This window comes from Cololabis saira, chromosome 10 (assembly GCF_033807715.1).
Source record: "Cololabis saira isolate AMF1-May2022 chromosome 10, fColSai1.1, whole genome shotgun sequence".
NCBI lineage: Eukaryota > Metazoa > Chordata > Actinopteri > Beloniformes > Belonidae > Cololabis > Cololabis saira.
The window spans coordinates 20,949,795-21,071,542 of record NC_084596.1 but is presented as its reverse complement, the minus strand read 5'-3'; the positions used below and the strand labels follow the sequence as shown (position 1 = coordinate 21,071,542).

The 121,748-nt window shown below is 41.0% G+C and overlaps 4 protein-coding genes across 9 annotated transcripts; 1 reads left to right on the top strand and 3 right to left on the bottom strand.

The window, feature by feature from the left end:
- Positions 1-25,540: 25,540 nt before the first annotated feature.
- Positions 25,541-48,310, bottom strand: LOC133452588 (polypyrimidine tract-binding protein 2-like). Its single transcript, XM_061732001.1, has 17 exons — positions 48,187-48,310; positions 45,495-45,516; positions 44,993-45,044; positions 43,223-43,386; positions 43,015-43,086; positions 42,845-42,916; positions 42,581-42,739; positions 42,070-42,180; positions 40,977-41,145; positions 37,838-37,915; positions 37,522-37,634; positions 32,643-32,676; positions 31,275-31,367; positions 30,960-31,076; positions 28,240-28,339; positions 28,073-28,150; positions 25,541-27,961 (listed from the first exon to the last, which is right to left on the bottom strand). Exons 1-17 carry the CDS (start codon positions 48,270-48,272, stop codon positions 27,832-27,834), a joined length of 1,650 nt encoding a protein of 549 aa, XP_061587985.1. The 5' UTR covers positions 48,273-48,310; the 3' UTR covers positions 25,541-27,831.
- An 8,330-nt stretch (positions 48,311-56,640) lies between these two features.
- dpydb (dihydropyrimidine dehydrogenase b) lies at positions 56,641-73,554 on the bottom strand. The gene is made up of 24 exons (XM_061731989.1): positions 73,298-73,554; positions 70,760-70,870; positions 69,709-69,791; positions 69,392-69,479; positions 69,058-69,219; positions 67,954-68,150; positions 67,773-67,854; positions 67,571-67,658; positions 67,202-67,479; positions 66,907-67,117; positions 63,077-63,261; positions 62,662-62,877; positions 62,410-62,574; positions 62,184-62,252; positions 62,002-62,085; positions 61,740-61,860; positions 61,465-61,584; positions 60,891-61,033; positions 60,268-60,322; positions 60,056-60,177; positions 58,003-58,152; positions 57,861-57,923; positions 57,595-57,672; positions 56,641-57,475 (listed from the first exon to the last, which is right to left on the bottom strand). Exons 1-24 carry the CDS (start codon positions 73,328-73,330, stop codon positions 57,311-57,313), a joined length of 3,069 nt encoding a protein of 1,022 aa, XP_061587973.1. The 5' UTR covers positions 73,331-73,554; the 3' UTR covers positions 56,641-57,310.
- A 331-nt stretch (positions 73,555-73,885) lies between these two features.
- On the bottom strand, positions 73,886-86,505 carry odr4 (odr-4 GPCR localization factor homolog). Of its 3 annotated transcripts, XM_061731990.1 has the most exons (15): positions 86,312-86,504; positions 86,163-86,224; positions 85,936-86,039; positions 84,849-84,962; positions 84,504-84,596; positions 84,261-84,367; positions 84,142-84,178; positions 83,005-83,148; positions 82,825-82,920; positions 81,669-81,716; positions 81,454-81,573; positions 81,266-81,374; positions 80,306-80,509; positions 75,890-75,943; positions 73,886-75,055 (listed from the first exon to the last, which is right to left on the bottom strand). In XM_061731990.1, exons 3-15 carry the CDS (start codon positions 86,032-86,034, stop codon positions 74,985-74,987), a joined length of 1,296 nt encoding a protein of 431 aa, XP_061587974.1. In that variant the 5' UTR covers positions 86,035-86,039; positions 86,163-86,224; positions 86,312-86,504; the 3' UTR covers positions 73,886-74,984. The 3 variants fall into 3 exon arrangements, with proteins under 3 accessions (XP_061587974.1, XP_061587976.1, XP_061587977.1); XM_061731992.1 differs by lacking the exon at positions 86,163-86,224; XM_061731993.1 differs by lacking the exon at positions 86,163-86,224 and having other exon boundaries at positions 73,887-75,055; positions 86,403-86,505.
- Positions 86,506-88,981: 2,476 nt separating this feature from the next.
- LOC133452580 (nucleoprotein TPR-like) lies at positions 88,982-116,977 on the top strand. 4 transcript variants are annotated; one of them, XM_061731987.1, is made up of 55 exons: positions 88,982-89,228; positions 91,172-91,276; positions 92,114-92,184; positions 92,426-92,516; positions 92,662-92,765; positions 92,895-93,059; positions 93,555-93,647; positions 94,475-94,555; positions 94,695-94,782; positions 95,484-95,621; positions 95,745-95,839; positions 96,136-96,333; positions 96,429-96,536; positions 96,780-97,003; positions 97,288-97,451; positions 97,534-97,631; positions 97,736-97,884; positions 97,977-98,139; positions 98,418-98,552; positions 98,959-99,099; positions 99,254-99,458; positions 99,576-99,772; positions 99,863-100,003; positions 100,516-100,632; positions 100,981-101,184; positions 101,322-101,500; positions 101,666-101,813; positions 102,298-102,435; positions 102,596-102,727; positions 102,945-103,075; positions 103,427-103,637; positions 103,726-103,875; positions 104,306-104,398; positions 105,950-106,054; positions 106,203-106,415; positions 106,518-106,556; positions 107,119-107,313; positions 107,461-107,572; positions 107,661-107,854; positions 108,477-108,547; positions 108,822-109,021; positions 109,189-109,380; positions 109,538-109,644; positions 110,164-110,238; positions 111,035-111,235; positions 111,314-111,509; positions 111,593-111,795; positions 112,054-112,125; positions 112,241-112,332; positions 113,280-113,392; positions 113,478-113,576; positions 113,664-113,805; positions 115,682-115,773; positions 116,433-116,531; positions 116,656-116,977. In XM_061731987.1, the coding sequence occupies exons 1-55, from the start codon at positions 89,078-89,080 to the stop codon at positions 116,709-116,711; spliced, it is 7,476 nt and encodes a 2,491-aa protein (XP_061587971.1). In that variant the 5' UTR covers positions 88,982-89,077; the 3' UTR covers positions 116,712-116,977. The 4 variants fall into 4 exon arrangements, with proteins under 4 accessions (XP_061587971.1, XP_061587970.1, XP_061587969.1 ...); XM_061731986.1 differs by having other exon boundaries at positions 109,535-109,644; positions 112,244-112,332; XM_061731985.1 differs by having other exon boundaries at positions 109,535-109,644.
- The last annotated feature ends 4,771 nt before the right edge of the window (positions 116,978-121,748 follow it).

Sequence of the window (121,748 nt, the reverse complement as noted above, 5' to 3'; positions counted from 1 at the left end):
CAATCGTGCCTCCGTCTGTGCAGTTCTTTCCTTTCTTCTGGACAGACTGTTGAGCTCCATCACTTAGACGGGAAGCTTCGTAAGTGTTCTGACATTTTTCCACAGATGGTCTGTGGGATATTTTCCTTGGTGTCGGCTGGGCCTTTTAAGGACAATCACACTTGTCCTGACGTAACTCCAGTTTGGTCTGTAGGCGCCATCCTAAAAGCCTAGGTGTTACTGCAGGCTGTCGGAGGCTTTCTTGTGGTCGTACTCATCCTCTGGTCAGCCTTTCCTGCTGTGAAAACATACTCTTACATCTCACTACCGAGCTAAACAGTTAGACACTTCTGGTGTTGCCAAACAGTTTTCCTGTCGTGCTTGTGTTCAGGTTCACATTTTTATTTTGGAGCATTTAGTGGGATAGATTCAGAAAGCCTCAAGCTAAATTATTTCTTTCCATCCATCCATCCTTTCACTCATTCCACAACCAGGACACAAATTGCATCGTTTCTTCAGAGTCTGAGAATGGACTATCAGTCAGGCTCTCTTGTCCAGGACTCTGTGTAGACCTTTACCAGGAGGGCTGTGGTGTACACTTCCCTTCTGATTGGATCACACCGTCTGGTCCTTATTCTCAAAAAGAGGAACCACCTGGTCCATCAGAATCGTCTTTATTGGCCGAGTTTGAACATGTCATACAGGGAATTTGACTCTGGTTAACACCGTTGCAACCATTTGTTGGGGTCCCCGCGGCCCGGCACAGTTCATCCAAGTGAGCACTCCAACCTGGGGACTGTGTTTTGAGGGGTGATATTGGGGGAACCAGGGAAGGCGTTGAAAAATGAAGGATGTGTATTTATCGTTGTGTGTGAGCGGTAAAGCTTGAATTATGGTTCTGCGTCAAACCAACGCAGAGCACATGCCGTCACCGTGACGCCGTCGTGAATCCTTCGGACTTCTCCGTCACTCCATTTCGCCGCGGTGCAGTACCCCCCGCGACTGCTAGTTAGCGATCTTTTCCTGAATGGTTTATCCGACTTTTTCCGGTCACAGTGAATCACGACTGCTTCAAACCGGAAACCGGAAATGCGTTGCTTCCAAGCGAACCAATCACAGCCCTCTCGTCTGCGTGTGGTCTGCGTTGCCTCAACGCGTAGTTACAATTTTTGCGAGGTGCACGTCAGTGACGGCGTCAGTGACCGCGTGTGGTCTGCATCGACGCGTACCACACGCCGTAGGCACGGCGTCGTTTTGACGCAGAACCATAATGCAAGCTTTAGTCTGTGAACTATGCCCCAGATCTACTCAGCCATTGTCCTTGATGTTTTCAGACGGCTCGGTATAGTTCTGATCCAGGTCCACAGGTGTCCTGAGGGGAAGGGGAGGGGCTAGTGGGAGCACATCGTCTTTTCATTCCTCCAGGGAGATTGTGACTGGAGCGGCCTGCCAAGCTGCTCTGTCATGGTCAGGTTGAATCAAGAATTGCATTTAGGTCAGGCAGGCTCCAGTAATTTTCCTTCTGCCTTAATTCTCTGGTTCATCAAAGGCGACTCCAAACAGATGAATTTGTGGTCAATTCCCACCAAGCCGGGCTTCTAACTTCTCCAAGGTCTTTTCCATCCTGCCAATGAGTTCCAAAACCGCAGCTAGCCTGCGATTTTGTTCCCCCAACGTTTGAGTCTGAGTGTTGGTCGCACAGCTTATCCCTTCAGCCGCATCAGGCAGCTCTGAAAGGGCAAGAATAGCTGTCGACGATTTCCGAATGTGTCAGGTAACCACCAGCTCCAAAAGGCAGAAATCCTGTCATCAGAAATCCAATTAAGAAGGCATTTTCAACATCCTCGACCGACAGTATGGACAGACACACGATCCTCCACGTCCAGGAGTCCATCGTGTATCCAGCAGCAAACGTCCCGTCGGGGCAAGAGGGCTCCTCTATGCCCTGTATTCTCATTGAGAAAATTGGGTCAATTTCGTTGAGAGACCAGTTAACCAAATCCATGATTTTAGAAAGTTTCGGAGGATATGAAAAGAGAGACTCCAATAGAGTGGCAAGACAACACAAGACAAAGAGCAGCAGCAGGGCAGATAGGGAGGGAGTGGGAGAAGAAAAGAAAAGCGTCCGCCTTCGCCAAGAGCAGGAAGAAGAAGTATCCATGCACATCTAAATCAAGCTATTGGCAACCATCTAACTAAGAATTAAACGGGAGTTTCCGAAAATCCAGGTATTCATATGCGACAGGACAATCCGTTATTGAGTGAGGTGCGTTCGACTCCGCGATGCTAGGTGGCGCCACACGCACTTGCGTCGGCGTTCTTCCACTTCCTTCTTTGTTGTTCATCTTCTTCTTCTCCTACTGTGCTGATATTCTGGCTTTCGGGGGTTTCGTCACTTCCGCAAGGGGGAGTCCCAGGGCAGTCAGTAGCTCGGCGAAGCATGGGTTGGGATAACTCGAATTAGGACCGAATAATCTGGCTCTAAAAGCTCGATTTCAGGAGGTTCAGTTCGGTTCGACTACAGCCCGACTAAAGCTTGAGTTATGGGTCAAAACGACGCCGTGCCTACGACGATGTGGTACGCGTCGATGCAGACCACACGCCATCACCGACGCCGTCACTGACGTGCACCTCCCAAAAATTGTAACTACGCGTCGAGGCGACGCAGACCACACGCAGACCGAGAGGGCTGTGATTGGTTCGCTTGGAAGCAACGCATTTCCGGTTTCCGGTTTGAAGCAGTCGTGAACTTTCAGCGCTCTTTTCTTCGTGTATGCGTGATTTTTTTTTTGTTTTGGTATTTTGCACAGTAGTTGTCTCTTTGATTCACTGTGACCGGAAAAAGTCGGATAAACCATTCAGGAAAAGATTGCGAATTAGCGGTCACGGAGGGTTCTGCACCGCGTAGAAATGGAGTGACAGAGAAGTCCGAAGGGTTCACGACGGCGTCACGGTGACGGCGTGTGCTCTGCGTTGGTTTGACGCAGAACCATAATTCAGCCTTTAGATGTACACATGGCTTTTAAAACTTCCGGACCGATATCGGTCGGATTAAGGCAACAATTCGACTTTCTGTTAGAGCATGTAAACCTACTGACCCTCCCCAACGGACACACAATGTTGCAGAGATGTGTGTACCAAGACAGCCCCGTACCGTCCAGAGCCTTGAGGAATCGGCGGTGGACTTCCCCCCCACTTGGAGCGCTGCCACAGCAGTGCTGGTCCCCTCCCTTGCAGACCCTGGCTTTGGATATGGGTGAGCCTTTGCCAGAGTCCCCAGATTCAGCTTTGTCTGTTCAACAAGACCCTCCAAGTATTCCTTCCACCCCCTGACAAAATCCTCGGTCAAGATGGACAGCAGCCCATCCTCACTATACAGCGTGTGGGTGAAGCACTGCTTCCCTGCTAACAGTTGGCCAGAATCTTCTTGGAACTGAGCGAAGGTTGCTTCCCACGGCTTCACCACACTCCAAGCCCACTCCTGCCCCCGGGCCTTTTGCCTCGGCAGGTGCCAAGGCTGTAGTCTGCTTGGTCTGCAGGAGCTGCTTTCAGCGTCCCACAAGCGAAACAGGCTGGCAGCCCTTCTTCTGTTGGAGGTGAAAGTTGAACATCTTTAAATTCCCAGCAAACCCTCAGAACATGTTTGGACCTACTGGGCCTGTCAGGCACCCCCCCCCCCACCATCTGGTCCAACTAACCGGGGGATCGGAGGCCACAGCTGCAATATCTCTTCTCATCTTGCGTGTATTCCAGCGTGCTGTCCATCATTTCGGCACATAGTGATTTATTGACGTGTGTTTCGGGTGGTGGTTGTGAGGAGGTGTGATCCCTCCACTGAAGCGCTAGGCCTCCTCGTGTGAAGACGTACTCGAGGAAAGACAGGACGAGTCTTCCCGTGGGACTCCTCCAAGCGAGACATCGTCCCTCTTGATCTTACCATAAGAGAGACGAACACACTAAAGGAAGGCAGCAGGAAACGGTTATCTGCGTTGTCATGTCGAAGCTAAATTCACTGACCTGTAAATGATCGCATCCTGATTTTTGAGGATTCACTAATGCTACAGCTTACTTAGAGTGAGTCCTCATGTCTCCCTTTTATATTGTTGAATTATGTCAAGTTTCTGCTGTGTCTTAAAAATAAAAAATGTCAAAAAATGATTAGCAGCCTGGACTGAATAATTAAAGTTGATGCTCTGTCCTCACAAGGGTAGTAACACAAGCATGAATGTGGGGAGCGGGGATGTGTTTAGTCTAGCAGACAGAGGAGAGGTGGGATGTGTGTGTGGTGTGTGACAGACGTCTGGCCTAATCGCCTTGCAGGAGGAAGTGGGTCGTGAAATTCACCAGTCGCCCCATACCACTCTCACACACACACACACACACACACACACACACACACACACACACCTCACCCACTCAGCGTGGAGTCTCTCTACCTTCAATTCTTCCAGATTTCAGCCGAATTATTAACGATTGCTGTTAAAATTACCCAAGACTAACTTTTTTTTAAACCATATTGTTCATTAAGAAGAGAAATTAATAACTTTTCTGCAAACTGTGTAACCGTGTAGCTATTTAAAGCCATAATGAAATACATTTCCTGCTTAAAAAAGTCCACATTTGAGTGTTTTATTGGTTTTATTGGTCCACCTTTAGTTTTGATTCCAGCGTACGCAGGTCACGTGTCTGATCGCGGCGTCGAGTCTTCTCCAGCACATCCCAAAGACCCTCAGTGGGGTTGAGACATGGACGCTGTGGTGACCGGTCCACATGTTAAAGGTATTGTGACATCATTTTTAACATGCTTTTAACACTATTAAAAGTCTTGGCCAACATCCCTCAAATGTGTCTAAAAGAGTGTAACAAGAAAATATTCACTCTAGTACTCTATTCCTGGCTTTTTATTACAGTGTTTTTTTGCGCCGTGAAAAATGCTTCCTTTTCCCCCTTTCCTGTCAATCATTGCTCCGCTCCTCCTCCAAACCTCCTCCTCCTCCAGCCATACGCTCACAGCGGCGTCGGAGAGAGCCGGGAGCGACAGGCGAAGCATGCACGGAAAAGCAGCAGGGCGAACCACAGCAAACAATCATAAAAATAAAGGCATGCAAGCAGCAGTGTCACCTTATCTTAAGTCCAGTCAGTGGCCACGGGTGTTCTTAGCAGTTTTCCTCCGGTGATTAGAACAAAAGAGGCTCTAAACACTAAACAGCTCCGTGTTAAGCCTGATTTATGGTTCCGCGTTAAATCGACGCAGAGCCCTACGCCGTAGGGTTCAGCGTACGGTGCGCGTCGCTGCGTAACCCTACGCCGTAGGCTCTGCGTCGGTGTAACGCGGAACCATAAATCAGCCTTTATGGTGCGCTGGAGAGGAGCGGAGGCAGGGATCTGGGTGGAGGGGGCGGTGATTTAGCGGGCCGTTACGTAACGGCCCACCACCAAACCACATGCGCCGTTTTTGCACAGTTATGCGGAAAATCCCAGAAAGCACACAATACACTGAATGTTAAAAGTTCGTTGTTTTTTGGGTGTAATTGATGTCAAGACACCCAACAAAACACAAAAAATCAAGAAAAATGTGTTTTTCATGTCACAATCCCTTTAAAATTACGCTTCATATACAGTTTGAGCATTGTCAGCCTCAAACTGTAAAAGTCTGGGATTAAAGAGGGAAACAAATCCATTGATGGATGTTTTAGTTAATAAAGGTAAAAGAAAGAAAATTAAAGCTGCAAGCAGCGATGAATAGGCCTTCGCACTCACGGCCACCGCCCCCCATAAGCATATCAGAAAAGACACCACCCATGACTTCCTATGTCAAACCATTCAAAAGTTATAGCAGAAAAAGGGACAACCAATCAGAAGAAGGGGCGGGGCTAATTTTCACCAATAATGGTCAAGGACTCAATACCGAGTCCGATGACGCCACCCAAGAGTCTTTATGTCAAACCATTCAAAAGTTATGGCAGAGAAAAGTATTCTAGGGGGCGCTGTTGAGCCGTTAGGCAACGCCCATTAATGCAAACCATGAAATATCAAATTTATCGCCAGGCCTGGCTTGCATGCAAAATTTGGTGACTTTTGGGGAACTATCAAATCTGGACCAATCAGATGAAGGGGGGCGCGCTTTTTGGCATCTAGCGTCGCCATGGTAACACTTTTGAAAGAGAAAAGTAATGGGTGTAGTGGCAGGATGGAGATGCACATTTTGATGTATAACACACCTGGGTGCACGTTGGTGCACGTTACGGTTCGGGCCGTATTAACTGCTGAAGAAATGGCATAAATTGCGTCAAAATTACATGATTAATTCAAAATGGCTGACTTCCTGTTCGGTTTCGGCCATGGCGCCAAGAGACTTTTCTTTAAGTTGCGACATGATACAGGTGTGTACCGATTTTCGTGCATGTATGTCGAACTGTATCGTGGGGCTTGAGGCACAAAGTTTTCTAGGGGACGCTGTTGAGCCATTTTGCCACGCCCATTAATGCAAACCATTAAATATCAAATTTTTCGCCAGGTCTGGCTTGCGTACAAAGTTGGTGACTTTTTGGGCACGTTTAGGGGGGCAGAAAGGCCTTCCTTTCGTCAGAAGAATAAAGAAAAATTCCTACAGATACAATAGGGCCTTCGCACTGTAAGTGCTCGGGCCCTAATAAACATATCTATTTATTTGTTTGTGTGCTGAGCATCAAGCTTCCACACTTCCTGCTGTCCCTCCAGGTTTTAATCATGTGTTCGCTCAGTTTCAGCTGTTTAGTTGATGCAAACTTCTGAAACAGAGGAACATCTTCTGACTTGGTGGTTTAGGAAATGAGAAGCTGCTCACTGAATAACCTGGTCACATAACTTCTACTACGGTAATCCCTGTTTTACCTCTGCAGAGGGAAGTCCTTGCCGGTTTGCTTTTTCCCTTTTCTATCTTAACTCAGCAGTGTCATTTCAGACAGATGAGTCGGAGGCAGCTCTGTTGACGTCACGGCTCTGTCTGTCTGCACCACCTCTCCCCGTCAGCCCTGCCAACTTGTAATTAATTTGCCCAGATTAGTGAATATCCAGCCTAATTGTTGAACACACTGGGCTGCTGATATCAAATCCAGAAAGAACCAAATTTTACGACGAACTAATCCCACAAACTAGGAGTTAACGAGTGGGTTCATTTGCACGGGAAAAGAGCCATCTGCTCTCACATTTGTGTGCGTTTCCAGTTAAACCAAGCTTTATAAACTGATAAATCCACCGTTTAAAAACCGGCCTCTATGATGGTTGGTGGTTCATTGCCACGCCTGGCATGGGTAAGTGAAGCCATCAATGCTGCTGAATGACACGTTTTAGAGCTACAAATGCTGCCATAGAAATTATATTTCCCCGTGTTTTCCAGAGTTAGAGGCCAATCACAAGTATCTGATACACTACCAAATATAAACATTTTAGCAGTTTAATTTCCCACCTAAACAAGAATAAAAAAAACATTTTTCTGTATAAACTACGGCAATTCACTCTTGAGTCAACTGTTGCAACAGTCTTGTTTGTTTCAACTAAATATCCTCAAATATACTGATCCAATACTCCATAAATGTGTAATAATGATTAATTCATAATTGAAGCTCATGTCCAAAGCTTCAAAGGTAAAGACTACGGTGCCGTAGTTGCAGTGTCTCCTGGCCATCGCGTATCTACATGAATGACATCCTTTACAAAAGCAACTGCATGCAAATCCCTGATAAACATGTTTTTCTGTGGATCATGACTTCTGTGTGTCGACTATATTACAACCTGGAAGCTGAATTATTACATCTGTCGTTGAAGCATTATGTGGCTGAAGTCCTGTTTGACAACCAACACAAAGAGCCCTGTCACACATTTAAAAGAACAAGTTAAACATGAAAAAGTATCTGTAATAAACACGTTTATTAATACGTTTTTTAGTCTTTTGTCAAAGAAAGCTTTGATTCCCTTTTTCTGACATCCGTTCTCTCATTTCTTCATTGTGTGATAAATAGATGGCAACTCTGTGTGTGTGTCAGTGTGTGTGTGTGTGTGTGTGTGTGTGTGTGTGTGTGTGTGTGAGACTCTTGTCCAGATCAATCTGTCTCCACTCGACTGGATGTGTCACTTCCTGCTCTCTGCAGTTGTCATGGAGAGGCCAGGGTTCCAGCGATAAAGAGCCATCTGCCGTCGGCATGACCACCTACAGGCCAGCCACACGCCCAGTCATGGCAACGGTGATTGATGGCCCCCAGAGAACAACAAAGAGAGCGGGGAGAGAATGGGATAAAGAGAGAGGAGAGGAGAGGGCGTATAGCAGGAGGAGGAGGAGGAGAGGAGGAAGTCAGAGGGGCCGTGACGGAGGAGGAGAGGAGAGAAGTGAAGGGAGGAGAGAGGAGTAAAGGAAGGAGGAGGAGTTAAAGAGGAAGAGACAGGTCCAGATGTCCTCCTGTTTGCTCTGGGGTTTAAACTCTCTCTCTCTCTCTCTCTCTCTCTCTCTCTCTCTCTCTCTCTCTCTCTCTCTCTCTCTCTCTCTCTCTCTCTCTCTCTCTCTCGTTTCCAAGGGAGACAAATGGCACAACGTGACATTGAAAGCCAGCGCATCAATTGCTTGCAAACTGCAAATGCACACACACATTTGCATGACTATTTTTGCGGGAACAGTTTAAAATGCATTGGCTGGCCTCTGACCTCAGAATGACAAGAACTGGAAAGCGAACCCAAACCTAATGTTGGTCTGCACCGTAAAACTGGTCCTAACCTTCAAACTACTCAGAAAAGGTGAGAGAAAGCAACAAAATGGCCAGAATGTCTTCGTCCCAGTGTTTTAAGGCGGGTCCTGGTATAGATTAAAAGCCCACTCATGAACAGGCACTAACACAACATAACGGATCCAGAGAGCGTCACTTCCTCCTCTGTGTGAGAGGCGGCTGATGTGTAACGTTATCTGAGGCTGATGTGTTCAGTTTTAAACATCTCTGAGTTCAGATCTGATGGAGTGAAGCGTCCATATGTGGAGAAGACCGTTTGTGTGTTATTGTTGTTCTTTACAAATGAAAATGCTTTTGAAAGGATGAATATCATAGTAATTTTCATTCATGTCCCAAAAGAACGAAACACACCTCATCACTTCAAAGGTTTTACTGATAAGGCCATAACAATAATAATAATAATAATAATTTAAAACAACAACGTCTAGTCCTTAAAGACAGGGTAAGTGATGTTTGGATGACATCATGTACTTTGATATCCAAACAAGACATCAATAAAACATGGTGGGCGACCTCCTTGCTCCCCCAGAAACCGTAGCATTAACCCTTCCCAGCCTCCCCTCCCCTCTTGATGAGCAGGAACCTTCACCACTTCAGTGAGTTGTCGGAGCAATACCTGGCTCCTGGGAGTCGGCTGTCCCGACTCTGTCCAGGTTATCGAGCCGGGTCTGTGTACAGAGACCAGGGTTTTCTGGGGTTTTTACAGTGTAGTCACAAGCTGGTCAGCTCACAGATGGGTAGGAGTCGCTGAGTGTAAGACAAGGGTTCTTGATTACAAAGCATGTAGAATCACTTACCCTACCTTTAATAGCTCTTCCTTAAAGGTGAATACGACCACAGATTAACAAAATTCTCTTCCATTACTTGACAGTATGCTTGTATTGATTGTGTTTGGGGGAAATAACAAACTGTGCTGTATAAATATTTTGAGCTTCACCTTACTAAATGATGTCATTTATGCACCATGCTTTTTTTTTATTACATTTTTTTTGTGCATTTTTTTGAGAATCTGAGGTGGAGGTAGGTGGATTTCAGCACAATAGCTTTTCAAAATATATACAAAAATGTTTAAATGAATAAGCTCCAAGATGAAACACCTGAGGGTGAAGATAATATCACATGTCCCTGGACATGAAGACAACACATCATGCGCTGGTAACCTCAGATGATTATGAAATGATCTGCATCACTGTATCGTAAACTATATTTGTTTCTTAAAGAATAGTACAACATAAAGAAACCCTGTAGAGCAGGGGTCTCATTCCTGCATGTTTCAGATGTTTCCCTGCTTCAGCTCGCCGTGATAAAAGGAGCTGTGACACCAACAGAGCTGTCCAGAGCTTGATGACAAGCTGGTGACGACCATTAATTAGAATCAGGTGTGTTGATGTAGGGAGACATCTAAAACATGCAGGATAAACCCCTGGTTTAGAGGGAGGACAGACGACCATTCATGTCTAAAACCAAACAGGAACCTCCCCGTCTTGCCTTGTGCTCAAATTTGATCCAATCCATGAGTTCTGGTTGGTTTCCACGTTCAGCTAACAGTCTGGTCAGACGAGCAGCATCACCGGTCGTTAGGGGAGACCGCCGAGCATCTTCTTGGGAACATTTAGCTGTGGAGTTTCCACGCTATCTCGCTGACAGACGAAGGACAGTTCCTTCGTTGTCATCCCGTTATTCATTTCGGATTACAGCTGAACACTGTTGCTATGTCTCATTGTCGCCACTGAATAAATTATACAGTATATATGTTACTGCCTCCACGTGTGTACGGGGAACAGATCAATATGATTAATTTCTCATTTATTTCTGAGGCAGATCTCATTTCATCCCATTCAGTTCATCTCCTCATCTAAATCAATAGAGATATGAATCAGCCCTGTGTGGTCTGTAGGGGAAAAATCCATTTCTATGGCAGGAGATAGGAGATCCTCACTGTGTGTGTGTGTGTGTGTGTGTGTGTGTGTGTGTGTGTGTGTGTGTGTGTGTGTGTGTGTGTGTGTGTGTGTGTGTGTGTGTGTGTGTGTGTGTGTGTGTGTGTGTGTGTGTGTGTGTGTGTGTGTGTGTGTGTGTGTGTGTGTGTGTGAGAGAGAGAGAGAGAGACCAGTGAAATATGACCCAGGGTGTCTGAGGTCCATCCATTTCCAGCTGCGACTGCTGATGGCACCGTGTCCGCCTATCATATCACTTAATGACTCTGAAGTCATCACTTACCTCATCCTGACATCAGGTATCGATTGGCTGGCTGAGAGATGGATGATTGATAGATTAGCGGCGAGACAGATGGATGGAAACACAGATGGATAGCCAGCTGAAGAAGGAGCTAATCTCATTAATACAATATGCTTGCTACATGTGACTCGCCCCGTCTTTCGCTTCAGCATCCGCATCATGAATCATTAAAAGATGCAGCGTTAAACGAGAAGATATTTTCTTTACACTTCTGTGTTGCAGATTTGTGATTAGAGCCAGTTATCGTCACTTTTAATTCATCCACATTGTCGTAACCTAGTGCCATACCTGTCAAGTTTTGGATTTAAAAATACGGGAAATGTTCCCGCCGCTGTCCCACCAGCCCAACCGAGGTCCAGTATCTTACATTTTAAGACAGGTTTACAAGAAATCTAAAATAATTACCTGTCAACCACTTACAAACTACAATTATGTGCTCATAGCCTGATAGGCCGACCTTTGTTGACACTGAAATGCTGTGGACATTCCTATGTATGTAATTCCTATAATAGAGTCTAAATGAAAACACAAGGGGGAATTAAAGCACATTTATTTATTTTAAATATTTTCAGTTAATATACACATTGGATGTCTTCAAGTGAAACATTTACATTTTCTTTTAATTTGTCATTTTCACTCATGTGGCTCTCTGGCATTCACTGACTGATGACACCATGAGCCCCATCCCTTTCCTCTTTAGGAAAGAAAATTTGGTTTCCCATTTTTAGAGATATTAACACGAACTCTTCGCTTTTTTGGGCAGAAATGTCTTCTCCCTGGTTACATGATCCATCCATCTCTGATTTGTTGTTCGTCCCAGTTTGTTCCTGTTGTCGCCTCTGACCTCGTGAGAACTGCCACCCAGACTGCAGCAGGTGGCAGTTCTCGCGAGGCTAGTGACAATTCAGTTTGCAGTTTAAAAATTATTATATTATAAAACGGGAAATTTACAGGAAAATACTAATACGGGAGGGCGGTGGGAAAGAGGGGTGAAACACCGTGGTTTCCCGGCCAAAACGGGAGACTTGACAGGTATGCCTAGCAGTGGCGTCAATTCAGTGGAAGCTAAGGTATGGCAACGTTACGAGTCACAGAACTTAACTAGAGTATCAATCAACACGTCCAGCAAATACTCATCACACAAGTCTATGGAGCTTATCTGTGTGGTCAAGAAAATTGGAACATTTTCAAATGCAGTTTCGCTCACTGCAGAAACTCAAAATCTTACCAGGAATATTTGTCTTATTTCTAGTTAAAATGTCTCAGTTTTAGTCAAAAAATATTACCAGAAAAATAACTTGTTATTTGACCATTTTCACCTGTTTCAAGTAAATTTTCACTTGAAATAAGTAGAAAAATCTGCCAGTGGGACAAGGTTTATCTTCTCATTACAAGCAAAACAATCTTGTTCCATTGGCAGATTTTTCTACTTATTTTAAGTGAAAATCTACTTGAAACAGGTGAAAATGGTTGTTTTTGAGTCTTGTCTTTAATGTAATGAGATTTTTTTTGACTAAAAATTAGACATTTTAACTAGAAATAAGAAATATTCTTGTTAAGATTTTGAGTTTTTGCAGTGTATAATAACTAGTGAAATCGATCATATTCTGATTTGCATTTGTAGTTATTTTATATGTATTAAGTAATAGAATAATAAATACAAAGAGTCACAGAGTAATTCCATAAATGTATTTAAAAAAAACAAACATTTACATTTAACCCTTGAAGCCAAGGTGTGGCGGCTGCCATACCTTGCCATACTAAATTGACGCCCCTGATGCCTAGTGCCCAGATGACTGACAATACACTTAAACACTGACAGCGTGAGATTCTTGAAGAGAACCATTTTCAGATCTAATAAATGGATGGCGACTCTGTCATAAAGTGTTCATAAGACGCGGCTGAAGCGGTCAGGAGTGATCAGGGCTGTGGCTCAGCAGACAGAGCAGGTCATCCATTCTTCACAGGATTATCAATGTGTCACAGTTTCCCGGAGCAGAATACTGGAACCACAGCTGGCTGGCAGCAGTGGCCGCGGATGAAAGAGTGAATTAGGCAAAACGTGACGCTCTTTAGATCAAAGTGCTGCACTCACAGCCAAAGCTTTATGAGCAACCTTGTTAGATATGGTGTCGGTACTTTTGAACGCTGCCAAAGACGTGCAGCCTCTGCGAGGCCTGGATCCTGTCAAAGCACTGACGATGCCCTGAGGTTTTATCACAGACGCGCATCTTCAAATCCCTTAAGCCGCGAGCTGGAAGCAGCTCTGGACTTATTCTGGCGCATCCCTCCACAAACCCGTGCAGGTTCATGATCCCTCCTTCCTCAGGCCGGGAGACGCGCCAGGGATGATCCAGCCCACGGCACAGTCTCTCAGGCCACAAGATCCCAGCACTAGACGCTCAAGCCTGGTTTATGGTTCCGCGTTAAATCGACGGCGTAGCATACGCCGTAGGCTCTGCGTCGGTGTAACGCGGAACCATAAATCATCCTTCACAGGTTCACACATGGGTGCAGATCCCGGGGGGGACGGTGGGGACATGTCCCCCCCAATTTCTGAAAAACATGAATTGTCCCCCCCCAATATAAATACCCTATATTATTCAAAATTGAACAAATGTATTTTCAGACTTAAAGGTTGAATATGTAGAATATTTATTAAAAATATATTTCTAAAAAAATAATACATCCACGGTGCGTTTTGAGGTGTACAGAATGAAAGTATTGCTACTCCATAAATTATTTTTTTTTAGTCTGAATGAATATTTTTAAAATATTTGATGGGCTCGACAATGACTTTTTGTCAACGTTCTGTGTTTATTGTGCTCTTAGCAATGGGCCCTTTTTTTTTTTTTTAGAACTGTTTACCACCATAACTGTGTTAAAACATGATCAGTTAGTTTAAACAACTTGTTTAGGGCTCCATATTTCATCCATATATCAATTGATCGTACATAAAGTAGTCCCATAGGATAAAAAGAAGATGGTGAGAAGAATTTGAGATGAGTAGACACTACATGCCCAAAACCCTTAAAATTATGATTTACGAATATAACATATAACATACGAATATAACAGAATATAACAGAATATAAAAGTAAGCAGTGTTGCTGTTTAGGACTAATAAACAAGAAAGGTAAGCACAATAAATGATTCCCCGTGCAGTATTTTTTTGGCGAGCCTTTACCAATTTATGGCATGGTATGAGTTGCATATTGGCAAAAAATAAAAAATTAAAATCACGTTGGTGTCCCCCCCAATCCTGACATCGGATCTGCACCCCTGGGTTCACAAGGTGATCAGTTCACATGTTTCCATCAACATTTGTGATGCACACTTTTTTTTTTTATTCTTTATTTTATTTTATTCTTTTTATTTTTTTTTCAAGTTTTACAGAGTAATTACATACAAGAGAATTAGAATTAACATAGTAAATATGATAAATACTTATAACCCCCACATGTCTTGCTCCAACGGAGCCCCACAACTAAATTATTGTACCATTCAGGGATCAAATAAAAATAAAAACAATAAAGTTAAAAAAATAAAATAAAAATGCAACATATATATATATAAAAAAAAAATATATATATATATATATATATAAATAAAAATAAACATTACAGATAACAAATAAGTAAATTATACAATATAAGGGTCAGTGTCACACACCTTGCAATCTCAGTGGCGTCCATTTTTCTTATATAGGTTAAGAAAGGTTGCCAGATATCATAGAATGTCTCGGTACACCCTCTTGTGGAGTAACACATTCTCTCCAATGCCAAATGACATGCAAGATCCTTAACCCATAATTTAAAAGTTGGGGGGAGTTTGTCCTTCCAAAAAATAAGTCGTCTGGCCAAAAGAGATGCAAACGCTATCATATTTTCTGCCCGGCGACTAAGGTGTACATCTTGTGGAGCTACTCCGAACAATGCAATGGTAGCGGAAGGTCCTATGGGTACCTCTAAAACGTCTGAGAATGTTTTAAATATTAATTGCCAGAAATTATTTAGTTTCGAACAAAACTAAAACATATGTGCAAGGGTGGCTGGTGTTTGTCCACAACGATCACACATAGGATTGATATTGGGCACAAACTTAGCTAACTTTGATTTGGACCAGTGCAGGCGATATAAGCCCTTGAACTGGATGACCGTATGTCGAAGGCAAATTGAAGAAGAATGAATTCTATCCAGAGCTTTCAAACCAAATTTCATCAGAAAACTGCATCCCCAAATCTTCCTCCCACTGATTCCTTATTGATGGTATGAAGGTTCCAAATTGTGCGTGTTTAACAAATTATAGACTATCCCAATATTCCTTTTCGAAAATTGACTAAGTTTCAAAATTGAATCTAAAAGAAAACTGGGTGGTTGTGATGGGAAATGATTGAGTAATGTCGATATAAAACTACGGAGCTGCAAAGTGATGCACACTTTTAAGGTTTGCAAAGATTAAGAGAAATGGATATATAAATAACTTGATTTAACAAAAATAGAAGCTTTTGCACTAACTTGAGAGTCTTAAGCAGTAGCAGAGATGGAGAGACCTTTTTCCCAGCAAGTTCAACCTAAGGTGACACTTGGAAACTTGCCATTCTTGGCTGTTTGGGTCATCCTACAGACAATTCAGTTATTCTGCTCCTCACTGGTGGAACAAACTTCCTGTAGACCTGAGGTCTGCTCAAACTGTCAACTCCTTTAAATCAGGCCTAAAAAAAATACTACCTGCTGTACTTTACTGCCCTTACTTTGTAACTTGTGCTTTTTATTATTTTACCTCTTTTCCTATCATTTTATTTCATTTTATTTGTTATTTACTCCTTAATTGTGTCGTGATGCTTTGAATGTTGATGTAAAGCACTTTGACTTTACTAATGGTCGGGACGGGAGACTGCAGGAGCTGGATATAAACTCCTAAAAGTAATCAAACATTCCTTCAAATGGAAATTAAACTAATATTTCAACATAAAAAGACTCATTTGTGCTACTGCAATAAACATTTTGCTCCCAAGACTGGTCCCGTCTGAAGGGCTGGTTTCGACAGCCGAGGGTTGGGCTGCGACCCACAAAGCAACCTTACGGGTCTCCAGCAGGTTCTACGCCTAAATAAGGTCTCGGAAAGCCAGTCAAATTGTGTCTTATCAACAATACTATGATTACAAGTAGCTGAAATCAGTTTCCCCCACAGGGACGATCCTTTAGAGACGGGGTGAGAAGTACAGTGAAGGGCTTGGAGGGGAGCCATTCCTCCTCCACACTGAGAGGAGCCGGCTGAGGGGGTTGGGGCCCTGGTCTGGCTCCTGGACGCCTCCCCGAGGAGCTGGGTAAACCCAGCAGAGAATCCGTGTTTCAGTGGGCCTGGGCCACAGTATCTTTCTGAGAGAGATGGAGGATGTGAGAGGTAAGGGAGGTCTGGGCCTCTCTGCTCAGGCCCCCCAGACCCACACCTGGATGAGGGGAAGCTGATGGATGGATGATTAAACAGCTGCAATGTGAGCAGTAATTATAATGTACCCAGATGAAAAAACACCAAAGACATCTCTCCATTCCGCTCTGTAAGATACGTAAAGTCTCTCTTTACTTACATTTCTAGATGAATGTTTCCAGCCACCTTTCCACCCGGCAGTACTACTACTACTACTACTACTACTACTACTACTACTACTACTACTACTACTACTACTACTACTACTACTACTACTACTATTACTTCTACTTCTACTTCTACTACTAATACTACTACTACTGTCTACGGTGGCCGAGACCCGCCATTGCTGAAAATAAAAGTAACGCTGCAAACAGAAACAAACGCCGGTGCAAATAAAAGAAACGCTTAGCAAATAAAATAAATGCGGCAAACAAAAAGAAACGCCGCTCCAAATAAAAGAAACGCTGCAAATATAAAGAAACCCGCTGCAAATATAAAGAAACCCGCTGCAAATAAAATAAAAAAAACACGCAAATAAAAAATCCACAACGGAAGTGAATTACCGGGGACTATTTTTGCCGATGCACCGGTGTTGCACATTAAAAATTACACGTAGCGACGATGAACACTAACCTTTTCACTTATTTTCTCGTTCATTGTTCTTCTTATTCCTCGCTCTTCTTATTTCTTCCTTTTCACTTACGTCCTCTTCATCTTCTTCTTCTCCTCTCATGTAAAAAACACCGGTGCATCAGCAAAAATAGTCCCTGGTAATTCACTTCCGTTGTGGCTTTTTTATTTGCGTCGTTTTTTTTTTTATTTGCAGCGGCGTTTGTTTATATTTTCAGCGTTTCTTTTATTTGCAGCGGCGTTTGTTTATATTTTCAGCGTTTCTTTTATTTGCAAAGCGTTTATTTGATTTGCTGCAGCGTTTTATTTTGATTTGCAGCATTTCTTTAATTTTCAGCAATGGCGGGTCTCGGCCACCGTAACTGTCACTTAGCAGACACTTTTATCCAAACCGACTTACATCTGAGAGAACAACACAAGCAAGGTCAGACTGCTGAGTCCAGTTGGACACAGGTGCTGCCATGTTAGTTATAGAGGATTGTTTTGTTTTTTTCTTCGCCCAACCCAACAGTCCATTTATACATGGAAGCTACATCTAAAAAGACACCATCATGCGATCATCTTGTCATAAGTGCATGCAGCTTACTCAGTGCTGAGTCCTGCAAAGAGCTGGACAAATTAATCAAGTAATCCTGGACAAGTAATCCTGATGGGCAGAGAAGTTTACTAGATGCAGAAATGCTCCTTGAAGAGCTGAGTCTTTAGCTTACTCTTAAAAGTAGGTACGGAGGCTCAATTCTGATCGGTCCGTATGATTTGGAGCAATAAGCGCTGATCTGACTTCCTTTTCCGCCACCAGGGGTAGAGGTCAGATGTTTATACTTACATACGCAAGTTTTCTTTCAGCTAGACAATAGTTCCACCACCCAGAACAACACCATCCATCTATCCATTCATTATCTATACCTGGTTATTCCCATGCAGGGCCTCAGGGATTGACTGGGGCCTGTTTCAGCTCTCTTTCACCTAAATGTTTCCCCAGAGTCAGTAACTAGGTCAGCCGTTCAGCAACAAAAACGTACCTACAGACTCCATCATCATCTCCAGCGGGGAGGAGGTTGGACCGATAGCTCCATCTCTTCCATCACCTCCCAGTTTGTCACCATAGTTGGATACTATAGCTTGGTTTATTTGGGGGTTTTGTTGTTTTTTTAGGGGGATATTTATCTTTTAAAAAACTTCTTTGTAAAGGTTTTTTGAGCACCCGTGGGCTTTTTTTAAACGTAGAGTACAACAGGAAAGCAATGCGAGCAAATAGCTAAAGGCTGGAAATCAAACCTGGACGTTGACGGCACAGAGCTTGTAAAACATCTACTAAGGGACAACTAATAAGGTTTATAATCATTTATAATGACATAGACATATGTGATGAAGACACATGAAGCATGATTTAAAAAAAGAAAATATTCTGACTGAAATGACAGAAGATGATGATGAAGATGATTGCTCCATCATCTTCATCACCATGTATGTGCTGCAAATGAAGGCCTTCCCTGTTTCCCTTCGCACGACATGTTTGAATCTTTTTCTTTTGTTTGCATTCCTGTTTTTTGTCCTGACTTTGAGCTGAAGTCTCTCTCTGTCCATTATAGTCAGAAGTGTCATGTCTGATTGATGGCACCATATTGTTTTCCAAATCACAGTCTGCTTGAAGAAAAAGAGCTTTTCATCATGTTTTCAGCACAACGTGAAACCAGGCTGGGGAGTCGCCCCTCCTCTGATATTAGACGCTGAGCTTTGATCTGAAAGACCTTTGTTGGGGGTCAGTATGACATCATCACAAACACTGTCCCTGCAAGTCATGGATCGGGACAGTACCCGTACAACGTGTGTGTGTGTGTGTGTGTGTGTGTGTGTGTGTGTGTTGCTCTTCTTTTCATCCCACTGACTAATGACCTAACCCGCCTTCACCCTCCCTTCATCTGCCCTCTCCCCCTCTCCATCAAGGACGGCGTGAATGAGGAAAATGAAGGTATGGCGGGGGAGGGGAGGAACAGAGCAACCACAGATCTGTGGATCATCTGCATCACTGAGCAGATGAGGGGGGGGGGCTCTGAGGTCATCAGGGAGGCTCCCTGCTATTGGCTCGCTGAGCTGTTGTACAGCTGTGTGAGCTGTCCTCATCCATCCATCCTTACACACACACACACACACACACACACGGCCACTTAGGTACACCTGTCCAACCACTCGTTAATGCACATTTCTAATAAGCCAATCACATGGCAGCAACTCAATGCATGTAGACGTGGTTGAGATGATCTGCTGCAGTTCAAACCAGCATCAGAATGGGGAAGAAAGGTGATTTAAGTGACTTTGAACGTGGCATGGTTGTTGGTGCCAGACGGGCTGGTCTGAGTATTTCAGAAACTGCTGATCTACTGGGATTTTCATGCACAAGCATCTGTAGGGTTTATAGAGAACGGTCCCAAAAAGAGAAAATATCCAGTGAGCAGTTCTGTGGGCGCAAATGCCTTGTTGATGCCAGAGGTCAGAGGAGAATGGCCAGACTGGTTGGAGCTGATAGAAAGGCAACAGTAACTCAAATAACCACCTGTTACAACCGAGGTGTTCAGAAGAGCATCTCTGAACGCACAACATGTCCAACCTTGAGGCGGACCGGCTACAGCAGCAGAAGACCTCACCGGTTGCCACTCCTGTCAGCTAAGATCAGTGGCGCCACCCCCCTACAAATTTGCTGCTGGAAAGAAAGAAAGAAAGAAAGAAAGAAAGAAAGAAAGAAAGAAAGAAAGAAAGAAAGAAATAAAGAAAGAAAGAGAAAGAAAGAAAGAAAGAAAGAAAGAAAGAAAGAAAGAAAGAAAGAAAGAAAGAAAGAAAGAAAGAAAGAAAGAAAGAAAGAAAGAAAGAAAGAAAGAAAGAAAGAAAGAAAGAAAGAAAGAAAGAAAGAAAGAAAGAAGTGGAAGAATGAAGTGGTTTCAGTCGACCGTTAAGGTTCTGGTTCATTAAGAGAACAAATGAAGAACAAAATGTAACCTTATTAAACTAAAATGGCCACCCCACTTCCCTCAATAAAAAAACAAACAAAACACCCAGGACTGTAGCTTAGGAAGGAGCACTGGGTGATAAAATGGGGAAAAAAACCGGGATAAAAATATTTAAAAAAAAAACAAAACAAACAAAACACATGCCAGTCACATAGATTTTATCGTCAGTTATGCATTTCATCCCAAATCATTTGGGCCAAATGCATGTCAGTAGGCATTTCTTTAAGTATTTCTGAGCCTGTATACTACAACAGTATAATAAAATCCTGTAATTTTAGTTTTGGTGTCCACCCCAAGAAAGTGGCCCCATCTGGCCACCCCTATGAAACATTTTTGGAGGCGCCCCTGGAAAAGATCAGGAAACTGAGGCTACAATTCTCACAGGCTCACCAAAACTGGACAACAGAAGATGGAAAAATGTTGCCTGGTCTGATGATTCTCGATTTCTGTTGTGACATCCGGATGGTAGGGTTAGAATTTGGCGTCAACAACATGAAAGCATGGATCCATCCTGCCTTGTAGCAACAGTTTAGGGTGGTGGCGATGGTGTAAGGATGTGGGGGATATTTTCCAGGCACACTTTGGCCCCATTAGTACCAATAGAGCACTTTTGGGATGTGGTGGAACGGGAGATTCACATCATGGATGTGAATCTGACAAATCTGCATGATGCTATCATGTCTATATGGACTAAACTCTCAGGAATGTTTCCAGTACCTTGTTGAATCTATGCCTTACAGGATTAAGGCAGGTCTGAAGGAAAAAGGGGGGCCAACTCGGTACTAGCAGGGTGTACCTAATAAATTGGCCGTTGAGTGTGTACACACTCACACACACACCTACCTACCTACAGGCACGCACACATTAATTTTTAATGTCCTGGTATTTAAAGGTTAAATGAAAATAAATAAATGAAATGATTGTTATTCAGGGACATACGGATCTGCTGGAGCTTCTTCCAGCTCTTCTCCCATTCCTTCCTTCATGTCTTGGCTCGTAGTCCTCAAGCAGACGGGTGGACATCCCTGGAGGAATTAGCATCTGTGTTCTATCTGACACTTTAATTCTGCAGCAAATTTAAAATAAAGAAAGAAATGAAAGCGGCAGCAGACCACACATATGTCATTTTCATCGACAGACTTGTTAAAGTTTTGCAGAGATCGGCTTCTTTGAAAGAAAGTGGTGTAATATCATAAAATATGTTAATGAATGTTTGAACCTTGGACAATGTGATGTTAAATTGACGAATGAAATCTTTAAAATCAAGTTTAAAGACCATTTTATATTCACGAGTGAGGTTATTGCAGTGCAGCGGGAAGTGAAGACTTCCTTCACACACTTGGTGCTGAAGGAGCCTCTCGATGCCAAATGAACACCCTCAGGTTGTGAGAGTCCATCATGGGTCCTCATCTCTCCATCACTAGTCAGGGGAGGTTCCCCAGAGGTCAATATTACATAGAAAAAAGACCCACTGCATGCAGTGAAAACATAGTGGAGGTTCCTTCGTGACGAGGATGGAAATAAAACTGAAGTACAAGTCCAGTGGCAGGAAAAACTGGTTGATAGATTGAAAAGAAGAAGACAGACAGTGAAATCTGCAATCATAAAAAAGGCTACCGTAAATTTAGGAGAAACTCTTACTACTGGCAGGCAGGTCCAAGAACCTGCAGACATGTTTAAACTCTGCAGCCACAGGCTCAGCCAGCAAATAAAAATGATGGGTGTGTTGAGAGCGAGTTTATCATTTTTAGCCTGACAGCAAAGAAAACGACATCCCCTGACAGAAAGTTGCATCTTTATGTTGTCATCAGATACTAGTATTTTCAAAAGTACTTTTTAGGTAAATGACTAAGTCAATAGTTAAATGTTTGTATGATGTGAGTTTGATAGTTATTTCATGAACTAGTAGACCATAGTATTCTGCAAATTATGTTTAAAGCTCATAAAAAAACTTTACCAATCAACATTCAGAAAAGATTTGAAAAAAGAAAAAGTAAGTATAACTTAAAAGGAACAGAGATTTTTATAAAACCAAGATGCAGGACAAAATTGATGGAACGTTGTGTTTCTGTGAAAGGAATCAATTTATGGAACAATCTGAACAAAGAAAACAAAGAATCCAAATCAAACATTACATTCAAAAGAACAATTTAAAGCCTGTATGTTAAGGAAATATAACGAAAAATGTTGAGTTTGATTGACATACCCGTAGGCGGTGGTAATTTTATTTAATGTTATTTTAATTTTATTTTAGTTGTTTTTATTCACTTAGTTGTTTTTTTTTATTTTTTATTTTTATTTTTTATTATTATTAATTTATGTTATTTGTGAAAGGGGCAGATCAGATAAGATTCTTCTTCTTTCTGCTCCCTTTTCATTCATAAGTTAGGAACATTTGTATTTGTGTTTGTATTAAATTGTTTTGTTTTTTTGAATGAAATAAAGAATAAAATGAAAAATGAAAATGAAATGAAAATTTGTAAAAACTATTATACAACAAAAAGTTAAAAAATATTAACCTGAAAAAGTTAGAATATAATAAATAATAAAGAATATAACATCAGAGGTGTGATGAATATAATCCTTCATCAGCTGTTAAAACACTGAGAAAACAGGTGAGTGGAGAGCAGACTGTGATCGTACGTGTGATGTGCATAAACATCACAAATGAAACTGAATGATAAAAATCAGGGATTGACCTGTGAAACGTGTGAAAGTGTGCAGACCAACAGGTGATGGAGCTCTGGCCGAGCACAACCTGTAGAGCTACAGAAGCTGCACCTGGATTAAAGCTCCGTCCACCATCTGCAGGAGGCAGCAGCTGCCTGCCGACCCCAACTGTAACCCAAGCCTGAATCATTCACCTCTTCATTCACCTCCAGAACTACAATGAGGAGACTCATGTCTGCAGCATCAGCTCACCCTGCTGCTAATCACACACACACACCAGGTGAGTCTCACACAAAACTTCAGCACTTTGAGGTTTTATTCAACTGTAATAGAAAGACCTAACTCTCCCCCTCTTCCTCTAGTCTAGGAGGATGCATTACACTTTTTTTTTTTATCTTAAACGGGATGTTTGTTTCCCCTCAGCAGATGGACGGACCAGCAGTCTGCTGCTTGGCTCACACTGCCCTCTAGCGGATCACAGACAAACTGCAACCAATACAAATATTTGCATACTTTCGACCTGAAATAAGACACTAGTCTCATTTCAACAACAGTCATTGATATTCATACTTTGTCCCTGAGAGAAGTATGATGTATTTAAGTGCTTGTGTCCTCTGCGGGTATAAAACCCCTGACAGGGTCATATCAGCTGGGCCAACAGGAGTTCTGAAGGATGTGGATGTCAGCCGGGTCAGAGGGGTTTAAGTCCAAGGTTGGAGTTTCATTCCTGGTGTGGTCATTATTGTCTAAATACGCTGATGTAGTTAGGATTAGTGCTGAGGTTAGGTTCTTAGTTAAGCCGGCTCAATAGTAGAATACGGTGTTTGGATCTTGTGATTGCGGTGATTAAGACAAGTATTATCCTAAGGCTATTGTTCTTAATATATTTAATAGAATCTGTGTTTTTCTTGTAATAACGGTAGTCAGGTTATGATCCAGGCAATTCACAGTGCCATAGGACATTTGATTTGATTTATTTTATTTTTGTACATGTAAAAAACAACACTTCAAGAGAAGTTTAAGAAAACAAAACAAAGAATTTCATCCTTTAGCACTTTGATAACTTGATTTACATGTGCAAAAAAAGGAGTAGGAAGAAGTGTAAACTTATCTAATCCTACCCCCATTCACTAATAATTTAACCCGTATTTATAAATACTCACACACTGTACTCACACTGCTAAATAACAGTATTATTATACTGTAATTTTACTCACACACATAGTTGAATATTTCTATATATTTGTACACACATGCCCATATAAATATTTATATAAATATACTTATTTACACTATACTGTCTCTATTAACTGCATCTGCTCTATATCTATGTATATATCTACTTACACACATAATCACACACACACATATATATATATATATATATATACACACATGCATACATACACATATAATTAGCTGCCCATTTCTGTACATAGATATAAACAAATTCACCCATTAGTGTTATCTGCAGGCCCCTAAAAGCCGTTAAACCCCTTCCTCTTTGTACCATCATGTTTTTATATTTGTTTTTTAAACTGGTTAATGTTTGGACATTGTTTTAATTCTGAATCCATTCTGTTCCATAGTTTAACTCCACTGACTGATATAGAAAATCTTTTCATTGTTGTTCATGTTCTGCAAGTCTTAAAATGTAGAGTACCCCTTAAATTATACCTCCCCTCTCTGTCATAAAACATTTCCTGTAAGTGAGATGGTAATAAGTTGTTCCTAGCTTTATACATGAATTGTGCAGTTTGGAATTCCACTATGTCAAAAAATTTAATTATTTTAGAATAAGGAATTGGTGTGTTCACGAAAACCAGCCTTATGAATTATCCTTATGGCTCTTTTCTGCAGTATGAATAATGGTTGCAGTGAACTTTTATACGTATTTCCCCAAACCTCTAAACAGTAACTTAGATAAGGCAAAACCAGGGAACAGAACAGAATGCGGAGTGATTTGCTATCCCGGAATTGCTTTGCTCTGGCCAGAACTGAGATGCCTCTAGATACTTTGTTGTGGATGTGTTTAATATGAGATTTCCAGCAAATCCTGTCAACTATAATTACCCCAAGAAATTTAAAAGGAAAAAAGACTTAGATTACGAGGCCTAAATCCTCTATTTCCTGTGTGCATGATGTGCACCCTGTTTGGCCTCAGCTGCCAGGCTTCCTGTTCAAGCTGCTGTTATTGATTTCCTTCCTCAACCAATCAAATGTTAGCACCAGTCACAAGTCATGGCAACAGAGACACTGGAGCTGCTGATCACCAGGGAGGCAGGGCCGACCCCACATGGGCAGGATTGATCTGCTCTTGGAGTCAATCTGCTGCAGCTCATGTTTGCACGAGCAGAAGGTTCATTCGGGAAAAATAAATGAGTTAATCTGAAAGTTCCTGCTATGCCCGCTCTTTCAAATCTTTTATTTGCTGCTCAAACATGCATCTCTTAAAATTACTTGAAATAAGGGTAAATAACAGAAGTTCGCACCAGATATTCAAATGTCTGAGCTGCAGCGGTACAGAGGAACGATCCAAACCCCCCATGTTGAGCAGGCCAGACCCCCGTGAGCCTGTACAGGATTAAACGGGTCTAGAAAATGGACGGATGTTGAGCCGGTCTGATCCAGAGGTTCAGCAAGAGCCTGTTTGAAGCCCAACCAGCAATCAAACTCCACTGGTTCATTTAAATATATTTTCCTTTGGTGTGGTGATGCTCAAGGTAAAAATAATAAGCAGATAAACATTTTTCTACTGAACCCAGACACCAGAACCGACAGGACAGCAAAGAGAGAAAGAGGAAACTGGAGACGGGAGAAGCGAGAAACAACTGAACAGAGTAAGAAGTTTATTACAGATAAGATACAGATGAGCAAAGGCTTGAAATCATCCATACACAACAACAAACACTTTACTTGCTTCCATTTGTAGAAAAGACGCATTTAATTTTTGCTAGTCTGCAATCTTGTCACGAAAAAAACTGAAACCATGTGGAACATGTACAACAATTACAGGAAAAATTAAATGTCCAAAAATAAGGTTTGCAACTACAAAAACAGAAAACCAACAGAAATAAAGACCGACTCTGGAAGCGGCCTCAGCTGAGACGTTTGACCAGCCTCCTGCATACGCCTGCTTGAGAAAAGCGCTCGTATGTGTGACTGGAAAAGCGAGGTCAGCTGCTGCTGCTTCTTATTTCCAAGTCAGTAAAAAATAAAATCATCTGTTCTTACTGGTTTACAACACGAGATCAGCAAACGTTACCGGTAAAGCAATCTGTTTAAAGACACAAAAGTATCAACAATAAAATCAGATCACAGACTAAAGGCACATGTGGTCCCAACGGGTCTCCCAAAACCAGAGACCAAGACCAGAATCACATGTTTGAAACCTTGTTTAAACAGACGGCATTAGCATGCATCCTGTGTGTGTCCATGGCGACCCCTGACTGTTGGTGTTCAGATGAGCGGGACAGGATTTTAACAGGCTCTGTTGGGAACAACTGCAAGATGGTTTTACATGTAATTTAGAAACTGTTAGACAATGCATCACATCTTCTTTTGAGGGTTTCTAAAGTACTCCAGACTATCATTTAGTTACATTTTGGTGTTTTATGGATGGTATTTTGTGTAGTGCCGCAGAATTTACAGGTACAGGTGCAAAATGTTTTCGTTTTGCGTTGGTAACCAGGGACAGGAAATGCTTTTTCAGAGATTTTTCTTTTGGACACTTCAGAAAGTAGAGGATGAGCCCATCTCCAAAAGACATCAAGACAAAAGTTTAACTTTGTTCTTAAGCAAGATTAGTACTGTTTTGTGCAACTTCAGAAAAAAAAAAGCTAATGCTAAAGTTTTGAGCTCTTATGACAGAGTATTATCGTGTTTTAAAAAAAAAAAAAAAACACAATGAAAAAGTTTTGAGCTCTTATGTTTCCAAAAGTCTGGCACCTCGAGTATCTATCGTGTTTTAAAAGTTGAGGGGGAATACGGGGCGGTGCTTGAAGCCGGATAATGATCCTAAATATTCCTGAAACTACACCAGGGATACATGAGCTTTAACATGGCACTCACATTTCTCCAACTTGCACATCTCTCAGAAGAGCAAGAAAGCTCATTATCTGAGGACGAGAAGTCTCCTGGAGAAAGATCAAATAAAAACCTCCCAAAAGCAATTCAAAGACTTAGATGTGAAAGTGTGTCCTCATTGCAGTGCAAAGACGGTAAGTTTGTGTTGTTCAGCGTGTTTGTGGGGAAAAAATAAACATAAAAAGGTAAACCAATAGAATAAATAAACGCTTGGCTAAAGTATTGAAGAAATGAGGCTGCATTTTGTACCTAACGCTTTTTCTGGAAATCAGCTCATCCTCTTACCTGGTTTATCATCCACAGTGACACTCATTTCACCAGAGGTGCAAACATTTCTTTGTCAGCCACTATATTTACACTAGTGATAACATGTAGACCCCAATGCATGTGTGAGGTTGGCTTTCCCACAAACCCAAGTGTGTAAATGAACACGGTGAGATTTAAGAGATCAAACCAGCGCACCTCCAATCCAAGTCAGAAACTGAATAGCCCATTGATCAGATATCCTTAAATAATTAAGAGGAGTCAGGTCATTGGTGACAAAGTAGAGGTTAATACTGATATATGTAGAGGACCTCAAGTCTCAAAAGAGAGTCGGAGTGACAGAAGCTGCCACACAGACAGCCAACATTCGGGTAGAGCAATATGAAACTTCACAACAGCAATTTGCACCAAGAAATGACGCAGTTTAAAATTATCTGGGAGTATTTTAACACCAGACCGTATTTTCTTCTGTAAGCATACTCAGCTGGGTTGCTGTTGTGGACTGACACAGTACATTTGTACTTCTACTGGGGGTAAATGACATATTGAGCTGGTGTTTGGCTGCTCTCATGTTCAGGTCAGAGGAGAACTGTCTACGAGGCTGGTACTGAGTCACCTACTCCTTCTACTGGTCCAAAAACAAAACACGTGGTAGAATTTGAAACGTCATTATTTTAAACTGAAAACTATTCACAGAGAATTTTGAACAGAGGGCACCGAGGGCAGTGGCTTCTTTGCATTTCACAGATGTCAACAGGAGCTGGGTGGGAGGATTAGATGGTAGACTTTGAAAAGGAAACTTTAAGATGGTGATTCCCTCCCATGTCGTAGTTGTGAAGGTCCATAAGAGCCTGGATCGCTTCCTCTACCGATGACATCTGGATCAAAGCCATCTTCCGGTCTCTGGAGGAGAGACAGCAGAGGTGTGAGCTGAGCTGAAGTAGCATTCACTATTTCAAGAGTCAGAAACACTAAAATAAAACAAAAACACATTATATGTTGAGGTTTTCTTACTGGAAGAACTTGAAAGCCTTGACTGATCCTCCACTGTTAGAGAAAAGAAGGCGGAGATCTTCCTCTCCGACTCCATCCCTGAACATGCAAAAACAAACACTTGAGAAAAATGTAGGGAACAAAATAGATCAATCTATTGGAAAATATGTGTGTCATGAATGTGCTACCGGATGTTGGAGAGGTGAAGAGTTGCTGACGGAGGAAAGATGTTCTGGAAGTTTTTGGAGCCGGGCTTCTTGAAGCGATGGAGTGGAGAGCCAGAAAAATCTGTCAAAAAAAAACAAACAATTTAGGCATAATCCTGCCTCTGTCGAAGCTGAGGAACACTAGAGCTTTTTAAATCACCTCTGGATTGTAAAAGCTACTGTACAAATGCAGAATGACCAGGAAATATCTGAATGTCAACAGAATTTATAACAGATTTTAAAACGACACTGTAGTTGCACTCCTGTACATGGAGAAGTCGGCTCATCAGCTTTGATTTGAGTATTTACACCCAAATTAACTCAACGGTTTAGGAGTTATAGCCGTTTGACATTAAGTATGCTTAATTTTCATAGTTTTATTATTATTATTAGAAGGTTGAATCAAAGGCTGTTTTATGAAAAGTTTTGGGCCATTGATTACCCATTGAACAGGAAAAGGTCTACTGTGGATTCAAAATCAGAAGCTGTTGCTATGGTTACAGATGGGCAATCACTCAAAACATACGTCAGAACATTTTTCAGTGGCTGAATCAATAACCTGATCTCCAGGGATGGACAGAAACTAATTAAATGAATACATTTAAGTATCTGTATTTGAATATCACTTTTGCAGAAAACTTGCCATTTTCAGTCTTCTTGAAAAACAAATATTGAACTTCTGAGTCCACTAGTTTTTTATGAAAGCTCTCGTTATTTGCTACTTTTGCTCTAAAGTAAGCTGATGAGTTTTTTCTGAAATGACAAAATTAATTGTCTGTGCTTGTTGTAGCATAGTTGTTGGCAGAGATAGTTATTTTTCTCCTGTTTTCTCTCACTGTGCATCTGGTTAGGACTGGCTGGGTCTGAGGTGGCAAGACCGACCCAGCCCACATTATTATTCATTTATGCTTTTAACATCAATATTAGTTAAACAAGGGCCCATTTAACGGATGTTATTTACAGTCTTTAGAAAGACAGCATGAATGTAATCTGAAGAATTATTGAATTCTTTTATGTACAACATCAGAACCTGAGATTGACGGGGGCTTCAGCATCATTAAGAATAAAAATATTCTGCAAACTCAAGCTCAGGAGGCGTTGCACATACTGTTTGTTCAAAACTTTTGCCAAGTTTAACGTTACGTAAAGCTTGGCTGATATTCTTCCCTCCTCCACTATGTGGGTTGTTCTGTTATTCGTCTTTATTTTGGACCTTCACTTACATCTTTTAACTGTGAAGAAGCAAATCCTCAGTGAGTGTTTGTTACCATTAAGTTGCACATTGACAGTGCAAACAAACAAATAAATGAATAAATGAATAAATACACCATATAGTGATTCCTGTTGACATATTGACTGATTGCTGACGGGGACCCACCGACCAGCTGGCTCTCGCTGACATTAAACACTGATCCAGCCTTTGGCCTCAGCTGGTTTATGGTTCAGTGAACACATTTAAAACACTCATCAAGCCACCCTTCACGTGCTAATCAGAAAATTTAACTCTTCTGTTGGTCCCACAGGTGGATCAGGGTTTCAGAGAGGCTAGCCAGCAGCTGAGGCTTGTTCAGAGGAAGAACATGATATTGACTTGTTTACTATATCTTTTGCTCAATAATACACATTCGAGCATCCAGCTTCCTCTAATTTTTTCCCTTCCTGTTATTCACTCCCTTCTTTCTTGACTAGAATTAGGGCCAATCCCAATACACACCCTACTCACGACCACTAGCCCTGAAAATGAAGCCACAGGCGTAGGGCCCTTGTAATCTTCCCTAGGGATTGGGACACCACTTGCTACGTCACTGCGTGGTTTATGTTCGGGTACGTAAGCGACTGCGTAGTTACGTTTGCACATACGTCACACCATATCAGGAAGCCCAGAGCTAAACCCAGAGCTAGAAGCTGTTTTAATTTCCGCTGTAGCGCTGTTAATATGCCACTTTATTAAGTTTTAATATTTTTTCCAGGCGTAAGGGTAACCGTAATCCAACCTGATCCAACCAACCTGGGCTCAGTTTATCCAAATAACGCCTGTTAAGAAATTTGCTCCGATGTTTTCGGGGGATGGGAAGAGGCTGAAGAGGCTCGGGAGCTGATTTATGGTTCCGCGTTAAATCGACGCAGAGCCTACGGCGTAGGTTGCGCGGCGACGCGCAACCTACGCCGTAGGCTCTGCGTTGGTGTAACGCTGAACCATAAATCAGCCTTTATTCTGGCGAGATCTGAAAAGACTTTGCAACAACGGGCAAGCGAGTGATTATGTACATTCACCGTGAATATTATGAAAGTAAAATATATATTTCTCGCTAGAAATGTAATCAAAACGCATTTTTATGCAGAAACTAACTCAAAATATTGATTTTATTCACTAAAAAATAAGACATGTCCGCCATGTTTTTTTTGTTTGATTCAGTCTGCAAATGATGACGTAAAGCATTCTGGGATATTTTCTCAGGCCATCGGTCGTGAAGTCAGCATCTGAAATCCCTAGCTTTTAAGGGCTAGATTCATACCCACTACCCCTAGATGAAAAGAGGAATTGGGACACCACTACCCTCACAGGAACGCGCAAAATTTAGGGGTAGGGCTGAAAAGTAGGAGTAGAGGGTGGATTGGGACTGGCCCTTAAAGATAATTAGCAGCATCCACAAAATCCAATTTAGAGACGTGCTTCCTTCAAGGACATTGTAATCGCTTACCTTTAGTCAGCAGTTGGTCATCCAACCCTTCTCTTGGCAAGGCCACGGTTTGATGTTTTGACAATGTCACTCTCATCACTTTACCAAACACCTTTTGACCATTTAGGTGGCTCATCGCTACAGGTAAGAAAAACACAGAGTCAGGAGCTTGCAGGTGGAGCAATTCCAGAGTACGGCCATTTCCATCAAACTATGCTTGGGTCAGTGTTGACCCAGACAAACCTGCACCTCTGGGTGGACACACCACCTCTTCATGCCACAAGTTAAATGATCATTTCAGTTAATTTGGAGACAATGAAGCCATGCAGAACTCACCAAGCTGAGCCTGGTTACCATCAGATAGTTGGATAAGGGCACTGTCCTTTTTGTTGTAGAGGATCTTCACCCTCTGGACATCACCATAGACTCCTTTAAGGAGAGAAAGAGAGAAAAATAGACAGAGAGAGAGAGAGAGACAGAGAGGAGGAGGAAAGAGAGAGCAGGTTGGAGGAGAGCATGAGGAGGATAGAACAGGCAGAGCAGGAGAGATGGAGCCGACCAAGATAAAAAAGGAGAGGTGTGAAGGATGGAAGGAATAAAGTTAGTGCTAGAAAGACAAATGAAAAGAAAAGATGGACTCTTCCCATTTGACTTCCAATAGAAACGCAATCAAATGCTGCTTTGTAACTGAGTCTATTAACATTGCGACACCTTGCCTAAACTTTAGCACCGAGCCACAGCTTAAACTGAACGGCAGGTTTAAGTTTTGCACGATTGCAGGATTCAGCTTGATTAGGTGAAATGTAGGACAGAGCAGGGAAAAAAGAAGACACTTACTCAACCAAATGCACTAACCTAACAGAACATGCTGCAGACAGAAACATGTAATGCAGAAAGATGATCAAAAATCTGAGTTTTATTAAGGCCTTATAACCACTTGAACCATCTAAAAAGTTAGCCTACATTTTCTAAAACTGATCCAGTTTAGATGGCTGGGTGGCAGATAATCCAAACTGTAACGGTGTTAGATAAGAAAGATAAGAAACCAAAAAATGTACAGTTAAGTCCAGGAGTATTTGGACAATATTTCCTTAATACACCAACACAGATAAAAGAAATCAAGATGTGACAAAAGTGTAGACTTGTTGTCCAGGTAAACAAAAGAGGTTATTGCAAAGCAAATCTTTTACTTTGGAAGATACCAACTTGCTCCATCAAGCATTCAATTTAACCACAAATACACTTTAGACGTCACAAGACATTAGAAAAGTGTCAAGCCATTAGTCAGTATGAGCTGCAGGGATAATTAGGACAAGATAAGCGATCAACAGTGCGATTAAGGTGGTGGTCAGATTAAGGATCACCTTTTAAACATTTTACGGTGTAATGTTTGTTGTAGCTCCGGTCAAAGTGAAATCTCAGTGTGATGTAGCTTTAACGGAGGGCCAAATATAGAGACGATGAACCAGGCTTGATCTTTGTCTGTTGCCTTGAAGTATTGACAACATATAAGAGGTAAACTACCAGAAAAAAACTAAATACTCTGAGGAATAGATTTGAAATGTGCATTGTCCAATATAATAGAGAAGAGCTTGGAAAAACAGGCTGATACAGAAGAACAGAGTGCTCACGACATCACTGAAGTGAACAAAACTGGATTAACAGAGAGAGATATACAGATAGAATAGTAGAGGTTGAACATACCGAAGAGGGTAAAGAGACTTTGAGGCGTGACCATCTTTAGAGAGAGAGACCGCAGAGCAGAGGACAGGAAGAGGAGGAGCAGAGGAGGAGGAAGAGGAGAGACGAAGGTAGAGATCAGACCGCCCAGCGTTGGACGAGGGGGGAGGTGGTTGTTTCCATGATGATGAGGAATTGAGCAAAGATGAAAGGCATAAGGAGGTGGTTTGGGAGGGGGAGGGGGGTTAAAACAGCAAAGACGTGTTTACACCGGATTAAGAAAAGTAAAGAGAAAAATGTCAAAAACAAAATAAAAGGGGGGTGTGAGGGCACATGGAGGGTGGGGGTGTTTTTAAGAGAAGTGTGTTACATTAAAGAATATATGGCCATAAGGGGGGTAGAATGGAAAGGAAAAAAAATGCATAATGGGACGAGCATAGGAGGGAAGAAAGGCAGGGAGGGGAGAAAGGAGGAGAGGACAAAAACCAAAGCAGAGGTCAGTAAACAGAGCATCAGTGGAACATCAACGGAGTCTGAATGATTACTGGTTCGATCCAAAAGCGCTCGCTCTCTCTCTCACTCGCACACACAAACACACACACAGCTGGATGAATTCATCAGTGATGGTAGGTCCTTTTATAAAATTTAAATAAAAAGTCGCCAACAAATATAACAAAAATTCTTTGAATGAAGGAATGAGCAGCGGGAGATATCAAACCAAAGGGAGACAGATGGCTGAGGGTTAGGGTGAAAGGACGACTGTCCACGACTAGCTGATCAGACTGACAATTATGCAAAAATAAATGACTCTCTTTCTTTTACAAACACTTCAAACAGAGAAGATTTGCAAAACCATTAATATCAATGCAAATTAATGTGTCAACATTCTTTTAGGACAGCAGGATGTTCACTACTCCACGGGTCCTGCAAATTTAAGCATCAGATGTTGACACAAAAACAGAGATGCATGAATCAACTGTTCACTGACTGGCCCTGAGCTTTTCATCCCGGTTCTGACTGCTTTCAGAGCTACCGGACTCTGTGCCAGGCAGATTTCCATCCTTAAAATTCACTGGAGACTTGAGGTTTCCAAAGTCTTTCCAAACATAGAAGACAAACTTTTTAAATTAAAACAAGCTGTTCTCCATCCTAAAACAACCCATTACTGGTTTTTAAGTTCTAGCAGCTGAAAGACCAGAGACCACAAAGAGAAACATCACAAACAAATACACATGTTAAAATGATTTAGGTGGCACTTGGTCCTAATACATTACTTTGGTAATTAGTGGTAAAAACATCTTACTTTGGGATTTCTACAACTTGAAAAGGGATGTGTGCATAGAATGGAAATGGTCTAATGTGGCCTCAAAATGTCCAGTCTTTCCACTTGATGACAGACAGGAAACGTTGAATACGTGTAGATTTAAAAACAAAAAACAAAACAAACAACAAAATTAAACACCTCTTAGGAATTAATCCTGGGATCCTCAATCTAGGTCCAAGAAAAAAGTTTCAAATAAATGGATTACTATCAAGTTGTTATCCAAGTCTGGACACAGGTGTTGGAGCAGGGCAACATCTAAGGTGCACTCTAGTCTGTATCATGTCCAAACGATCTAAAGTCTGGTTTGTGCGGCTAGTCTGAGTGCGCCGACCCGTGCTAAAGCACAGCACGATTCCTGGTCTCTGGTGTGGTCGGGTAAGGTGTGCTGTGTTTGGGCATAGAACAGTTGCATATATGCATGCAGAAGAGGTGTGAATGCAACACATTAATGCTTGTGACAATCATTTAAACATAATGGTATTATCCAGTAATATGTTAAAATGTTGAACCTAATCAGAAAAACTAAAAAAGGCCATGTAGTCAGAAGCGTGTGATATTTTCTGTGTTGTTCTCTCTAGTGTTCAGATTGTTTAAGACCACATGTTTCTCGAGTAAACAAAGGGGCTCTTAATGTAACGTTGTGATGAAACATCAACAAACAAGAAATAATGTGAGTCCAGGGGAACTGGGAGAGGGTGTGGTGTTAGGGGAAATGGTGCCTGACCACATCACAGCGCAGCTTGGCTGGCACGTCGTAAACATGCAGGGTAGCACCTAGACTGAGGAACGCTGGATTAATCAATTAATCACTCACAAATGAGGACAGGCCACACAACATTCAACCACCTACCAACTAAACCATTTTCAAAATATACTCTTCGGCATTGTTGGGCAAGTTCACACTTCAGAGCCAGCTCAAAATTCAGTTGAAAGATAACTACAGTTTAGATTTTGTAGTTTATAATCACATACCAAGATAAGTGCAGTTTCTGCAGTAGGGCTGCACTAACAACTATCCTGAAACAATGAGTTGACTAATCCGATAATTATGAATCTCATAATTATTAAATGGCTCTTATTTAGCTCTCAGCTTTTACATTTTGCATGAGGTTGTTTAAATGACGTACTAATTAAAAATAAAAGACAAGATAGATGGACACTTTATTTCAAAAATCCTCCTTTCAATGAACTTTGCTGCCAGCCGCCGTGGGGTTGCATATGGTGTCGCCATATTGATGACTTTGCACTGTACTCTATTGTGCGTGTGCTACTCTCAGTGGAGATAGGAAGCAAGGTGACTTCATTGATTGTTGTTGACAACGTCGACTAATGGTTGCATCCCTAGTTTTCAGTATCTCATTCCCTACTGCCACAAAAGTTTTGAATAAACAAGGCATAACAATTGGAATATACTTAAAAAAAAAAGTGCCATAAAGCACAACAATGGCTAAACAGATTATATTGAAATTGTTATTCAGTAATTGTACTGAATTTTGCAGCTGTTGGCACATGTTTTACCCCTTGATAATAGTTTCTTGCTATCACATACATTTTTCAGTTCATAATTCATTCATAAAACTCCAACTTAGGTGTTCAGTTGAGCTGGACTCAGCAGCAGCAGTCATGTTTCAATTGCCACCAACACTTACTTTGTTGAAAAAGCTCAGCTGTTGCTTAAACAGCAAGACAGTTGCCAATAACTGACGAGAACAGATAATTCTGACTTCTGTTTTTTTTCTTCTCCTTGTTGCTCACTGAAAACTTTAGTATAGTCATGCAAAACACTGGTCTGAAGCAAATACCAATACTGGTCACCAGGCGCGCCATCAAAGAACCAGAACATAACTTCCACCGTGACTTTACCATCTCACCAGGGAGTAAGAGAGAGAGAGAGAAGGAAACCAACAGAGATGGAACATAGAAGAAAAGATGCTGCATATAGCCTTCATTACAAGGCTTATACATAGATAGATATATAGACAAAAGAGCAATTGCACATTTACAGTTTTTAAATGAACACTAAAAACTGTTAGTTGTATGATAAATTCACATGGAAGTAGACTGGCTGTCAGTACTGAGCGAGACAAAAAGGAACAAAACTTTTAACTGTTCAAAGTAGATGAAAATACGCAAGAGTTTGGAAACTGACAAGGAAACCTACAGTGACAGCACAGAGAAATTATTAAAACATTGTTGTCATGTCCAGGAACACACGGCTTCTGAGTCCAGTCTAACACTGCTCATCGAAATGACTGAGTAAGTTCTTTAAACAATTAAAACTGAAAACCAGGTACATTTCTGAGCTTGCCATATTCAAGACTGATGTTTGCATGTTATGCACAGAGTATATGATGTGCAGTTATGTCCAGATGTATTTGGACAATTACAAGAGTTTTTATGATTTTTGCAGTTTTACACCATGGCAATTAATTTAAACTGAGACAAATTCCTGAAATCTTGAGTTCATGGACAACACCAAAGTCTGAATTTCCTCCCTGTGTAACAAATTTATCTTGGTTTCATTTATGTTTTTTAACAGGTGAATATGGCTTTCCCTGAATGTCCCTGAATGCTGCCAGTGGCTTGCAGCTTGTTAATCCTCTGTATTTAAATTCATTAAGCTGTTGCTTGACTGTAGATTTTGTGAATGATAAACACACCTTCCCTGGAGCTTTTTCATTTCTATTGATGTTGTAACCAGTTTTATTTTTAGATTGATTTTAAATTTAACTGCACTGAATGTGTCTTTAACATGATTTCAATTTGGAATTTAGCCACGATAAATGGTAGCAGGAAAACATTGCTTCAGCTGCAACAACAGCTCCATTGTCCATCTCCATTGACCACCACGTTAAAATGTCCAACTAGACAGCAGAAATAAACAGCCTGGTGCAAAAACGGTTATGGGCTCCATAGCTATTTTTCACATTCAGGACAACTGTTAGGGGAGTGAACATTTTATTTATCAGGTAAAATGTATGCATAACTATGTAACTATGTAACTAGGTTTTCAGATTGATTTATAATTAGATACCACTAGCACTTTTTAAGATTGCCTCCTTTGCATTGAGATATCCTTATATTTCATATTGGTAGCTCCAATAATTAACTAAAGCTCAGAGTATACACTTTAATAACATTTTGTTATTAAAGAGTATACTTGTTTTAAATCTATGGTGGTGGTGTATGAAGACAAAAAATCATAGAAACTCTGTCATTGCCCGAATACCTCTGCACCTTATTGTACATACACAATAATCATGTGAGGGGTTGCAGGAATATAATCCACACAAAAATAACTATTTTGATGATTTAAAGGAGACCCGTAGTCAAAGAGTGAAATGTAATCTGTCAATTACACTACACAGACTTCACATTGGTAAAGATTAATTTAAAAGTAAAGCCAGAAGTAAAATGGACGTAGTACACAAACAACCACACGCCCTCACACACACCCACACAACAAAATAATCATAAAATAAAAAGATCATTCAACACCATCTAATGTTTGAAATGAGTGATTTAAAGTAGAGATTGGAAATGCAGGCTTAGAGTGAAGAGTGCTTGTAGTTAGTGTACCTCTTCATTTAGGTTGGAAGCCAACAGGACCCCGGACACTCCAGACCCCGACAGAGCAACACGGCCCGCAGCTGCGGCTGCTGCGGCTGCAGCACTCAGAGGACTGATGGCTCCTATCAGAAAGCAGATTTAAAAAAAAAAGAGACTTGTCAGGGTTGACGATGCAGTGCTGCACAAGAAAAGCAATGAACAGAAATACTATGAAGACGAGCACTTGTGATACCACAACTTCATAATCATACAAGATATCATAAGATATGGATAAAAATAAAAACGACACAGGGTGAGATAACAAAATTGAGAAAAAAGAAAGTACCTCCACCCTGCGAGAGGGAGAGAGATGATGAATAACTTCCTCCACTAGAGTAGGAAGCTAGCGCTCCAGATGGGGTACCTATGAGACAACGACAACTACATTTACACCACAAAAATACATTGCAAATCTAGCACTAAATACTACAAATATTCGAACATTAAAACCAGCTAAACCTAGGCTATACAACCAGGTTACACAGGGACAAATAACGTGTGGAAATAAAGTCCTCCCTCTATGTGTAATTTAACAAACAGAACGCCACATTATTGGAAAGCTGCGCATTCTTTTGAGCTCACTGCAAGTTAGAGAAAGACGGGCAAAGATTAAGTGAAATGCAGCAGTGAAACGTGTTGGTGGCAGCGGAGGTGGATGCTGACTTCTCTCCTGCTGCCACGGCAACAAATGAGTCATGAGGAGTCAAGCTCATGGTGGTGAACAGGGCAAAGTAGTTAGTGGTTTACTAAAGGGATTCTCAATGTTTGTTAATCACATGGCAAACCATCTATGTAAACACTAAACAAATAACAAAAAGAAAACATTTTCAATTTATTTCAACAGGGAACTCGTTTTCTTTGAAGAACAGAAATAAACCTACAAACATAAAAAGTCCATATAGTTACGTATCTAACACAAAGTAACTATATGACCATACAACAGTTAATATTCGGAATGGATAAACAGAGCAAAGTTATTCAAAGAATAACTGAGTGTAATCAAATAAGCAGTTGAGTCTCTGTAGACTACACATAAAATTAACTGATAAAAAACATGGTTCTTCTGATGTAAATCAACAATTTAAGAGTGGTTGGGATTCCAATACATCTTTTTTGTGAAAACAATTATAACCAGGAGCCAGCATGGGGGGTGACAAAAAATTGAGAGAAGAAAGTTGGAGAGCTAAAGAAGAGGAAAGTTTAGTCTATGTCAGAGTTAAGATAGTTAATCATATGGCATGAATAACTGACAAATTCCTGCATGGTTTATATCTTTAAATCATCGATCACAGGCCTCAACAATAGACTGAAAAAACCCCACACCTACAATCTATTTCCAGTCTTATGGATTATGTATATGGTTCTGGACCTATGAGCTTCTATGCATCAGATCCAATAATAATTACCAATAATAGCACCCCAATAACATGAACGAGGGAGAAATAGAAGAGACAGTATTCTTCACTCTAATCCGGTATAAACGGGTGATTTGTATTATATAACTAACTATGAGAAGAAAATGAATATGTTTATGAGCTAGATGGTGTAGATGGTTCGCTGATGCAGCTTTGCAAGGATGTTTGCCATCAGACAGAACCCTACCAACACCAACAGAGGATCGGTTAGAAAACAATAATACTAATTTATAAGATTATTTCTTTAATTGTTTTCAAATGGGGTTCTAGCGTCAGCGTGTTGCACTGGCTCCAGTTAAATTGTGTTTCTCTTTGCATGTTCTTGAATTTCTACAGTTTCCACTGTCTGATAACGGGGCTTCTTTGGATGAATGTGCTTCAATGTTTTTACTTGTAATTCAAACACTTTTTTTTTTTTTTTTTTTTTAAATAGTTACTGTGAGTAGTCATGCTTATGAGGAAGTTATTAACATTAGGAGCTCTTTGATTATCAACTAACAACTTTAATAAGATCCCCAATCCAGTTGAGTTGAAGAGGAGAGAAAATTTATTTATTTTTTTTCCCCCCATTGATCGCCATTTGGAGTAGGAGATCCGTTGGATCAGCAAAGCAGTATACCGTAGTTCTAGCAGGAGCACATCCTGGAGTCCAGCACCTACTCTAGGCATATTTTGGACTGTGCAGACAGCCTTTGGATGGACGAGTAGAAGTGGGATAGGGCTGCTCGCAGGGCCTCCTCAGCTGACAGCGTGGTACTGGGCACACTGTTGTGAAGAGCCACCTCCACAACGCTGATGCTCATCCCATCACTTGTTGCCAAGTTACAGGCACAGCCGTGCATCTATTGTTTTGGAGACTTCCATCACACTACTTATCAGTTTGCCACCTAATGCTTATTTTGATTTAATCTATTATTTTTTTAACTCATCTATTTTTATAAGTGATTTACACTTAAAAAATATATATATTTTTGGGGATATTATATATATATTCCAGTACCAATCAGCTTTATTAAAGGGGACCTATTATGAAAAACACGTTTTTTCTTGTTTTAACATATATAAAGTGGTCTCCCCTCATCCTGCCAACACAGAAGGAATTTGGCAACCAAATTCTGCAGGGTCTGTACACCCTGCCCGGCTGAGTCTTCCAGTGTCATGTGACTTCTACGAGCCGTTCAGATTCTGCGCCTATGGTGACGTCACCATAGACGCAGAGGTTCGGCCTCCGCTGCTGAAACCACGCCCACAACCAGCTCAGCCGGCTGGAGCTCCGCCATTGTTTAGAAGCGGTGGCTGTTTCCACAACGAGGGGACAGTAAAAATTAGGTTTTGCATCGACATTTACCCTCATAAAAAGATCCGTACCAGCAGTACGGACCCGGCAACTGCACACGAGTCAGCGGTAAGTGACGTTATTTTTTTGTTATTTATATATTTTTTTACAAGTATGATCTTTGCATGGGCTAAGTATTTAGCTTAGCTCCGGAGTACCGGACCCCCGGACCGGTGAGCAGCTCCAGTGGCTCCGGTGTTCCCTAACGGAGTGTTAGGTAACAGCAGAGACCACTTTATATATGTTAAAGCAAGAAAAAACTTGTTTTTCATAATAGGTCCCCTTTAAGCTGTGCTAATAGATTTTGGATCCCTTTCTACGGAAATAGCCTCAATTGTGCACAGAAAACATGCTAAGGTTTTTACTCCTCCGCTCTGCTGCACAATCCAAATTGATTGCTCCTCAACTCAATAGATTGTGCTTGAATTGAATTATTACAGATAAAGAAAATGGGTGAAAAGCTATTGGTGCCTTAAGAAAATGGCATGCCTTTCCTGCCATTAGTCACTTCCTGGTTGACTCAAGACTGAGCTGCACCATTGTTAACATACTACCCTTGAGAACGTTGTTAATAGTATATAAATGACACCAAGAACACAACAGTAAAAAATAATGGTTACCGTGGATGAACATATGAATGACTGCTACACACAGACGAACAGTTACAAATTTACCCAATAAAGAGTGATCCTTGTTGGTTGACTCTCCGTCTCCTGTAGGGAGGTCAGGTCTGGTGTAATCACGACTCTTATCATTGTTGTATTTGACATTGAGGTTGACCAGTTTACTGAAGTCTATCCGCAGTGTACAGCATGAGTTATAGATGTTCTGGCCATCCAAAGACTGAAGTAGAAGGAACACAATAAGGACAAAGTGTTTTTAAATGTTAATTGCTTTATAAGAAGAGGAAAACTAAAAATCCAACAATTAACACAATGTTCATCATCACAGTGGTTTGTCAGATGAGAAATGTTAATTCACCATAAACATCTGTGAAAAGCAGAGGCCATGAACTTTCCTCCTTTCGCATTGTTTCTCAATAGTTTGCATGACACAGATAAAGAACTGGACTGAATGTAGGTTCATGGCCTCAAGGGCTGACATTGACATTTCACCACAAACATGTTTTGTTTCAAGTCAAAACTGCTTTGATTCTCCTTAGAAAGTTTACCCAGTTTACGACTTAATAAAAGACTTGAGGTTGTTTTAACTCTAGGATTCTCCTTTAAACAAGGACAGCTTTTTCTTAGTCTACATGGTGTAACTTCTGTGTGAAAAAGGGCTACATTTTAGATTGCTGAGTGGACTCTTTGATATCTCTGGTGAAGAGTTCTGATTAGATTTTCAAAATCCCATATTTAGTAACACTGCAGATAGACTGCACGTCTTTGCCTAAGAAGTGGGTAACAGAGGTGGTTATCTCCAAGTACCTACATGAAACTTTTTGCATCTTGTGTTAACATCATAAACGACAAATCTTGTTCCGAGTTAGCAGAAACATAATGTTGCATGACTTTTTACGTTCGTTATACAGTAGCATCTTCTTTAACTGTCAGTTTATGATGCTGCCTTTTATCATAGCGAAAGAATTGTGGTACGATTTCCTCAGCATACTTTGGTACCAGACATATGCTGATCCAAAACACTACCATACCACAGACACAAAGCTTTTTTTTGAAAACTAACATCAACAAAGCATTACTCTTGTTGTAATTTGTAGAACTTTCTGATATATTAGTTATAGATTTCATGTGTGTATGATCTTACCAGTTTGGCTTGCTGTGCGTTGACAGGGTCACTGAACTGCAGAAGAGCCTGAAATTGGTTATTCTTAGTAAAGGTTATGATCTTCATCACAGTCCCAAACTTGCTGAAGATCTGAGAAATCAAAGAGAAAAAAAAATAAAAATCCCCATTTAAGTCAGACAAAGACTTAACTTTTGTTTATCTAAAATTCACTTTTTCCCTGCCAGACACGTTTCAACAACAAACAGTTTTCCTTCCAAGTAAGACAGAGAACCAATTCTGCAACTTCCTAATCACATTAAAAACATAAAGACAATAAGTTTGTTTTTCTTGATCTTAATCACATTATAATATATGAACAAATGCAGTTTTTCATAAATGGCTTATGAGAGGCTAAAAGTAAGACCTAAAAAAGACTGAACATTCATACTCCTTATTTGCTTTATGCCCATCTAAAAATCACTTTTGAAATCTATATAAATCAGAACCATATTGGTCAAACTACAGTTGAAGTTGTTTGTAGAGTTGAGACCTGTTGTAAAACATCCAGTGTTACGGGATAAAACAAGTTGTCAATGATAATTCGGAGGACTGGGCTTGGGGGTGGGGCCAGCTCCAAAACTCCCGGGTCGGAGGATGGGGAGCCTCCCTCCTGCACTGCTGACACTGCCTGCAGCACCGCCTGGGCTCTCTGGGTGGAGAGAAAATAATCTAAGAAACAAGCTATAGAGAAACCACCATATACACCAGTCTTATCTTGGCTAGTTGAATTAAAGTGTTTGGTGTAAAACTGTACCTGGTTCAGAGCCGAATCCGTTTTCAGTTCCTTATGGTTAGAATACTGGATAAACACAGGAGAGTTTCTGACCTAAACACAGCATTAAGAAAAGTCAGCCACAATGTCCGACAACTAGAAGGGAAAATGTAAATAAGTCGAACAGACAGACAGACAGACATATTTCAGACCTGTGGCGTGACTGCAGTGTAGTAGTTGACCATAGTGATGGCAGCTTCCTCTGTACCCAACTCTAGAAATGCCTGGAAGAGTTATGTTCAGTTATGTTCAGCTTGTGAAGAATAAGAAATGATTTCCAAAACACTGAGGTTCAGAAGCTCATTATTCAGTCAAGCTTAACACTGGTAGACCCAGTATTACTGATGGAAAAGAGTTTACCTGGTTTTTTCCCTTCAGCATCAATATATTGGTGACCTTTCCAAACGGCAGTCCTAGAGCAATGACCTCAGTCTCCGTCACTTCATTGGGCAGCTTTCTGATGTGGAGGACTCTGGAGGGAGGAGACTCATCCAGGCGCTGTTTCTTACTGTCACTGCCGTTTGCTGAACATGGAAACACAAATACCGAACCAGGATTTGTTATAATTCAACAGGGTTTCTCACAAGTCTTTATTGGGAGGGGTAACTGCTATTATTAAAGATTAGGGGTGGGTTAAAAATATCGATATATCGATATTTTATCGATATGCATGTGTAGGAACGATTATCGATACATAAATCCAAGTATCAATTAAAAAAAAAAAAAAGAAAAAAGAAAAAAAAATTTAAATCCCGATTTTTTCCCCCCATTTTATCACCCAGTGCTCCTACCTAAGTCAGTCCTGGGCATTGCTCCATCTACCAACCCCGGGAGGCCCTGCACAGAGCTCAAGTCTCCTCCTTACTTGAGGAGTGAGCAGGCTGCTTCTTTTCACCAGGCAGGGTGGGTTTTCTCTGGCCGGACGTGGCGCGTGGAAGGATCACGTTATTCCCTTATTGTAACCAGAATATCGATATCGTATCGAATCGTAAATCGTATCGTCTTGGGACCTAGTGTATCGGAATCGTATCGGGAGGTCAGTGATGATACCCAGCTCTATCAAAGATATCGTATAGGCAGTTCTCCATTAGAAATACCCAAAATAGGAAAAAAAGGAAAAACAAATCAGCAAGAATTCACCAAGGACACTAGGTGCCAGCTGCTGCCCAGGTTAGTTTCCCAGACATAAAGCGTCAACTGACACTAGACAGGATTACTTTCAAGGTGTGGGAAAAATACATTTTTGTACAAAACAACACAGTCTAATATTCAATAATTGACTGATTCCCCTTTTCTATTATTCAGTTTTCGACTAGCCCTATTACTGTTCAGTACCACCTTAATGTGGGCGGGGCCTCGTTCCCGTAGCAAATTGCCCGTTCGAGCCCCCGTCTGGATGCAGTCGTCGGCCTCGAGCCACAGAAACGCGTGGACCTCACAATAACACGGTCACTGTTGCAGAGTTTTAAATATGACGGGTGTGAAGGAGTTGCGAGACGTTACTCTGGTCAATCAGTGGCCTGCAGATTGGTGACGTTGCATTTGCAGCCTGACTCAGCTTGGTTAGAACCCCGCCCAAGAAGGTGCGAACAAAGGGGGCACTAACCGGTACTATCACACAATTAAAACAGAGTTGAGCCAAGCCGAGTAGGTACTATGGAAAAGCCCAATCAAAGGGCTGCAGCCATTCTTAAAAAGTAATGAAACAATGATGAATATACTTGAATAACTACTTCATATTAATATTTCACACCATATTTTGAATTCATTCCTGTTTTGAGAAAAAAAAAAAAAGGGTAACATATTTCCCTCCTATTTAAACATATTGGGACCTTTTTCTTTCTTGCTGCTACCATCTGGCAGAACAATAACAATATTAAATGTGTAATCTACAGTAATCTTGTAATTATTCTCCCTTCACAAAAAGAGTGAATATTTCAAACTTGTATTCTTGCACTTTTCCAAATCCCAGACAGTCTCTGCCACATGTGATTCTACCCAAGTTCACATATCACCACAATCAGATTTTCGATCTTCTAATCCTCACTCCGTCCACCAAAAAATAAGATGTTTACATAAACTGCTTCATATCTGTCAATCCCATTCTAATGTAGTTTTGACTGAACTTACCGGTCATGGAGCTGGGGCTGCTACTGTACATGTTCAGCTCATCTGAGCCTCTCTGGAATTATAAAAAAGGGAGTTTAGCATTTCATTACACAACTAAAACCTGATGTAAACTCTACAGCTAAGTCAAAAATACAGATAGAGATTAGGGATGCACCTACTCAATACTGATACCTGGGATTTACAGATATACCCAATAGTAACCGATTATCTTTGATCTGCACAAAAGCTTGTAGGAATCGGGCTTAACTTTGTAAAACAAAATAACACATGATCACACGGATATAAATGTACTGAATTATTGTAGACTATTTTTTCCTATAGTGGCCAGACAAACTATGTGAACGACTTCTGCGTTAACTTGCTAAAACATAAAACTGAAGAGATCACTGTCAAGGATCTTAGCATTTAAATATCAGTATTGGCAATTGGAGTTGATACAGTGCAGCGCTTATTCAGAGTCATAAAGGACAAGGTATTACGTTAAAAATAAAATGCTGTTTACCTTCACACCAACTGCAACATCACTGCAAAAGGAGAAAAGGGGTAAGGAATATGTTAGCAGTAAAAATGTAACATTTTCTCAGCACTGTATCATTGTACGATATCATTAAAGCCCCGCAAAAAAATGTAAAGTACTGCTGAGTAAAACTAATGTATTGTCTTGCCAATTAATTTTTAAACACCTGTGCTGTGAATATTGTTATTTTGTAGGTTACATAAACATTTAGATACAACCCTACAGAACAGGAGACTCTAAAACTTTAAAACAAGCCCATATACCAGAGAAGTTTAAATAGATTTTTACTTTTGTTTTCATCTAAAATTCACTTTTTCTGCCGCAGAGATGTTTCAACAACAAGCTGTTTTCATCCAAGTAAGAAGGAGAACCGAGAGTCTGCAACTTCCTAATCACATTATAACATAAAGACAAGACGTTTGTTCTTCTTGATCTTAATCACATTATAATACATGAACAAATGCAGCTTTCATTCATTACTTGTGGTTAATTCAAGCCACACTGCCATATGTAAAACCCAAGCATCAAATAATACTGCTTGCAAATACTGAACCAAACAAATCCAATTTTTTCATTTACATCTCTGAGTTAGAAATTACACAATAGTATAGTACTTTGGTACTCAATTATAACAAATGCGTTATAGTACTTTTATTTTTTTTTAAACTAAGTATTTAGTATGAAAGTATAAAGCAACTGCAGATGACTTATAACTATTTATATGGCTCCATGTGCAAACCACCTGGGTAATAAATGTAGGAAGACAAGAAAAAAAATGAGTTGGACATCTGATTAATGATTTCCACTTCACAATTACTTTTGAAATGTAACAAGATTATTATTGCCGCCTATTTAAAACGCAGTGGAGGCTCCTGTGAGCCTGGTGGTCGTTATTGTGTCGTAACTTCTGAAGTCTATCTTTCTGAATAAGCTGCACTTTGTCAATTATTATTATTGCGTTAGACACCGCATCTGGTCCACTGCACCTCTACAGTCAAAAAAAGCATACAACATTTTCTGTTACTAGGAGAATACGTTATTTTTTTCCTGTAAAATCCACATATACTGTATTTTCTGGACTATAAGCCGCTACTTTTTTCATAGGTTTTCAACCATGCAGCTTATACAAAGGTTTTATTCTTTGTATAAGCTATAAGGCGACTATTCTGTGGATTTTTCTTCCACCGCTCGGGGTGCTCTAACCGGAATTAGAATCAAAACTAAGACAAAATAAATTCAAAGAAGAATACGCTACTTCTTCTTTAGCAGATAGAAGCAGATTTCAAACAGATAAATAAATACCGGTTATTTTCTCTTGGTTCTGTCCCGTTTTAATCAGCAAAGTTGCTGCCGTGTTAAAAGACACTGTTAGGAAATAGGGCTGTGCGATTAATCGATTTTAAATCTAAATCAGATTTTATAATCAAGACGATGTTAAAAAAAAGGAAAATTGGAAAATCGATTTTCCTTTCTTGCAGCTGGCTGCACTACAGACAGAGCTTGTCTAGTCATCTTTGTTTGGTCAAGAAAATTGTAAATGTTGTCACTTTACTAAACTCAAGGAGGATTTACAGTATCTTTCAATTGCACTTCATTCCCAATAGGGAAATTTGTTTGATAAAATATTTGAAACAATTAATTCCATTGTCTTTTGTAGTTTTACCCAAATAAATCGAAATCGGGTTTTCAGAGAAAAAAAAAAAAAAAAAATCGGGATTTTATTTTTGTCCAAAATCGCCCAGCCCTATTAGGAAAGGATCTATTTAGGTACAAACATGTACATCATTTACAGTTCAAAATCCTTCTGTGTAGTAAATATCTAATCTAACAACATAAATATCTGCGGTTTGCATATCTTTTTTAAATAGAGCGGATGCGGCTTGTATATCTTTTTTTATTATTTTTTCAAAAATAGAGCGGATGCGGCTTATAGTCGAGAAAATACGGTATATTAGAAGCAGCGTGATAAAGGATTGGGACACATGTGCGTCGCTAGAAGACTGTTCATCCTGCGTGAAGCCTGAATTATGGTTCAGCGTTAAATCGACGCAAAACCTACGGCGAAGGGTACGGCGTAGGTCACGCGGCGACGCGCACCCTACGCCGTAGGCTCTGCGTCGGTGTAACGCGGAACCATAAATCAGCCTTGACAAAGGACCAACACGCCCGTTTCACCTGACAGGTGCTCGCATCACGCCGACTGTCAAATGTGTATTACAAACGAGGCGAACCAACATCTTTCACCTCCCAAAAGTACCCGTTCAAAAATAAAAAAATAAAGACAAAAACACGCATTCCAGTCTTGTATGTGCGTATATTGTGTTAACTACACCCAGCCTGGTATCTGCAGTCATTGTTCATTTTAGAAAAAGGGCAAGCCCAACCGAGCTGAAACCTTTACTTTGAAATTATGGCATTCATTCAGTTAAGATGATTTAGGGTGAATATTGGTGGGAAGCACCGTCTCCTCCGAATAAACGTGGCCACGCAAAGCCGAGACACAGTTTCTGTGTCTGGGCTCCAGACAGGAGCACGATGGCTAATGTCACGTTACCAGTAAACTACAATATTGCGGATTTAACACGAGTTGGCACCGTTTTACACTATAAAATGAAGCGTGCACGAACGGCTGCACGGAAAGAGCCCGGGTAGTGTGTGGTGTGTGCAGAGTATTCACCCGTCCATCGCAGCTCTTTGTCCTCTTCTGTTGATGTTTCTGCAGAGCGGCTGAACAAAATGGACGCCCTGTTTCTTCTTCGTCATTGTCGTCTCCGTCTCCGCGGCTTCTTCTTCTACGCTTCTTCCCGCCTTTTGCTGCAACCAGGTGCTTTTACCGCCATCTGTTGGTGGGGAGTGCAGCCTGCAGCTAAGTCGAGTCACAAAACTATTAAAAACTGAAGAAAAACTGTGCGTTGACAGGGAAGGTCACTGAACTGCAGAAGAGCCTGAAATTGGTTATTGTCTAAATACTTTCAAAATGTAAAAGATGTTCACCACCATAACACTAGAGGCAGCTCCACAAATCACTTTCAGCCCAGGGTTAACTCCAAGAAAGGTTCAAATTCGTTTGTATCATATTCTACCAACATGTGGAATTCCTTACCGACAGCCATAAAAGAGAGCAAATCCCTAATCTCCTTCAAGTCTACCCTAAAAAGCCACCTACAGGAGGCTGCTACTCGTAACTGGGAATAATCAAAGCCTCTACTGCACATCCCGCTGTTTCCTTCTGATTATTGTTTCTTGTTTTTGTTTTTGTTTTTTGTTTTGTTTTCTGCTATTGTTTTGTATTACCTAGCTTATTCTATTTGTCTCATCAGCTTTTTAGTCTCTCTCGGTGCAAAATAACAGTAAATTCCCCCCTTTTCTTTTTTAAAAATCTTCCCTACAAAGTACTGCTTCTTACCTTTATGTCATTCAATGTTATATGAGTTAAAAAAAAAGGTCTCCAATGTAAACAAGTGTAATGCTTTCTTGGAATAATGCCTTTTAGTTGACTTTGTATCAGCAAATCTGTACTGTCATGAAACTGTACCTGATCCTATGCAATTCTTCTAATACATTCTTCAATCAATCAATCATTCTTAGTAAAGGTTATAATCTTCATCACAGTCCCAAACTTGCTGAAGATCTGAGAAATCACTCACTCACTCACTCATCATCTCATCTTCTCCCGCTTTATCCGTTACCGGGTCGCGGGGGCAGCAGCCTCAGCAGGGATGCCCAGACTTCCCTCACCCCAGACACTTCCTCCAGCTCTTCCGGGGGGAGCCGGAGGCGTTCCCAGGCCAGCCGAGAGACATAGTCTCTCCAGCGTGTCCTGGGTCTTCCCCGGGGTCTCCTCCCGGTGGGACATGCCTGGAACACCTCCCTAGGGAGGCATCCAGGAGGCATCCGGTACAGATGCCCAAGCCACCTCAGCTGACTCCTCTCAATGTGGAGGAGCAGCGGCTCGACTCCGAGCTCCTCCCGGGTGACCGAACTCCTCACCCTATCTCTAAGGGAGCGTCCAGCCACCCTGCGGAGGAAACTCATCTCGGCCGCTTGTATCCGCGATCTTGTCCTTTCGGTCACTACCCAAAGTTCATGACCATAGGTGAGGGTAGGGGCGTAGATTGACCGGTAAATCGAGAGCTTCGCCTTTCGACTCAGCTCCCTCTTCACCACGACGGTCCAGTACATCGACCGCATTACTGCGGACGCTGCACCGATCCGTCTGTCAATCTCACGCTCCATTGTTCCCTCACTCGTGAACAAGATCCCGAGATACTTGAACTCCTCCACCTGAGGCAGGACTTCTCCACCCACCCGGAGAAGGCACGCCACCCTTTCCCTTTGGAGAACCATGGCCTCGGTCTTGGAGGTGCTGATTCTCATCCCTGCCGCGTCGCACTCGGCCGCAAACCGCCCCAGCACATGCTGGAGGTCCCGGTCTGATGAAGCCAACAGGACAACATCATCTGCAAAAAGCAGAGATGAAATCCTGAGGTTCCCAAACCGGATCCCCTCCGGCCCCTGGCTGCGCCTAGAAATCCTGTCCATAAAAATTATGAACAGGACCGGTGACAAAGGGCAGCCCTGCCGGAGTCCAACATGCACTGGGAACAAGTCTGACTTACTGCCGGCAATGCGAACCAGACTCCTGCTTCGATCATACAGAGACCGGACAGCCCTTAGTAGAGGGCCCCGGACTCCATACTCACTCAGCACCCCCCACAGAATGGCACGAGGGACACGGTCAAATGCCTTCTCCAGATCCACAAAGCACATGTAGACTGGTTGGGCAAATTCCCATGAACCCTCGAGCACCCTGCGGAGGGTATAGAGCTGGTCCAGTGTTCCACGACCGGGACGAAAACCGCATTGTTCCTCCTGAATCCGAGGTTCGACTATCGGCCGTAATCTCTTCTCCAGTACCCTGGCGTAGACTTTCCCCGGGAGGCTGAGAAGTGTGATCCCCCTGTAGTTGGAACACACTCTCCGGTCCCCCTTTTTAAACAGAGGGACCACCACCCCGGTTTGCCACCCCAGCGGTACTGTCCCCTTCCTCCATGCAATGTCGCAGAGGCGTGTCAACCAAGACAGCCCTACGACATCCAGAGACTTGAGGTACTCAGGGTGAATCTCATCCACCCCCGGTGCCCGGCCACCGAGGAGCTTACGAACCACCTCGGTGACCTCGGCTTGGGTGATGGATGAGCACGCCTCCGAGCCCCAACCCTCTGCTTCCTCAGTGGAAGGCATGTCAGTCGGGTTAAGGAGATCCTCAAAGTATTCCTTCCACCGTCCGACAATGTCCCCAGTCGAGGTCAACAGCTCCCCACCAGCACCATAAACGGTGCCGGCAGAGTACTGCTTCCCCCTTCTGAGGCGCCGAACGGTCCTCCAGAATTTCCTCGAGGCCGACCGAAAGTCCTCCTCCATGGCCTCCCCGAACTCCTCCCAGACCCGAGTTTTTGCCTCCAAGACTGCCCGAGCCGCGGCCCGCTTGGCCTGCCGGTACCTATCTACTGCGTCAGGAGTCCCACCGGCCAACATAGCCCGGTAGGACTCCTTCTTCAGTCTGACGGCATCCTGTACTTCCGGTGTCCACCACCGGGTTCTAGGATTGCCGCCACGACAGGCACCGGAGACCTTGCGTCCACAGCTTCGAGCCGCCGCGTTGACAATGGAGGCAGAGAACATGGTCCACTCGGACTCGATGTCCCTCGCCTCCCCCGGGATCCGAGAGAAGCTCTCCCGGAGGTGGGAGTTGAAGATGTCCCTGACAGAGGGCTCGGCCAGACGTTCCCAACAGACCCTCACAATCCGTTTGGGTCTGCCCGGTCTGTCCAACCTCTCCCTCCGCCAGCGCATCCAACTCACCACCAGGTGGTGATCAGTTGACAGCTCAGCCCCTTTCTTCACCCGAGTGTCCAAGACATGCGGCCGAAGGTCAGCTGAAACGACAACAAAGTCGATCATTGACCTCCGGCCTAGGGTGTCCTGGTGCCACGTGCACTGATGGACACCCTTATGCCTGAACATGGTGTTCGTGATGGACAAACTGTGACTCGCACAGAAGTCCAACAACAAAACACCGCTCGGGTTCAGATCGGGGAGGCCGTTCCTCCCAATCACGCCTCTCCAGGTATCACTGTCATTGCCCACGTGAGCGTTGAAGTCCCCCAGTAGAACAATGGAGTCCCCAGTTGGAGCACTATCAAGTACTCCTCCCAGGGACTCCAAGAAGGCCGGGTACTCCCCACTGCTGTTCGGCCCGTAGGCACAAACAACAGTGAGAGACCTTTTCCTGACCCGAAGGCGCAAGGAAGCGACCCTCTCGTTCACCGGGGTGAACTCCAACACATGGCGGCTGAGCTGGGGGGCTATAACCAAGCCCACACCAGCCCGCCGCCTCTCACCCTGGGCAACTCCAGAGTAGTGGAGGGTCCAGCCCCTTTCAAGGAGCTGGGTTCCAGAGCCCAAGCTATGTGTGGAGGTGAGCCCGACTATCTCTAGCCAGTATCTCTCAACCTCACACACAAGCTCCGGCTCCTTCCCCCCCAGCGAGGTGACATTCCATGTCCCCACTGTGAGGGTTTTGGTCCAGGGATTGGGTCGTCGAGGCATCCCGCCACGACTGCTACCCAACCCACATTGCACCGGCCTGCCATGATCCTTCCTGCGGGTGGTGGGCCTACTGGAAGGCGGACCCACGTTGCCGTTTCGGGCTGAGCCCGGCCGGGTCCCACGGGCAAAGACCCGGCCACCAGGCGCTCGCCTACGAGCCCCAACCCCAGGCATGGCTCCAGGGCGGGGCCCCGGTGACGCCGATCCGGGCGACGTAACGGTCCTCCGATGTTTCCTCTTCATAACAAGCTTGTGAACCGCTCTTAGTCTGGCCCGTCACCCAGGACCTGTTTGCCATGGGAGTCCCTACCAGGGGCGAAAGTGCCCCCGACAACATAGCTCCTAGGATCACTCGGGCACACAAACCCCTCCACCACAGTAAGGTGGCGGTTCAAGGAGGGGAAATCAAGAAAATCTGAGAAATCAAACAAAAAAAAACAAAAATCCACATTTAAGTCAGACAAAGACTTAACTTTTGTTTATCTATAATTCACTTTTTCCCTGCCGGACACATTTCATCAACAAACCGTTTTCATTCCAAGTAAGACAGATAACCAATTCTGCAACTTCCTAATAGAATAGAATAGAATAGAAGACTTTATTTATCTCCCAGAGGAGAAATTCAGTCGTGCAGCAGCCAAAACACACACACACGCTTTATACAAAAAACTTAAAATAGAAATAACCAATAAATAGTTAAATAATAAAAAGAGCAATATAAAAAGTAGAAAAAGAGTATGTACAAGAGAGAGAAAAAAAAAGTAAACACCAAAAAAAATGGATAATATTTACCAAATATTTACAAATATTTTCAAAAATACTTGAAAATCACATTAAAAACATAAAGACAATACGTTTGTTTTTCTTGATCTTAATCACATTATAATATATGAACAAATGCAGTTTTTCGTAAATGGCTTATGAGAGGCTCAAGGTAAGACCTAAAAAAGACTGAACATCCATACTCCTTATTTGCTTTATGCCCATCTAAAATCACTTTTGAAATCTATATAAATCAGAACCATATTGGTGAAACTACATTTGAAGTTGTTAGTAGAGTTGAGACCTGAAACTGAAGAAAAAGATTGAGGTTTAGATTTATTTATTGATTCCCATGGGGATCATTCAGGTATCACAACTGCCCCTGAAGATAAATATTAACAAGAAAACAGAAGAGGTATATTAAAAAGAATATGAAAATACAGTAAATAAACATGTCAAACTCAATGTCAGTGGGCCTCGTCCATCCTGTCACTTCATTTTTACTTCCTGCAACAACATGGAAGGATAATCATAATGATGACATTAGTCCACTATTCATTTATTATTTATTATATTTATATTATTTTTTATAATACATTTATAATACATTTATTTATATACATGTATATATTATCATTTATATTATTTATTGTGGGGAAGGTGGCTCAGTTGGTAGAGCGTTCGCCCATGAACCTGAAGGTCAGTGGTTCGGGTGGGTGAATGTCTACAGTGTAAAGCGCTTTGGGGCTGTAGGAGTACAACTGGAAAGCGCTATATAAGTGTAAGCCATTTACCATTTCATTTATATATTTACATATATTTATGACATGGCACATTATCCTGTTGGAAGTAGACATCAGAAGATGGGTACACTGTGGTCATAAAGGGATGGACATGGTCAACAACAATACAACAATAAGCGTGCCAGGAAAATATCTCCCACATCCTTACACCATCGCCACCAGCCTGAATCGTTGATACAAGGCAGGATGGATCCATGCTTTCATGTTGTTGATGCCAAATTCTGACCCTACCATCTGAAAGTCGCAGCAGAAATCAAGATTCATCAGACCAGGCAACGTATTTCTGTCACAGTTTCACAGTGTAGGATAGGTTTTTTTTACTGTTTAACTCACTCCCCTGTTTTTCCAGATCCTGCCACCCTAATCAGCCAGAGATCCACTCATTCCCTTCACCTGTGCTTCCCCACCCAGCTCCACACCTGGTTTCCCTCATCAGCAGTTCCCCTCATATACCGGCCCATTTCCACCTTCTAGTTTGCCAGATTGTCGTGTGCTTTTGCCTCGCTTTCCAGACTTCCTGATTTCTGTCCTGTTCCTGCCTGCCTGCCTGCAACCCTGCATGATTCTTGGTTTTATGGATTTTTGCCTGCCCGTTTTGGTTTTGTTTGCCTGATCTGCCTGACTACCCGGTTTGACCCCTGCCTGCCTTTTGACAAAGATTAAAGCCTCTTGGACTCTGATCCTGCCTGGTGTTGTGCATTTGGGTTCTCTGTCCTGTCTGAGCCGTGACAGTACAATCTGGCCAAGACTGAACCCAGCCAACATGGACCTACCACATAAGGAAGAGGATTTGTGGGATTTTTTTTATGGGGACCAAGTGGCGTTCTACCACCGTACGGTGAAGGGGACGGGGACATGCCCCCAGTTCCGGCCTGTTGCTGTTCCCGAGGTGGTCCCACACCCACCCCAGTCCCTTCCCCCTTTCTGGGGAACACGCCTGGCTCTGGGTGGGCCCAGGAGCCTGCAGGCTCAGGGGAGGCAACGACGAAGGCGTCAGCCCCAGCCCCAGCTTGCTCCAGCTCCAGCTCCGGCTCCGGCTCCTGTTCCGGCTCCCCGCATCCTGTCTGCTCCTGTTCCGGCTCCCCGCATCCTGTCTGCTCCTGTTCCGGCTCCCCGCATCCTGTCTGCTCCTGTTCCGGCTCCCCGCATCCTGTCTGCTCCTGTTCCGGCTCCCCGCATCCTGTCTGCTCCTGTTCCGGCTCCCCGCATCCTGTCTGCTCCTGTTCCGGCTCCCCGCATCCTGTCTGCTCCGGTTCCGGCTCCCCGCATCCTGTCAGCCCCGGTTCCGGCTCCCCGCATCCTGTCAGCCCCGGCTCCCCGCATCCTGTCAGTCCCGGTTCCGGCTCCCCGCATCCTGTCAGCCCCGACTCTTGTTCCTGAGGCGGTCCCGCAGCCAGTCTCCGTTCCTGAGGCAGCCCCGCCGGTCTCTGTTCTGGAGGTGGTCTCTGTTCCCCTTCCTGAGGCGATCCTGGATGGATCTGCCGCAGTCCCAGACCGACCCCCTGACCAGCCTGCCGCAATCCCAGACTGACCCCCGGACCAGCCTGCCGCAGTCCCAGACCGACCCCCGGACCAGCCTGCCAAGCCCCCAGACCGACCCCCGGACCAGCCTGCCAAGCCCCCAGACCGACCCCCGGATCCGCCTGTTACGCCCCAAGGGCGACCCCCCGAACTGCCTCGCCGGTCTGCCCGGCACCGAGGACGGCCCCCGGAGCTTTGGCCATGTGTTGGCCGGGGCCCTCCTCCGGACCCCCTCCTCCGGACCCCCTCCTCCTGCCCGGGGTGGGGGGTTTTAGGACATCTGGAATCTGTCCCTTGAGGGGGGGGTTCTGTCACAGTTTCACAGTGTAGGATAGGTTTTTTTTTTTACTGTTTAACTCACTCCCCTGTTTTTCCAGATCCTGCCACCCTAATCAGCCAGAGATCCACTCATTCCCTTCACCTGTGCTTCCCCACCCAGCTCCACACCTGGTTTCCCTCATCAGCAGTTCCCCTCATATACCGGCCCATTTCCACCTTCTAGTTTGCCAGATTGTCGTGTGCTTTTGCCCCGCTTTCCAGCCTTCCTGATTTCTGTCCTGTGCCTGCCTGCCTGTAACCCTGCATGATTCTTGGTTTTATGGATTTTTGCCTGCCCGTTTTGGTTTTGTTTGCCTGATCTGCCTGACTACCCGGTTTGACCCCTGCCTGCCTTTTGACAAAGATTAAAGCCTCTTGGACTCTGATCCTGCCTGGTGTTGTGCATTTGGGTACTCTGTCCTGTCTGAGCCGTGACAATTTCCAGTCTTCTGGTGTTGAGTTTTCGTGAGTCTGTGCGAATTGTAGCCTCAGTTTCCTGATCTTAGCTGACAGGAGTGGTACCCGGTGTGGTCTTTTGCTGCTATAGCCCATCTGGCTCAAGGTTGGACGTGTTGTGCGTTCAGAGATGCTCTTCTGCATACCGGGTGCTTATTTGAGTTACTGTTGCTTTTCTATCAGCTCAAACCAATCTGGCCCTTCTCCTCTGACCTCTGGCATCAACAAGGCATTTGCGCCCACAGAACTGCTCACTGGATATTTTCTGTTTCGGACCATTCTCCCAAACCCTAGAGATGGTTGTGTGTGAAAATCCCAGTAGATCAGCAGTTTCTGAAATACTCAGGCCAGCTCATCTGGCACCATAAAACCATGCCACGTTCAAAGTCACTCAAATCATTTCTTCCCCATTCTGATGCTCGGTTTGAACTGCAACAGAACGTCTTGACCATGTCGACATGGCTAAATGCATTGAGTTGCTGCCATGTGATGATTCGAAATTTGCGTTAATGAGCAGATGGACCACAGTACCTAATACAGTGGCCGGTGAGTGTGTATATATGTGTGTATATATATATGTATAGAATATACACATACATAAATGTACGTATATACATATCAGAATAAAGGGCCATTAAGCATGACTATGTCATAATCTGTATATTTTGCCATTTTATTTGAATAATGTGTGAAATACAAAGTTGCACAGAGTAATAATACATGCAAGTTAACATGGAAAGCGCTGTACTTCAAATTTTCTAAAGGATATTAACGTAAAATAATTACTTTAGAGATATCACAAATATTTTAACATTTTAATTTTAATTAATATTTTTTTCTTTATTGCCTCAGTAAATTTAACAAATAATAGATTTATGTTGGAATATTTTTTCCTTTTGGCTATTGCACACATCTTTTAGAAGTAAAGAGAATCACAAACACAGAAAACGTGATGAGTTGTTTGCGTGTAATCACTACAAGACTCCTGATAGTTTGTGCTTCCGTGTACAAATGGTTTGCAGCATCAGAAAAGCCATATTTATATCACGGACCATGTCAAAATGAATTTTCGTTTACATTAATACATTCATGAAATAGTCAATTTACTGTAAATTTGATTTCATGACAATAATGAAGTAATCACAGCCACATTAAACTGCTTAATCTCAATAAGAGCAATGGTACTATTACTGCTGCAATTAATGCAAATCAATACTTCAGAATGTTTTTCATAAATTAATTTACACCAAACCTCAACCCAAAGAAAATTTTATTGCTGATTTATCCCATATTGAAGATCTGTGGCAAGGATTGTTTCTATGGATCCTTTTAGCAAACAGGACTAATGGGTATGCCCCTATTGGGTGCGTGAGGTGTTTTCCTGAGGACCATCTGGATGCAGTCTATAACTGGACAGACACTCAAGCACAGAGTGCAGCCGGTACACTTGTCCGTCACAAGGGGGAAATGGGTCTCTGGGTCAAACGTTATAGCCTGAGAAACAGTAAGAAAGTCACATTACAGGACAGAAGAACTTGAATATTCATACTAGAAACTGACACAAGGATGGTTGGTGAGGAAACACCACAGATCACAGTGACTGACAGGCATACCTGATATCCAGAGTCGTTGCAGGTCATATAACATTTCCCACAGTTGATACACATGTCTTCATCTATCAGAGCTTCGACCTGAGAATGCAGGGGATGCCAATGAAAATTTATGATTTGCTGCTACTTCTTGCATCTACAGAAACTACATATATTGAATTATTGCAACTAAATCAAAAAATTGTTAAAATGTTCTTTTCAAGTTTTCAAATGTAACTGTATAGTCAACGGAAATAAATTGACCGCAACTGTGAGCAAAGTTTGAGTACCTGCTCCACGTTGTCAAGCTCCTGGTACGCTCCAATGTGCTTTAACGCTCTGGCTATCACATCCTACAACCCAAACAAACATTGGTTGGACAGAACACAACTTAATAGATCATACATAGTTCCAAGTAAGTGTGTGGCAAACCTTGACAGCAGGAACAGGTTTTTTCTGTGTGTTGACTCGGCTGATCTTGGCTTGCTCATCACTGGTTTCACCTGCTTCTCTGAGATGAGTTTTGTACTTTGCGATGGCTTTTGTCTTCTGCTGGAGGTATGGACCAAAACTAGGGAGGCTCTGCACACACACATCAATCATTCAAAGGATATTGTAAACATATATTATAATCATTCCAAAACACGCTAGCTCTGCGATATTTGCAATACCCAATAGTACCTTATGTTCCTAACAGAGGTCTCTGTTCTTAGAGTGCAGGTTTACTCGTAGTTCCTAGATTATCCAAATGTAGATTTGGAGAGCGGGCCTCCTGCTATCAGTGCACCACTTAGCCATTGTGTCTGTGTCTCTCCTTTCTCTGTTCTTCCTTCTCTCTGTCTGTTCCCTCTTTTCCTGCTCTGCCCAGCTGGCCTCCGACAAGAGGGTCCCCCCTTATGATCCAGCTCCTGCTCAAGGTTTCTTCCCTCCTAAAGGGGAGTTTTTTCTTGCCACTCTTTGGCTTAAGGTTTTTCTCCCACCAGGGGAGTTTTTTACCTGCCATTGTTTATGTTATGTTTATGTAATAATTGCTTGGGGGTCATGTTCTGGTCTCTGGAAAGATCCTAGAGACATCTTCTGTTGTAAAAGACACTATACTATGGAGCCAAATCAGGGCCAAAAGTTTTGCTAATTTGAAAATAAAATTTGAACCTGAAATTTTTTTTTTACAGTTTCAGTTTTATTTTTTTCAGTATCAGATCTTTTTTTCAGTTTCAAATCTTTTTATTTCAGTTTCAAATCTTTTTTTCAGTTTCAAATCTTTTTTTTTCAGTTTCACGTCTTTTTTTTTCAGTTTCACTTTTTTTTTTTCAGTTTCACTTCTTTTTTTTTCAGTTACAAATTTTTTTTCAGGTTCAGACTTTTGGCCCGGATCTGGCGTGGGGGGCGTGGTATCAACTGAGAGGGGCGTGGCATCATGAGTGACAGCAGAACAGAGAAGGCGGGGGACCTTCCTCAGTCATGTTGCCTTCAGGAAACGTAGGTTGCAGAAGTTATCAGTAGAAGTATGATTCAACACTGTATATACACCATATTCACGTGATTGGCAGTGGAAAAAACGGATACTAGTGACACATTTCTGTTTAAAAAGCTGTTTTAGACCGTACTTGGTAGTATGTAGAAGTGGGAAATGTCAAACTTTAAAGTGTGGCTGTTGAACTGTAGAGTCTGGCATAGTTTATTGCTTTTATACTGCGATTGGTGCCAAGTACGGTCTAAAACAGCCTTTCAAACAGAAATGTGTCACTAATATCAGTTTTTTCCACTGCCAATCACATGAATATAGTGTATATACAGTGTTGATTCATACTTCTACTGATAACTTCTGCAACCTACGTTTCCTGAAGGCAACATGACTGAGGAAGGTCCCCCGCCTTCTCTGTTCTGCTGTCACTCATGATGCCACGCCCCTCTCAGTTGATGCCACGCCCCCCACGCCAGATCCGGGCCAAAAGTCTGCACCTGAAAAAAAAATTTGTAACTGAAAAAAAAGAAGTGAAACTGAAAAAAAAAGATTTGAAACTGAAAAAAAGATTTGAAACTGAAATAAAAAGATTTGAAACTGAAAAAAAGATCTGATACTGAAAAAAATAAAACTGAAACTGTAAAAAAAAAATTTCAGGTTCAAATTTTATTTTCAAATTAGCAAAACTTTTGGCCCTGATTTGGCTCCATACTATACAGTATAAATGAAATTGAATTGAATTGAATTTAAAATCTGATAAAACATTACGCGATGATCATTTTGTGCTGTCAGTGATATGATTACATCACTTGTAGAAAAGTGCTACGAACATCCTGTTGATTACCAGAGCCCCCTGTACAAGGGGCCCATGTGATTCGAGAGCAGAAGCCTGAGAGCGGGCAGGTAATAAAAGGTTAAGAAAACAGCAGCTTAACCAGCTGGCAAATTAATTTTAATACAGTAAGGAACTGTTAACATTTTAACTCCAATCACAGCATTAATACAATTATGTTGTTGTACCTTCCCGACCAGGTCTCCCAGTTTGGGAATGGGTTTTCCTTTCTGATGTTTCACAGTTGGAGGAGACTGACCATCCCAGTCCTTCAGCTCAAGGCTCTTCAGGTATAGCAAGGACTTCAGACCTGAACACATTCATACATATCAGTAGTAATGATGCAACTTTACAGGCTGGACATGTTATCGTGGTGCAAAAGGTAGAAACATCTACATACCCAGGCAGTAATCATCAATCACTGTGAAGTCCTGGTTCTGAACTGCACTGCACACCTTTTGAAAACAGAAATAATCAAGACTTTTAGGAATGTATAAAACATAAATAAAAAACAAACTGAACAAAGTTTCTCAACAACATAATGATTTCTGTTTCATTCATGATCCATTGTTCAGGACCTGCACATCTACTGGCAGTTTTTACTGTTTGAATATTTTCCTATTTATAATATTCTTAGTATTTATTATTTTTTAATTTTTATTTTATTTGCTCTATATACTTTTCTTTTTTGTTCGGGGCATGCTCTGGGAACAGGGAAACACATTTCGTTCCATGTCATGTCTAACATGTGCTGGAATGACGATAAAAATTCCTTGAATCCTTGAATCCTTTAATCCTTGAAATTAAAAACTGTAAATAATACATTTCACTGTTTTGAGGCTCCACAAACTTGACAGCTGTAGATGCTTTCCTGTAAACCTTATTTTCTGTTCACTGCCAGTCTAAGTGTTTCCCTTCACTAACCTCTTGACTTCATAAATGTTTATCTTGAATGAAGGGTCTATAGCTCACAGACAGAGCATCTACTGCTGACAACAAACATCAACATCAATAGCAATATACCTGTAACACTGAGGCACCAGCATGGAGAAACTGCAGCCCGCTCTCTGCTGAGTCAATCCCTCCGGTGGCCAGAACAGGGAAATTTGGGATTGCCTTAGCGATGGCTGACACGGCTTTTAGCGCGATGGGTCTGATGGCGTTGCCTGTGCACATCATTTTTTATCCATGTTATCCTTTTTACTCAATAGCAAATAGTAGTTGCTTTACAAAGTAAGACGTTTGTGCACAAACTGTTAATTAAAAGCTTGTGTAATATAAAGTTTAAACCCAAACACCAAATAAAAGGTATAGAAATAAAATGACTGGTTTCAAAAGACATTTTTCCTCTGAAATATAATAATTTTCAGTACTTTTTGGGTTTAATTGGCAATTCATCAATCAAATAATAATAATGCAACTAACAGTTTACTTCACATTCTTGAAACAAAATAGGCTTGAAGTGATTTTCTTCCTTTAAGATGGACTTTGGTTTGAGTTTGAGTTGGTTTGAGTTTATAATGCTTCGTTCATCACTGTGCATTCATATCTAGTTGTAATGTATTATATTTTGTGTTTGTGAAGACTGTGCACTTACCTGACACTCCTCCATACGTGGTGCGTCTGCCGGCCCCCACCCCCGGCCAGGGTGCGCCGTCGGCCCTCAGTCCCATCAAACCTGAGACTGTGTTGGTGGCTGTGACTCCATCTGCTCCACCTGAACCCAGAACGACAATGACCTACATGAGGTGTTAACTCATGTCTAGCTGTCATTTAAGCAGCATTTTATATTGCATGTGCTAGTTATTCATTTCATCTGGCATATATACTGTAAAAAGCTACAAAGAAAGAAAAGGGAGGAAGTGTTCTCACCTTCATGGGCAGCTTTGGCGATATCAACAATATTGGTAACATTTGGTGTTAGTTTGGCAAAGAAAGGGATAGAAACGGCTGCACGCACCCACCGGCATATGTTACGCACCAACACGGGGTCCTAATGAACCAGGAAATGCATGTAAGTATTTTGAATTATTTATTAACAAGTGTCAATTGCAGGTGTAGCAAATATGTGCAGAAGCAAAAATGCTGTTAAGATGAAAAAAACAACAAAAACACCCCCAAAACATCTGCATACTTGTCCGCAGGCCAGTCCCATGCCCCTCTCTCCCATCCCATGAGGACATGACAGGTTCAGCTCCAGTGCATCTGCTCCTGAGGCCTAATAACAATTCATTCACTTAGTGGCAAAACAGTAACTATGTTGTTTATATTGTATAAACTTGTATGATTCATGCCTTGAGATGCGGCTTGCCTTACCTCAGCCATCGTGGCCAGCTCTGTCCAGTCTTCTTTGTTGAAGCTACACATTATACTGGAGATCACCACCTGATGACAGAAGGAGGAAACCCTTCATTCAGAACAGCACAACCAGTCTCCATCACCCAATTTGTTTTGACCCCTAAAGTAAAATGAGCTCTAACTATTACTGGCTTTTCTTCCATCCAGCACACATGTTGTGATGGCGGCTGCACATGTAACTTACATTATTGGGGAAGTCTTTCTTCAGCTCAGCAACTGACTGACACCAGTAGGCTGCTGTTTTCTCACTGATGAGCTCAATGTTAAGGAAGGAGCCCTGACCAGGTCCGAACAGATGACCTGAGGTGGTTCCACGCACAATACGAGGAGATACGTTGGTCACCAGATCCTGCAGAGACATATGTATAGCAGTACTTTAACTGAGTGAGTGAGTAGGTGCTCTTGAGATACCTCACACCACTCGTCTGAACAGTACCTTATCCAGTCCAAATGTCTTGGTCAAAGCGAAGCCCCATCCCTGTTCAAAAGCTCTCCTGATCATAGCTGTGCTGGTCGTGGGAGGAGCAGAGGCAAGGCCGAATGGATTTGGAAACTTTATTCCACAAACCTCAACGCTGATGTCCACCTGATCTATAGCACTGTAGAACAACGGCAGCTTCGGGACTGTGTCCACCGTCTGTCCATGCAAAGACTAGAGAAACAATGGTGAGGGGATATTTCAATCACATTATTAATACGAGAGTGTACGGAGTTGAACATATTATTCTCTTGAATCTGACTCAAGGAAAGCATGTTTCTTATTCTCACTGCAGACAAACATGAGAAGACAAACATTGGGGAAAGAAGAAGTTCCTCGAATAAATAAAAAAAAAGATTCTTGCCAGATTTACCTGTATGTATCTGTGAATGTGCCATGAAGCTTGTTTGCCGTCATTCGTTGACTCCACGGTGGTGTTTGCTAAGCCTGCAACATCTCCTCCTGCGAACACCCAGGCTTCACTGGTCTGCATGGTCTCTGTGTTGAGTTCTGGGGTTCCCCAGCGCGTGAGCTTCACTGGAGCCATGGCTTCAGTCACTGCACAAACACAAAAACAACACATGGATAAGGTTCACCTGTAAATGCCGTCATGTTACATCAACATTTAAAAAAAAATTAAAAATGAGATGAAAATGCAGGGGAGCTGTGGGATAAAGCTATCCGTAGCATACGATCTAGCACGCCTTGCGCTAGATTTGAACTTATTCAATTTAAGGTGCTGCATAGAGCCCACCTATCAAAATCCCGATTATCGGAAATATATCCGAATGTTGCAGACCTATGCGACAGATGCCAGGGTTCTCCATGCAATTTAAGTCATATGTTTTTCTCCTGTCCTAGGTTACAGAAATTTTGGAGTGATTATTCTGTGATCATGTCTAAAGTTCTGGGTAAAAAAGTTGTTATGGCCCCTCTCTTAGCAATATTCGGACTCACTGTTGACTCCTCACATATCAGCCCCACACAGTCAGAAGTATTGGCTTTCACATCCCTTTTAGCAAGACGTCGTATCTTACTTTTATGGAAATCCCCCAAGTCCCCGTCTATTTCTATTTGGCTTAGTGATGTTAGGTTTTTTCTTAAATTGGAGAAGGTGAGATACTCTGTAAAAGGCAACGCAGCTAAATTCGTTCGCAAATGGCAATCTTTCATAGACCACTTTACCGCGTTGAAGACTGTACCCACCGACTGACCCCCCCCCCCTCCCTTAATTTTCTTTTCATCTCCTTAATTTGTTTTTTTTATGTTTTATTTATTTCCAGTTAATGGGATATCACTTATGGGCATCTACATTCACCACTGCATTTGTTTTTTGTATGCATTTTTGCTCATACATTACTTTCCTCCTTTGATCATTTCTTGCTCATCTGTTTATTTATTATTTAACGCTACAGAGACTCTGTTCCTTAGTTAGGTTTTGTGTGTTTTAAAAAAAAAAAAAAAAAAAAGGAGACAATGTATAATGCGTGTGTTTGACTACAGATTTCCATGTTTTCATTATATGTTGTTTCCTATAAAAAGATCAATAAAAAAAAAAAAAAAAAAAAAATGAGATGAAAATGTAGCTTTGCTGTTTAATGACACAGATTGATAGTATGCACTCTTGGGGCCCGATTTACTAAGATCCTAAATAAAGAGTACTAAATTGCGTGTGCACTGAAAAAGTTTGCGCGTGCTGTTGTTGTGTGGTTTGCGGGTGATCAACTAAGATTGCGTGTGCAATTGATAACAGGTGCAAACAGCAGTATTTAAATGAGGTGTTGCGTGGTTTGCGAGCGCAAAATCTGCGCCATGGAGAGTGGATGGAAAGCACAGTCAAGTCACAAGCGCAAAATGAAATTGAACAAGTTGGAGTTAGAGATATTAGTGGAAGAGGCAAATAAACACATTAAACTACAGCAAATACATTTAAACATTACCAAAAGAAACGCAATATCGGAGAAAACCTGCGATGGTTTTGCAGTTGGTAACACAAAAAACGGAAAAACGTCTGGTTTTTCATATTTCAATTTTAGGCACAGATCAAAAATACGAAATAGAAAAACGGGCCACAGGACTGAATTTGATTTTAATATTTAATTGGTCGGGTTTGCGTGACCCCGCGGTGCTCGGCATGATCTGAGGAGAAAAAGACATCAGACACAGAGCTGGAGAGCGCTTTGATTCATCTATTTATGAGTTAAGTTTTTATTCAGATGTCCACAGTATATTGCAAATATTATATATTATATAGCAAACACTGACAGTAAATGTGTGACAGACGGGATCATCATATGGCAAGAAGAGAAGAGAAGTGTTCAGAACAGCACAGAGCGCACACTAAAGGCTGATTTATGGTTCCGCGTCACACCAACGCAGAACCGACGGCGTAGGCTACGCGGCGACGCACACCCCACCGCGACCCTATACGCCGTCGGCTACGCCGTCGATTTAACGCAGAACCATAATTCAGGCGAAGCTGCAGTCTCTGCGCTGATCCTGACACAGCGGGTCGGAGCGGATTTGGTCATGATGTTTAACCTGTGTTTTGTGATTAATAAGCACGGGTTTTAATTAAATGTAATTTACGAAGGATGATTTCACGTTCAATAAGATAAGTAATCAATAAAATACAAAGTTTTGGCACAAAGGCTTGGCCTGCTTGTGGGCGAGTGGAGGGGGGCACATTAAAAGAAGGTGGCAAGATATAAGGCGGAGAACTAAAGAAAAAGTGGCCTTTAATAAAACTTGTGCAACCGTTTTTAAAATAGCATGCAGCAGAATAAAGACTCTCTCTGCGTATTCTTTGATTTTGGATGTCGCCTCCTGCCACAATAACAGCAGCAGCAGAATAGCACCTTCCTTTCGAACGTATTAAATACAGACGCAATCACAATACGCGCAATTACTTTCAGGCTTGGTAAATCTCATTGCGCGTGGTAAATGGAGCAATTTGCATCTTCCCCTCCCAGTATTTAGGATTTCTGCGCGGGTACGCCCCATATTGATTATTCATCAGGGCAAAAGTACTAACTGAATTGCGTGTGCAATTTTGCGCATTTCAGAGACGCAATCCTCTTTGCACGCTGTTAGTAGATCAGCTGGCACTTTGGTTTGCGGGTGCTGTCAAGTTTGCACAGGTTTTAACACACGCAAACCTTTAGTAAATCGGGCCCTTGGACTTCTTCTGTCAGCACAGAGGTGTAGGTAGATATCTGTCAGAGAGTTTCTAGGGTTACCGGACTAAAACTACCACAAAAAGTTGCGGAAACACTCTCTGCCTCTGACAAACCTTGCCTTCTGTGATTTGCAAGTAAAATAGGTAACACATGCCAAGAACAAAATACAAAACAACACATTTGGTAGCCAACTTCTGGCTGCTGCAGCCAGGCACACAAGGAGCATCTAAGTCAGGAGGAGATGCACGCAAACAAAATTATTCAATTTAATACAAGTAACTGAGGAAGAGTAATGCATTCACTTTAAAAATGAAAAAAATGAAAAAAAGATGTTTCTGAACAACGCAGGCTTGGTTTCATCAGATTGAACAGGAGCAAACATGTCTCGAGTAACTGTAGTTTAATCCAGCCTTTACTTTGTTTTGGGGGAATCATTTATTTGACAAAAACAAGCAAAAAAAAATCATCTTTAAAAGAAAATGATTTCATAAACGTAGAAAAACAACTTTTTTTATTTTCATATGCTTCCCTCAGAAACTAACTAGGTACTGATTTTGAAAGCGCCTAGAGACAACTTCTGCTGTAATAGACACTATATAAATAAAATTGAATTTAATTGAATTTTAGTAGGTTAGTCACACATATCACTAGTCTGGTTTCCCGTGGACACGAGTGGAGGAGTCTGTATGTGCTTCCCAACTGCAGCTCAGGTCACAGTCTGGTAAAAGTAATCCTTGTTAAGTTTTATCACTGTGTCAGCATTTGTTGCAGATCATATTAATCACATTGATTTTTACTTGGTAAACCTTCCTCAAGGACAGAAAAAAAAAAAAAATAATAATGCTCAGAAAGGGCAGGAAACAGAGTTTTAAAATGTAGGGTACATCTTAACAGACATCTTTAAAAAAGTAAAAACAGATACAGATACAACATATCAAAATGTGAAATGGTACAAGTTTGATTCAGTTTTGAACTTTTAAGGATTTGTCTGTCTCAGCATTACTCAGCTAATATCCTCCCTTACCTTGTGGATCGCTCAGCATGGACCCAAAAGCGCTGATGATGTAATCAGCTTTCAACCTCACAATCTGGTCCTCATCTTCCAGCCAGTCGCCCTCCTCGGTTTGCTCGGTGCGGCAGAACTGCAGCCCAGCAACCCGTCCGTTCTTCATGATCACCTCACGAGGAGAGAGGAAGGGCAGGAACTCGCACTGCTCCTCTTTGGCCAACTCCATCTGACCGTAAAGGAGCAACCACATGCATTTGTTTATCTAATTATGTACTACACGTGTTTACCTGTGCGACCCAGCCAATCATACCTCCTCAGGGACCGCTCTGATGTTGTTGAATCCCTTCCTGAAGCAGACGTACACCCTCTTGGCGCCGCAGCGGAGAGCTGACGTAGCGCAGTCGAACGCGGTGTCACCGGCCCCCAAAACTATCACGACCCCCTTTAACTCTGGCAGAGAAGAGCGGCACTGGCACATGCCTTTCTTGCTGGCAGAGGCCACCAAAGGCAGGAAATCTTTAGAGGTGAAGAAGCCTTGATCCTCCGTTAAACTCTGGAAGATCTTAGCTCTGTTGGCCTGAGGGAGACCTGGAGTAACACACACACACACATACACACCATTACAGATGGATTCAAAGCTGGGACGATAAACTGGATCAGACTGACAGGTGAAACTCACCAATCCCGATGAAGACAGCCTGATATCCCTCCTTCTTCAGGGAGGTCAGAGTCATCCCATTAACACCTAAACCTTTCTCACAGACCACCTGGAGACACAACAGCAAATACAGACATGTTAAAGTTTCAACAACATCTGCAACAAGGATAACATTATTATAACAAAACCTTCAAAAAGTGCCCTGAGGTCCCAGGACTAATACCTTGACTCCCATATCCTTCATTAAATCCATTTCAAACTGGATGACCTCATAAGGAAGACGAAACTGAGGGATTTCTGAAGTGCTGCGTTGGAAGAACATTTACATGTGAATGATGCAGCGTTGTTGTATTTCGGTATTGTTGTTTTTGACAGTGCCGTGTCGCTCTTGGATGTTACGATACCTCAGCCCTCCAGTGTACTTCTGCTTCTCAAATATGGTGATGTTGTCATATCCAAGTCGGGCCAGAAAAGAAGCACAGCTGATCGATGCTGGACCACAGCCAATCAGAGCGATAGGCTTGTGGTAAGACTCTGGCATTTTATTGGCTGGTGGGAGTTCAGGATTCCTGACTTGAGGGATGCCCATTTTACTAAACACCTGTGAAGAAACACAAACGTATGGAAATGTGATTTTGAAGCCTTCCATTCAAAATCTGCAGGACCCATCTTCAGGTGAAGACTTCTGGTGTGGTTTAACCCAGAAAAACAAAACCCTAGATTACATTTTAAAAGAATAATGTTGGTGTGAAACTATATTTAACCATTTCTCCTTTTTTCCATACTCCATCTCTTAACCATGTGCAATAAAATTCAGATGTTTGTGTAATCGCGCGAATGGGAGGAGGAACTGGGTATGCAGATTGGGAGGGGGGCCTGGGCAAGATTTAATCATGTTCTGTCAATGTGAAGCATCAGCTGATTCAAGTGTTTCACACGCTCCGCTATTCCAAAACTAAATTGCATAGAATATTTCCCTCCATCTCTTCAAAATGTGTAAATCTGTGATGGTTCTCTGTCCCATCTATTCTGGACATGCCATAATTGATTGTTACCTGATTGCTGCTATGAGTAAATTATCACTTCAGATATCAGGAGCTGAGGATTATCGTGCTTTTTAGAATTAGAACTAGAATTTGAATTAGAAATAGAACTAGAATCAGAACTAGAATTAGAACTAGAATTAGAATTAGAATTGTAACAGTACAATGAAATTGGTAATACAAACCCTTAAAGTGCAGAATAAAAAGACCTATTTAAAACAATTTAAACCACACACACCGTAGCAGTTTAAGGAGACAAAACAAAAAAACAGTAGATTGCAGAGACCCTGAGCAAAGAGAGGCACATACTCATCCATTGAAATTCAGCAGCACATTTGGTCATTACTATAACACAGATGGAGATTTATAGATAAAAGTTTTTGCGGTCTTAAGCACTGTTATAGCCTTTGGGTGAAAACAGTTTTTAAGTCTGTTAGTCTGTTTTGGGGGAACCGGCAATTTTACCTCAACAGCAAACTGCTGCAGCCCTCCGATGTTGATGGGTCCTTCCTCAGAAGCGTACAGATTGCAGCCCCCGACACACAGCTCTGATGTGGGACAAACCATCCCACAGGTCAAACCCAGAGGGTTGTCAGACAGGATGGCCCGTGCTGCCCCGTAGTAGTTCTGTTATTTGCAGAAACACGCACACATCCACGTATGAAAGGACCCACAACCATTTTCTATAAATAGTTACATTTTTCGTCTTCGCTATTTTTATTTCATTTTCTCATCTTCATAATCTCACATCAGAATAAAACTCTAGTAATATTGTTGAGACATGTGTTCGTCGCTGTACCTTGTTGGAGATACTTGTAATGAAGGATTTGATGTCCAGGTTGGTTGGACAGCTCTTTTGACAAGGAGCGTCCGCACACTTCAGACATCTAAACAGAGATTGGGCCAGACAGAAGTATGACTATGCACTGACAAAATGAAATAGAAATGTAGGTATAACATCTACGTATCATATGTTTTTAAGGTTGCAGTCAAGGAAATTTAGAGAAGTTTGTAAGTACTATCACTGCTGTTTCAGAACCATGAAAGTGTTTGTTGTGTTTGCAGAAAGCATTTTGTGGTATATTGAAGAAAAAAAGAAAGTGATTCAGTTTTTGCCTTAGTGCTTCTCTGAGAGCTCCTCTTTCACTCAGCGTTGTGTGCTTGATATCGTCAAAGTTGTTCTCAAGCTTAATGCAAGACTGAAAGAGAAGAGAACAAAAAAAGCTAAAGGAGATAAGTGGCTCAATTACAGAGGTGCACCTAGGGATGGGAATCGAGAATCGGTTCTTGTTCAGAACCGGTTCCCAGTGTTTCAATTCCTTGGAATTGTTTGCAAGTTTTGCAAACGATTCCCTTTTCGATTCCAATGGCACGAATGACATCATCACAGAGCAATCAACAGTAACAGGGTAACTTGCAGTACTTGCCAAGTAAATATTTTGTCAAAGGGAGGAAATACTACCAACATGCAAAAAAATTTGCGCAAACAATAACAATCAATGAATGTTGCGTTTTCAATCTGCTCCGGACCAACGTCAGTTATTCTCAACCCAGCAGCAGCAGCAACGTTAGCATGTCCCTGGCTAATAATACAGCATGTAACCAGTACTCGAGTTGTAAAAAAAAATCAGATGATTAGATTTTCACTTGAAATAAGTATAAAAATCTGCCAGTGGAACAAGATGTTTTTGCTTGTAATAAGAAGATAAATCCCACTGGCAGATTTTCCTACTTATTTCAAGTGAAAATGTACGTGAAACAGGTGAAAATTGTCAAATAAGTTATTTTTCTGGTGTTATTTTTCTGGTGATGAATCTAAATGTTGAAATAGCAGTAATACCACATTCATTGATGAAATGACATAAGGGATGGAAAGGAGGGATGGCAGTTTTACTGGGGGGATGATTTTTACCTTTTTTATTTCAGGGGGGACGCCATCCCCCCTCATCCCCCCTCAACTCCAGTACTGCATGTAACTAATAAACTAACGCACACTGCCTATCATATTAGTGCCATTTGCCTCATTGTTGTCCTTTTTTACAAATGAGAATCGATAAGGGAATCGATAAAGAACCGAATCGTTAAGCAGAATCGAAAACATAAAAATCTTATCAATTCCCATCCCTAGGTGCACCTTCATTCAAGGCTCATTGAGTGTTTTTCTTACATCACAGTTCCTTTCTGGGTTTCTTTTCCAGTGCTTCTTTTCATTCTTCTTACTTGCTGTGGAAAAAGGCTGAGCGTGACTCTTCACCCGAGGATTGAGAGCCAGGATGCTCTGAAGAGAAAACCACATTGTGTTAGTTTAACGCTGAGGTGAAAAGTCTAGATATTCCAGATGACTACACTTTGCCCGAGCTTAGAGATCATTCCTACTAATACGTAAACAGCGCTCCTGCTCAAAAAAGAGGACCAAATAGTATAAGCCTTTACTTTTTTCACCACAGGAAAGAGTGTGTTGTAAAAGAATGACCTCTGTCTCCATTTTTTAATCCCTTTTCTTTGTTCATTTTAATATCAGTTTTTTTTTTGCAATGATAATTAACAAGAGATAGAGGATAAGTGACTGGGATTTTCAGATTCAACTTTCACAGTAAGATAATTAAAACTGTAGTACGCATTATTTCTATGGCCATTAATCAATAAACACGGAACAAAGAACCTGTGGAACTTTGTTCTGTGAAGTCTGAAGTTTAGTGACAGAGTTCAAGATAAGATAATGACGAGCTGCTGGTCGATGTGTGGACATTATGTGCCCCAGTGCATTGATGCAAATCACTAATAATGACATTAATTAAAAATAAAAATACTATTTTGTCCAGATAGGAGTTCTAAAGTCATGAAATAATTTAAACCCTACCATGAAATGATCAAGCTTCTATAACTGAAAGTTAAGTCTATGTATCTCAGATTTAAATGTGATTTACTCATGTCCTACTGGCCAAATTAGAGGTCTACCAATCCTACAAACGAGCGACACGACTCAGTTGTCAATAATTTGATTTAAAATTACTAGTTAAAAGCAAAACACGATTGTGTAAGTCTCAATCGGACTAATTCATGAACATAACATTCAGGATTTTTTTTTTAAAGCAGATTTTCATGGGCTTGTTTCCTGCGGCCTACACGTGAACACCTGAGTCCCCCCTGGCCCCCTGCCACTTATCTACAGCCTGTACATAAAACACGTGGCTTGTTGCGTAAGGCCATAAGACCGCTGTAATTCACTTTTTGGTGTTTCATTCTTTTAATCTATCCTGCTACCACATGCTCTTTAATGCTGTAAGGAGCTTAACATTATCAAAAGGTGATTACAGCATGTGTGAACACCATCTTCAACATCACAGCCAATTCTACTGGCCTTTAGTTACTCTTAGAAATATCTATTTATGTTAAAAGTTATTCATTGTGCAAAATTCTTATTCTATTCGCTGTGGTCGTTGGTGGGGGTCAATGTTTAGGCTACTATCCAACATGCTGCATGCCCCAGTCATGTCCTCTCAGGACCCCTCAGCTGTCTTCATGCATCAGCAAACCTCTGGAGCAGCGTGTCCTCAGTGGGACATACTGTAGATGGATCAAGTTCCACAGGAACTTGCATACTTTATTTTTCTCATATTTTTGCTGAGAAGTATCAGAGAATTATATGCATGAATTATGGATAACGCATTGGTGTTCATATCAATATACGGTAATATTGGCATCACTGGTGTTCAGGGTTAAAGTGCTGAATGATATACCACAATGTATATGGTGAAGACAGACTGGCACTGAACACAACCAAATCAGCAAAAACTGGCCAATCTGGACTTTCCTATGCAGACATTAGAGATCTTTCTTCTTTCTTGGAAATCCCTCACTCATGGGTGCAGATCCCGGGGGGACGGGGGGGACATGTCCCCCCCAATTTCTGAAAAACATGAATTGTTCCCCCCAATATAAATACCCTAAATTATTCAAAATTGAACAAATGTATTTTCAGACTTAAAGGTTGAATATGTAGAATATTTATTAAAAATATATTTCTAAAAAAATAATACATCCACGGTGCGTTTTGAGGTGTGCAGAATGAAAGCAATGGGTCCTTTTTTTTTTTTTTTTAGAACTGTTTACCACCATAACTGTGTTAAGTTAAGTAAGCAGTGACACACACTGTTGGCTGTTTAGGACAAATAAACAAGAAAGGTAAGCACAATAAATGATTCCCTGTGCAGTATTTTTTGGCGAGCCTTTAGCAATTTATGGCATGGTATGAGTTGCATATTGGCAAAAAAATAAAAATCAAAATCACGTTGGTGTCCCCCCCAATCCTGACATCGGATCTGCACCCCTGCCCTCACTGGACACTGAAAACATTACAACTGCTTTCACAAGCTGAAAAGTGTCCTTGTAATGAAAAACTAAAGAATGAAGCTGTTAAATTTCCCCTTTCAATGCTAATCCTTCAAGTCCTCTTAAAATTGGTGCGCGTCCGCAAGCAGCCGCACTTTCCTTGTGCGCGTGTTCAGCTCGTGAACTAAAGGCAGATTTATGGTGCCGCGTTACACCAACGCGTTTTAAAAACGTGTCTACAAGTTCATTTAGTTATAACAATAAAACCCAACAGCAGAAGATATTCATGATTTGCAATGTTATATTTGCTCGTTCACGAAAAACCATAATGGAAAATTCTCCTCCATGAGCTGAACAATGTGAAACAATTTACCTCAATATCCGGGAGATCTTTACTCAACATCATGTTTCTGTCCAGCTCCAGGAATGAAAAATATCATAAAAATGAAAATAAAAATGTTAAAAATGTGCAGATTTCAGAGAGAGCCTGAGTTATCCGGAGTGGACGCGTCCGAAGCTCTGTTCGGGACAGCCTCGCCTCCTGATCAATGACCACGTCTTTCCTGACAGATGTGTAACTGGTGGAGGTGAACCTGCACACGGGCCGTTATCTCTCTGGGGGTCAACGATCAGGAGAGCTCCGGATCTGCTCCTGAACTCTGGACAAGTGCGCTGGGGTGTGTGTGTGTGTGTGTGTGTGTGTGTGTGTGTGTGTGGGTGTGTGTGTGTGTCCGCGTGCACCCGCTGATCTTGACTTGAACTGTTTTCCTTCCTTTTCTCCTCTTGCGTGTGACAAAACATCAAAACATCCAAATGAATACAAAGCATCAAAAATGACAAGAATACCACAAAGCTAAAAATGAACCATTTTCGAGTTTCTATACATGGATAAAAGTATTTTTTAGATAGTGGCTTAAAAAAAAAAAAAATACAAAAAAACAGATAGATTACGTAACCAATCCTTTTAAATCACCCACTTAAAAAAAAAAAAATCCACGTGTGTTTGGTGGACTTTAATATACATTTATAAAAGGTAACCAAACTAAAGCTCATAAAGCAGATCTTTAAAAGACAACTGCAGTATACAGTAAAACACTGTCACATAACATCTGTTTCTGCAGGTCCATCACTGACAGCAGTTGACAAACCTCCACTAAAGACACACAAGGGACATCGTGACTGTATTTCCTGTAGATTCCCAGAGTTAAGCATTTTCCTATTTCACAATAAAGTTTCATCTTCTATTCAGAAGAGATGGAGCAAGCAGCACTGGAGTTAAGGAGGTGGTGATTTCTTTTCATTTTCAGACACATTTCAAATGAATTCAGAACTCAAACATTAATAAACATTGAGGGATAATTGTTTAAAAGTTCAAATATTTTAAGAGTAGTAACTGTTCAGTTGTATAGAGAAGTTGTTCTTCATGAAACGTGATTTTTAATTAAATTACTTGCCTATTATACCTTAATACATACAGACGTTTTGGAAAGCTTTATTCCAAGTGACAGCCATTTGACCTAATCCAAAACCACTCATGTCTGGGCCAATAACAGCGTCCTGGGGATCAATTCCTCATCATGAACACATTCAACCAGTTGACGGTAAAAACAAGGATTCGGGGAAGTTAAGCTTTCCAATACAAGCAGCTTACAGTGTAGTAAACACTGCCTGATCGGACTTAAGCAAGAGATTGGCACTATAACTCCACAAGATTAATCAACTAAACACTGAATCAGAGCCCAAACATTTTATTTTTTGCATAATGATCCATTATGGACTTCCTTAAAACTCTGGAGAAGGTTACGTGGTTACAGTCTGTTTATTTACCTGCTTTCACCATAACTGGACAAGTGCTGGACTGGTATAAAAAATTAAATGGGAGTGGAGTATATCTTGGCTCGGTGAATAACTTTCCACAATGATCCAGGTCACGGGATCTAAGATTTATTTTTTTATTCAGCCTTGGCAGATATTTCCATATTGCAAATGCTCCTGTTGTTTTTGTTCATAACTCCTTTCCTTATCGCAATAAGCAGCAGATATCCTGGAGAGGACAAGTCTCAAATGTCACTGAGATACAGCATCGAGGCAGCCGTGGCGAGCAGAGCGGCAGCAGTGGCCATGGCAACACCTAAACAAGAAGATTGAGAAAAAAATAAATAAAAAAAGTACTTAATCAATCAATCCAATATCAGAGGAATATCTTGGTGATGCAGTGTACCGTAACAGTAATAAAAGGCACATCTGGTTAATCATAACAAGCTGATCAGCTCAGGGGATCCATTAAAACCCTTTCAAAAGGTCAACAAAAACACACCATTCTTCATACATCTTACAATAAAATCAAAATTACATTACAACTAAAATCCAGATTAAAAGCTAATCAGCCTGAATAAAGAGGAAGTACAGCAGATACAGTTGAGATCCAGCAGGTCCACTGATGTTGTTGGAATAGTTACTGGACAATCTGGGAGGAGTCCTTTAAAATGTTTAGGGCAGCGATCCTGAAGAGGCTCTGGGATATTTTCTGAACAGATGGAGGTGATGTTACCTATCTGTCATCCATAAAGACTTCCAGGGCCTTTTTGTCTATGCACCGCTAGGACCACGTTGAGATGTCAACACACAACTACAGAAGTGTAAAGTGACAGAGGATGCTGGTGGGGAGCGGTGCCTGACCGAGTTCACCCAGAAGAAACAGATTTTTTACAGCCAGCAGAGATAAGCACGTCTATGAATTTAATCCTCTCCACTTCTCCCATTGCACAGCGGTCAGTGAAGGGAGTGAAATACCGAGGAGAGTGAACAATAACATCATTTTTTATTCTATGAAAACAAATTCTGAAACCCAAAAGTCATGAGTGGTGTGTTTTTGAATTCCAAGTATTTTAATAGACAAATGTATCAGGACAACTGCTACAATAATCCCACTGCTGTATAAATATGTATGAAAAGCATCTTTTACCCAAATAGCTGCTCTTCTTGGATTCCGGCACTTCAACAGTTTCCACAGCGGGAGCTTGAAACACATAAAATACATAAAAAATGTAAAAAAAAAAACATTATGTGGGCAATTCTAACATATTAAACTTATGATAGAAATAAAATAAACTCTAGTACATGATTTACAATTAAAAAAAAAAGATTGTTTGAGAGTTTGAGAGATAGTAAAACTCTGAATAAGACAAGAAAATAAAGTATTATGTAGTAATCATTGTTGCATGTGTTGCGTGGCTGCAGGGGTTGGGAGCAGCCAGAGCAAGAGGGCACACATGTCAAATTGTCCCAAAGCAGGGCACCAGTTGCTAGGTGACCAAAACCCCTTCCAGCAAGTGACAAGCAAATGTTAACTTGCTCTTCAAGTTGCAGACTTTGATGCATTTTCTACATGTCTATGAAAACCTGGCCTTGGCTGCATTGATGAGGAGGAGGATCTGAGCAAAGCAAAGACGGGAGTTTGGAGAGTTTAGGCTTGTCTAGGAGCTGCAGCTGTAAATCAACTTTACTTGAGGTTGAGTCAGGAGCAGTTTCACAGCCATTTGAGGGGAATAACACAGATTAGCTTGTGTGAGGTGGGTCATCATGTGGCCTTGCAGGTTCTCTGCAATTGGATACTTGATTCTGCTGCAGCCGAGTTGAACATTTTCTAACTTAAACACGGCGCACATGGACAGCACATGTGACCTGATCTGATCATTAACTCGGCAACGTGCAGGTTTGTACTTTCATTGCAAAACACACAGAAATGAAAGAGCTCAACAGCAACCGCCCCCCGTCTGAACAGCCCTCAACACCACAGCTCCCCTGACACTGCAGACGGAGGGTGTGTGGTGCTCAATTTAAATGATAGCAGAAAGATGAGTAACTTAAGCAAGGACTGGATGCTGGTTAACCTGTAGTATGAATGGGTGTCATTTCAGCCGTGCTAAAAATGTAATATTTTTAATCACTAAAGACTTAAGAAAAAAAGTATTAAAAAACTCTGATACCAAGAATACATTTGTTATGAATTTTTCTGTGTAAACTCCTGATAGACTTTCAGTGAAGTGGGACACTTATCTAGATGTTAAAGTTCAGTGTATTATTATTATACAAATATTTTTATTGAGTTTTCAGTATTATGAATTACAAAAATTACACGTAAGAACATCTTAGCCATATATAGAACCACACATTGACAAAAACAAACAAAAATAATACATATCACATAATCAGGGGGCGGGGGTTAGTGCTGCCTTGTGCAGGCACAGAGAGTCCCTTATTGAAATAGTCCATGAATGGCTGCCAAATATTATAAAACTTTTTAGTACAACCGTGAGAGGAGTATCTCAGTTTCTCTAACTTTAAATGGGCCAATACTTCCTCAAGCCAGTGTTTATGTGTTGGAGCCTTTACACTCTTCCAATTGCGAGGAATTAAGTTTCTGGCAAGTAGTGTAACGACTGCAACCACATCTGCTTCATTTGTTGAAAGTGTAATTCCTTCGGGTGATGTACCAAATATTGTCATAGTTGGGTTGGGGCTGATCCTTTTCTTAAAAACATGAGAGATGGTGTCAAAGATAGATAGCCAGAAGGAGCTCAACCTCGAGCATGACCAAAACATGTGTCTGAGGGTGGCTGAGGTCTGGTGACATCTTTCACATATTGGGTCAATGTTTGGATATAGCTTAGCTAGTCTGGTCTGGGATCAGTGGAGTCTGTGGAATACTTTGAACTGGATCAGACCATGTCTGATACAGATGGAGGATGTGTTCACTCTACCAATTGCCAGTTGCCAGGTCACATCTGGTATCTGCAGGTTGAGATCCTCCTCCCATTTTGTCTTTATATGGTGAACAGAGGGAGAAGCTGCAATTTGGATTGCGTCATATACAAATGAAATAAAGCCTTTAGTTTGTGGATCCCTGTCAACACAATCATCAATCTTGTCTTATGTCTTAATGTAATTAATCTGCAGATACCTGAAGTAGTGAGTTTTTGGAATGTTGTGATGCGCCTTTAAATATTCAAATTACATGAAAGAACCATCTTTAAAGAAATTCCTTACACATATGAAGCCTCTACTTTTCCACAACTTAAATGCCGGGTCCATGAAAGAGGGAGGGAAGAAGGGGTTAGCCAGAATAGGACTCGACAAAAGTGGTTTCTTGTGTCCAAAATGCACTCTGAATTGTGACCAAATTCTGAGGGAGCCCCCAGATTACCGGATTATTTGTGTGATAGCGCTTACTAATTGGCATCGGAGCACAAGCTAAGGCAGCCAATGGGGAGCTAGAATATTGTTCCATAAGTAACCATATCGGTGCCTGATGTTCAGGGATGTCAGATGTCCGATATGAGAGGTTAGCCACCCAGTAGTAATACATCAGGTTTGGCAATGCCAGACCCCATTTCCCCTTGGACTTTCTAAGAATGCCTTTCTGATACGTGGCACAGTTCTATTCCATATAAAGGCGGATATGTACTTATTCACTTCAGTGAAGAATGCTTTAGGAATTAATATGGGGATTGTCTGAAAGAGAAATACAAATCATGGCATTAGTCATTTTTGATGGAGTTAATTCTTCCTGCTAGAGATAGTTAAAGTTAAGTTGATAATATTTGAATGCTATTGAATACTGTATGTTGTGGCAAAACCTATTGTAAGAGACATACAGAGGATCACAGTGTTTATTTGTGAGTGTGTGTGAGGGGGGCGTTTCCCACGGGAGTAGGCGTGTGTGCGTGCGTAAAGGTGCGCTCTCACCAGGTGTTTCAGATGAGATGAGAGAGAGTCAGGGTTGGCAGCCGTAATTTTTGTTGAGCGCTTTTGTCATTTTTATTCACTCATTCATCACCCTTTTTGTTATCAGTTAAATCCACTGGTTTCTGTTCCTACCATATATCACTTGTTTGCGCTGTGATAGCCTGATGTTTTTGAAACAATAAATCTACCAAAAGGCATTATGGATCTCAGCGTCATGTGTCACCATGACTAGCGCGTCATACAAATATGAATAAGGATCCAACCTCACACTCTCCGGCGGCTAAGATAAAATGTTGGTAGCCGCAACACCTATTAAATACTCTTTAATATGTTCTTTCCGACTAGGACTGAAACTGAGTGCATAAATTACCAAGAATAAGACTTGAGAGATGAGTCAAATTTCAGTAGATTTAATTAAGCAATTTCATGCAAAGGGGTCAGAACATACATCAGGCGTCTCGATGCAGAATGACGATGAATAAAGGGAGCTACAATGACTTTAAGGCATAAATGATGATTCATTCTTACGATTCTGGCAAGGTTAAATTTCCTCCTCATAGCAGTTTTGGTTCAATCCAAGTGGTCAAGGCTAAATTTCTCATCACACTGTATATTTTAGTTAATTCAAGAAATTAAAAATCAGACACACTGGAGAAGACATTAGGTGAGAAAACAGTTTTGTTTGATTCATTTGTTTTGTCAGTGATGTAATGATTACAGCTGTTGTTGTTGTTTATGAGATTATATATTTCAAATGTGGCTTAGGACTTAAGATGCATTGGTTCAGTCTCTGGGTATAAAGTCAATATTAACAAAACTCAAATACTTACATTTAACTATAACCCCCCCCCCCCCCCCCCCCCCCCCATCTGAAAATAAGAACTGATATAACTGGAACACAGAATCAATTAAATATTTAGGTGTCATACTACCTAAGGACCTTTCAAGACTATAAAATGTTAACTTTGACCCCTTAAATTCAAAGATAAAATCTGATTTACATAGGAGGAATGTTCTCCCCCTTTTAAACCCGAATAGACAGTTAGGATGAATATTCTCCCCGGATTCTGCATCTCCTCCAGTGTCTGCAGGTCCAAATACCACCTTAATTCCTAGAATGGGCCATACTGATAGTTAGGTATCTGTGGCAAGGGGAACGGGCCAGAATTACAGTTAAAACTGCAACTGAGCAACGAAAAAAGGGGGAATGGGCCTTCCCTGCTTACAAAAATACTCCTGTGCAGCCCAGCTGAGACCTGTGTTCACCCACATACAAGGCAGTGTGGAAAGATATAGAAGGCACGATGAGAAAGTGGAGACCAAAAACAGCTCTACGAAGCGACAATCACAGGAAAGACAGGAGACTCCAGAAGACTCGGTAGCCTGCAGTTTTTTGAAGCCCCGGCAGGAAGTTTGCAGACTAAAAGATGCATCCAGAATTATACGGTGGTGTGCTTACGTATGTTATAGACTTTGTCCCAAATTAAACTGTTGACTGATTTAAGATTTTGGCCATAAGGATGACCACTTATTATTCATTTGTCCACAAATGAGTATTTCAAAGTTTTGAAGCTCTGCAGAAGGAACATGGTCACAATCATCAACTGCTTTGTTTCCACAATTATTGTCCTACCTGCTGCAACTTCACTAGCTATGACTTCAGCATTCGTTTCCTGGGAGGTGTCCAAGTCTTCCTCGGCTGCATCAATGTCCAGCATCTCCTTTAGCCTGTCGGTCATCTCAGACAATCCCTCATCACTAAACTGGTAGTCGCACACAGACAGTGGCCCGGCCGCTTTTACTGGACAAAAGACACGACACGGGAGGGAGAGCTGTTCTGAAACACACAAGAGGAGAAAAAGGTAACATCTCTTAAATATTGTAGAAGATGCAAAGCTAAAAAGAAACGTAGTTAAAGCAAGTAGCAAAAAAGATTCTGAGCAAAGAACCCATGTACAAAGATGCATTATTTTTCATGTAGGTTCCCAGTTTGTTATGATAACATGCACTACAGATTCTTAAAGACAGCAGTGCTTTAAAAACTGGCAAAAAGTCAACTAACAAATAACAATGACAGATTACTCTAATAGAAAAGCAGAACATTATACTCGAAATTAATCTATTTGCTGCTGTTTGTATAAGTTTTAATAAACGAATAAGAGACTAAATGATTGGTGTATATATTCATCCGTATGATTGAAATCATTCTTTGGGAACCGTGAGGAACGGAGGAGATGCAAGTGTCCTAAAAAGATAGGCGGTACTAGAATCACATAAACCAAAACATTCTCAAAATAAATACAGAGTAAATTAATTACATCTATTTTCTAATATGTCCTGCTAATAAAATTCAAGACCGTCCTGCTTGCTTTTAGTGTTGGGCATGTAAACATCACCTGGGAAATGTGTTATTATTTTTGTTGAGGATGTTTGTCCCTGTTCTAAAGCTAAGCTGTAGGGTTTCTCTGACTGGACTGGGTTGTGGTATCCTAAACCCACCTGAGGTCTCGACCCTGACCTCAACCTGCACTACTGGATCTACAGCCAGAAGCAGATTATTGACGATCCAACTCTGGCTGGGTTGTGAGGTTACCTGTCATGTCCCTGCTGCTGCTCTTGCTCTCTTCCTCTGATGTCAGCAGCTCTTCCAGCAGCATCTGAACCCTCGTGGCCACCGTAGAAACCGCATCCCTCTTCAGAAGCTGTCCACAGCAAAAGTATAAATGACAACAGGATGAACCTTTTATTTAGTGTACCCTGAATATGTGTTTACAGCACTACCTTCTCCGCCTGTTTGGCCTTAGGTTTATTGCTGTGTAGGTAAGCTCTGCTGTGGATTGCTCCTCTGATGGAAACGCTGCCCCCACACCGCTGGACCACATCTGCTATCCTCTGCTCATCCTAAGCACACAGTAAATTCAGTATTTTGCCATGTTCATGTGAAACTTCAGACAACTTGAGTTAGAAGCTTAATGTCAGCACAGCACAGCTCTTACCGGTGTGATGAGCATCTGGGCTGCGTACACCTGTCTCACATTCCTCTTCTGCACAGAAACATAAATGACAGCACAAGATTGGTCAACGCTTTCTCACGACTGGCAAAGGTCCTTTGTTTCATCCTCATTACGAAACTTGAGCTGCACTTAAAATGTTCACACATCGTTCTCCCAGTAAGATTTACTGCTAATTTCTTTGGCCAGAGTTTAACTGCTGAAGAAATACGTAATAGATTAAGAGCATTGAACCCCCCTCCATTTTATTCTTCACCAGCAAACTTCCTGGAAAATCTTTGACATTTCTTAGCTTTCTTGTTCTTTTACTAATTTATTTCATAAGACCAAGACTGAAAAGTTGAGTTCAATACAACTTCATTCTCACAAAAAAGTAGTCAGAAGTCTTAAAGAACATTGAAGTTTGTGTCATATTACAAGTGAATACCCACAAGCCAATCTAAAGACTTTCCATGTATTTCCATGCCATTTTCTCAACTTTGTCCATTACATTTATAAATTCCCAGTGGATATTAATTCACTATTGCATCCTTGAATCATTAAAATACCAAAAAAAGGATTTTATGTCCACCCCTCTAAAACTGCAGTAGGTTAAGACTGGCAAGCCCCTGCATGTGCAATCAGATGTTTATTTCTGTGACATCTTCTGGGTTGTAAAGTATAACATTTTGAGTCTCTGCAATCTTTGTGTCTTCTCTGCATCCAACATAAAGTTTGCCTTGAAACACTTTTGTTATGCTCAGGCACACTTTACAATACTTGCAAAAACTATGACTAATTTATTGAATAATACAAGTGATTTAATTGCATTTATTGGTCCAATAGGTACTTCAGCATTAAAAATTATTATTTTATTTTTTAAATATACACAGGTGATAACAAACATGGTATGAATCAGTGTCACAGATGCAGGTGGGAAGATAAAAGATGCTAAAAGGTTTGTTCAAGTAACAGAGACTGAAGTATCAACGGTTTGAACGCTGATGGAAGATGATGAGTACGAAGAAACATTATGAGCCTAAACATGAAATCCAACAATAACTGCTGCTGAGCAGCAACGTGGCTTTGTTTGCAACATTTGGTGAATAAAAACAGATTTATGATAGATAGTTCTCACAGTGATGTTTGTTATTTCTAATACCTGTCCTTCTGTGAGCTCCAAGTTGTCTGGCAGCTTCTTCCCATCGATCAGAAAGACTCCATTTTCAATCCGGTGTGCCCACCCTGTCAGCCCCTCCTGAAACAAAGACAGAATTGGACGCAGTTCGACTCAAGAAGAGAGCACCTGATGCATCAGGCATGTGTGCAAGCGTGTGCGAACCTTAACACATTCATCGATGCCTTGTGTACTGGTTCTGTTTTCTGGTAGTGGTACCAGCAGGTCTACATTCAGCCAACACGACACCGTGGCCCAGGAGGAACACAAACGTGACTGGTACTTCCAGTCTGCTGGCTTAGCGACACTCTGAAACAGTCAAAGATAAAGATATGATTAACATTTGATTAACATCAGTCTACATCCATGCTAAATCTTAATAATCTTGATCTCCCATCTAATAACGTATGCTCATGCAGGTCTGGGTCAAGGGGGGCAGCAGCCTAAGCAGGAGACCAGAACCCCCACCCCCCCTTCAGCTCCACCTGGAGGACTTCAAGGTGTTCCCTTTGAGTCGAGGAATCGCTCCAACGTGTCCTGAAATCTACTTCAAACCACTTTGACTGGCTCTTCTTCATGTGGAGAAGCAGCAGCAGCTCCACTCTGTGTCCCCCTCAGTTTAACTGAACTTTCAGCAACCTTTGTATTCATAATCTTGTTCTTTTGGTCACTACCCACAATTCATGAGCATAGATGATGAAAGGGAATTAGATGGACCGGCATTTAGACTTGCCTTTTGGCTGAACTCTCTTCACCTCAACAGACTGGTACGGAGCCTCCTTTACTGGAGATATCACTACTCCTGCTCACTTCTTCTCTTACTCACAAATGAACCCCATCACACTCCTCCACTAGTCCACTGATTTACAACTAAGAACCATGGTCCTCACATAAATTGGATCTTAAATGATTTGAGACAAATTGAGTGCAGTTGAAAAGCTTAAGTTCTTGATCCCTGATTAATACCGTCCCTAAGCAGATGATTTGGCCAGAACTCAAATCTGATAAAAAGCCTCAATGGCATTCAAACCAACTTGGATGGACCTTTGAAGGGCTTCTGTAAACAAGCTAACAGTTAAAAACATATCAGCATTCCTGCGATTTGTGTTGGTTTGTCACCAAAACTTCAAGCAGAATTTTGAAATGAAAAACAAGGGAAATATCTTAGTAAATAAAAAATATAAACAATGGACTTGACTATGTGTGAAGGCATCGTGAACAGGATTAGTTGTGACTTCTGAATATTTAATTAGCCTAGCTTTTTTACAAAGATATTTTCTTTTTTTCAAACCACAAACTAACCTTTGGGTCTTTCACGTCAAAGGTTCTGCAGACAGTTCTGATGTGTGTGGTTAAAGATCATCTTTGTGCTGTATGTGGTAGTGACTTAAGAAAGTAACTTGAATGTGCTAAAAGGATACTTTCTGGTTTTGGGGTTGACGTGCAGCGTGACGAAGTCTGTGATGTCATCATCTGCAGGGTTCCACAGATGCTCCGATGAGATTAGATGCTCCGCTGAAAAAACCAACTGCACACACACACACACACACAGAGAAATAGAGTTAGGACAGAAAAATGTAATTGCAATGAAATGTTGTCTTTTGGTTTTGCTGCACTTTCTGTAGACAGAAAAAAAAAAATGTAAATCCTGATGTGACTCTCACCTGTCGGAGTGTGGTTAGTGTGTCTTTTGCATCAGAATCAGTGATAATGAAGACTCCTAGTACAGACAGGCCTCCAGGCAACATCCTGGACACCTAAAAACCAGCATCAGATGTAAAAACACAAGTTAAAAACCCTGCAAACACCAGTATATATTCAGACAGCCCTACTTGTTTTCATTATACACGTGGACTTAAGTAACACCTAAATCTATACATAGAGATACATATTTGCATCCGAAGCATGTACCCGTACAATTTCAGAAGCCTCCGTAGACAGAGTAATGGTAGGGATCATTTGAATACACATTTCAGCATGACAGCAAAATCTGGCCCAGCGCTGCTTACCTGTCGAGCGTGCTCAGAAACCCACTCTTTGTCCAAAGACTTTCCAGCCCCCGAAGACTGCTCCTTCTGAGGTGTCTGAGCTGCCATGACAACAAAGTCCCTCTGGGCTGAGCTCTGAAACAGTAAGGTATCAATATCACTTCCTGTTCGTAGACTCAATTATTAACATATTCATTAATGCAAATGTAGTTCATTATATTTAGTTCATTTTCAGTTCTAGCCCTTTTTTTTGTGATCAAATGTTTTTATTTATTTTTCAGAATTTTCTTATTATCAACAATGGCATCCGCAATGATGTAAACATTAACACATATTCTCACCTCCTTCCAAACCCACCCCTTGGACCTAAGCATTCGATGAAAACAATTGATAATAAAGAAAAAACCCCAAAAAAGATAATACAAAGATAGTAGAACAAAGGACAAAAAAAAAACAAAGGCAAAACATAATAATATCAAAAACTGGACAAGGATAGCTGCAACAAAGTAGTCTATATTAATTTTAAATACATCTTTCAAGTTTGGCCTTAATTTTATCTGCTGCCATTTACCAAAATAAAATATTTTGTTGTTTTGCATTATGGATTCGGGCTGTAGATATTTCCAGATACAAGAAAAGTCAAATACCAATGGGAGATGTGGTGGTTTCCATCTTACTGCAATTATCTTTTTTGCTACTGTTTTTGACATAGTGAAGCATTGATTGTTGATAAATTATTTAAAACAAGTGTTTGAGGGTTTACTGGAATATTCTGTACCGTTATCGAGGATAATGCAGTTGCAACCTGTTGCCAGAAGTTTGCAACAGGTTGGCATTCCCAGACCATATGCATGAAGGTTCCTGGTTTATTCTGAGAGCATAGTGTACATAAAGAGCTAACCAGGATCTTCATATGGTAAAGCTTGCGAGGTGTTAAATAAGTTCTGTGTACAAATTGAAAATGAATAAGCTGATGATCTGGGTTTTTGGAAGATGATATTATATTGGTTCTAGCCCTTTTTAATGACAAAAAAAAACAAACCCTGACTTTGTCATGATCTGACAAGACAAATGTCAAAGTAAAAAAAACAAAAAAACAAAAACTTACCTGTCCAATAATCAGGCCAGTGACTTGACTTGCTTGTTGGGAGCACAGTTGTGACAGATACTCCTCCACAGCATCTTCCACTATATACACACGACCCATGCCACCTAAAAATAAATGAATTCATCAAAATTCAGAAATCATACAAACATATTTGCTTTAATATTTGTGTCTTGATAGCGTTTTAGTGAGAACAGCTCAGAGGAAAAACAGACACGTGGAAGACCTACAGTATAAACGAGACAAGCTCAGTCAATAGTTTGGTTTTTGGTCAGAAACGTGTAGACTCTGTCTGAAATAAAGAAAATAAGTGCACTACTTAATTAAATCAAACTCAACATTCATTAAGAGCTTCTGTACTTGAGCTAGCTGATTTTACCTGATATTTCTAAATAAGATGGCGAAGTCCCAATTACAAAAACCCTAGTTTGAAATTGAAAAATCTTCCGCCTATCGTAGGAAAAGTATACCTGAATAAGATAAACCAAAACTGTGAGAATGATGGAAAGCTGACAGCTTGCTGTTCACGTCCACAGCTGCTAGAAGCTCGTCAGCAGAGACAGGAACTACATTTCCCGTGATCCTTTACTCCGTGTCCAGTTTCCGTCGCAGGTCTTTGTCATTTACCGCAGCATAAATAGTTAAGTTCACCTGAGTTCATCACAAGTTCCCAGCCTCTCTTCAAAATAAAGCAAAAACTTCCAAAACACTTATTTCCGTTCAGTATTTGGAGTATGTAAATGTTTGTGACCGCCAATCTATGTATTGACAGAAATAATGTTATCCTCGCCATAAAACCCTTTTTGATCCTGTTAAAACGACTGTCGTTCAGGCAGCCTTCTTATTTGGTAGAAAACAGGCAGAAAACAGTGATAACAACTGCAAAAAAGGAAAAAACGTTTCACTTTAGACTGAAAATGTAAAACATACCGTTGTAGGAGTTTGGGAACAAAAGAGCTGGTGTTTCCACAGATCATTTAGTTACTTGTTTACTTACATTATTTATTTTCTTTGTTTGGAAATATGTTAGGGCTGGGCGATATGGACCAAAAGTCATATCTCGATATTTTCTAGCTGAATGGCGATACTCAATATATATCGATATTTTTTCTGTGACATAATTGGGGTTTCCCCGAAAGCATTATAGCATAGCATCCCTGTTAGCTTCATTTTTTCTGAGGCAAACCCTAACAGTTTTAATACAATGCCTCGTGCCAAATGTCACACAGGTACCTTTATTAACAGAGGTCTGCACAATATCAAAATGTATAAAAACAAATGAAATAAAAATAAACTGCCTGCATATATAGAATAAAAATGCTTCTTGAATAAAATAAAACGAATATCCCTTTCCTGCATAACAATTAAATTAAAATACACTGTGCAATTAATACAATGTAGACAGTAACAGGCAGACTTTTCCACTGTGCAAATAACAAAACATTTGTGCAAATCTCAAATAAAACATGTAAACAGATATTGCATCTCTTTGAGCAAATCTCAAATAATTACAACAAGTCAACTACTGTACATTTTACAGATTTTGTGCCAGGAAAACTAACCTGTCAACACTGTCAGGTTTCAGCACACAAAGGTACTTTTTTGCCAGCGCGAGGGGTCAGCGTTGATGTACAGTCAATTTGTCACAAAATAAGCTATATCGATATAAACGATATTGTCTCGTACCATATCACGTTTGAAAATATATTGATATATATTAAAATCTCGATATATCGCCCAGCCCTAAAATATGTACATATTTAATGTAAATATGTACTGTACATATGTAACTATGCATATTCATGAAGTGTTGGTACACAATATATGCAGTAGTTTGTGAATATGTGTTAAGACAGGATATTGAAATCAACTGAGGATTGTTAATTACTGAGAAGGGAGAAGGGGTAGGATTAAATAAGCACATGCTTCTTTCTACTCCTTTTCGGACATGGTAATATTGTTTTATTTTTTTATTTATTTTTTGTTGTTTTGTACGGAGCCCCTCTGGTGACATTTTTTTTTTAATATCTTTTTATTTCACAATAATTTTCACAATTCACATTTTCACATTCACGATTTCTATTCTACCCACATTCCTACCCTCTCCATAATTACCCTAGGGGAAAAAACAAAACAAAACAACAAAACAACAACAACAAAAAAAACATACATTAAGGGAGAACAAAATTAAATTAATATTAAAATAAATAAATAAATAAAAATATATAATGGCAGCAACAGCGATATCAAACTATATATATATCCATACATACATACAAACATACATACATATAAGGCACAAGTTCGAAAATAGAGATACTCATTGGTCCCCTTTCGAAGAATTCTCCAGTTTTGAAAATAATGGAAACCAAAATTCTTGAAAAATATGACCACGGTTGTTTTTTTCCGAAGTTAATTTTTCCAATGGTAAAAAAACTGAAATTTTATCCTCTGGTGACATTTGAAAAAAATAAAATAATGCGTGGCCACCCATTAATAACTCGTGGCCACGAAATATTAACTCGTGGCCACGAGTTATTAATGCATGGCCACGCATTATGTATCTCAATGCGTGGCCACACATTAATAACTCGTGGCCACGAGATATTAACTCGTGGCCACGAGTTAATATCTCGTGGCCACGAGTTAATATCTCGTGCCCACGAGTTAATATCTCGTGGCCACGAGTTAATATCTCGTGGCCATGCATTAATAACTCATGGCCACGAGTTAATATCTCGTGGCCACGCATTAATAACTCGTGGCCACGAGATAATCAATGCGTGGCCACGAGATAATCAATGCGTGGCCACGAGTTAATATCTCGTGGCCACGAGTTATTAATGCGTGGCCACGCATTATTTTATTTTTTTCAAATGTCACCAGAGGGGCTCCGTAGTTTTGACTATTTTGACTTGTGTGTTGTTTTTATGTTTTCTCATGTTCGGAATAAAGCTTACATTCATTCATTCATTCATAACTTTATTTTGAAAGTTCAAAACGACTCGCCTGTTCCGGATGTGTCGTCACGCTCTCTGTGTCACGGCTCCTCGAGTTTTTGCGGGCAGAAAGAATACGGTTCAAGATTGTGGCACAGAGTTTAATGTCCTAGTTTGTCTTGAATTTGCCGGTGGGATAAGGGGAGATGGCAGCCGTTTTGCTGCAGGCTCTGGAGCGGACGGAGTTGAATAAACTCCCGAAAGGCGTCCAAAACAAGCTCGAGAAGTTCGTGTCGGAGCTGCAGAGCGCTAACGAGGCGCTGCGGACGCAGCATGAGCGGCTCAAGGCGGACAGCGGTAGGAGCTCAAACACACCACACATAACTTACATGTGCACTGGTTTGGTTCTGTTTGTGGGTTTTTGTAAATTCGGCAATGAATAAAAGTGTTTCAATGTGTCAGAACTGCGGTCTTTGTCATCGGGCGATGCTGCCTGTTAAGCTGAGCTAACGCTAGCTCTGGCAACATGCGTGAAACATCATGTTTTACCTAACAAACTACCCAACAAAGTGTTGCACCAGTTTCGAAATAAGGAAAAGATCCCTAATATATCACAGCCGTCTTTTAGAAACTGGAATTATATCTATGTGTAAGCTGTTAAACTAGTAAAATGTTGTGCTGAAGTTTGAATGACAGTTTCTCCAACTCAGAAAATTAGAATATTGTGATTTTCTGTAATGCAATTACAAAAACAAAAATGTCATACATTCTGGATTCATTACAAATCAACTGAAATATTGCAAGCCTTTTATTATTTTAATATTGCTGATCATGGCTTACAGCTTAAGAAAACTCAAATATCCTATCTCAAAAAATTAGAATATTCTGGGAATCTTAATCTTAATCTGTAAACCATAATCAGCAATATTAAAATAATAAAAGGCTTGCAATATTTCAGTTGATTTGTAATGAATCCAGAATGTATGACATTTTTGTTTTTTTTAATTGCATTACAGAAAATAAAGAACTTTATCACAATATTCTAATTTTCTGAGACAGTCCTGTATATCCATATAAGAGAAAACAGCTTTGAGTTGAAGTCCTCCTACTGGACAACTACACCTCCTTTTTTAATGACTGCCAATTTCTACTGACTTAAAACAAATAAATCATGTCCATTATGATTCCCGAGGGAAATTAAAAGTATTCAGCAGCTACATAGATGCCCAAAAAGCAGATTAGTATCAACAAACAGATAAACTCTGACATATAATGTGTAGGGCTGGGGATCGATTCAAATGTCAAGAATCGATTTGATTCCATTCCGATTCTTAAGATTCAGAATCGATTATCAAGATTTGATTCGATCCGATTCCGATATTGATTTGGGTTAGTGTTATTAAAACTGTTTTTTGAGCTGTTGCATGAATTATATGACTGTAGTTATGCAAAATATTACTACTAGTATTATATTGAGATTAAACAGCAAGTATTAGCAGCTAATGATGCTGTAAGGACCAACCAGCTCCCAGAATGCTGATAGAACTGCTTTCAGAAACATCATGTGGGTCAGAATTACCAAACAGATCCAGGGAGGAAACAGAGACGGATGAAATCGGTTTTATTTTTTCCCACATTCCATTTTTATTTGTTCCATTTTCGATCTATTTTGGTTTTTAATTTTTGAGCATTTGGTTTTTAGCATTTTTTCGCAAATGTAACCCCAAGACAGTATATAAGGTAATGAAATATAGACAATTTATGCAATTATAACCTTTAATGTTTTCATACCTTTAAACATATTTAAAGGCAAAAACATGGCACCAGTTATTCTCGTGTCCAACAAAACATTCCTTTATTGGGGATAAACAAAAAATTTACCAAAAGTTGTAATGTAATGATGAAAAAATATACATAAATAAATAATAAAAATCGATCTTTAGACATATGAATCGATTTTTAGGAATTAATATGAGAATCGATTTAGAATTGGGAAATCGATTTTTTTTCAACACAGGCCTAATAATGTGCATTGATGTAGAGTGTCAGTGTAGATTGTTCCCATGTTCAGTTCTGATATATTTTTATTTATTTTTCTTGATCTTTATGTGTATTGAATATTTACTAAAATCAAACCCGCTATGATAATTTGCATCGCTTGCACAGTATGGTGCCATTTCGGACAAACTACTTTCTGAGCGGTTAACTACTGCTAACTGTGACCTGGTGCTGTCTCAATCTCTTTTATTGGGCAAAAGTGAGTATTCATGCATTTTCTGTTGAATGTTGTGCCCCTACAGAGCAGCAGTACTTTGATATTGAGAAGAGGCTGGCTGAGAGTCAGGAGCAAATTCTAACTGCCAGAAGAGAGCTACAGACCCTGAAAGAGGAAAATAAAAAACTCAGTGAGTTGTCACACATTCCCTCCACTAACACACTACATGTTGCTTCTTTTTATTTTCTTTGTAAATTAATTGATTTTTGCTAGATTTAAGCATGATGCAGCATATACATTTCTTGCAGTTATCATAGATTCATAGGTTTGAGGTGATTATGAGTACATTGCCTGTAAATATGCACAGGATGTTTATAAAGTAAAAGGCATCTAAAATGTAATCTTTTAACATTATGTACATAGGGCTCAGATGATGCACTTATCTCCCGATTCACTTCTATCAAATTTTGGGAGTCAATTCCATTTATATTGTGATTGTTAATAACTGCTGTTATTAGTATTTTGGTTCAATATTGGAATTTGTTCTTTTTTGTTTCCTTTGTTTTCCTTTCGGCTTCCTTTCCTTTGTCAAAAATGATGGCTGTGGTGGCAGCCTTTACTTTTGGAGCTTTATTATGCATGTCCAACAAAAATATTCATTATATGTATTGGAAAATATTCATAATATTTCTGTTGTGACTTGGATCTTACTTGCATTAGTCAAAAAAAAAAAAATACAGCAATTAAAAAAGAAATGCTCAATAGAATCGCAGCTGGAATAAACGTAATAAAAGAGAATATAAAGTGCTGCATTTGGAATTCAGTATTTATATTTTGTAATCTGAACATATTCTCATGCTGCACAAAGAAGAATCCCAGTATATTATTGTTCTGTTATTTTGTTCCTTTATTTTACTTTAATAGTGATAGTAATGGTTGAAGTGCCATTAAATAGGTCCATCTTGCGTTTTTTTCTGTTCTCTTTCCTTGGCTTGAGGATTGTTTTTTAAACCTTCTCTCTGTGCAGATGAAGAGCTGAGCTCTCTGAAAGGAATCGAGAATGACAGCAACGGCAACGAAGAAAAGCCACCTCAACAGGTAAACATAGACTTCAGAGATGGCTGTTATTGTTACTGATCACCCAGAAGGATTCTTTGTAATCACTTACATCAACTAAAAAGCCAATGTACTTCTCTCAGAAACATCTAAAGTCTAAATATATAGCTATACATATGTATTAGTGCATGTATTTTTTTCAGTTTGCTGTTATGTTGTTGAGGATCATTAATGTTAGAGTACTTTACAGAGTGTATCCGTGTGTGTGTTTGTGCATCTGTAGCAAACAAAGGCCAAGTATGAGATTGAGGCAGAGAGGAGAGAGTTGGAGAGAATGCTGGAGAAGAGAACACAGGAGGTGGAGAACCTGACGGGTAAGAGAGAAGATTCATACTGCCAAGTATATATTCCCAATTTGCACATATGGATACAGTTTGTTAGTACTGCATGTTAGTTTTTCTTTTTGTTGTTGTTGGGTATTTTATAGTTGCAGCAGAATGCTTTATTTTGCTTTTACAGAGACTGTAAAGCGACTAAATGAGAACCTAACAGACACCAGTAAAGTCAAGATGGAGCTGCAGTTGAAAGTGGATGAAATACAGTCATCTGCTACTTCTGTTCAGGTACACATGAGATTTCACTATTTCATTTCAGCTGTAAATATGATGACAAAGCACCCTGAAAAACAGTTTTCTACCCCAGAAACTTTGTGATTATCTAGAAATGCATGTCAATTTTATTGGCTGTTTTAGCATCGGGAGAAACGCATGGAGCAGGAGAAAGAGCTGCTGGAACAGAAAATCGAGTGGTTAACTGCAGAACTGAAGACCAAAACTGAAGAACTACTGACTACCAATAGAGATAAGGGCAAAGAGATCCTGGACCTGCAGGGCAGTCTGAAGAGCAGCAATGAGCAGGTAACACAGGAGCTGTTTGGATGAAGAATACACATATATGAATTTGACTCTTATCTTTGATAATATCTTTGGTTGTGAATTTCAAATGCCACAAAAGAACAAAAAGTCCTTCTACAGGCACAGAGGTTGATACCCTTTTATGACAGTGTAAGATTTGTTCAGTCTCTTGCTTGGTCGCTCTCTTGTTTTATCTTCTTTATCAACCCTCCCATGATGTCAGCTGTAGATCTGAGTTTGGTTCAGTGCTGTTGATGTTTGACATAGTGGTGTAAAGTGATATGCAAGTATCACAAGTCCAATGACTTGTGTCTAAGAACAGTGCGACCTTAGACACAAGATGACTCTCCCCAAAAGTTCAGTTACTTTGGTTTCTTTTCTTTTTGTTTCTTTTTTCCTTAAACCTGTCCGCATTTATATTAGCGGTTAGTACTGCTCTGAGGACAAGTTTCTGTTCTGTCTGAAGCCCTTAAGTCCAAAAATCTTTCTCTCCTGAAGGTGACCAGGCTGGAAAGTCAGCTCCCTCTTCTGAGGGAAACCAGTGAGAGCCAGAATAAAAGAGCTGAAGACCTCAACAACAAACTCAAGCAGGTAAAAAAACATCGTCTTCAGTTAATGATCCCGTCAAAAGACAAACTTAGATACAGCAATTAGAAACGTTTTTCCTTTTATTATATCTTATTTCTAGAGCGTACAGTCCCTCCCCTAATGAGCGCTCACACCAAAATTATTTCACAATTATGTTGTCTGCAGTTTAGCTGAGACAGTTGGTGCTGATTGGTCTTTTACTCGCAATACTGTAAGTCTTGAAGGATCAGGTTCTTGAAATTCTGCACAGTAGATGGCAAAGCTGAAGTCATGTAAATGCTAGTTTATGGTTAAAAGATGACCCAAAACAAGGTCTGAATTTGTTTATGAAATTTGAAGTTGATGAACTTGAGGCTTCCCTGTTGCTCCAGTTTAAAAAAAAAAAAAAAAAAATTTCATCTTGTGGTTTGTGTTTGAAAACAAATGGAAAATTGGAATTGCAGTCTTCCGACTGGGGGAAAAAAAAGGGAGGAAACTTCGGCATGAAGTCAAATTGTCTTATCGAGGTTCTAAAAAGTAAATCATTGGACAAAGTACCAACAGTGCATTGTCGGCTAATTTCTTTCCTGTTTCATTATTAAGTGAGCTACAGAATAACTGTTAAAAATTACCTTCATGCACATCTAACTTATGGTTTTCCCACAATGTAACCTTAAAGACAGGCTTGGGTGGTAACAGTCTGTTTGTATTAAGCATATTTTCATTTCAAAATCTTTCCTAAGTCACTATTGATTACAATAGACTTTTTTTAAACTGCTTGACAGTAGTCATTTGTACACATTTTTTGTGTGTTTCTGCTCATTCTGTAAATTGTGTCTTTTCCCCTGCAGGCAAAAGATGAGCTGAGTGCCATGGAGGAAAAATACCGCAACGAGCTCAACGCCCACATCAAATTGTCTTCACTTTATAAGGTCAGGATTGCTGTAAAACTCGTATAATAATGATTTATCTATAAATGGAGGCATTATTGATGAGAGGCTTTATATTAACATATTTTTGTCCTGTTTGAGATGCATGTGTCCGGGAAGTAAGAGTTTTACCTTCTTGTAGGGGGCAGCAACTGATATGGAAGCTAAGAACCAAGAACTGGGCCGAGCAGTAGAGGAGTTCAGCAAGCTGGTTAAAGACTCGGGAGAAGGTAGGAGTCACATTTTCAACTGCCTTTGAAAACGTTGAGAGAAAGTTCACCTTGGTTGTTAAAAGAGGAGGTTTTCAGGAGGAGCACATATCATCGTTGAGATTAAAACAGAAATTGGCCTGTCCCCATTATTATTGTTAGCTATTAAACCATCGTTTTAGTGTTGCAACTTAATTTCTCCCTCCCTAGATCTGTAATCCTAAAACAATGGATTTGGATTTGAATACTTAGTTAAAAAAATGAATGTAGGCAATAAATCAGAATTCGCAATTAAACCCTTCAGTATAAATGCAGCCGTAATTGCCTCTAGTATAATGTCTATGGGAGCTCTGAGCTATATATTTTATTGTTAATGTGACATATTGCCATAAAAGTGATATACAGTTGTCGTCAGACGAGTCCCAAATTACTTCAGATAATTTTTTCTGTTTGTAGGGACAGGAGGCCACGAAGAGCTAAACCCCATCTCCCAAAAATAGTCAAATACTTTTTCACATAAATTTGAAACTGATATTTTAACAGGAAAAAATCATGGTGACTCTTTAAATCTTAATTTTTCTCTAATTATCGGTGAATAATCTTAACAAACAAGTCTTAATGAGGAAAATGCCACAATTTATTTATTTGTAATTTTAAACATATCCTTTTTAATTCTGAGCATCACTGACAACCTGTAAGTGATCGATCTTGTGTATTTGCAGCCAATAAGGCTCTCGAGAAGAAGATGTCAGAGGGTGAAGAGCTGAAGGTGCGACTTGAGGCAGAACTCAAGGAGAAAATCAAGAAAATGGAGAAGGAGCTGGAAAATGCTACAATGAAGGCTGCAGGCAAACAATGCTGTAAGAGCGTGCACATTTTATGTACTTGATGTTTTCTTTAAAACATATTTTTCTATCTGAAAAATATTTGGAGCAATGAACCCCCTGGCACCTTGTTTCATTTGTTTGTGTTTTGTGCATCAGGCAAACCTTTGTTGACTGAGGAACAGTTGGACTCCTTGTGTCCGTCAGCGGCTGCCATCGCCGCCATCGTCAAACCTGGGATGAAGTTCTTTGATGTGAGTTCTGTGGGATTTACCATAAACCCGTACAAGTAGATCAGTTATCCAAGCAAAAAGTACTTAACTAGGAATCATTAATTATTTTGACCTAATTGATTGTATTTAAAAATAAAAACCATTGAATATTCTTAGATTATTATCTTAGCTGTTTTAGATTCAGTGAAGAAAATTGCAAGATTTTGTTACTTCTGAAAATGAAATTTGAATTTGGCTCATGATTTAAACGTCTGCTCAAGTAGACCTGTACTTATTATAGGTCGTGATGATTCTCCCATCTCTGTCTTTGTGTTTAGCTGTATAACGCGTATGCCGAGTGTCAGACGCAGCTGCAGCTTGAAAAGCATGAGACCGGCAGAGTTAGCAAGGTCCTTGATGAGATTGTCCACGAGGTGGAGTCCAAGGCTCCTGTCCTCAAGCGCCAGAGAGAGGAGTATGAGAGCATGCACAGGTCCATGGCATCCCTGTGCAACAAACTGGAACAAGCTCGGAGTGTGCGTTGTTACTTCTCATAATACATTGATTCACTTATTGGCGATAGGTAACAATTTGTAATACGGTAGTTTTTGCTGTACAATTTTGCCATCAGGAGATCTATAGTTTGCAGAAGGAGAAGGAGGAGGCCAAGCAGTGCTGTGATGTCATGGAGAGAGACAAGCTGAGGACAGAGAGACAGCTGGAGGATACGTCTGCACAGGTATGCCTTTCACACCTGAGTCATACACGCTAATACAGATAAATTAATCTTCGTTTCCAAGTGTAGATCAATTTTCACTTTGACCTTTTAAAACCGTCTTAAAGTCTGTTTTGGTTGATTAGTTTATTGTTATGCTGTTTAATTGGTGTGGTCGATTCTTTTTGTTGAATATCCGAGAGGTTGATAAATATCATTAACCTCATGATGCAGATACTTTGACTTGTCAATGTGTCCCTGGTCTAGTTGTGTGCTCTTCTGGTGGAGCTGGAGGAAGCCAGAGGCAACCAGGTGACGAAGGACGACGGCAGCTCCGCGGACATATCCAGCACCTCCGAGGTCGTCAGCCCGCACCAGTTTTCCTTCCGCAGTGTGGCAGATCTCCAGAGCCAAAACCAAAGCCTGATGGGAAGATTGAGGGAGCTGGAGGAGGAGAAGGACAGGCAGCAGACCACTGTAACATCAGCACGGTAATATTTAAGAAATACATTAAAAATGTTCTAACAAACAACATGAGAGTTGCCGTTAAACGCTCTTGTAGCAAGTGATGTAAACTCTTTGGTTAACACGCACACACACACTTATAGTTATTGATTGATTGATTTTTTTGTAAAATAGGACAATAGTTCACTCAATTCACAGTTGGGCATTTTTATTTGGAACGATGATCTTTATCAACACTTTAATAGTTGAAGTTTTTACAAAATGCATTTGCAAAAATAAAAACAACCTCTTTTCCACTGATTATTTCTAGCATAACAGAACTGGAGTCTCTAGTGGATAAACTTAAGAAGGAGGTGGAGCAGCTGACGGAGCAGAAGAACCAGCAGAAACAGCTGGCAGACTCCAGCGCCAGGCAGAGGGACATGTACAAAGCTCTGCTCACTCAGAGCACCGGCCTCAGCCTGCCCCCTCAAGGTGCCGCCAACATGCTGATGTGGGACTTCAGTGGTGAACGTTGGTGAACCAGAGGTGAACACGTTTTCATGTTTGTCTGCAGGTGGAGACTCCTCTCCCCACCCAGCTACTCGCTCAACTCCTCAGAGAGCTGCAGCTGCAGAGTCACAGACTGCCCAGACAAAAGCAGCATTAAAACAGGTATGAACCAATGTCTACACAATTAAATCCTCCTCAGTTTGATGTAATTAAAAAAAAAATGGCAAAAGGGAAGTAACAATCTATGCCTATCTATGCATTTCCAGCTCAATGATTCCTTCATTCTGTACAAGAAAGAGAAAGCAGAGAATGACAAGATGCTGAATGAAACAAACGACCGGCTGCAGAAGCAGCTGACTGAACTCCGCTGCAGTCGAGCCAAGTTAAACTCTCAACTGGAGTTCAGCAGCAAGAGGTTCGTTAAAGTAAAGGGGGAAAAAAATCCAGTTGCAACTTTTCTGCATTCAACTTTAAGATTTCTATTATTTTATTGTGTATGTGCATCAGGTATGAGATTCTCCAGGAAACTGTATCGGCCTACCGCAGAGAGATCACCGCCTTACAGGAGAGAAACCAAAAAATGGCTGCGACAGCCCAACGACACGAGCACATTATCCTCACGATGAGCCAGGACCTCAGACAGACAAATGAAAAACTGGCACTGGAAGAGGTGAAGAAAGGGATTAAGATACAGTGGTGGACAGTTAGGTTGAGCTGATAGACGCTATGAGGTGTTACAGAAGGCATCCTGAAATTATTGTTAGATTTGGTCACTTAATGCACTATGATGAATAAATCAGGTATCTGTTGTTGTTTATTGATAGTTATAATTTGCTTGATCTGTGAACAGATATCTTTGTCACCGACTTCCAGTCCCCTCTACATTTTACCTATTTCATTTTCCCAATAAACCCTTTTTTTGTTTTGATTTTTACTCTTATTTCGCAGGTGCGTGTGGAGAACTTGGGTAAAGAAAAGAATATGTTAAGACAAGTGGAGTCTCGACTCAGCCGCGAGAAGGAAGCGATGCTGGCCGAACATCGTAACCAGAACCTGTTGCTCACCAACCTCAAGTCTATACAGGTATCACACCAATAGGGTTCTAAGAGACGTGACACATTACCCAGAATGCCTGCTTTGCCGTGCTCCCACTGCTCCCCAGAAGTAGCTTTATGTACTCTGACCACCTTGAACAAGCTGCTGCTGCTTGGCCAGTGTTTGCTGAATCCTCTCATAATCTTGGGAGAAAATTTTTCCATTGCCATAATCAATAAATAATTCAGTCACTCCCAACAGCAGATGCCCAGCTTTGTGTATTAAGGGCTCAGCATTCTTCTTTTTTCATGCTCAGTAACAATTATTTTACTGTTCGATTAAACATCAGTATCAGTCAAATCACGTGGAATGTACTTATTTCCTTGTTAAAATTAAAAGATTTTTTTAAATCTCATGATCATTCATGATTCATGTCCTTGTCATATTTGCTCAGTTGACCATGGAGCGTACAGAGACAGAGACTCGCCAACGACTTAACACGAGAATAGAGCAACTGGAGGCAGAACTTTCTTCAATGAAGACCAAGATGGACCAGGAAGTTGCACAGAGACATACCCTAGGACGCAACATGGATGTACGACAAGTATTTTTTGTGTTTTTATATAGTGAATCATCTATGAATAATAAAACTCAGGGTATCAGTATATGTGTTTTGAATAATATTCCAGTCTCAGTTATATTCTTTTGTAATTGCCTTTTCTCTCCTGGTTCCTCATCCTCCTCATTAGGCTCAACTGTTGGAAGCAAAGAAGCAGCTGGAGACCCAAAACACGCTTCAGCAGAAGACCAGGGAGCTACTGCGTAGCTCTGAGCAGCAGGTGGCCATGCTGAAAACCCAGCTGGCTTCTGCTTCCTCCTCTGAGGCTGTTGCCACCTCAGGCAACACAACCGCTCCAGCTACCAGAGCTGCAGGCCTTAGAGCACCACTGAGAGGTGAACAGCGGTGTCTTTGGCCGGACATTACAACCTCACCATCTGTCTGTACTTTTAAAAGATCTGTGAAGCTGATGAAGTAATATTCGCCTCTAAACTGCGTTTCTCTGCATACAGTGCGGTCTCCGGTACCAGCAGCTTCTCAGCAGTCCAACCAGGCAGACCAGGAACTCTCAGAGGTGAAAAGTCTTTTGCAAAGTGCTGAAGAACAGAAGTCTCAATTAGCAGAGCAGCTGAAGATTGCCAACGCTACAGTAGAACAGTACCGTTCTGTGGTGCTGACTCTGGAGGACAGTCTGAAAAAGGAGAAAGAGGTATTGCTTGCTTCTTTTTTCCTCTGTAGGCTCCATAAGTCAAACACGGCTGTCTAGACATATGCCTATTTATCTGTCTCCATTGTGTAGTCACGCTCCCCTCTTGAGGTCCGACTGAAGGAGGCAGACAATGTGCAGAAACTGCTGGAGAAGAGTATTTTAGAGTTGGAGAAAATGAAGGAGCAGGAGCAAGAGGAGAGAAGGAAGGCTGTAGATGTGGTGGAGAAACGGGTAAGTGTACTGCCTCCTGTGACATTTTTCATTTTAATAAAAAGAACATGGCAATCGGTGCTTCTTCCTTAATCTTTTAAACACTCTTCCCAACTGCTGAGCAAGAAAGATGAGAAGTAACAGATTCCTTAAGACTGATAGCAGAAAGAGTTTGGCCAACCAAGATGGCAAAAAAAAGTTGCTAAACTTTTACTAAATATGGTATTCAGTTGGTTTTGCGTTAACAGATCCGGTCTGATTGATTAAACTGTTCGACTCAGGAAATCTCTGGTTTTTATGATTATGATGGCTGGGCGTCAAGATGCTAAGACCTGGAGTAGTGCAACGCTTTGGCATTTCATTGATTTGATACCGATTTTAAAACATTTTTGACACAACAGTAAATTTCATTCATGTTTTTAGAAGTTGTACAATCAATAAGATTGGAGAACTGTATCGCTGCAAGGTTAAACCTGTTTAAATTGCTTGTCAACTACCTGTTTGTAGTAATTTTCCCTTTTACCGGTTTCCAGGTGTTGGAGCTGCAGCGCAGTCTGAAGTCGAGCCAGGCTGAGCAGCAGGAGGCGGTGGAGAGGGCAGCTGCTGCTGTCACACAGGAGCAAAAGGCCACGCAGGACAGCCTCCTACAGGTTCACTAACACACAAGCACATTTGTTAATGGTCCAGGTTATGTCTTAAGTTATTTTCACGCATGAACACTGCAGATGAACAAACTGCTTATATCCAGATATTTTCTACGGTGCTGTTCACGCATGAACCTCACCATTTGTTTAGAGCATCTCAAAGGAAGGACATGATGCAGAAAGCATAATGTATGAATCTGTTTCCTTAACGTAACTTTTTAGTTTTATTATTACATGTATTTGATAACAAGAAAGTACTTCAGACTACAGTATATGTGTGAAAATACCTTTGCATGGATTTTTCTTGCCTAAAGTCATACAACTAGTTATTAAACCGCTCTACTCTTCTCTCAGACTAAACTTGCAGGTGAAGCACAAGCTAAGTATGAGCGTGAGCTGATGCTTCATGCTGCTGATGTCGAAGCTCTGCAGCAGCTGAAGAAGAGTTCTCAACAAGAAATGCAACACAAGAGGGAGTTGGAAGATGAACTGAAGAAGACTATGTCACTCCTTCAGGAAAAAACAGCATCCTGGAACACGCTGGAAAAAAAACTGAAGGTATGAGAGCGCAACGGCTGACTGCACTGCCCGTCATTTTAAAAGTTGTAGTTGTACACACATCTTCTTTAAGACATGAATTGTCACATGGATTCAGCACCTACGATTTCTGACTCATTACTTTAACTCATCTTTAGGAGGACTTGTCCAATCAGAGCCGTCGCTGTGAAGAGCTCGGAAAGCAGAATGCTCTCCTGCACCAACAGATGGATGAAATGGCCACTAAGAGTCGCCAACCGCAACAGCAGCAGCAGCATCTTGACCTGTCATTAAATGAAGAGGGAAAAACTACTGAACAAATACTGGAAATCCTCAGGTTAAGACACCTCCAACACCAAGCGATTCTACATTACCACTTGTGACAACTCACTGTAATCATTGACAGGAAACAGAAAAGCCTTATTTAAAAGGACATTTGCAGATGTCAATGTCATGCCTTCAGATTAAGGTCATATTTGGTGTGTTTTGATTTGTTGTGTAGGTTTGTGCGACGGGAGAAGGAGATTGCTGTGGCTCGACATGAGGCGTCTGATGGAGAAGCTCTTCGCTACAAGCAGCGAGTTCAACATCAAGACAGAGAAATAAAGGAGCTACAGGAAGCTCTGAATGCTGAAAGGGAGAAGATGCAGGTATGAGACGAACGGGCGGATGGAAGACGGGACATTTCCACCTTGATATCTAACTTTCACGTATTTTGCCTGAAAGGCCTGAATTACTTTCCCACTCTAGTTTTGAGGCAGTGGTGGAGATATTGGACATTAGTTATTGCCTTTTTCGCTTCTCTTTGGCCATTTATTCCATAAACAAATGCCAACTCTGACTCAAAAACTGCTTCAAATAAGTGGTAATAAAAATAAAACTCACTCTCTGTGCACTCAGTAATATTTACATGTCATTCATAGCCTTTTTACTGCTCATGTGTTGTTTACACATAATACCACTGTGATATGTTCTAGGATTATTTTATATTTAGTAATGAAATATTCCTGTTTTAAGGAGAGCACCTAATCACATTGGCCTGTGTACAAGGACAAAGTGTTATTCTATTCTACTGTACGATAGTTATGTTATTTATGATTGGTCTAAACGTTTGGTCTCCTCCCCTTCTCTCAGATGACAACAAAGACCCTGGCGCAGCAGCAGGAGCAGCTGAAGAGGATGGAGAGTATCGGTGCTCTCCAAGAAACCAACAGGATGCTGAAAATAGACAAGGATAAACTGGAGCAGGAGCTGCAACAGGCTCAGGCTAAAGTAAGATCCAAGCATTTGTTCATACTGTCTCATGCTTTCATCTGTTGGTCGCTTCCTTTTGTCTGATTGCCTTCACTCAAACAGATTGACGAAGCTCTGTGTTGTATATTTCACATCTGACAAATGTTTTAACCTGAACACATGGCTCTTTTTATACAAGGTGACAAAGCTCCAGTCAGACATTGCCCCACTGCATAACTCGCTATCTATACTGTCCGAGAAAAATGGCTCCCTGCAGGCTGATAAGAGACTTTTGGAGGAAGACCTCAAAAGACTGAAGGCCAAAACACAGGTATCTAGGACAGTAATACTGTGAAAACCAATTACATCGTGAAAACTTTGCACATTGACATATTGTTTTTGTCATTTCAGCTGTTTACCACAACACGTATTTTACACTTTAATATTTAGGGTTTAATATTCTATAACATCACTTTTTGGACGGATGTTTTTATTCATACAGGTTAATAGGAGGTTGGGATCTTATTTAAATTTGTATATTTTCACAGCAAATGGTGAACCAACACAAAGATGGCAATGTTGAAGAGAAACAGAAACTGAACGCTGAGAGAGAGGCTCAGCAGAAACGCATCACACAGCTGGCTGAAGAGATGGCTAAGCTGAAGGCTGAACTGGCCAGGTAAAACACTCAAATTCCAGATAGTGAGGTAACTTAAACCCAAGAAAAGAGAGGCTTAACTCCAGCCTGTTTATAGACTATGCGAATAGATTGGGAAGCCCCAATACATTTATTTTTAAACATTTTTTTCCCCTAAAATTTAAATTTCATAAGATTTTTGAGGACACGGTTTAGAAATTGATTGAACGAGAGAATTTGCTGCACCTCCTTTTTGAAATAGCCCCAGGTATAAAAAAGGGCCATATACACACAAGCAGGGAATGCATCATAATTTATTTTTCTTTTTTCTGTGCGTGTTTGAGTTTTATGATGTCTAAAACCTAACGATAGATCTTCTTATGTGTGAATCAGATCCAATGCAAGCAATAATATAGCCCAGTCCCAGCTGCAAGGCCACAAAGACTCCGTGAACCGCTTGACATCAGAAAGGGATGCTGTAAAAAAAGACCTGGAAAAAAAAAACAATGACATTGTGGAGAAGAACAAGACCATCACTCAGGTGAAGAAGATTGGAAGACGCTACAAGACTCAGTATGACGAGCTCAAAGTCCAGCATGACAAGGTTTGACCGGCATTATGGAAACAGTTTGGATGCATTGAGTATTGATGAAAACTGCAGTAAGTGTTCATGGTTTTTGTTTTCATTTTAGCTGGTCAGTGAAACAGCCGCCAAAGTAGGAGGCGAGGCAGCTCCGAGCCAGGAGGCCCAGCAGGAGCTCAGTAACGCCCAGGAGGAGCTAAAGAAGACTCAAGAGGAGCTGAAAACACTGAGAGAGGAAACGCAGAAAAAACTGGAGGAGGTAAGCTGATTAACTAGTGAAACTAGTGACCGTTTCTAGACTACTGAAAAGGTTTTTGTCTTGAGCTGACTTACCCGACCACAACTTGTTTTTTTGTTTTTTTCCACTGTTGACTGACCTGAAATACATACAGGTGCATACGGCAGTTCCTGTTAACTATAATTGTATCATATAAATGGCGTATAAAAGTATAATTCTTGGAGTATTTAATTTTATTTACGTGCTGTCTGAGAATTTTAACATAGCAGTGGGAGAAGATATTTTCCAACTGGCATTTTCTCCATGACGTCATGTCAACAATTATGAACGCTAATAAAATGGCTGCAGGACAGCGTAAGCAACAGGCTGTAATTGGTCTGGAGTGTAGAAGTTTGTCTGTTGTTGTAAACTGAAGCAGGAGTTAGTCCGTAACCTGATTTTATTTGATTAGGGCCAGAAGTCCCAGCAGGAGGTGGAGGAAGCCCAGAAGGAAAACCAGCAGACCAAGAAGAAGCTCCAGGAGATCCAAAACCAGCTGACGCAGGTACAAGGCAAAAATCTGGAGCAAATCTGCCATCGACTGTGTGTTACAAGACAGCGAAAGAAACAAAATGAGAGATGTGATGCATATTCACTTATCTTTTAGCATTTATTTGTGTTGTTTCAACCTTTCTTTTACCAGGAAAATGTTTGAGAACAAATTGTCATTTGCAAACAGGACCTGAAAAAGACGCACCAACAGAAGTACAAAAAAAATGCCACAAATAAAAAAATCAGTAAATACACAAAACAGTGACAGATGATTAAAAGCATGATCTAAGTTTGGGAATATGGATACAATAAATGAATGACAGGAACAACAGTCAATAACAATCTGATGGATATTTTGCTATAAAGTGTCAGAAGTGTGAGTTGAAGTTTGCAGCAAAACGGATTGAGTCCTATACAGCTGTTTTCCTGAACGTCCTTACATCTGATCCACAGGTAGTACGTTTCTCTTAGAAGTGGCAGATTATGGCAGTCCTGATCGCCTGAGTTGTCCTATTTCTGCATTGCCTGAAAGCAGCCAGTCAGCTGCTGTTGAGAGGAACAAGCTTTCTTCCAAAGGCCGTTCTCCTGATGAATGACCTCTACCATCTCAGGAGAGAACCAGGGTCTAAAACGGTTGCCAAGTTTTTTTTCTTTTTTCAGAGAGATTAGATTATCTATAATTGAGCTTAAACATATTCTTAAATAAGACCAAGCGTCAACTTAGGTGGGGATAGAGTTTATTCGACCCTAGTTCACTACAGCAACGTCATGAAGGAAAGCCCTTTATCACAAGGTTTTTCAAAGAGCGCTTGATCACAATCATTGATGGTTGTTTAATCACGCTGCTAGAACATGTACATGCAGCGACACAATGGTCACTCAGGCACCTGAAGACACCTGATATAGAGTTGAGGTGTTATTGAGAATGAGGTCAATCAAAATGTAGGATGAAGGAGATTTGGGGATGAGTCTGGTAGGTTCACGGATGATTTGGTTCAGAGCATCAAACTGCTGCGGAACTGTGTCGGGGGCTTTAAACTGATGGTAGAGAGTGATGAGGCTGGAGCAGCCGCTGTTTTATAGGAGGTGGCTATTAAAGTGGCTATTAACATTACTTCACATTCAACTCATTTATTGGTTCCCATTGAGGGCACTCTATATTGAGTAAAATAATGTATTTTAATAATCTGGTAGCTCGTGTTCATCTAACACTTCTGCTGATAATTTCGACTTCTCGTCTTTTGCGGTGTTGACCTTTTTATATAAACAGTATCTGATGTGTCACTTTGTGTTTCTCGCCTACTTTTTACACCCCATGCTGCTTTTTAAATCAGTATAGTGAGAAATAATTATGAGTTCTAATAATATGAATGTGCTCATAAATGAGTGGGCTAGAACAGAAGGTCGAGCAGCTTGCAGGACAAGTCTTACGTGCTTCGACAAAAACATTTATAGTTTTCTTGGTACTGTAAATGAGGTTACAGGTTAATGCTTTCTAAACACCTACTCCGTGTTTTTTTTTTTTTTTTTTTTTTTTTTTTTTTTTTTATATACTTACCTCCAGGTCCAGTCCCAGTTGTCTCAGAGCCAGACTCAAATTCAGCAGAATCAGAACCAGTTGACTCAGAGTCAGAAAGAACTTCAACAAACCAAGAACCAGGCCCAACAGGTAATATTTTCACCTTTGTTGTCAACAGAATACCTGGTTTATGTTCTTTTCTGATTATGGTCTACTATTTAGTAGTGATTTGTGATGGACATGAACGTCTCCAGAGCCAAATATGATTTACCAGCTCATCATCCTTGTGCCATTAAAGCTACAGAACCAGTTAAAATCCGCCCAGTCTCAAGCCCAAGCCCGCCAGAGCCAGGTTCAGCAGGTCCAGAGGGAGCTCCAGCAGGCTAAAGAAGCGCTTCAGCAGAACCTCAGCAAACAGAAAGAGATCCAGCAGTCGAGCCAGGCCAGCCAGCAGAGCCACAGCCAGGAGGTGAACGGTCTCAAGTCTGCTCTGAGCCAAGCAGAGGGCAAAGTAAGGAGCCTCACAGCCAGCTTTGTTTTTTTGTTTTCTTCCCAGATTTATCTATCTTTTTTATAACTCAATTACTCTTTTTACTTTCCTAATTTCAAACAGATGACTGAACTTCAAGGCCAACTCGACAGCTTGCAGAAGGTTTGGACAGGTTTCAGTTATTTTACTCTGTTAATAGTGTGTGAGTGTTTGACTAATAATAAGACACGTAAACATTTGCTGACTGGTAATTCTTTTTTCCAAAGGTCTTTTTATATTTTTTTATATTTTTTTTCAAATTTCACAGAATAATTACATACAAGAGAATTAGAATTAACATAGTAAATATGATAAACACCTATAACCCCCACATGTCTTGCTCCCACGGAGCCCCATCCCTACAACTAAATTATTGTATCATTCAGAGATAAAAATAAAGACAATAAAGTTAAAAAAATAAATAAATAAATAAAAACATACAAATAAATAAAAATAAACATTACAGATAACAAGTAAGTAAATTATACAATATAAGAGTCAGTGTCACACCCCTGCAATCTCACCTATATAGGTTAAGAAAGGTTGCCAGATATCATAGAATTACTGTCTGGTAATTTGACCTCATCTCTTCCTCCTACTATATCCGGGGCTATTTTTACCATTTGTTTTACATATTTGTCACATCCTTTCTTTTTTATAAATGTTCTGTTTATGCTTTTGTCAGACTGTTGCTGAGCGTGAAGGAGACATCAAGGGTTTGCAGGAGCAGCTAACTGAAGCTAAACAGGCTCAGGAAACTTCCCAAGTCACACAGTCAAACCAGAACCAGAGTTCCCAGTCGACCCAGGCCAGCGACGCTAACACTGCTACTGATGCTAACCAGGCGCTGCAAGATGAGCTGACGCAACTCAGACAAGAGGTACCAGGTTAAAATCTACCTACATGATGAGCTGGCACTTGTTTGATGAACTAAATCTTTCTCTGGCTTTTCTCAACTGGTAATGAAAGTCTTTGTGTTTACATTTAAAATGTCAAAATTAATGTTTGTACTTTTATTTATTTGCAGATGTCTGAGACCAAGAGCAGGGAGGAGCAGCTAAAACAGCAGATGGGTGAGAAAGAGGAGAAAACGAGGAAGGCCATCCTTGGAGCCAAACTTAAAATCAGTCAAGTGAACAGTGAGTCCATTAACTTGCACAGTGAAGGAAATTAGTTTGTCTGCCGAACGTATTGTATTGAACGAGTTACCTGCACGTTGTCATGTAGATGCTAAGGAGCAGCTCAGTAAAGAAAACGAGGAGCTGAAACAGAGTAAAGAGGAGCTGGAGGGGAGGATGAACGCCCTCAAGTCTCAGTATGAAGGACGAATGCTCCGGATGAACTTAGAGCTGAGAGAAATGAGAGAGAGCCAGACGCACTCTGACACCAGAGAGGAACCTCAGGACCAGAGTGGAGCCAAGGTACGAGACAAGTTTAGTCTGAAGCCGCTGGTCATAGAAACGTATAGCATCATATTAAGGTCATAAATGTGAACAAAAGCAAAGGATTTGAATGAAGCCAAAATGATTTGTGGTGAAATTGGAATCATGTTAGAGTTGGAAAAGATTTCTGATCATTTTGTCATCATTTATTTGTGAAATGAGCATCTACGCCACATCACTGCATCTAACTTTCATCGGTGCACCAATATTTTATTTATTTTTCAAATATTTGGTGTTTCTTTGATTAAAATTTATATTTTATTGTATTCGTTCTGGCTATGTACTTTTCTAAATTTAAAGTTTGACAGAATGTATACATTCTTAAGGGTTAGGGTTTCACTGAAATATACAACACTTAAAATATTTTTTCTCTGCATGTTATAGAATTTTATGTTTTAACACATTTATTTCTTCAGAAATATTAACACTGTTTTTGTCCAAAAAACAAAATTTTCTGGAATATTTTACTTCATTTTCCAAGTATCTTCAGAAAAAACTGCATTTGTCTTTGCAACTGTTTAAATAGGATTGTAAATAATTAAATATTCACAAAAAATTGTTCTTAATATACTAATTTGCTTCCGTCGTGTGATTGCAACAGGCGAGTGATCCAGTGAGATCTTCAGACCAGCGACAAATTTCTTTGAAGAGTCCGGCTCAAGACAGAGGAAGGTAGTTATTGAAAGCATGTTCATGCACAAACACCGGACTTTTCTCAGTCACTGTAAGATGGATTTTTTTTCTTTCATAAGTAGAATAAATCCAGCTAACACATTGAAGTCTTCAGAACCAGACTGTAATAGAGCTAGTACAAGTTTTGTTCTTAGACACAGCAGGCATCTGCATGCGGATGAAAACTGCCCCAGAAATAAAACGGTTTCTTCAGGTCTTAATAAGACTTAATAAGATGTCTGCTCTAATGATTTTCCACTTCCTCGCTTGTCAGCTCCAGCCTCCCTGAGCCTCCCACTGCCAACATTCGGCCCACCCCAAGTACTCCGTCTCCTAGCAACAAGCCAAGCCCCTCCACTGGTAGCAAGGCCACACCTCGTGCCAGCATCCGACCAATGGTTACCCCAGCAACGGTCCCTGTCCCAACACCGACAGCCACTGTTATGCCAACTACTCAGACTGAAAATCAAGAGGGTAAGATCAAAGAAACTTAAAAAGTAAAAGTTGATTTAAGCACAAGAGCATATTACACTTGAAAGTAAATATTTTATGAATAATCAGCGACCTTTGTTTAGTTGATGTTTGCCAAATTGTTCAATTCATGTGTGACGTGTCAGAATAAAATGCATTTCTCTCTGCAGCGCTAATAAGTGCAGGAGCCTCTGTACACTCTACAAGCTCTCTGGTAAATGCTCCCACCTCCATGAATCAACCAACCAGCACGCAGGCCACGGCGTTTGTCCAGCCCACTCAGCAGCAGGCAGCCAGTCAGGATGCAGGATCCAGCATGGAGGCAGAACGACCGTCCACGTCGTCCAATCTGATTGGAGCAAGTGAGTACTGGGCTTCGCACCAGCTGACAAACCCAGAAACTCACCGCAGTCAAAAAATACACATAAATTAGGAAAGAAAAATGCCTTTCATGTCCTGCTTTACCCACGGTTGATAAATGCATATATGACCCTCTGTGTTTGTGTGTAACTGCAGCAGCCTCAAAACGAACCAGAGAGGATGAGGAAGAGGAAAGCAGGCCAGAGAGTTCCCACACGCCTCCAATCTCTAAAAAACTACGACTTAAACCAGCAATAGCACTCCAGGTAAATACACCGTAATCCCAGGTCCAACAGCTAAAACAACTGTTTGTCAATCCTGACTTTTTATATAAATCTGAATTACTTTTTCTCTACTTTCTCTTTAAAATAATTGTCCTACTTAAATTGAAAAAGCGTCACATCTTGGAACTTGGGTTGGATAATGGGACGAATACATCTCACTTATGAGGTGGACGTTTCCCATGAATTTGAGAAGAGCTGATATCAAGAGATGTAACGTCACATCAGCTGATGAAGTTTTACTGCACCATCTATGGACAGTGGAAGATTTGAATGATTTGTATGACATCGTTGTAGCCAGCAGCAGTAGCAGGAGATAAACTAGAAGCACAAAATTGATTTTGTTCCACCTATATGGCTCCAGATGAGTCGAATTTGCTCCATTTGGAACAAGAAAAGTTGGATTTTTAAGTCTCTGAATGACTGTTTGAAATGCTGAAGTTCCCAGTTCTGACTCCGTCTTCAGTTTTGTGTTTTTATATGTGTATAATTGGTCTGTTACAGATGGGAAGTGATGAGGAGATGGAAGGAGAGTTGAGGGACGAGGAAGAACAACAGAATTCTCCAGACGACAGTCAGGTGAGTTACCAGTGAAAGTACCCAGTATGCATTTCAGTGGCTCACTGTGATTTTTACTACACTTCAGCACCTCCAGCACGCCTCGCATGAATAATGTTTTTGTGAAGTTTGCAAAGAAGTTTAAGTTTAATCCATAAGTGTAGGATCAGACTTGTAATGATGCATATTTTAATATTGAGGAAAAAGGCAGACACTGGCTCAACTTAAAAGGGGACCTATTATGAAAAACACGTTTTCTTGCTTTAACATATATAAAGTGGTCTCCCCTCAGCCTGCCAACTCAGAGAAAGAGGAAAACAACCAAATTCTGCAGTGTCTGAACAGCCGCCCGGATGATCCATCCAGTCTGATGTGGCTTCTACGAGCCGTTCAGATTCTGCTCCCGTCGTTACGTAACGACGGACGCGATTTACATAGGTTGGCCTCCAATGCGTGAAACCACGCCCGCTTTTCGTAGAGGCATATCGCGTCATTCAGGCAGCCAATCAGCACAGTGCCTCATTATCATAGCCCCGCCCACTCAGAATCCTGCATAGATAATGAGGTTAGAGAATGGGATGATAAAGACATGGCTCAGAGGCTGAATTTCTAATTTATTTAGCAAAAACAATAAAGCTTGTTTTTAAGACATTCAAGGCTGTTTAAAATAGGTTTTAGATGCCATAATAGGTCCCCTTTAAATGTCATGATAATCAATTCATTCATCCATTTATTCATTGAAGTCCTGCATGGTGCTAAAGCTACAGTAAATTGCAGACCTGTTCAGATGTATTGTGGTTTGTTGTCTTCTCTGTAGGAGTTCCCAGAGGAAGGCTTCCCAGTCTTGACTGAAGTCGTTGAAGAAGAGGGCATTTCCCAGTCCGTCCCCTCCGATCAGGGTTCCCAGTGTTCTGCATTAATTCGGGACGTAATTGTGATCGACACAGACAGCGAGAGCCGCGAGAGCAAAGAGGGGGATCAGAAACAGGATGCTGAAGACGAAGTTGGAGAAGAGCAGGTATTTTCTTGTTTTACCAAGTGATTTTATTACCTGTCTTCAGGTAGTAACCTTCTATCTTCTGTGCCTCAATGTAAGGAGGAACAGGAGGAAAGTGATCAGGACAATGATGCCACTGTCAGTGGGATGAGGAGCGGGGAGGAGAGTATTGATGAAAGTAGGGAAGCTGAAGATGAAAGAGAAGACGAGGGACCGTCAGAAGCCGCCAGCACTGAGGAGGCCGTGTGTGGTGTGACCTCAGGGTCTCAGCGGGCCTCTGAACCAATGCACAGGGGTAAGTTCCAACTCAAGGCAGCAGACAGATTATGTGAGTCCCTCCTCTTGAGTTAGTTAAAGGGATTTGAACTTATCTTTCAGGAGAACCAAGCAGTGGTGTCACGTCTGAGTCTGAAGCCACCAGAGAGCCCATACATCAGCCTCCAACCTCCTCCTCCGCGCAGTCGCCTTCCTCATCCTCCCTCGCGCCCCGGCTGCCCCACACCCGTCGGCCAGCACATGGCCCCCCGCCTCGGCTGTACATCCAACCTGCAGCTTCTGAACTGGGACCCCCACATGCACAGGTTGGAGAGGCGTTACCTCACGTATCAACAAAGTGTCAAATATCGTCTGGAAAAGGATGAATATGAAATCTGTGTCGCAGCTTATTGACCTAGCAAAAAATATATTTTATTCTGTTAAATTTTAGCTGGTACTGCTGCTGCACAGCAAACAGCCACTTTTCTAAGCTGCATTTTAGTCATTGCTAGCAGAGCTTTAACGTGCGCTCTCTGGGAGTGAGTGTACATCTCTGACCGTGGTGACATGTGGTTGTTTATCAGAGACAGTCCTCTCAGCTGCGCCGGCCGTCGTCAGGACGTGGACCTCAACTGACCCCAGGAATAGCTACTATGGTAAGACATGTTTGAGTTGGATATCTACTCTGTTGCATGTTTTATAATTAGTTAAGTAGGTTTATAAGTCTTCACTGTTGGTACCAAGTATTAAATGGCAGCATATTTGTTTCAGCAGCCTTTCTTTGATGATGACGACAGAATGGTTCCCAGTACTCCCACGCTGGTGGTCCCGCACCGCACAGATGGCTTCGCTGAGGCTATACAGTAAGATGCAGACATCCTGCTTGTGGCGCACACGCTGAAATCTTTGAATGTCACATTATAAATACCGTATTGGCCCGAATATAAGACAGTGTTTTTTGCATTGAAATAAGACTGAAAAAGTGGGCGTTGTCTTACATTCGGGGTCTAGATGTTATACCCATTCACAACGCTAGATGGCGCCAGATATCTTTAAAGCGAATGTTGAACTTAACTCCCCAGGCCAAAGCTAACTCCTGTCACGAAGAAGAAAAATAAAAAAATAGTAGTGCTGTCCAACTTAACGCGTTAACGATGCGTTAACTTCACGTCCTCTTAACGGCGACAATTTTTTTAACGCATGAGATTTAAAAAAAAAAAAAAGCTGCAACATTTCTGGCGCTCGTCGTCTTTTGTGGAAAGTTGAATAAACATTGGCATAAAGCAGCATATTTGCCCTTTCTCAAGTTGTTAACAGTATTAAAAACATAAAAAATACCTTAAGGTAATTTAGAACAGCACAAAATGTGTGAATAAATTAATCGCATAGTTAATTACATAAATCATGGATTAATTAAGATTCAAAATTTTAATCGTTGGCCAGCACTAAAAAAATAGTATAAGAAAGAAAAGAGAAGAAAATAAGAGAAGAGATAACAGAAAGTGGAGAAAGGTAGCGACAATCTGGAGAAAAGAGGGTGGAAGTTCGGCAGGTTAACCGGCAGCTGAGGAGAAGTTATGATGCAAACTTCAAGATAATGATTTCAAATATTTAAAATAACGTGCTTTTTCTCTCGAATATATTGTTAAAATCATTTGTTTCGGATGTACTGTGATTATTTTCTGTATAAAAATTTTATTTGGTGTTCAAAAAGTCTTTCTTCAAACGTCTTATAATCGGGACAATACGGTAAGTGGGCTTAATTCTGGTTGGGAGGAGTCTTTATCATGCCTTTCTTCTGTTTCTTCAGCTCTCCTCAGGTAGCAGGTCTGTCCACCAGGTTCAGGTTTGGGCCTCCAGAAGACCTGCTTTCTCAGACATCAGCCTCACACTCTGATCTCGGACAGTTGGCTTCTCAAGGAGGTACATCGCGGAGAAACAAACTTATACAACTTACACTATATACCTGTTATATTATTTTAACTTTCAGTTAATAATGTTTCTTTAGGTCTGGGCATGTATGAGTCGCCTCTTTTCCTTGCTGCTCACGATGAAGATGGAGGCGGAAGGAGTGTCCCTACCACACCTTTACAAGTGGCTGCTCCAGGTTAGACGGTGCAAACACACAAACCTTCAAGCAGAACCCTAAAACACAACAGTTTGGTAATGAATGTGTGCTTCATCTCCTTGTCAGTGACAGTTTTCACAGAGTCCCTGCCTTCAGACAGCGGTGACAATCAAGCCTCCCAGTCGGTTCCCATGGTAACTGCTTCCACAGGTATGGCCACTGCTGCAGATGACGGCGATGAAGTCTTCATGGAGCCAGAAGGGGACGGGTGAGTCATTCAAGTCACTTTCTCAATCAGGGGTGATTTATTTATGTATTTTGATAGTTTCTTAAGTTGCAAAGTTGAGTTGATTCTTCTCACAGCAATCAAACACCATGTGATGGGGCCAGTACAAAGATGGCAAGCAGCAAAACGCTGCTAATCAAACCCACTTGATTAATTATTAATCAATCAATCATTAGCAAGCATGAACACTTCAATAAATACAGTTTTAGTAATTTGAATGAATGAATCTTGTATTCAAAATCATATGAAACCATATCATTTTGGTTCAAGGTCATCATATTATAGACGAATCCGGCGACCGGTTTGTGTGCGCCGCCATCTTGCGGCGGCGCCATTGCTGCGGTGGCAGGTGTCAATCTGCCACCGCAGCGCTGTTATTGTAACCTGACGCTCTACAGCATCATTATAGCTGGATTGATGATGTTAGACAGTGGCCTTCCATAAATAATGAAGGTATCTTAAATTAATGCTGATGTTAATTTATAAATAATGATTTGTTTGAGCGATAAGCAGGAAAGAATAGAGGAATAGGGAGATAAGGGAGTGTATGATTAAACACTGTAATATAGCTCTCTCCACCTCCTCTCCTTACGAGGCATGTCTGCACAATTAAATATTACCTGTGTATGTTTTGTTTAATTTTAGGTATCCAATAATATTTTATTGATCGCCTGGCGTCCGATGACGAAAAAAAACGCAATTACAGGTCTCTAATTGAAGGGCAGAACTATCTCAGCTCCGGATGATACAGAATACATACATACATAACCCCAATCTGCAGATAAAACTAGTTTGTTGAGGAAAAAATATTAACTCTATTTGTAGCTGCAGAAGAAAAAAATAATCTCACGAGGAAAACAAGAATATTGCTCGTCTCGGAGCCTCTTCAGCATAAAAAAAAAGAAAAGAGAAGTAAGAGTAATAAAAAAGATGTACTGTATGTTGTACTATTATACTAATTTATTGAAACACATGGCGAGACAAACATTTACCAAAGCAGCTGTCAAACACTAAACAAGGTAGTAAGACGTGGGTTGTGCAGAACTGCGGCAGTAAATCCTCATCGGAGCTCCACTAGTAGTGATTTCATATGGATCAAACCGTTAATAATCATTATTTTCTCCATATACCGCTCCCTGGCTTCCTTGTTTAAGGTATCCAGGTAAATTCCAGTTCCTTTCCAGCAGTTTAACATCTTTTTTTTGCGTTCCGTCTGTTCACTTGGTGAAACAGAAAAGTGGTTTTGACAGTCCGTCCCGTCTTCATTCACTATCAAAACAAATGCACGTGACGGGACAGGAGTTTTCCGATGATACAAATACATTAAGAGAGCCCGGCAGGGAGCGGAGTAATAGATCCATACGTATATATGTCTATGGGCTGGAGCGGAGGAGCGGAGCCGCCACCGCAGTAATGGCGGCCCGCTCGACTTCCGGGTTTCGCCGGATTCGTCTATAAGAATCTTACGTCAGCCCTCATCTACGTGAGTTCCTAGCTACGTCTTTACCGGTTATTCACACCTGTCTGGACTGACGTGCTTTGACTTCCACATGGTTAAAAAGCAAGACCATGAATGTGTCGTTAATTTGGACACCAAAAAGTGTTTTTAGTATTAAATTTGTTATTGTTAACTCAAGTAATCAGACATTACCCAGCTGTTTTGTTTTTGTTTTACAAGCTTCCTGTTATCCTTTTCTTTCACTTAATAGCTAATGTTTAAATTTGGCTTCATGCACTCATCTACTACTTTTATTAGGTACATCTGTTGGACGTTAACGAGAGAAAGATGAGCAGCAGCATGTGGAGGCTGGAAGTTGCAGGCTCCTCTAACTACACGTTTTATTTATGTATTTTTCAGTCCCGAGTCTTCGCTAGAGAGCCAAGCAGACATGGAGTCAGCAGGACAGCAAAGTGATGATGCAGTGCTGCCGTCAACCAGCCAAGACCCAGGTAGTTTTTACTGGTTACCTAGTCTAAACTGGGTTTAGTGAAGTGTACCAAAACATTACATCTCTCTGGCTGGGGAAATATTAGTTTTTCTGAATAACATCACTCGTCCAGTGTTTTTCAGGTTAGTTTGCTGTAGTCTGAGCTTTTTTACTGGATGTGCTAATACGGGCCGATAAGGTGTACTGACACAAGTGTATAAAACATTAGTTTTATTTATTTTTTGTAATGCACAGAAACTGATTTAACCTGACAGTTTGAGCTTTGAAAATATTGATGAAACAAATGAGAGTAATTATTGATCCCATCTTTAAGATTGTGGTGATAAAGGCGATTGTGTCGTATGATATAATGTGCAGTGATGACTAACCCAACATAACCACCTTAAGAAAACCAGCTGCTTCTGTGAGATTGAGCTCCGGTTGCACAAGTTTGTAGCAGATAAAAAGGAGGTGACTGCACATCACCAGCGTTATTACTCAGTGGACAACCCTGGAGGTCTCCAGTTTGAAACTAGTCATGCTCACATGGCTTTTTATTTTTTTTCCCCCAAAAGATATGTATTGAAATGGGGAGCGTTTTCTTTTAAGCCAATTTGTCTTGCAGCCGGATCAGTACAGTCCTCTTCCTCACCCTGGTTGTGTCTCCCTATCCTCTTGCAGACACGAGCAGTGTAACCCAGCGCCGCGCCGTGACGAGTCAGCCGCTGATCAGCAGCCTCTCTGGTAGAGGATCCAGAGGTCCGAGGTTACTTCGCAGAGGTAAGAAACTAAAGCTGTCCGACAGAATTAAAGCAGTGTAGCGATGGATCAACATGGATATTAATGTGGTGCAAAATTGATCAACTCATTCATTATTTCTAAATTGATTCTTTACATATTTTAGGAACTTTCTCTCGAGGAGGAAGAGGAGGATCCATGGGCAGAGGGGGCATCTCCTAATGACTTCACCTATTGTGATTCAGTTTTCTTATAAACATGAACAAAAACATTTAGATCACAGATTCAGTATGTCAATAAAAATCAATAGTCATTACTACCGGAGACAGATGATTGTTTTTATGCGTTTCTGTTCTACAGACTTTTTGTGAAATCCACAAGTTTCAAGTCGTTTTATTTTTGTTTTTCATGTTCATGAGAGAAGTTCTATAGTTGTTTTTTTGTGTCTGGACTGATGGTTTGATAATAAAGGTGAATGATGAGTAGCAGTGATGTCATGTCGTGTTTTATACTAAGAATCCATAACACACTGATCTATAATGATCAGTCTGTGGCAGGAACGGGGTTATCAATACTTCAGTACAGATCCTTACTAATGCTCACAAGTACCTGTAACTGAAGAGGTCGAAATGGAACTACAGGACTTCATGATCAAGTAAAAACCCATATAGACATTAAACCCTTTAAACACTTCAAAATGTTATTGGTACACAACCGCCGCCAGGGGGTGCCACAGCGCTCACCTTCAACTGTAAATCTCTGACAAAGGGCTGAGTATTTTCCTGCTTCAGTAAAATATTACTAAAATACACCAGTAGTGGATAGTTGCAGTTTTAAATGGTACAACTACTGTTTCTGCACAAATTTGACCAAATGTATGAGCCCCTGTTGTGCAATCAGCTTAAATAAGATAATAAAACGTGTACCATTTCTAGTTTATTGAAACAACAGTGGCCATAGAAAAAATGTAGGTATTGATATTTTCACAAGTGATGGCTGAGAATTACTGGAAGTCAAATACTCTATTGAAGTATTGCAATTTGAAATGTACATAATGGCTGTTTACCTCTTATATACAACTGATGGCAGCAAATATCTTATTAATTTAGTTGTAACTAATAGTTCTTCAACCCAAAAGTTGCAGTAAATTCAATCAACTTCAAAGGGAAAAATAATTATGTATGTATGTATGTATGTATATATATATATATATATATATATATATGTGTATATGTGTGTGTGTGTGTGTGTGTGTGTGTGTGTGTGTGTGTGTGTGTGTGTATATATATATATATATATATACACACACATACATACATATACACACACACACAGAGTATAGACAAAAGTTTGGACACACTTCCCCATTTATTTGAATGAGAAGCTGTGATCAATTACCGTTCACGTGGTGGCAGTGATGGAGGAGTCTGTAGGTTGCAGAAATGACCGCGGTCTTACTGTTTATGTACGGCATTTGAATTAAATAACAAATTACATAGTGACATCAAGACATGCTTAGTGTCATGATTCTAGCTTGTGTGTTTATTGTCAGGTGAAGGACTTCATGCAGCTCAAGGGTACAACAGGGCAGTCAAGAGAGGACTACAACAGATACGATAAAAAGAAAAGTAGCTGTATTTTGTTATGATTTTTTTTTTTTTTTTTAAAGACATCTCCAGATTACAAACTGAAGGTCCAGTACAGCCATATTTCTCCAGGTTCCCCCGGACTGCCAAGGGGAGCAGGTCTCACCTTTCAGGTGCCCTGCAGTCTCCTCATCTGGATTCAGGTTTAGCTCAAGACACTGATTGTGTCAAAGAACGGTTTTGGTGGGATCTGTTGGTATCCTTGCCAAGACAGGCTTTTTATTTGATTGACTTTATTATTATTAAAGGGGACCTATTATGAAAAACCAGTTTTTTATTGCTTTAACATATATAAAGTGGTCTCCCCTCAGCCTGCCAACTCAGAGAAGGAGGAAAGCAACCAGATTCTGCAGTGTCTGTACAGCCGCCCGGATGAGCCGTCCAGTGTGATGTGGCTTCTACGAGCCGTTCAGATTCTGCTCCCGTCGTTACGTAACGACGGGAGCAATGCGTGAAACCACGGCCACCACTAACTCTGGCCGGAACAACAACTAACTCCGCCGGCCGGAGCTTCTGCCATTTTCTACGCGTCATTCAGGCAGCCAATCAGCACAGTGCCTCATTATCATAGCCCCGCCCACTCAGAATCCTGCATAGATAATGAGGTTGGAGAATGGGAAGATAAAGACATGGCCCAGAGGCTGAATTTCTAATTTATTTAGCAAAAACAATCAAAAGCTTGTTTTTAAGACATTCAAGGGCTGTTTAAAATAGGTATTAGATGCCATAATAGGTCCCCTTTAAATTATTATTATTCATTAAAGCTTATTCTGTAGGGCTTCATGTTGTGATTCTACATGGCTGTCACTGTCAAGAAGATAAAAAAAAAGAGTGAGTGACCAAAACCCTGCACTGGATCTTTAATGATCTGCTACACACAAAACAAGGTGACATCATTTTCTGTGTACCAACCCTGAGTGAACAACAGTCTCGGTCCGGACACACCTCTCAAGACTTTCTGGCTCCACCACTGGACTGAGAGCTCCCAGCAGCACAACTCACCTTCATGATCTGTTTCTGTGTTTAGTTTCAGTTAGTATTTTTACTACTTAACACTGAAATAATGTAACAAATGGCTGATGGAAAATCGAAAAGTGAACAGCATCCTGTCATTTCTGTCCTGCAAATCAGCTCAATAAATCCAGAGTTTCTCAGTTACTCTATTGCTCAACCTTTTTTATTTTTTCCAATCTTCAGAGGCTAATCTTTTTTTTTTTTTTAATTTTTGTATTATTCAATATAATTTTGTCTACGGTAGTAGACTTGTACTGATGGTAGTGACGGAGCTTTTTGTCCCTGCCACTCAGTGCAGCATCATGACAATTTAAAGTTAATTGACAAAAGAAAAGAAAAATTATTGCGGTTAAAATTAACAGCAACAAATATGAAAAAAATAAATGTACATTAATAGGATTAAAATACAGATATTTAGATTATAAAAAAATAGATCCATATCCCTCTTTATTAGTCTTTTCCTTTGTTGTCTCTTTGCACTCTCCTGGATCTTCTTACGGTAGTCCGTTCATGGACTGTCAGAGTTCAAACACCTGTGACCTCTGAACTACCCTGCTGTCACGCTGGGTAGTTACTGTTACCTCACTGATGTATGTCCAAGTGTTCATTTTTGAGCTTTCCACCATATATAAATATATATACTGTATATTACAGTATATATAAATAACCTACCAGAGATTTACTGTTGAACTCGGAGACGTACATTTATGACCATCTCTCTGCAACCTGACCCAATGGGGAGTCTCGGGGACGACACCAGGAGTAAAGTGAAAGAGTGACATATCGGAGGATGTGAGTCACGTTTAAACTCCTGACCTTGTTGCTCTATGATCTCTGTGTCTGGATTTCAACTTTAAAAAGTGCTCAGCAAGGAGTTGCCTCTCCTGTTGGGCTTTCAGGAAAGGTGATTATCACCAGTTGTGGTTTCTGGCATTTCTCAAAAAAAGCCTTTGGCAGTAAAACGTCAAGGTCTGTCAAAACTGCAATATGTGCAGATTCATGCAAGAGTTCTTTCTCAACTTTCCACAATGAGCTATTTCTATCATTTGTGTGCGTGTATGTTTGTGTGTGTGTGTGCGTGCGTGTGCGTGCGTGTGCGTGTGTGCGTGTGTGCGTGTGCATGTCACAACTGCTGGCTGCAGAGAGACATTTCAGCAAATGCATTTTCCTTTGGGTGTGACTTTATTATGCTTTAACATACTTCAGCCTCCAGCATTTCCATTTTTTCAGTTGAATCTTGACATAATCTTGCTTCCATAAGTTGCCTCAGTTTCTTCTAATTCATGGCATTTCCATTACCATTTAATCATGCTACACAGAACAGTTTTTTTCAGGGCTTTAGGTGCTTTTTTTCTTTATTCCTGTCTGAAACACTCAGATTAATGAAGCAGATGTTGAACTCTAATGTCTGTTTTACACATTCAGTTCTCTCCGTGTCCTTCTCCTCCTTCTCACATCCATCTCTCATCTTTGCCTCTTTTTTTCCGTTCTCTATTATTTTCCAGCCGCATTCTTCTCTCTGCCTCCTGGCTTCTCATTGTTTTCTTCATCTACATTTTCCAGTTGTCAAACAAGTCAGATGAACAAAAGCCCTCCATCACAAATCACTTTTTCACAAATCACACAATTTACTGTGTATTAAATATGCATAATATATTTTGCATAAGCATTATGATCGCTACACCTACACTTGTGACAAATAACATAGACTAGCTGATCATTGGCTGATCAATTGTACTTTTATACACTGTTTCAGGCGTCACAAGCCACTGTAGTACCGATCCAAAGCCCGGATAAGTAGGTAGAGCTGTGTCAGCAAGGTGTCAAATGAATATATTGGACGTGATGATCAGCTAAAACATGAAGAAGAATTACAATTAGCAGGAGGGGAGTGGTCGTCTGCCAATCAGGACGCTGATAGCTCTCTGACTCCTGCAGGCCGCATGACCCAGATGGGTCCATGGTTTTGTCAGTATGTGGTTGGGTAAAACGTACTGAGTAGACTAAGAATTATAAAGAAGGGTTTTATGTGTGAATGGGAGAATGAGGCTTGGAGAAAATAAGAATAGAAATAGAAAAGTACTATAAAAAGGCAACCAATTTATCACTTAAAGGGATTATTGCACATGTCAATCATGTGATTTGATGGTAACTGAAACAGAAGCGATGAGGTTCAGAAACCTGCTTTTGCATCTATCAGTGTTCATGGTGGAATAACTGATGGTTGTCTTGTTCTAAGTCTTGAAAACCACCGTTCCTAAGCCGTGGTGACCTTGAGAAAGCCGTTCATTACTGTCTGGCTCGATTATTGTGATGCTTTTTATTTTAATATCAACCAAACTTTACTGCATCAAGCTGCTGCTCGCCTGCCGACAAGCACATCACTCCTGTCCTGTATTCTCTACTCTGACTTCCAGTTGAATTCAGAATCTATTTTAAACTCCTGTTGTTTGTGTTTAGTGCTATAAACAGCTCTGCCCCTTCATATCTATGTGATGTTTTACGTTTCCATCAATCAAACCTGCGTCATTGCAAATCCAAACTATGGACAAACCTGTTCAGACACACAACAGCACTTTTCACTCTTTGTGTTTTATAA

Coding starts and splice junctions, on each gene's coding strand:
- odr4 (XM_061731993.1), bottom strand. CDS start 86,034: ATGGGTCGTGTGTATATAGTGGAAGATGCTGTGGAGGAGTATCTGTCA. Junction 84,368..84,503: donor CACTAACCACACTCCGACAG/GTGAGAGTCACA, acceptor GTGTGTGTGCAG/TTGGTTTTTTCAGCGGAGCA. Junction 83,149..84,141: donor TTGACGTGAAAGACCCAAAG/GTTAGTTTGTGG, acceptor TGACTGTTTCAG/AGTGTCGCTAAGCCAGCAGA.
- LOC133452588 (XM_061732001.1), bottom strand. CDS start 48,272: ATGACGAAGAAGAAACAGGGCGTCCATTTTGTTCAGCCGCTCTGCAGA. Junction 31,368..32,642: donor AAGTCTCTTTACCCTCTTCG/GTATGTTCAACC, acceptor CTCTCCTTAAAG/GAGTCTATGGTGATGTCCAG. Junction 31,077..31,274: donor TGGTAACCAGGCTCAGCTTG/GTGAGTTCTGCA, acceptor TCTTACCTGTAG/CGATGAGCCACCTAAATGGT.
- dpydb (XM_061731989.1), bottom strand. CDS start 73,330: ATGATGTTGAGTAAAGATCTCCCGGATATTGAG. Junction 62,253..62,409: donor AGAAAGACTTCCCCAATAAT/GTAAGTTACATG, acceptor TTCTGTCATCAG/GTGGTGATCTCCAGTATAAT. Junction 61,034..61,464: donor CACGTATGGAGGAGTGTCAG/GTAAGTGCACAG, acceptor TGATGTGCACAG/GCAACGCCATCAGACCCATC.
- LOC133452580 (XM_061731985.1), top strand. CDS start 89,078: ATGGCAGCCGTTTTGCTGCAGGCTCTGGAGCGGACGGAGTTGAATAAA. Junction 97,632..97,735: donor CAAAAGCAGCATTAAAACAG/GTATGAACCAAT, acceptor ATGCATTTCCAG/CTCAATGATTCCTTCATTCT. Junction 109,645..110,163: donor AACCAGCAATAGCACTCCAG/GTAAATACACCG, acceptor GGTCTGTTACAG/ATGGGAAGTGATGAGGAGAT.